This window comes from Ailuropoda melanoleuca, chromosome 18 (assembly GCF_002007445.2).
Source record: "Ailuropoda melanoleuca isolate Jingjing chromosome 18, ASM200744v2, whole genome shotgun sequence".
Lineage (NCBI taxonomy): Eukaryota > Metazoa > Chordata > Mammalia > Carnivora > Ursidae > Ailuropoda > Ailuropoda melanoleuca.
This window is the reverse complement of record NC_048235.1, coordinates 4,430,118-4,572,601: the sequence shown is the minus strand read 5'-3', so window position 1 is coordinate 4,572,601 and position 142,484 is coordinate 4,430,118. Positions and strand designations below refer to the sequence as shown.

Here is a 142,484-nt window from a genome sequence, read left to right as displayed (position 1 = left end):
AGCATGACATCTTCCATTCACTTCATCCGTATGCAACAGAAGCTCCTTCCAGGGCATACCCCTCGCATGCGAACCAGACAGTTTCTCTTCCTCCGCAGGCACACGCTTGTACGTGAGTCACAGAAATGGTACACTTCACCGTGCCTATAACCTGGAGAAAGGACAAAAACTATTTATTTTTGGAAGAAAGCCTCAAGCTCCCCATACAGGGGAAGAAACAATTCAGTCTAACCAGGAACCCCCAGCTGTCATCACTCGAGAATGTACACTGTCCCGTGCTCCTCCACCCAGCCTTGTCTCTCCGGCTTGCTTGTTAAACAGGAACACAATGCCGGTCTTTGAGAGCTTGTCAAGAACAGAGATTTATGGTGTTATGTGGAGGCTGAAATCAAAGACTTCAAATACCCTTGGGTTGATAGACCTCAGAGTGGCTACTGTGCCCCTGGAGACCGATGATTGTCAACGTCCTTTGGTTTTTATCTTCCTGGGACAGGATTCCGCTGAGAATAGATGATACTACAGCCCCCGTCTGGGGAAGGGACATCTACATACATATTGAGTCAAATATAAAAGTGTGCACAGTGCGCCCCAAAGCATTTAAGGAGTCTCGCCAGCTCTCTGAAGTTCACCCCTAATGCCCAGGCTTAGAATCCCCGTCTTCAGGGTTGTCAGCTATGTCTTAAAAATAAGATTAAAGGTAGAAAATTCAAGTCCCTAAAAGAAAAGACCCAGAATAATCAGGGGCACTGGCTGAGGTAAGAGAGGTTTCCAAAAGAGGGGAAAAATCCTACCTGATTCAAAGCCAGCCCTGAGGAAGGCTTCTTTTCCTGCCTCTTAGAAGCTGGGAGAGAGAAAGCCTACTCTCAGCCTGGAGAAAGAAGGGTCTCCGTGCTCCCTATTGTCCAGCCTGCCCACATTGGATCATTACTAGAAGTCACCAACTTTGGACCTAGGCTCAGACTAGTGATAGGGCCATACACACCCTTTGTGGAATAACTCAAGAGTGGGAGGCAGATTCACTCCCTTACTTCACCCCATTCATGGGTCCCAGCTCTGTTCACACTTTCTTCAACATGCCCCCTTGTACTGGGGCAAGTAGTCGGAACGGGGCTTTTAGCAGAGCGCTTTCATCAACCTGCTTATCGTGGGCTCTTGCACCCTATCTTCACGCCACATGGTCCAGGCTACCGTGAAAGGCCCCCTGCCCATCCTGTCGTCATCATAGCAGCTGTGACCATAGCAGGCAGCTCTGCCTTCCGGGCTACCCACCCCTGGGAGCGCTGGTATCTCTTTGCCCTAGCTCTGTCACCAAGAGTCACGCTGTGAGCAGCCCTGTAAGTCTCTCCTTATTCTTCCCCAAACACATTCCCTCACAGCCCTATATAATCTACTCTTCTCTGCTCTTGGATGAAAAATCAGCCCAGTGAGGAAACTGAGGTTGGGCCATTATTCTGAGTGATGCAACAAAACCAGGCATCACGCCCACTGGGTCCACAGGGAACGAACTCTTGAGGACCGAAAGCAGAAAGGAGGAGGACGGTGGCTTGGGGGCAGACTGCCCTACCCAGCTCCTGTCCCCTGGGCTTCTCATGGGTCAGTTCTGTGAAGTGGTGCTGCAGAAGACACAGGAGCCCCAAGCAGTGAGACCCAAGAAGGGACTATTTGATTGGGTGGATTTACGTATATAAAGATGGAATATTAAAGGAGGAGAGAAGTGGGGGTGGAGGATTCAGTGGGTGAGAGCCACGCCCAACATGGCCGTGGAAAAGAACGGCTGGCTTTCTGGAGCAAGCAAGGTTCAGACTCTCGGTGACCTGCCAGACCCTCATGGCGCTCACCCAAGCAAGCCAATTGTCTCCCCCCAAATGCAAGTAACTGTAGTTCTCTGTAAAGCCTCCGAGCTCTTCCATGACACTCAGCGCTTCTGTGATGTCAGGAATGAACACCAGGCAGGCGGTGGGGCCCCTGTCTCCCTCTCTCCCTTTCTTCTTGCCACCCCTTGCTCAAGACATGGAGCATAATATACCTTCAAGTTTCTTCCAAAATGCCATGGCTCTAAATACATGAATTGCCTCCTTCTGGAACACCTCTAAGGTTCCTCCTTTCCTGCTCTTACAGCCAGTCACTACACACGGTCTCTGGAGAAGGAGGTTGGCAAACTGTAGTTCAAACACATCTCAGCAGGGGGAAGCTTCAGGAAAGGAGAGCAAACCTGTAGGAATGTCATCAGATCGGACAAGAAAGCAGGTCACGGCTTAAGGGGACGCCAAAGAGGGTTTACCTGGCATTGTGTGAGAGATGAAGAGGACGACGAAGATGAGGAGGAGAAATACTTTCATAGCGCCGAGTCCGTGGAGACCGCTCCGAAGTTCCTTGAAAAGAGAAGACCAAGGCTGTAACGGGGCTGGATAAAAAGTCGTTTAGAGCGTCGTCTTTTATAAGTTTGAATGAGGTGACTAAACACGGAAGAGAATGTCCATTGTGATCAGAGCACTAACTGAAATATAGAGTGGACAATGGATGCCCGTAAAATAAACAAGGACAGCAATTAGACACGTCTGGTCCAGGGCTGGGGTCATTTCTCTCATTAGCATTTAACAAATCAAGGCCCAAGGAAGAACAGGAATGGTAGTAAAATGAAAATGCCTAGGGTTCATGGAGGATTTACTCTATGAAAAACCTGGGATGGTTTGTATGACCTTCTTCCTGGTTATTCTCAGGGAACGGTATAATCTGCCACCACAACTCCGAGGACAAATACAGTCACAACAGGACCTTGTATTTTTCCAATCATCTCTCTAGTGCTTTGTAGAAATCACCTCCCTCCGCTTATGACTCACCTCCCAAGGCCCTATTCCCCCTGAAGAGGTGGTCCTTCTGGTCTCCAGAGATCTGAAATCTTTTCTGTGCTCAGCCATGTCATGTGTTCTTAATAAAGACGGGTCCTGCCTCATCTGACCAGGGAAATTCTCCTGTTCCAGCTATGACCCCGCTGATTCAGGTCCCGTTCAGGCCACGGTGATGTCTCATGACTGAGACAACCTCGTGCTCTTGGCTCTTGTCCTGCCAAGCAAACAGAGTTTCCAGCGTAGGTGAAAGTGGAGGGACTTTCCTTCTTACCCAAAGCCTGAAGAAGAGCAAGTTCTCTTCCCAAATTAGGCCCTTGTCTCGAGGCAGGGGATTTAGTGCAGCCCACCCCCCACATTTTACTTCACCAGCTGCTTCTCTTCTCTGTTACTGGGGTCTGGTGAGCTGACCTGACCCAGAATCTCATGGAGCTCAAGAGATCCTCACCCAGGAAATCTTGGGTTCCTCAAAAAACAATGATCCCCCTGATTCTGAAGGAATCTATTAGTGGCTATAAGTGGCCTCAGGAGTGGCTGACTCAAGGATTTTCATACCTTTCCCTCTTCTCCCTAGATATGGTTGATAACTTGCCTTACATTTACATACGTAAGCAGAACCAGTCAAGAAGAGCATACTGAAAAGGATTATTATCACCTTCCTGAAGCCAGAAGCAAAGCAGCCTTCCTTTATGCACGTCCTTAAAGGACCCCTAAATGTACACGCCAGGCAAATTAGACCAGAGATATTTAGTACAGTGATAAAGCTTGATTTGGTAAAATCAAAATCAGAGTCAGAAGTCTGGGTCCAGATCTGAATTCTTTCCTGCTGCAAGATATTCCACTAGTCTCTTTACGTAAGGATTGGCTCTTAGAATCAAGTAAAAATTATAAATTTTAAAAGAATAATAAGTTGACTAATAATCACTTCCCATAGACTGGTGATAATTTAGGCATCAGGGCTTAAAAATAAAGGTGTAAGAATAAACAAGAATATTTTTATAAAGAGTGACAATGACATCTTCCACTACCAGTTATTATTGTTTATAATGACAGTGAGGCTTGAAATATGTGGCAGAGCCCCCCACAACAGAAAAAAGCACCCAAACAGAGAAGCCACGAACAGACCAAGCAGACACAGACAAGCAGTTTATGATAAAGGTGGCCTTTATGTGAGTGGGGAGGGAGGGCAGTGGACTATTTCTCTGATCAGTCGTGTAGAGTTGATTGACTGTTCACTTGGAGAAAAACTATTTGATAATCAAAGTGGAGGCATGAAAATAGATTATAACTTTTTTCTCTATAATTTTTAGATTTTTGAGTGTTTTATACAGAACAAATATGCATTCCTTACATAACTGACAAAAATAAAAAAGTAATACTTATTATCGAAATTCCTAAAATGTCAGAACGATTAAATATGTTAGGATTTTTGGAGTCATACTGAATGTGTCCCCTTAAAACGCATACGGACTAATTCCCAGAATCATGAAGCCTAATCCTCAGCACGATGGTGTTTGGGTGGCCTTTGGGGGGTGATCGGGTCCTTGTAGAAGAGACCCCAGAGAGCTCCTCGTTCCTACCATCAAACAGTCAACCATCCATGAACCAGGAAATGGTCTCTCGCCCATCAAATCTGCCAGCCCCTTGGTCTTGGGCTTCCAGCCTCCAGAGCAGTGAGAAATAAATACATAGGCTGTTGTTCATAGGCCACTGGTCTATGCTATTCTGTTACAGCAGCCCAAGCAAACTGAGACACGTACCACATGCAAAAAATGGGATCTCTATGTGATTGATGGTACTGTTTAAAATGTTACCTGCAATGGTGAATCTGTAACACTTGTCCTCTGGCTGGATTAGTTTTTGCTGACATATTTTGAAAGAACTTTTAAGTGCTTACAATTTAAAAAAAAAAAAATTTTTTTTTTTTTTTTGAGAGAGAGCACAAGCAGGGGGAGCAGCAGGCAGAGGCAGAGGGGAAGCAGATTTTCCGCTGAGCAGGGAGTCCTACGTTGGGTCTCGATCCCAGGACCCAGGATCATGACCTGAGCCCAAGGCAGACGCTCAACTGACTGAGCCAACCAGGCGCCCAAGTGCTTATAAATTTAAAATGATTACATCTTCCTGGTTAATTGAAATATTATGCAGTAAACCTCTCTTTACCCAGCAGGGTTTTTCTGGTGTGGTGTCTATTTTCCTGGATTATGCTACCTTTTCATTACGATGCCCCTAGTTCTCTCCCTTTTTTCTTAGCATTTCCAAGTCCTTCAACTTTGTGTCTCTTGTAAATGGCATGCAGCTGGCATGAGTTCTTTTACCCAGTCCAATCATTTCCATCTTTCCATTGCTTACATTTATTGTAATTACTAATACATAAAGATTATTTCTAACATTCTTACTACTTGTTTTCTTTTTCTATGCTGTTTTGTGCCTTCGTTAATTGATTTCTTGCTTCTTTGTTTTCTTTTCCCGTTTTCCCCTCTGCTGGCTCGGAAGTTACATACTGGGTTTCTTTTGTGTAAGAGGTTATGCTTGGAATTCTACCATGCACACGTGGAAAAGTCTAAATTTCACATATTATCCTGTCTCCTGATCCATAGAAGAACCTTAAGATATCATTTGTGATCACCTCCTTGTAACTCATAGAAACACAGGAAAGAATGGTGGTCACCAGGTGTTGGGGGTTGGAGGACACAGGGAGATGTCGGTCAATGGTCACAAAGTCTCAGTTATGCAAGATGGGTAAGTCCTGTGGAGTTGGTGCAGGGCATTACGACTATTAATTATTAATATTAACAATATTGTACTGTTTATTGTAAATTTCCTGAGACGGGCGCCTGGGTGGCTCAGTGGGTTGGGTGTCTACCTTCAGCTCAGGTCATGATCCCAGGGTCCTGGGCTCGAGTCTGGTATCGGGCTCCCTGCTCAGTGGGGAGCTTGCTTCTCCCTCTCCTTCTACTAGTCCCCCTCCCTGTGCTCTCTCTCTCTTTCTCTGTCAAATAAATACATAAATAAATTTCAAAACTAACGTCACAGACACCAGGAATAGTCAAGTCCTGTAACCTCTGAAGGCAGACTGCATGGGAAATCAGTGCCCTGAAGAACGGCAGAGAAACTAACACGTGTATCTGTATCTGGATATCTTTACAAACACTGGTTTGCAGCTGGTGAGAGTCTGCTGTTCATGTACGCACATGCACTGAATTTTCTTTAGCTGTTCATTGATGGGGGACCAGGTTGTACAGATGGCCCTCCTTATTACTCATCACAATTCCTGTCACACTCCTTTCTTTTTCCTGTGACTGTGTAGGTTTTGGAATGATGTTAGTCAAACTTATCTGTCCAGTCCTCTAGCTTCCCGGTCACCCTGCGCGACCTCCGGCCTCCCCTCCCCACCACATCCAAGTTTGCTTTGTGAATTGCAGAAAGCCACAGCCGTATCTCGGTTGGCTCCCTCTGCAGAGGCAGGACGGGGACCTTTGTAGTAGAGCAGTGGCTTGCCCTTGGGGTTCCTCTCCGGATGGTCTCTCGGTACACCTGCGTGTGGCCAGCACCACACCCCTAGCGCTGGGCCCCCTCGATAGCACCTTCCCACGGAGCACCTTACCTGCTGCACCAGGGTCCCAGGACCAAGCTGTGTCCTCACATCCCCTCACCCCACTCTAAGGGATCCTTTCCTACCAGCCTCCCTGCGATTCTTGCAGAAAACCATAACTCTTCCACGTGGATAGAATATTACAGACCAGCCAGAAGAAAAGTCTTTGATTATGCTCCTTTAACTGATGGTGTCATCTTGTTATTTAACTAAACCGAGTCTGAGTTCTACATAAATCGTATGCGAATGGAAATGCTTTGCAAAGTTGAAAGCATGATATAAATTGTATTCGTACATTGCGTCCCTCTCGCTGACCACCCTTCATGGAAGATCGTAATGATACAGTAATTGCTAGTGAGACTTGCACGTTGTTTGCTTTTATTTCGACGAGGGAGCCATGCTTTGGGTCGCAGGGTCAGGGCTCCTTGGCTGCCCTACTCCCATCAGCTCCTCTTGACTTTGCAGCAAACAGTGAACGCCCGGCAGGGGCCTCGGAAGGGCTCACAGTTTGGTGTCCCTTGCTTCAGGCAGATCCCACCACGAAGGTAGCAGGGTCTTTCAAAATTGAATGCCCTGGTGCCGTCTGCAAAATGCAAAGGTGTTAGTATGAAGCTCAAGGCGTGGGGAGGATCGCCATGGGGAGGACCGCTGGAGAGCTCACAGACGGAAGCCCTGCCTCCCAGCCCAACACCGACCGCCAGCATCTTGGCCCCAAGACCGTCCCCTCTCATTCTGCCACAAGACATCACCGTCGGTGACAAATTGCCCTTCCTGAGGTGGGAACAACTGGGCATTAACTGGAGGGAGACCTGTGCCACCCGGTGCCCCTCGCTAGTCCTCCTAGCCCCCCCCGCCCCGACATCCACCCCTGCTCTCACAGAACCGTCTGAAGGAAGCCTTTTCCCCGCAAGAGTCAAGGTCACCGCTGGGAACTGAGCGGCAAGCAGTCCCCAGGCAGGCGTGTCAAGGATCTTTGTCTCCCACAGGAGATCCAACGGGTTGTCTGTGAACATCCAGTTCAGCTGCAGGGGAGGGGAGGGAGCAGGAGAAAAGGGCCCAGCAAGCCCTTTGCACAGGACTTGTTAAAGTCCCTTCTAGGGATTCTTAACCTTGTCAGGAAGTTATTTTTGGGTGTAGAGACGGCCTCTGTGCAAACCCCGGCTGCTTTGCTCTTGGACTGTGGTGGATTGGGGAAAGGACAAAAGAAAGCAACAAGGACGGGCGTCGGGGCTCGTATTTACCGGGCAGTACCTGCAGGACCATGAAGGCCGCGGTGAGGGCCACGTGGAGGAGTCTCATGGCTGCAGAGCTGAGCTTCCCCAGGCCTGAGGGAGAAGGGAGAGCACAGAGTCAGAAGCCCAAGGTCCGGTGGCAGACGGGGTGGCAGACGGAGCCATAGCGGCCCAGGGCCTGGCGTAGAGATGGACTCGCACTGCCTCGGGCCCCGCTCCTCATCAGTGGGAGCGGCCACAACAGCTCCCCAAGCCCCAGGCGCTCGCTTTGGTTTTCTCTCAGCCTGTGGGGAGAGGCACTGCTATAGGTTTTTTTTTTTTTAATCAAGTTTTTATTGTAATTCCAGCACAGTTAACATACAATGTGCTGTTAGTGTCCGTGCACAATATAGTGATTCCGCACTTCCTTACATCAGCCCGTGCGACAGGTGCACTCCTCAATCCCCATCACCTGTTTGCCCACCCCTCACCCACCTCCCCTCTGGTACCAGCAGTGTGTTTCTTGGTTCGTCTCTCTTTTTTCCCTTGCTTGCTTGTTTTGTAAAATCCATTCAGTGGGCACTTGGGCTCCTTCCATATCTTGGCTATTGTAAATAATGTTGCTGTAAACATAGGGGTGCGTGTATGCCTTTGAATTAGTACTTGGCATTTTTGGGTAAATACCCAGCAGTGCGATGATGGGATGGTAGGGTGGTTCTATTGTTAGAGGCACTGCTATCTGACCACCTCAGGCGAGGCTGGCATCCATCCAGGCAAAGCTGCAGCCCAGGGAGGTGAGTGGGGGGGCCGACAGCCAAGCTGCTACAAAAGGAGAATCACGAGAGTTCCTCACAGGTAAGGACGTTCACTAGAAAAGAGTTTGAAGCAAGCTGACTCGATGGTCCAGGGCTCCTTACAGATCTAGAATGGGAGTGGCTTGGCTATAACCCTCCCAGAGAATCCGTGTCGAAGGAAGACAGAGTTCATGCTGGTTAAAAATTTGGGGGAAAATAAGCCCAATTATTTCTAGGATTAGAATTTTATCATTTACTTTCACTTTAATCAATTACTTTTCTGATTATAAAAAATAACACTTAGGGGAAAACTGTAAATAATAGAGAAATGTAAAAACTGAAAGGTAAAAACAACCCATAGCCCTACCTTTTAATTTTAACCACCATTTACAACTCAGAGTACTTCTGTTCTTTTCCCTTGTGAATTAAATCATGAAAATATTTTTTAACTTTAAAATATATAATTATACTTCATAACCAGATCCATTGCAGTTTTTTTTTTCCCCACTACAAAATTATCTTGGACATTCTTTAATGTCTATTCAAATACATTCGCTTCACATATTTGTGTGACTATACACATATCTTTAGAAATTCATAGGACTCTTAACTTTCGTATAAATCCCTAGACATGGAATATCAACCTACCCCCCCGTATTTCAAGTTTTATGGGTATTGCCTTTCTGCCCACTCGAGAAACCACTGTACTATTTTATCTACTTACTGACAATGTGTAAAAATACCTTTTAACTGTTGATATCCTTATCAGTACTGGTTATTATCAATTGCTTCAATCTTTGCAAATCACATTAGTGAATAATAGTATTTCCTGTTTGCTTTATTTAATATATCTTTTTAACATTATTTCTGAGGTTGAGCATTTTTTATTTGGTTATTTTTTCTCTTGGTACCTGTTCATTCAGTTCACTTGTTTCTCTATTTTCCTATTCATCTGTTCTTTCTGATTTCTGAGAACTCTATGTTTATTTAAGTTCATTAATCCTTTAACACATGTCTTGCAAAAACTGGTCCTGGCTTCCTGTTTGCTTTTCTCCCACTCATATAGCAGCCAGAATTCGTGGCTACTTTCAATGATTACTTTTTACTTTGCTCATGTTTGTTTTTTTCTCAAAGGTATTTGTTTTGTCTGTCATTTTACCTAATTATGTCTGTATTCCCGGTCAGTTTCATCCTCAGTTCTTTGGCATAGAGATGGAAATTGTTCTGACAAGCTGTGACAGATGTGGGTTCCCAGCAGTGACATGAAGACGGGTTCATGCCCCACCCAGAAATACAAATTTCCAGAGCGCACTGCGATGCCCCCATGATCTAATCCTGTGCTACCCCGGAGGAAAGGCACGTGTCTGAGTTCATGTGTCTGTTCTCTTAAAACACCGAGTCTTGCACAGAAGAGAAAATCACACATGATGGGAAGGGATGGGACCAGGGATGGACAACGACCAGGCCTACCCTGACGTGACAATACCGACAATACGGGGTGGGGGGGGCACCCTGGAGAAAGCAGATGGGCCATTTGCATACTTCACCAGGTGTCAAATGCCCAGAAAGGCTCAGGTTGTGGGGTGCATTCTATTCTTGTCCACTCTTCCAGGTGTCTCTTCTTGTGCCCTGCTTGCACGATGTTAACTGGCATGAATACCATGGAATAATACTCAGACATAAAAAGAATGAAATCTTGCCATTTGCAATGACGTGCATGGAGCTAGAGAGTATAATACTAAGCGAAATAAGTCACTCAGAGGAAGAGAAATACTATACGATTTCACTCCTATGTGGAATTTAAGAACCAAAACAAATGAGCAAAGGGAAAAAGTAGAGAGAAGCAAGCCAAGAAATAGACTCTTAAGTCTAGAGAACACACTGATGGTTCCCAGAGGAGAGGTTGGTGGGGAGATGGGGGAAACAGCTGATGGGGATGAAGGAGCGCACCTGTTGTGATGAGCGCCAGGTGATGGACGGAGGTTTTGAATCTCTATATCGTACGCCCGAAACGAATATAATACCGTATGTTAAATAACTGAAATTTAAATAAAAACTTAAAAAAAAGAAAAAGAAAACAAGTTCTATGCTGATTTTTAGCTGTGCAGAGATCAAGGGTCAACTGTATAATCTTCCTAACAAAATGTCTTAATGTGACATTAAAAAAAAAAAGTCAGACCTCCCCTCTAGTCCTTGTTGGGATTCACGGCCACTCCTCAGTGCGTCAGTCTTACAAACCGACTTTTTAGCTACTTCATCAAGTTAAAAACAAGTTCATTGCTTTGTAAACTGACACTGCATGGAAATGACAGGTTTTATTTAAGAAAAACTGGTGGTGAATGATTGAAGTCTTTCCAAGAACAAGGTTTCAGCTCCAAGTTTTTGCCTTTTTTGAACATGTCCTTTTTGTGTCCTTCAAAACATTTCTTCGTCTAGATCCAGAAAACTTCCTGTGACTTCATTTCTAGAGATCTTACCGCTTTCTCTGTGTCTGAGTCACATTCTTCTCGCTTGGCATCTTATAACTGGCCCCTGTTTGCCCAGAAAATGCTATTGGTGACACACAATGATTTTGTCACTTGCCCCCCTGGCTGGACTTTGATGACTTCTCAATGGTTTTTCAGGCATAAAATCATAAATCTGCAATAATTATGATTTAACCCCCTTGATTCTGAGGTACAGACTTGCTATTTTTCTCCTCTCGTTTAATTGCATAGACTCACAAACGTTGGAGCCTTCAGAGAACACCTCGCCCAACCCGCTTGCTGAACAGAGGGACTAAATATGCTCCCTCATTGCTTAACTAGGGTCAAGATAATGTCACAGCCAAGCCTGCAGGAGACGCCCCTCATCATGCAGGACTCCTTCCCAGTCACCACAGTGCAAATTTTGCCTTATTTCCCCCATTTTCTTCTTTCTTGCTCTCTGATTCCTCTCTCTCTGTGTCAAAGAGCAACTTCCTTAATCCCAAAAACCAAACAAGATTGTTCAAAAATAGATTTTAAAAGAAGGTGTTTTTTTGTTTGTTTTTTTAAGATTTTATTTATTTATTTGACAGAGATAGAGACAGCCAGCGAGAGAGGGAACACAAGCAGGGGGAGTGGGAGAGGAAGAAGCAGGCTCATAGCAGAGGAGCCTGATGTGGGGTTTGATCCCAGGACCCCGGAATCATGCCCTGAGCCAAAGGCAGACGCTTAACCGCTGTGCCACCCAGGTGCCCCTAAAAGAAGGTTTTTAAAAAAATAGACGCCTCGGTAGTTTTTTGTTACACGTGATTTCTTCCATGAAAACCTTTGATTTTTCTTCCAGGACTTGATTATGAATTTCAACTCATGCATTCAGCACAGGCCGTGGTTTCTGGCCAGATACCTCTGGGGGTCAGAACCCAGGCTGTGTCCAGTGAAGGGGGGGAGAGGGTTTTAAGGACAACACTATCACTCAGTGCTCCTGTGACCTCTGGACTGAGTCCCCCACTCTCTCAGGGCCCAGAGTTGACATGAGTTAGTTTATGTCAAGATTTCCATTTGACAGTGAGATCCAGAGAAAGCCCACTTTGGGTCTAGGAATTCGGACTATTACTGTTTATAATCTTTGAGAGAAATCTCTGGAGGATGTAGGGAAGGGGAGAAAAAATTGTCAAAAAGAAGGGGGATTGCTATTTTTAAGGAAAGAAAGTAGAAATGAAGGGAGGGAAGAGGACAGGAAGAGAGAAGGAGAGAAAGAGATCATGGGAATCTCATAAAACGCTTCCTGGCCCCGAGTCTGCTGCCCTGGCAAGGTGCCTTCCAGAAGGGCAGGCCACAGAGCAGATGGCCCAGGTAAGCACTACTGTTCTCTTCTCCACAAAGAGAAAACAAAATCCTGGCGGCTCTGTTCCCAGCCCAGTCGCTGGCCTGCGGAGGTCCGAGCTGACTAGCACCGTCCTGAGCAGACAGGTCTCACTGAATGACCCTTCTCTGGCTCTCACTAGAAGACTAGAACCGTCTCCTTGATCGTGAACCAGCTGGATGTCCTATGAGCTGTTGACCCATATGTCACCTAGGAGCCCACGAGGTCTTGAAAATTCAAGACTGGGTCTGTTTACCCTTCGTCTCCTCAGTGTTGAGCTCCTCAGTATGAATCAGACAATAACTTTAGCTTCAATAGGAATAGGGAACACTTTCCACAAAGCCACAGAAACCTGGAATTCACCACAGGTTCCTGGGCTAACGCGCCACCTGTCTGCAGACGCTCGCCAGGCCCTTCTCTTCTCTGCTCTGAAGGGCCTCTGACCCTCCCTCTTCAGATCGGGGAGTCACTGCCCCCCTTGGAGCACACCCCACTTGGCAATGTTCTGCTTCCAGTGAGAATCCAGGCAGGTGGCCTTTCACGCTCCCGATATTTTATCTTAGTTCTGTTTAAATGAACTAAACTACATCGTCTCACACCTGCAGATAGGTGGCTTTTGGTCTTCGGCCTCAGAGCTGAAAGTCTGAAAATGAGCACCCGTGTGTCCAGCGACGGTAACAGGCATCGCGCCCTCCCTGCGAGCAGAGCACGATGCTAGATGCCCTCCATGCCCCTTGCGTCTCATCCTTGAGACAATGCTTAGAGATAGGTGCTCACAAGGACTGTGGAGAGATGAGGCAACAGGGCCACACAGTGGCCAAGCAGGAACGGAACTCCACTTTGAGTCAAACCTGTGCTCCCAGCCATTGTGCGAATTCACTTCATGCAGCCTAGACTCTCCCACAGAAATAACTCAGGGGTCTTGAGACTATTATGCAGAAACTAGGCAGATGTTCAGATTTGGGGTGGTAGTGTCTGGTTCCAGCCCCGCCTCTGACTTCCGAGTCATGTCCCCTCGATACCTCACCTAGGAAATCACAAGACTGGGGTAGGTGGTGACATCCCAAAGTGCCCTCCTCACTTCTAAGAGGCCTGCGTGGACCCACGGAAGACAGTGAAGGGTGAGAAGGTGCTTGCTGGGCAGATGGGACCCTCTGTCTGAGAACTTGGCCTTGAACACAGAGCCCTGTCCCAGATCGTCCCGAGTCTGCTCCCTGCCGAGCACTCACTCACCTCCTCTCCCTCCTGTGGGCAGTGGGGCGGCTTCCTCAAGCTCTTCTTCGTTCTCCAGAGCCTGTTCCTGGAGGTGCCCCTAATGGCCTGACCTTGTTCTGATCACACAGCGCTAGTGAACCAGAGAAACCACTGAGTGGGTCATTTCCAGAGGAACGGCACGCTCCTGGCCGACAGCCAAGGGCCAGAGACAGGTATCCCTATCAGCATCGCTAAGTGTGGCTTTCCCCGTGGAGGCCTGGGCCAATCAGCAAAAGCTCTAGGGGACGGGATCCCACGAAGCTGCCAGAGGACTCAGCGTGTCCCTGCTTCTCAGGGAGGTCCTGGGGGAGCAACTTGGCCACACCAAGAGCTGAGCGGGCACCCCGGTGTAGGAGGCCGGAAGGGCTCAGGGGCCAGAGTGCTGCCGCAGAGAGCACGTTGCAAGAAGGGGAAGTAAGACCGTGAGAACTAGAAGACATGGAACAGATGAGAAGAGGGGGGAAATCAACTTCTATGACGTCGTGGGACTTCATTAGGGCTAAGATTGTAAACTGATCTCTGCAGAAGGGAGTAAATTGAAAGGAAATAGTGAAACATAGCAGAAGCCAATAGACTTAAAATATGTCTAGCAGACAGATACTGAAAGAAAGCATTATACTATGACCAGACCAATGCTATAGCCACAGAGCTGAAGTCAGAGGGCCGCGGGGAGGGTGGTAAAGTCATCAGCCTGAGAGATGTGAAGAGTGTTGCTATCTTCAGCGGCTTGGTCAGTGTGTAGACTCTGGAGGAGTGCATTTGAAATAAGTGGACAAAAAACAGTTTGGGTCAAAAACCACAGAAAAATCATTTGGGAATATTATTAAAAAGTGCTCATAAGGGGACGCCTGGGTTGCTCAGTGGGTGAAGTGTCTGCCTTCGGCTCAGGTCATGATCTCAGGGTCCTGGGATCCAGCCCCACGTAGGGCTTCCTGCTCAGTGGGGAGTCAGCTTCTCCCTCTCCCTCTGCCCCTCCCTGTGCTCGTGTTCTTGCTCACTCTCCTCTCTCTCTCTCTCTCAAATAAATAAAATAAAATCTTTTTGAAAAGAGTGCTCATAAAAGAAAATATATCATTACTGAGTCCAGTTTGGACTCACCAAGGGAAACACCGGAGTCAGAATACCTAGGTTGTGGCTGCAGAGACACCACCTGGGCAAGTAGTTCTCAGCTGTGGGCCTAGTGTCTCACCTGAAAAATGAGAAGACTAAATTGGAATTTCTGGACATATTCACAGGAGTGGCCCAGCAGTCAAGTGAGAGGAATTACAGAGACAGTAGTCAGGTGTGCGCTACCAGCCCTCCCCTGATTCTCCATTTCTACCTCTCTTCTTGCCCCATTTCTAAGGACACAGTATGCTCGGCTCAGCTCCATTCATCAGGAAAACCAGTCGCTCTGCTCCTGCAATTTGCCAGTTACTTATCCAGAACCGGGGCACAAAATGAACAAAATATGATCTCAGAACGTGAGGGGCCTTGGGCTTGCTTAAATAAATTAACTCTGTAACAGTTCATGGCTGTGAAGTGTAGTAAGCCCAAGGGGTCTTACAGGAAGGAACACTTGTTGCCCTTTCTGTGTCATGGGAGTGGGGGCAGTGGGGTGAGAAACTGAGACATTTTTGCTAGGGGGTTAACACTTGATCTCTGTCCTAAGAGATGAGTTGACATTTATGAGGTGGACACAGTGTGAAGCTAGTCCAGACAGAGGAAGACCACGGGTAAAGATCTAAAGGGACAGATGTCGATGTGAACGTGGGAAATCACAAGTATGCCCTCCGGCTAAGGTACAGGAGAAAGGAAATATTATGGGATATATAGAACCAGATCTTGGATGGTTGCATTTGTCCCGTAAGCAAAGAGAAGATGTTGAAGGATTTTAAAGAAGAAGATGACATTGTCAAAAGTGCAATTTAGAAATAACTTGGTGGTGGTATATAAGACGGATTCAGGAAGCCAGCAAAGGACTATTACCAACCAGAAATTTCTTTTTAAAGTGGGAAAATAAAGATGCAGAAATTCTCTCAGGAAATCCCCGAAAGCAGAAGAAGAAGAAGGAGAAGAAATAAAAATATAAGCTTCATTATCTGCAAAACTAGTAGATATCTATTCCTCCAAAATAGGAGAGATAATAACGAAGTGTTATCACATTCATGATGTGGCTGGATGGGAGGGAGACAAGAAAGGCTACCTGCATGTGGGGGTCCCAGACAATGCTATCAGAGCACAGCTGTACAAAATCATGCCTTCACCCCAAAAGACAAACCAACAATCCCTTATCCAAAAGGGTGGGATCAGGTGAATGAGTGGGTAGTGGGAGAGTCTCTGAACCCGGACTGCACCACAGTTCAAGGAGCTGGAAGGACGTACTGAACAAAGAGTCACACGAGAGTCCGTAGTTGGAGCAAGCAGTCTGGTTATAAGGCAGCAGGATTGAGTCTGGTTATGAGAAGGAAGATGGCACACGGTATACCAACCACCCTGATTGATTAGCCATTAAAAGAACGTATTCATATCTAGAATCCTGTGTTGTGGGGACCACTCCTAGGAGCCTGAAACCCACTTCTGTCTACTCCCTATAAATACCTCTTAAAAATAGATAGATGGTCTGGGACTATTTCACCTGGACAAAGATGAGTCATCATCAAACCAAACAAAAGCTCTCCAAAGACGTTATCCAAAATGTCTTAAAAACGTTACGTTTTTAAGTGATGAAGGAACAGGAGAAACAATTGGTAGAATAGAAATGCCCAGCTGAAAATATTGCAGTGAAATGGACAAAAATTCTGACCTAACAGAGTGCCCAAAGTTGATGAAGATGATGAAGCAAGTACTTGATTTGGAACAGAGCTAACACACCAGTCAGAGCACCTTAACTCCAAAAAGATGAGCTTATGTAGACCCGGGGGAGGCCGTGGAAGACGGAAATAAAATGGCGACAGATTGGAGGCTCACAGGAGACACCGCTCGGTTTGGAGACGGAGCAGAGGACGAGGGCAGGATGGAGCAGAGGGGGTAAAATGGGAATACATCAGAGTTCACGTGGGTGAGCAGAAGGAACGACAGACACGGCAGATAGGGGAGGGTCGCCATTCACAGAATCAGTGTCTCTAAGAAGTTATTGGGAAAACTTTAAAGAAAAAAAAATTTTTTTTTAAAGATTTTATTTATTTGACAGAGAGAGAGAGACAGCCAGTGAGAGAGGGAACACAAGCAGGGGGGAGGGGGAGAGGAAGAAGCAGGCTTCCAGCGGAACATGGAGCCCGATGCGGGGCTCGATCCCAGGGACCTGGGATCACACCCTGGCTTAACGACTGAGCCACGCAGGCACCCCTAAAGAAAATTTTGAAAAGGATTTTCAGGTGATTAGAAGACTCCAGTCTACAAAATTAAAGTGGTATCTCAAGAAAATTTGGCACAGAGGAATGAAGAACAAGTTCTATCTTAATATCTCCATAAACCTTTTGGATTTTTAATATAAAGCATCTTCAGAATAGCAAGGCAAGACAAGTTGCCGATATTATCAGGAAGGTCCAGACTTGTGGGAAGTAGCCTTTCACGCCAGAAGACAACGAGCGATGCCGGCAAAGCCCTCCAGAACAGCAATGTGAGCCCGTAAGTCTTTGACCCCAACAGCTGTCTTCCGTTATAAAGGCAAGGGCATTGTTAGCACAAGGACTCCAGGGGTACCGCTCCAGTGCGGGGCTCCACGTGGGGAGGCATGCGGGGGGCCTGACGGCCGAGAAGGAGGCACCGTGGGATACAGGCGATGGGAGTGAAGGCTGAGCTGGTGGAGGCTGGGGCTGCAGACCAGATGGTGTGATGAGGGTGCAGGACCCAAGGCAAGTGTCACAGAGCTGAAATGTGGGATTCCACTCGCCAGGGATGTGAAGGAGGGGGAGACAATGCCCCTGCTGCTCTCCCCCTGCTTCTATAGCTGGAAATCAGAAGTCATCCTGTAAACGTGAGAAATCAATGAACACATACTGAAATAAAAGAAAAGTGATATTCTCAAGTAAAATTGGGTAGTAAAGTGGGGTGGGGAGGAAGCAAACATTGCTCATTAGGTCACTGTGCACTACAGGGAACCCACAGAGAAAAAGGTCGATTGATTCCTTTAAAATTATAGTGGAAAAAGATACCATTTACGATATCAACACAGAAAATATTTAGAAACTTAATAATGGATGTGTAAGAAATAGATGAATAAAACTTTTAAAATTTAGTGAGGACACAAGATAAGATGTTAACAAATACAGAGGGGTACCACATTCAGAGACTGAGAGCTTCAAAATCATTTTAAGTCAAATTTTCTTAAACCTATCATCTGTCATCTATCTAGCTATCTTCCTATCTCACAAACACAACAAAGAAAACCGAAAGGATTTTTATTCATTGGGAAAACGGACTCACTCAGAGTAAATCCACAGTCTTCACACACCCGGCTCTGCTGTGGCTATGCTCCCCCAGATCCTCCCTTTCTGGATTTGCTGCCTCCGGGCTTTCCGGGGTGCTCCAAGGCTGTGTGGAGCTGGGAAGACCCCCTCCCTGGGCAAACCTCGAAGTCTAGCTTTTGCTAGGCCTGCTCCTGTCTGTGCTTGCCAGACCCCAAATTCAGATTCCAGAGACGCTCTTCAGCCACACCCCGGCTGCAGGATCCAGCACACGTCTCAGAACAAACCGAAGCCCTCGGATGCAGTGTAGACGCAGGATACTTCTTCCGACGTTCCAACTCTAGTGCCCTACGGGACCGTCGTCAGCTTCTTTCTGCACCGCTGGGAAGCTAGGAGTCAGGCCCCGGGAGAAAGCGACGCAGACGTGTCAGAAACGGTTCTGTAAGCACAATCGTATCCCGACCAGAGCACTCGATACTTCCCAGCACACCTCGGGGCTTGTGATGAATCGTCTCCCCCTTCAGGGTGCCACGGATCTTCACTCTGTAACGTGTGGACATGCCCACGTTCGCATTCCCGTGCCGCCAACGGCCTCCGGGCTTCCTGGCCGCCTGCTCCAGCCTCCGCCCGTGGGGAGCCTCGGCCTCGCACCTTGAAAGTTTGGGCAAGAGCCTTTTACTTCTCTTCTCTGTCCTTCCTCTGATGCAGGCTCGCATGGGGAGAGGGGAGGGTCTCCTTCCTTTCAGGACACTCCAGAGGGCATGGCTGGCTCCCTCCAGAGCCCCCAAACTAGACTGAGCTCGGTCATACTGCCTGGAGAAGGCCACACTTCCCCAGAACGTAGAATTACACTGAACACAAAACCAAAGAAAACAAGGTTGGCTGTTACACTTGATGAAGGGACAGAAGGCAAGCTGAGGACAAAGCAGAAGCTGACACCCTGCAACCCCCCCCCCCACCGATGTATGCAACATTCCTTGGCACTCCTGGCTGGGGGAGGGAGCAAGGAATGGGAGAAAGGAGACTCTGGTGGTCTCATCTGTTACAGACAGGGAGCTTCGACTCCTGAAGCTGGGGAGCCCCTCCTGGAAAACAAGTCTTCTCACCAGATAGACTCTGCACTTTCCGGAGCCAGATAATGCCCTTAAATATATATTGTATATATTCATGTGTGTATTTACGTATATTATATATAGTACATGATGAGGGAACAGAAGGCTGACTGAGGACAAAGCATAAACTGACACCCGCAGCCCCCTCCCCCCACTCCACTCCTGGGTGGGACGTGTGTGACATTCTTCCAGGAAGGCCCCAAACATCTTCCTGTGAATGCCTTGCTACAGGGGTAAACAATCTTAACTTGACAATGGCCAGGCCTCCTGTACCCTCTGAGTCTTCCTGAACATATGAAAGGACTTTCTCAACCTCCCTGTTTCCTTACCTCCCCCAACCCCATAGTATATATAACCAGCCACCCCTCACAACCGGGGCAGCAGCTCTCTCTGACCACGGGTCCTGTCCCCGTGCTTTAATAAACCACCATTTTGCACCAAAGACGCCTCAAGAATTCTTTCTTGGTCGTTGGCTCCAGACTCCACCCCACTGAACCTCACAGATATTCCTAAACCACAGCAGTGAGACTGAATGAGATCAGTCATCTGAGGTCATCCACGGGGGCACGTGATCTGATGAGCGCTGGGTGTTACACTCAACTAATGAATCGGTCAACACTACATCAAAAACTAGTGATGTAGTCTATGTTGGCTAATTGAACTTGATAAAAAATAAATACATAAAAAAGAAGAGATAAATAAATAAAGTCGTCAGCACATTGCCTAGAACCCAGTGTTAAACAATAGCTATTGTGAGTTAAGGCAAAAACTGCCCTCTAGGACTTTTTATTTTGACCCAAGTGTTATTTCCACTCACGCTTTCTTTCCAGCACTTTGCTTTAGGACACGTTAGCATCTCTTTCATTTTTTATTGTTTTTTACAATGATTCAGCTTAATTCTGGGGGTGGTGGGGAGGGAGTTCAAAATGATTCGTGCTTTTTTAAAAAATAAAAAAGTTCAGAGAGTAAGAAAAAAGCGTAAGTGAAATCCCAGAGAGTAAGAAAAAAGCGTAAGTGAAATCCCAGTTGAATGTTTAACATCTTTTCAGACACTGAATGTACTTACACATTTCCTCAGTGGTACCACAGAATGTATGCTGATTAATACCTGCTTTATTCATTTAATAACCAGGCAAGGACAATTCTCTATGACAACAGGTCATATTGTCATACGCATTTGGATACATTACCATGTCTGTGGCTGCAAGAAATTGCATCTTCAGAATATATCATGATTTATTTAGTAAATCTCCTATAACACACATTTAATTGATTCCAACTTTCAAGTGTTATGAGCAGTAACATGATGAATATTTTTTGTAAACTGTCCAGTTAATTCCTTTGGACGAATTTCTAGAATTGGTATTGCTAAGTCAAACGGTATATATATTTTAAATATGTGTATAGTCAAATGCCCCATAGGAAAATTTGCACGAACTCACAGTCCCAACAGGAGACCATCAGCATTTCTCTTTCTCCGGGTTCTCCCCCAAAGCTAGGTCATAACAACCTTTTCAAACTTAGCCTGAACCTAGAGGTTGAAAACCTTTTATAAAAATCAAATATTTAAATTCCTGTGTGGGTGTGTAACGTCTTCCCACACACAGCAGAAGATCACAGTCCAGCAGCAATCAAAACCTCAAAGCGAACTATGCCCCCGCATCCAACCACAACAACGAAGCCCAAAAAATACCTAGAAAAACCATAAAATATATTTGCATGACTTAGATGGAGAAAAGGATACAACTATCCCCTGGATAACAGAGAACACGTCCATGTCAGGAGCACAATTTCATCAATGGTAAAGAGACATTATTATAAGCCACCTATTCTCTATATGAATATATGAATTTAATTCAATTCAATCAAAACCCAAATGAAGTTTCTAGAAACTGATCAAGTATCATTTCTTTTAGTTCGCTGGGGACGATGTAAACATCTGACCCTAGCTGGGAGCGCAACTAAGAAGGAGAGTGAAGACATTTGTCCCCATTTATTTTATAAGAATAGCCACAATACAGAAGTTCAACCATGAGGAACAGTGCGGAAAGGGGCACATTAGCTCAACTAAAAGGAATATAAAGAGAACCATGTAAGTGAGAATTTAGGATTTTAAAGGAAGAGGGGAATTTCGGACATGTTAATCACTAGTTTAAGGAAACAGAGTAAACATTTGACCGGGAGAAACAAAACGTGATCTCCAATGCATTCCTTGTATCAAAATACACTCTATCACAGAGGTTCACATGGAAAGACGAAATCAATTAAAACACATTTGTGATTTTGATATAAGGTAGAACTTTTTTTAAAAAGATTTTATTTATTTATTTGACAGAGAGAGACAGTCAGCCAGAGAGAGAACACAAGCAGGGGGAGTGGGAGAGGAAGAAGCAGGATCCCAGCGGAGGAGCCCGATGCAGGGCTGGATCCCAGGACTCCAGGATCACGCCCTGAGCTGAAGGCAGAAGCTTAATGACTGAGCCCCCAGGCGCCCCTAAGGTAGAGTGTTTTAAGAACGTCACAAGTATCAGGAACCACAGAAACAAAGAAGTTGGACAATGTAAAATTTCAAAAACTCCTTATTTATAGCACATTTAAGCAGATTTTAAGCTGCTCTATGTAAAGCAAGCAATGTCTATAAACATGGTCATGAAGAAGGAAATAGAAAAATATGCAGAACAGGTGTAAGAACTCAGAAAAGTGAGTATCTGGGCGCCTGGGTGGCTCAGTCCTTAAGCTTCTGCCTTATGCTCAGGTCGTGATCCCAGGGTTCTGGGATCGAGCCCCGCCTCTGGCTCCCTGCTCGCAGGAAGCCTGCTTCTCCCTCTCCCACTCCCCTTTCTTGTGTTCCCTCTCTCGCTGGCTGTCTCTCTCTCTGTCAAATAAATAAATAAAATCTTAAAAAAAAAAAAAAGAAAAGTGAGTATCGTGAGACTATTTTTATAGGGACACAGAGCCCTATGGATCAATAGAACAAGAATGTATAATCATAATGAATTATTTAATTGTGCAAGAAAAAGTTGAATTAGCAAACACGGGTATCTATTTAAGAAGAGATTGAAATCATCTGTAACCCACCCAGGAGTTTTCTGTTTTAAACGTTTCCAATAATTCTTTGAAACTTAGTTCTTAGGGATAGGCTTTCATCTATGCAAAAATCTTTGACATCCTGGAATGATTTTGTTTCCTAAGGTTTTTGCAAAGTCAAAACGAACACAAACAGTGAGTCAACCAAGAGCAGAGACAATTGCTCTTTTTTCTGTTGTCTGGTATTTCAGAAGTCTGGTATTTCAGTAAAGATGTGTCACTGGAGTTATGTGAATTGTGTTGAACTTCCTAAGCCCCAAGTCAATACCTAGAGCCCACGCTAGACTTCCCTTAGCAAGTGTTGCTTATGGTCCTGTCATACGGTAAAGTGACAAGTGTCATTTCCACAGTGTAGGACATCTGCACCAGCCGTGCCAACTGCATGGCCAATGGCCAGCACACACCGTAATACATCTCTAGTGAGCCCTGCCTTTACCTATGAGACTGAAATTAGACCCACAGCAGCTGGCTCCGTCCTTCTGCCAGGTGACCGTGAGCAGGGTGATGTGCAAGAGCGTCAGAGCCGGAGTCAGAAGAACTCAAGAGTCACTCAAAAACGATGCCTCATGCTCCATGGCTGCCATCTGGAAGCCCACACTGTGCTAGGAACCTCACCACCATTATTGCTTTAATCCTCAAATGATCCTATGAAGGAGCCTCTGTCATATAAGAACTAGTATCTATCCCTCTTTTGAGCATTAGGAAAGGGAGACAGGGGGCGCCTGGGTGGCACAGTCGTTAAGCGTCTGCCTTTGGCTCAGGGCATGATTCCGGCGTTATGGGATCGAGCCCCACATCAGGCTCCTCCGCTGGGAGCCTGCTTCTTCCTCTCCCACTCCCCCTGCTTGTGTTCCCTCTCTCTCTCTCTCTGTCAAATAAATAAATAAAATCTTAAAAAAAAAAAAAAAAGGAAAGGGAGACAGGTTACGTGGCTTGTCCAGGGTCTCAAAGTCAGGACATGCAGAGCCAGACTCTACGCACACAGCACTGATTCTGACCCTGTCACTCACCTGCCCGCTCCCCATAGTGGGACCCGGCAGCTCGGCCCCCCTCTCTGAGCCTCAGTGGGGTTACGGGATAGCCCCAGGGGTCTTCTCAACCCCCACAAGTATGTTCATGCTCTGCTCCGGCGACTTCTCACAGAGGTCTGGGGATGGGACACAGCTCCGGCGTGGAGCCTGGGCTGTCAGGAAACCGGGGAGGGTCAGGGAGCAGGTCCCCCCACCGCCCACCTATACCCAGTTTAGATGCAAACAAGACTGTTCCGATCCACCCAGGGACAAGGCCTCTGCTCGCTGTTGCATCTTTGCTTGGAGACAGACAGAGGCTATGACAAAAAGATGCAGACTGGAAAAAATGGAAAAATTGCCTGTCTTTCACCTTGCAGTCGGTCTGCAGGCTGTCCGGGCTCCGACTCAGTCTCACCCGGAAGGGCTAATTCGCAGAGGATTCTGGGAATTAGAGTGCTGCCCTCGGTTTACCTAGATGAGACTTGGTTAGGGTAGGAAGAGTGCAGAAAGAGAGTTCTGGCAAGATGTTAATATACAGTTTCCCCCGGGCAGGAGCAGGGAACCAGGTGGCAGATGTCAACCCTCGAGGACTTCTAACCACCTGCCAAAGCTTCCCAGGCACCACAGTGCCTTTGAATATGAAATTCTTAACTGCAAAGTCCACACAAGGCATTCAGGCCCTGATCAAATATCATTCAAATGTCCATCTTTTGTAACAAGTCTCATTCCCTGGGTAATATTTTTAAATGTAGGGTGCTAAGGACTGTCCATTTTGGAATGACCTCCACATTTATATCTTGAGCTCAGGCCACCCCAGACCCAAGCACATCTTTTCTGGATACAGTCCCGAGAATCTCATTCCTTGTGTCCAGAACTAAAGTCGTGACCCTGCATCCCCCACCCCTGCCCCTCCCCTGGCTGCTGCGTCTCAGAACATGAAGCTGGGCACGACCAAAAACATTTTCCTAATACCTCTCATCCCATGTTCTCCATCGGCAAATGCCATTGTCTATCCCTTCAAAATACACTCTGAACTGGACCTCCTGCCACCACCATCACTTGCCACCCGGGCTGTCCTAATTAGCGTAACTGCTCTCTCATCTGATACTTGGGGCCACTGCTGTCCTGTTTCCCGCTCGGTGGACACAGGGAGGTGTGTCACATTCCTCCTCAAAACTTGGACATGGTTTCCCATCCCACTTAAAATCTCGAGTACTTACCATGATCCGCAGGGACTGTGAGACTGGCTCGTAATTACCTCTGTCCTCCCCTCCCACCTCTCTGCCTCAGTGCTCCGCTCCAGCCACACCCGGCCACCCGGCTTTCCCGGAGGAGACTGTTAGGGGCTACACTGAGCTCCCCCCAAATTCCTGTGTTGAAGTCCTAGCCCCCACTATTTCATCACGTGGCTACTTAGAGTCCTTGAAGAGGGAATGAGGCCATCGGGATGGGCGCTAATCCAATATGCCTAGGGTCCTTCCAGGAGGACATCAAGACATCAAGACACTGACCCACTCCGAAGGACGAGCATCTGAAGATTCAGGGGGAAAACGGCCGTCTACAAGCCAAGGAGAAGGGCCGCAAACAGGTCCTTCCCTCAATGGCCTCAGAAGGAAACAACCCTGCCAATACCATGATCCCAGACTTCCAGCAGAACTGCGAGAAAATAAATGTCTGTTTTTTAGGGCCCCTCAGTCTCTGGGTTTGTTACCCAGCTCTGCTAGCTAATACAGATGCCATCACTCAGGGGCCCTGCACTCAGGTCAGAGCACTGGCCCTGGCTTTGGACAAGAGCAAATTCTTCAGCAACAGTCTGTAGTCCAACAGTATGTGTGATGTGAAGGGGCGGTGCTGTTTAAAGGTGCCTTCTTGCCAGGGGTCGTGAAACATGCCAACAACACTACCATAGCCTCTCCCAAAAATCCTTGTGGGGAATGCTGCCTTGCCTCCATCCCCCCAACCCCCCAAATGCTTTTCACAAGTTCTATAGTGAGGCACAAACATTATTTAAGTCTGTGATCCAGAAACACCCCTGAGCTGGTCCACAGAACACCACGGTTCTCACAAGACAAATCTCTGAACTATGTAGTGGAGACAGCCCCTTACAGATGCGGAGGCTGGGACAGATCCCAGAACTATCGGGAGAGACAATGAACAGGAAGCAGTCATGGCTTGAATGTGGAGGTCAGAGAGAGGAGGGCATTGACGGTGACCCATGTCCAGGTGGTGGTCACGTCCTGCATCAGCCTGGGGCTTCAGGGAAGCAGGACGTTTTGGAGGTAAGAGGCTGGCTCAGGTTTGGGCATGCTGAGACAGCAGCCTGTGGACAAGGTCTATATAGATCACTAATCATGTTGGAAAGAAGGGCCCGGGACGCTGCAGACGGTACAGGGCTCGCTGGAGTTCCTGGACCACACTGGGTGCCGAAATTTATGCACCTCGGGCTGCAGGATGAGGGACTCCTGTCCTTAGCCACCTATGGGCAGTGGCTTCCCCCCGAGACTCCTCTCCCGACCTGCCAGCCAGCTATTCATCGAGCAAGGAGTTCTCTGTGTGCTGACTGAAATTCATGGGACCCTAAGTGCCACATGTATGCACACCCAACATTCGGTACCCTACTGCTCTGTTTCTTTCCTTCAGGACCCTCGGCAAGCATCTGACATGGTCCCGTTTTTGCAGCTCCTTGGTTAGAGCCTTTCTTCCACAGGCTCCAAGTTCCCTGAGGGCAGGGGCTGGGGGTTCCAGCTGTGCCGGTCTACCCTGTGTCCCTGCTGAAATTCCACGTTCATATTACATAGCTATCCCCTGATGTTCGGGTAAAACGCGTCCCAGTCATTCTGGGCCCACCCACAATGGGAGCTGAAAAGCTGCATCTTGCTTTTCAAAATAAAATCAAGTCTAAAAAATTGAGGATTAAAGCCATTCGGCAATTTTCCATTCCTTCCATTGCAGTTTGGATTCAAATGTTTAAAATTCCGAGTACAAGGGCATCTGCAGGGCTCAGTCAGTTACATGTCTGCTCAGGTCACGATCCCGGGGTGCTGGGATCTGAGTCCCACTGTGTCTGTCTCCCTGATCGGACGGGGAGCCTGCTTCTCCCTCTCCCTCTGTCCCTACCCCAACTCGTCGTTTGTCTCTCTCCCTCTCAAATAAATCAATGAAACTAAAAATAAATAAATAAAATAAGATAAAATAAAACTGAGAGCACAGACTGGGCATTCAGTGTGGGGAGCCCCGATCTGACAGTGCAGAGTGGAGAGCGCCATTCTGGGCTCGTAGCCCAGCTCTTAGCACGTCCTTTCCTGTGTGAGCTTGAACAGATCACTTCCTCCCTGTGCCTCTGTTGCCCTCCTTGTAACAGGCATAAAAATAGTACCTCATTACTGAACAATGGTAACAAACTAACACCCCACCTGCCAGGTGCTGGGATGGGCAGAGTGGCCTGAGCGTTTGCCACTGTCGTCACCATGATACCACCATTGCTACTACCACCAGCTGTGCGGGTCCTACCCTGAGCTCCTTCTAGAATGTGTAAATCCCACAAAATCCCACTGCCATTTCACCAGAACTTGACTACTGACTTCTGTGGTTTTCTCTGCTCCCCCTGCCCTTAGGAGCTGAATGGGACCAGCCTGTTTCTGTTTCTCCTTCTGGAGAAGTCTCTCAGACAATCTCAGCCCCTGGAGGAGAGCCCCAGGAACACTTGGTCTCCTACTTGTTCTGCAGAGGGCTTTGCTCTGCCGTGATCTCGGCCACAAACCTTACCTGCTGTTCCCTGGAGCAGAATGTCCACGAGCCACAGCCTCCCCCACAGCCCCAACCCTTCCAAAGCCACAGAATCCTCGGCAAATGAACAGTCATTTATATTGTGTTTTAAAATGTAGGTTTTATTATTATTTAGACGTGGTAAGGCCGACAGGTCAGGAGATGACTGCCATTGTAAACACAGTTTGTTACTCACAGCTCTCAAAGGGAGGGGGCCACGCTGGGCCGTGAGGCGCCTCGTGGGTCAGTCAGGAGGCAGAGGCCCAAGGGGAGAGCATGACAAAAGCCTTTACGTGCCTTCGACAGGAAGGAACAGGGGAAGCCAGGGAAGCGGGCTTCAGATTGGGAAGTCTGAATAACCAGTGGGCTCTGGAGCCTGGGGGCTGCCCCTTGTTGCCTGGCACCTGCCTTGGGGTGACGAGGGCAGGTGGAGGGGGCCCGGAGCCTGAGAGTCGATAGAGGAGGGGTTCGGGGTGGGCTGGCATCAGCTGGTCCGCACACGAAAGCAGTCAGAGTAGTTAACGATCTCCAGGAACCAGCTCACCGGAGTGGGGGGGTGGTGGGCAGGGCAGGTCCTCCAGGGTCAGCCAGGCCCCAGGCACCAAAGCACCAGAACGCAGACACTAGAGAGCATGGCTTTTCCTGCCCCAAGTATGATGTGGAAAGCACGGCTCTTCCTCTATGTAAGAAAGGGGACCACCTGCTTTCTTCAGCGGCCCGCCTGCCTCGTGGGCAGCACAGCCTCCCCTTCTTCCCAGACCCTGGGTTTCAGGTGCACAACCCCTGAACTTCTGTGTGCCATCCAGGCCATGCTCGGACTCCCGGCTCACCTCCAGAGATGACATGCAGGATCTGAGCCCTTCTTTGTTCTCCGTGTTGACAATAAGTCAGTTTCAAGGAAATGTGTCCAGTCCCTGCATTGGCAGAGCACAAGTGGGGTCACCGGCTTGTGAGTGGCCAGGACACAGGGCTCGATCCTCCCAGAGGCCTGATGCCCACTGTGACACCGAAGGTCGTGGGGAAGTAGTATTTAAAAATGAACCACGATGGAAAGCTATGTGAGTTGCTAGTTCAAATACAGGAACACACCCATTGGGATAACAAACCTGGGGTCTTTGCCCTGCTAGGAGCTTGTGTTGACCTCACGGCAGATCACGAGCAGAGTTCTTCCAGGTGGGGAATGAGCAGGGGGGTCGGAGAGGAAGCAAGGCAACTTTGGGGCTCGACAGAGATGTGCTGATTCTTGACGGCGACCTGGGTAACACTGGTGAACACATTCGTCCACGGAACATTCAGGATCTGTGTTTTTCGTGTTACGCAAATTCTGCTTCAATTGAAAGCTGTCAAATAGAAAGTATAAGCCTTGTAAAAATGTCCGTTATGTCTAGAAATTAAAAGTGAATAATCGAATAGGCCGGGGGAGGAGGCGGGTCAAGTATCATGTCTATTTGAGTTCTCACCGAATTCTCTGGAGAATTAAATGACTTTCTCAAGTGCACTGCAGAGGCCAGGTTTCTCGCTGCTTCAGTTTTGCCCATACAGCAGAACTCTTCAAGACCCTTGGCACCTTTGCTTGTCTGCCCTGGCGGGTCCTGGCCTGGGACATGGACGGGATCAGCGGTGGAGCCCTGCATCTGCAGAGGCCCCAGTGCAGCTCTGAGAACACAGGCTAAGAACAGAAGAAAGGGGCAGCTTGTCTACACCAGCCAGCCCAGGACACAGCTAGCTGCAGGTGGGGACCTGGAATCTGCCCCCAGGACAGCCCAACGGAGTGAGGGGGCAGAAGCCATGTTGAAGACACAGGCTGCGAGAGCCCCAGCAGGGAGGCCGTCGTAGGACACCCACCTCTCTCCTCAGCCAGACACAGCTAACGGAGCCCAGGTGCATCCTCTCCATCCCGCTCCCACCTGCTCCTCACACACCCCGAGCCTCCTCTCTGCCCGGATCGTTTTGCACCTGCAACCCCGGCAGTAAGCATGTGGAGAAGGCCCTCTGCAAACAGCATGGGGTCACGGTAATCTGTAATAGTGACACAGCGCTTCACAGTTTCACACACCCTCTGCTGCGGGTCCCGTCGCTCCCTTCTCTGGACTCACCTGGGAGGCAAATACAGCCTGGGTACCGCTTCCTAGGAGACCACACATAGGCTCATGTCAGGTCTCCCCTCAGCCCGGCTGCCAGCAGCTGTGGGGTTTCTCCTGCTTCCTGCACACCCCCCTTCTCTGAGCACTTACCCCAAGGCGCCGGGAGGAACGCACGGAGGGACACGGGCAGTGCGCTAACTTGCCTGGAACTGGGGTCTCCAGGTGCTCGGTGCCCCGTGACCACTATGCACACCATTCTCCCTCCCCAGGACAAGACGGGCCAAGGGGAGGCTACAGGAAGGGGGGGGAGGGGGTAAGGGAGAGAAGCCATGAGCAATGGAAACCTGTTTCCCAGCACCGACATCACTGTGCGTGGTACCACACAACTTAAAATCGTAAGAGGGCTGGCTGGGGGGCTCAGTCCCTTGACCATCCAACTCTTCACCTCGGCTCAAGTCTTGATCTCAGGGTCGTGAGTTCAAGCCCCACACTGGGCTCTGTGCTGGGTGTGGAGTCTACTTAAAAACAATAAATAGGGGCACCTGGGTGGCTCAGTCAGTGGAGTGTCTGCCTTCAGCTCGGGTCATGATCCCGGAGTCCAGGGATCAAGTTCTGCATCGGGCTCCCTGCTCAGTGGGGAGTCTGCTTCTCCCTCTGCCTCTGCCCCCACCCCTGCTCCTGTGCTCTCTCTCTCTGTCTCTCAAATAAATAATTAAATCTTAAAAAAAAATGAGATGAAATAAAATAATAAGAAAACCTCAAGGGTTCTTCAAGGGATCTTCATCATAGACTAAAACAGTGACAAGGCAACTGGGACGGCGTGTATGAGAATGAGGGGAATTGCTTATATCAGCATACTCAAGGTTATAGTATTATCTATATTTGACAAATGGAAAAAAATGTTTTTGTATTACAACCTTCAAGGAAGTTTGGACCAAATCTTAGCTGATGAAAATGTGCAGCAAATTCAGTGATTCCCAGAATCATTGCGTGGAAGACGGGAGGATCTAAGTGTGGGGTTTTCATATTTATCAAAAGGGACGTGAGCTTTTATGGCTGCAGGAGAGAGAGAGGAAGGCCATCCGTGGTGGAGTGTCCGCGAGTCTCCTACCACCAGGGGGCGACAGCATGCCCCACAGGCCCAGACTCCCCTGGCCCCTTCCTGCACCACGCCAAGGATGTTGGATCGTTTACCACTGTGCCCACTCAAATGAAGGCAATTTGGGAAAAAACAAAAGAATCTAAAACCCGAAGGGAACTTCGGTTGGAGAAAAGACTACCACAAATCCTGGCAACACTGCCCCTCCCCCCACACTGGCCCCGGAACCTGGTTCTGCCCACTGCCTCCTCTTGGCAATCACATCCTCAGAGCAATGCTTCCTAGACATTCCCTGGTGACAAAATGTTCTTTTGAGTGTTTGTGCCAATGCATCAATTAAGAAAAAGTAGTAATACAAATTAGTCCTATTTTTGTTATTAGATTCAACAAACATAACATTTCAATAAATGCATCTTTACATGTATTGTAATACATGTAACAAATTATTACATGTATTACTATTATTATTATTATTACAATAAATATAATTTCAATAGCCAGAACGAACATAACAGGAAAAAAAAAAAAGGAAAAGAATCTCTACACACACACGCTGTTCGTTGGAAGTGTGTTACAGGCGTTGAACAGAGGCGATCATTGTTCTGCCGTAACATTCTGTACTTCCTCAGCGGGGAGCAAACAGAAGGTATGAGTGACACAGTGATTACCCAGAGTACAGGCCCATAAACACAGGCTCCCTCTGGACCTGAAGTCTGCTTTTTGCTTGTTAATGTTTACCTGAATGTGACAATAGTCCTCCTGGCAGGGAGTACTTGGATCTAAACTGTTCCTATGCTTTGTTTCAATATGCTGATGAAAAACAAAGTCTCGTGGGGGTATCTACAGGAGTGGAAGCAGAAGTGTCAAAAACGAGCAAACCCGTCAACAAACAGAATGTTCTTTTTTAATGTTTGTGCAAAATGCAGACAGTTACTCTGTATTTTTAGATGCCTTCAACCCTTCCTCAGTTCTTAGTGGTTTAATCTGAATTATCTTTCCAAGAAAGAAACAGATTCTGGACCTGTATTTCCTATGCACTGATTTTAGTTAAAGGAATTTAAAATTGGAACGCTCGACCTACACCAAACATGGTGGTAACTTTTTGCTGCTGTGAACTTAGAAAAACATCATAAGCACCTGTGGAGGCCTGTTTTTCCAGATGTTTAACTTTTTAAAAAAAATATTTTATTTATTTATTCGACAGGGATAGAGACAGCCAGTGAGAGAGGGAACACAAGCAGGGGGAGTGGGAGAGGAAGAAGCAGGCTCACAGCAGAGGAGCCTGATGTGGGGCTCGATCCCGCAACGCCGGGATCACACCCCGAGCCAAAGGCAGGCGCCCAACCGCTGTGCCACCCAGGCGCCCCTCCAGGTGTTTAACTTTAATTTTTGCCCTTTATTCTCATTACCCGAAAATAATTTTTAATATTTTATTTATTTATTTATTTATTTGAGAGAGAGAGCATGAGCAGGGGGAGGGACACAGGGAGAGGCAGACTCCCCGCTGAGCAGGGGATCCCAGGACCCCAGGATCATGCCCTGAGCTAAAGGCAGACACATAACCAACTGAGCCACCCAGGCGCCCCATTGCCTGAAAGTATAAAGATCATTAAAGCCATGGCCTCTACTGTGCAGAAGCTTGCTGTTTTGGTGTAGGCCCAGTAGTTTATTTTTGCTTTTGTTTCCCTTGCTTCAGGGGACAGATCCATTAAAACGTTGCCACAGCTGCTATCAGAGAGCCCACTGCCTGTGCTCTCTTCTAGGACGTTTATGGTTTCTGGTCTCACATTCAGGTCTTCGATTCATTTTGAGTTTATTTTTCTGTATGGTGTGAGAAAGTGGTCCAGTTTCAATTTTTTGCATGTAGGTGCCCTGTTTTTCCAACACCATTTGTTGAAGAGACAAATGGGAGGGGCGCCTGGGTGGCACAGCGGTTAAGCGTCTGCCTTCGGCTCAGGGCGTGATCGGCGTTATGGGATCGAGCCCCACGTCAGGCTCCTCCGCTATGAGCCTGCTTCTTCCTCTCCCACTCCCCCCTGCTTGTGTTCCCTCTCTCACTGGCTGTCTCTATCTCTGTCAAATAAATAAATAAAATCTTTAAAAAAAAAAATGGGAAAAAGACATCAACAGACATTTCTTCAAAGAAGACATCCAGATGGCCAACTGACACATTAAAAGACATTCAACATCACTCATCATCAGGGAAATGTAATCAAAACCACAGTGTGCTATCAGCTCACACCGGTCAGGATCAGAATGACTAAAACCAAAACACAAGAAACAACAGGTGTCGGTGGGAATGCAAACTGGTGCAGCCACTGTGGAAAACAGTATGGATGGTCTTCAAAAAGTTAGAAATAGAATTACCCTGTGATCCAGCAATTGCACTACTGGGTATTTGGCCAACAAATACAAAACACTAATTCAAAGGGATACATGCACTCCTATATTTACAGCAGCATTATTTACAATAGCCACACCATGGAAGCAGCCCCGGTGTCCATCGATAGATGAACAGATAAAGAAGATGTGGCATATATACAGCAGAACATCGCTCAGCCATACAAAGAATGAAATCTTGCCATTTGCAACAACATGGATGGAGCTAGTGAGTATCATGCCGAGAGAAATAAGTCAGAGAAAGACAAGTACCTTGTGATCTCACTCATATGTGGGATTTAAGAAACGAGCAAACGAGAGAGAGAGAGAGAGAGAGAGAAACCAAGAAACAGACTCTTGCCTACACTACAGAGAACACACTGATGGTTACCAGGGGGGAGAGGGCTGGGGACAGGGAGTGAGGAGTGCACCTGTCGTGACGAGCACTGCCATGTACGGAAGTGCCGAGGCACTGTATTGTACACCTGAAGCTAACATAACGCTGTAAGTTAACCACACGGGGATTAAAATTAAAAAAACACAAACCAGTGTGTATATCAGGCAAATAAGCAATTCTGGCTGATCAGTCACAACATAAAGTGACTAAATCTGTTTTTTTGTTTGTTTGTTTTTTAAAGATTTTATTTATTTATTTGACAGAGATAGAGACAGCCAGCGAGAGAGGGAACACAAGCAGGGGGAGTGGGAGAGGAAGAAGCAGGCTCATAGCGGAGGAGCCTGATGTGGGGCTCGATCCCATAACGCCGGGATCACGCCCTGAGCCGATGGCAGACGCTTAACTGCCGTGCCACCCAGGCGCCCCCTAAATCTGTTTTTTAACTTACAGAAAATTTAAGTGTTCCATTGGTTCAATGTTTTTGACAGAACTTTTCCTCTTGAAAACTGTAATTTGCATGCCATTGTTTATGAACACCTTTGAGATTCTTAAATGCTGAAGACAATAATCTCAGATTCACCACACGGGCCTTTACACGACTACATCGCCAGTGAAGAGTGTCAATTGTCCTGAAGACGGTGGGGAATCATGTCCCCTTTCAGCTACGAGGAGCTAGAGATTTCTGCTACTTCAGAGAGGACATGTTACATCTCAGAAATCTGGAAGGGAGACTATGGCACTCTACCAATAAGAGGAAAATGGTAGTTTAATAGAATTCAAGAAAAATGACATTACTAACTCTGGAAAGTGATGTCAAGTTGACCTTCTTCTCTGATTGGTCTGCTATGAGGCCCATATACATAAAAATGATTTCACTCATCTGTGGACGATTTCTTCATTAAATAACACTTCCTAGAAGCTTCCAGGCCCTCTGTTTTGTTTTGCTTTGTTTTTCCCTTCTAACAAGAAAATTTTGAACCATAATTATTATTTTGCTTTTCCATCACCCTCTTTGAAATCTGTCACACACAGTTTAGTTTGTTTTCATTTTGTTATGTCTTTGTTTTTGTTTGGGGGGTGCTAAGCAAGGAGATTAATTTTTTTGAGGATTCAGAAGAGAGTCAGAACAAGGTCTGTGTTCTGACAATGTACCTGGGATTTGTTTTAATCAGGTGTGATGAGACACGCGGACAGGATACGATTGTCATGAAGGAGTAAGCTCCTTCTCACGGCTCCCAAGAGACAGGAGGCACAGGGGGCCATGCGGGGCCCTCTGGGGAAGCACCAGGGTTGGTAAGGATGGGGAGAGAGCAGAGCATGGCCCGGAACCTTTATTGGGGTTCTCATGGGAAGAAAGAAGGGATTCAGGACGGGTAAGCTGAGTGAGCCTAAGGTTGAATGGTTGTACGATTTGGGTGGGTTCTGGGCATTGGAGCTGATCCCTGGCTGCCTGGTACCTGACCTCCACTGACTGAGAACAGAGGGAGTACTTGATAAAGAGAAGACTAGTATGTGGGCTCTGCATGGGTTGGTTTGTACGTGAACAGTATACTCGTGGGACCCCGTTTGCACACTCTAGGACTTAGCTAGCCCTGGGAGGGCAGTCTCTCCAGGATCAAGGCCTCACATACCAGATCATCAAGAATACAGACAGTAAGAAAGTGTAGTCAATAGATTCTCAGTAGTAACACTTCCTCAGCTCAAATGCTTCCAGTGGGGGCCACTGAGGAAACTTTATTCCCTTTCCATCTTGTGTCATTCTGTTAAGTCTGGGGGCACTAAAAAGGTGACACCAGGCTTCACTGACAGAGTCATGTGTCTTCTCCGTCATTCCGCCAGTGTTTGCTGAGGCCCTGTGATGGGCAAGGCCAACGGGGGCTCCTGAGCTAACCCCTGCCTCCCAAGAGCTTTCCCGAGCTTTCTCGGGGTGACCAACAGGAGCGTCTGCAGTTCCCACATGGCCTGGTGAGGGCTTACAAGGAGTATGGGCAAGTTGAACCGAGAGGCCCCTACAAGGGACACTGAGCTGAATTCTGAAGGATGTGCAGTTAGGTTGGGGGTGCGCTTTGCACGCAGAGTGAGGGACTACGGGCGGGGATGGGCGGCAGGGTGTGTGAGATCAGTTGTCGTGGCTCCCAAAGTCAGGAATACTCTCCCTGCCGGGACGGAATGAACAAGGATGTCTCATCAGGGAGTGGGGTGCTGACCTGAAACCCTGACCTCCCTGTTTTCCCTACTGCCATCGAAAACACTTTTATTCGCACTGACAGAAAAAAAAAAAACAAAAAACAAAAACGTATCAGGGCCTGTTGTGTACCAGGGACTCCCTTAGCCGCTGATATACGCTGATGAGCAAGAAGGCCAAGCCCCCTGCCTCTGGGAGCTTACGTATTTCGTATTTCGGAAGCAAGAAGCGTCTGCCCGGTGGGACACACATTCGGGGGAGAAATGAATAGTTAGCAGTTCAACAAGGAAAGGTCTAATAGAAACAAACATAAAATTGAATGTGAGGTACAGACGCAAGCTGCCAAGAACAACAAGCAGGTCCAGGGAACACAGAGTGAGGAGGGTGAGTAATCCCTGGCGTTCAAGGTGTGCTGCACGGAGACAGGCAGGGCTGTGAGCCCTGGGGCCATGTACCAGTTCCGCAGTCAGGACAGCTGCGCCCTGGTCGGAGGGCTGAGGGACCGGGCCAGGGAGAGCTGCAGACAGACCAGCACACGGCCGTCAGGTGCGTGCGGAGGGGCACAGCCTTGGTGTACCCCAGGAAGAAAGGGCGGGCAGGGACAGAGGGCAGGGCCTGAGCATGCACCATCTTGAAGGCCATAAATAGGCATCAGGAAAAGTCATAGGTGAGTCATCAACAGGGAAACTGCATGATCTGATTGACATCCTGGAAATATCACTTTGGTTGCTGGCTGGAAAGGGGTTGAAGGGAGAAAGGATGGAAGTAGGGGACCAGTTAGGAGGCTGCTGCGGACCAGGGGGATGACGACACCTGCACTCAGACCCTTCCCCAGAGACAGGAAGACAGAGTCTGCTGCGCAGGGGAGTCACAGCCATGAAGCCACACACCAGTAAGCAGCAGGCCCAGTTCAGAGACCCCATTCTAGAATGCTCTGTTTACATCATCCCTCCCAAAACTTCCTCTCTTTGGCCTTTACCTTAGGGTCAGTAAATCAGTCAGTGGTCCATACCTGGTGGCTCATGTTCAGTGGCCTGCATTGGGTGGCCCATGTTTGTGGCACATGTCCAGTGGTCCATATTTGGTGGCCCATGTTCACCAGGCTATGTGTGATGGTCCATATTCAGTGTCCCATGTTCAGGGCCCCACGTTTGATGGTCTGTGTTCAGCAGCCTATGTTTGGCAGTCCACATTTGGTGGTCCACACTCAGTAGCCCGTGTTCACTGGTCTGCTTCAGTGGTCCATGTTCAGTGGCTCACGTGTCACCCTTAGAAGTGAGCTGAGAGTCAGAGGCATTGCCAGGATGTATTCTGATAGAAGGACAGATGCAAGGATAGAGCTGGACAGGGCTAACTAGAGCTCGTCTTCTCAAAAATTTTGAGGTCATTCCAAAGTCAGAGTGTGTAGAGCTCTGGTCAAGTGGTATGATAAGCAAGAACAAAAACTCAAGTTCACGTATTCTGTTTTTAACCAATTAGTTTCATTCAGGGGGTTGGTTAAGAAACCAGTTTTTAAAACTATGTTCCCAGAAGTCTTTCTGGTGGAGCGAGATAAAGTTGAAGTTTTGTTTTTTTGGTTTTTTTTTAAAATCTTATTTATTTGAGAAAGAGAGAGAAAAAGTACACAAGCAAGGGCAGGGGAAGAGGGAGAAGGAGAAGCAGGCTCCCCACTGAGCAGGGAGCCCTTTGTGAGGCTTGTTCCTAAGACCCTGAGATCATGACCTGAGCTGAAGGCAGATGCTTCACGAACTGAGCCACCCAGGCACCCCTGAAATTGAAGTTTTTAACAGAGGTTATGTTTAAACACGAGTTTCTACACAACTCTTCCTCTGTTTTAAAAGTTAACCCACTGTTCAGAAATAATAGTAAAATGTGTACATATCACAGGATTGTAATACTGCCAATAGATTATGGGCATCATAACGATATTTTCCTTTAAGTTGGTTGCTCCTCAGATTCCCATTAATTTTTTAGTAAAATATTTTTTGGCCGTTCAGCTGCCAAAGTTTGTAAGCACCTTAGAAATCATCTTGACCATTTGCAAAGATGTGGATGGAGCTAGAAGGTATTATGTTAAGTGAAATAAGTCAGTCAGAAAAAGACGAATGCCATATAATTTCCCTCATATGTGGAATTTAAGAAAAAAACAGATGAACATGGAGAAGGGAAGGAAAGATGAAATGAGATGAAAATTGAGAGGGATACAAACCATAAAGTGACACTGAACTCTAGGAAAAAAACTGAGGGTTGCTGGAAGGGAGGTGGGTAGGGGGATGGGGTAACTGGGGGATGGACATTAAGGAGGGCACGTGATGTGATGGGCACTGGGTGTTATATGCAACTGATGAATCACTAAACTCTATCCCTGAAAATATAAATGAATGAATGAAATTGTCTTGACCTAACCAGATATTCTTCCAGAGGCAGAAGCAGGAATTCAACAGCATAGCTTGTTTTACCATTAGCTGTATGTATCTCCATCCCCCTGACCATTTTACTCATCTATGAATCCATTGACTTGACCCAAGTGATAGGGTGTGTTTACAGCAGGATTGCCGCACCAAGACTGGAGACTCCCAGCTCCACACCTCGCGACCTTGCCATAGCCTTTCAGGCATTGAGCAAGTGCGAAGCCAGCTGGCAAGCCCTTTCTGTGCTGAAGGTGGAAGAGGCAAGAGAGCTGCTTCTGAAACGATATTCGTACCTCCTGGATCACTGGTGCCCTGCAGGTAACTCTCAGGTGTGCCTGGGGAATTTAGAAAACGTTATTTCAAATCCTACCAGAATTATTTAAATGATAGCAGTCTTGACAATTTTATTTCTACTTCTCATGAAATGATATGGTTTGAATTGGTTTTTACTTGGTGCTGTTTGGACCATGTGTTCTGAAATGAAATGCGAAAATATATTCACAGCATCCAGAACTCAAGTGGCCCCTGATACCCCTCTTTTCTTCCTCGTGGCTCTCCCTTCACAGTAGCATCTGGTGGGGCCTTCACCCTCTCCACCACACCCTTAGGAGAGCCTGTCACAGATCCCAGCACCTTTGGCATTTGGCCATTTGCAGATTCTGGGAGGATGTGCAGGGTGTATGCTGGGTGTGGGTAACGGAGGTCTGCAACGAAGGGGGTGTTTCGAGGCCCCCGTGCCCACAGGAGGGGGGCTGACTGGGATGAGCATGGGCCACGGAGTGAGTGGGGTCCAGCTACACAGATGTCTCAATCCAGCTGTGACTCAGGAACCCTGTTTGTTTGACGGTGAAGCCACAGACCTACCTTCAGACGGGAACATTCGGTCCTTCTTTACCGGGCACCGATCATGTAAAAAACACCCAAAGGGTACAAACTCTCAGTGACAAGGTGAGTAAGTTCTGGAGAGCTAATGCACGCGTGGTGTCTGAGCTGAAATTAGCTAAGAGGGTAGGTCTTCAATGTTCTTGCCACACACACACAAAGTAACTATGTGAGCAGAAGGAGAAGTGTTAATGAACTTGATGTGGTGATCACGTCATAATGTATATTAAATCACCACCTTGTATGCCTTAAAGATAAAAAAGACGAAAGGAAATAGGGTGTGGTCCCTGCCTTCCAGGCGTTCCCACGTGCATCCCCCAGCATCTGTCTGGAAAGCCTTCTATCAAGACGGGGGTCTCACCTGTTTCTTCCACCAGAAGAGAGGCTCCCTGGCTGAGTTCACTCTCCCTGCAAGAGGGAGACGAGGAATGCACACACCCTGTTACAGCTGCCCTGGGCCCGGGCCGTGGAGTGGATTGCCCCAATTTGCATTTAGTAAAGCACTTTCCCATCTCTTTTGCCATCTGCTCTCAGGCAGAGCAGGCACTGTTTTACAGTAAAGAAAAATAAGAGCGGGGCAGGTAAGTCTCATGCACTCCTGTCACCACCTAGCAATCAGTGACTCAGGCTCTGGCTCTCATTGTCCCAAACACCGAAGCCCGGGGTTCTTTCTGGATGGCCCCTTGAGTCTGGCCAAAGGGACAGAGATGGCCAACGAGGCCACAACCCACAGCCCGCCAGGCCACTCACTGTCACTCACACGGGGAAAGCGGAAGCCTCGGGGGACAAGCTCCCAGACGGCACCTGTTCCAGCCCCCCCCAAGCCCTCCATGCACCCCCGAGAGCTCTGCCCTCCTGTCAACATTGGAAACACAGGCTGGAGGCGGCAGGAGATGAAGTGAGCGGGGTCCTGGGTCAGATGAAAGTGAGGCTTTATCCAGTCATCCTTCGTCTCCCCCACGGCCTTCACTTCCCCAAGCCTGAGTCTCATCTCAGGATGGCTCCCCCCAGCCAGCCTATAGTAACAGCCCCAGGCCCCGTCCCCTCTGCCTTCTAGCTACGAAGCCAGGCTCTGCACTCGGCACCCGTGGGTGGAGGACTGGGGCCTGGGGCCTGGGGTGCGGTGAGCGGAGGGCAGTGCAAAGCTGAGGGAGAGAGGGAATGCCAGCCGGCCGAGCTGTGTGCACGCACATGTGCATGTGTGTGTGCATGTGTGTTCACCGAGTGCATGTGTGCAAACCCTTCTGCCGAGCCCTCACAGAGCTCTCTCCACGTTCTGTCCAGGTTTCAGCTAAAACGCTTCCTCCTTCAAACTAACTCCTCTTTCATCTCCTCATGCTGCTTAATTTTTATCACATGCTGATCCTTGCCTGCATATCACACACACACATGCACACACATGCACACACATGCACACGCGTGCACACGCACTCATACACACATCCACACACACGCGTGCACATGCACGCTCACACACCTGTGTGTTTGTGTTTGTTGTCCGAGGTTAATCTCATCCACTAAAATAAAACTTCGAAGAATCAAGGTATCTGGCTGTCCTTGAATCCACCTGAGTTGACTCAGAAAGACAGGGGAATTGGCTCGAGCTCACACACACACAGGGAGGAGCGGGCAGACTGTCCTCCACCAGGCTGCAGCCCAGGGTCCCAGAAACGTCCCTCACTGCTGCAGCCCGAGCTGTAGACAGTGAGAAGGCCACGCTCATGCTCACGTGGAGCCTGAGAAATCTCCGGGCTCCTTCCGTGTCACTAACACCTCCCGAAGCTCACAGGAACTCCCCACGGTGGCAAAGCCAGACTCAGGCCACCCCCGAAGGGGCCGCAGAACGTCCAGCCCCTGCAGCTCACCGCCGATGCCCCAGCCAAAGAGGGTCTGAGACACACACAGGGTGATCCGTGGATGCCTTTGAATGAACAGGAGAACTAACGAGGAACCAGTGATATTTATACTGATTAAAATGCAGCGGAGTGGGGGGGCATTGGGGGGCTCAGTCGTTAAGTGTCTGCTTTCAGCTCAGGTCATGATCCCAGGGTCCTGAGATCGAGTCCCACATCAGGCTCCTTGCTCAGTGGGAAGCCTGCTTCTCTCTCTGCTGCTTCCCCTGCTTGTGTTCTTTCTCTGTCAAATAAATAAATAAAATCTTTAAAAAATAATAATAAAATAAAATGCACTGGAAAATTAGAAGAATACGATATCCAACACCTAAAAATTGTGTTTGGCTGCTGAAGAGTAACGTCTGGCGTGTTTGTCTAAGAGGAAAAGCTCTCTGTTAACAGTCTGCACTATTTTCTAGCAGCGCAGCACATTTCAGGGTTGTAACCCATCATCAGGTGTATTTGTGAAGCTGATTGTTGCTCATGACTTGGGAACGAGAGCAAGAATATACCCTTCACTTCCCATAGCCCTTGCCTCACTGCGTGGTGGGCAGACCTTGTTTCCTGGCCACCTGCAGGCGGGGCTGCTCAGGGACAGGGGCTGACGGGCACGTCTAGGACACCGTCCGGCACAGTGAGTAAGAAGAAAGAAATCTGTGTGTGGTCCGCTCCTTTGCTAGTCACCCTTGATAAGATCAAGCCCACAACATGCCCAGCTGTTTCCACTGATGGTGCAATGCCTACACTCCTGGAACCAGGGCAGCCACGGCTCCGACGGCGGGTGCAGTGGTCAAACCACGCAGCTGGGACAGGATGGTAACTGTACTCCTCAGAGCAGAGGTCCTCAGCCAGAGGGATCTGCCTGCTGGAAGACATCTGACAGTTCTGGGGACATTTTTGACTGTCACAGTGGAGGGGGCCCCCAGCATCTAGCAGGGGATGTTGCCCGATGTCCTATAACACACAGGACAGCCCCCCACAACAGAGGATTATCTAGTTAAAAATGTCTATTATGCTGAGGGGACGAGATGCTGCCTTAAAGCAAAGGGTTCAAGCCCGAGACCTGAGACCACGACCCCTTTGGACATGTTCCTCTCCGTGGCTCCCCTCAGGTGGTGGCACCCACGCCAGCATGGTCTGGCTGCAGAGCACGAGCCCGGCCCTGTTGGAGGCGAAGAGGTCCAGGGTAGGAGGGCGGCGTGGGAAGTGGGGATCAGCCAGTCTGTCCAGCTTTTTCTGGAACCACAGACTCTGAGGGCGACAAGGAAACTTGTCACCCTCAGACTGGAGAAAAGTCCCAGCAGACTCTGTCTGCCTTCATCTGGAAGACAGAAGGCTACACTTCTCCCAGGTGGGGCTGCCACTGGGCTCCTCACAAAGCTGGCCATCCCTCCAGACCCACCCATGGCCTTTCGGCAGCACGGGCACAAAAACAGATTTGAAAGCCCTCTGAACGTGGCTGTGGGCTGTACAAGGCATGGCGACCTGCCCGAGTTTCTGGGTGCTCGCAAAACCCTCCCAGAGCCAGCCTCCCTCCAGGGACCCCAGCTCCTGCTGTGCCCGCCTTGGCTTGTTGCAGGGGCTGAGGTTGTGGCAGGGACTGGGCAAGCTCACAACGATCCTTCCTCGGGGGTCAGAAGGGGAACTTGAGGGGTCACAAGAAAGGCTGTGCAAAATGTAGATCTGAGTTACTCAATGAGGACAGCCACGCCACAGTGCACCGACCAGAAACTCTCCGTGATCCGGTTCCAGCAACAACCCCAACTCACTGCGTAAGGAGTAGCGTGAGCACCTCTGCATGAGGAAAAAGAAAATCCACGTGTGTCTGCACAGATGGCTCTGCAGAGAAAAGCAGCACAGAACCTAAAAAGAAAATCACCAAATGAGAACAGTATTTACTCCAGGAAAGAGAAGGGGGTAGGTCGTGAACAAATCTTACCTGTATGCATTCTGTACACTTCCATTCTGTCTGATTATTTCATAAGCAGGGCATCATGTATTGTTCTAAAATTTTTAAGGTTTAAAAAAATAACTTTTTATAGGTGGGGCTCAGCTCTGTTTACCCACATATTCCCATTAGCAAATGCCACAGTCACACACAAATGAAAACAGTCCACACATGGTATTTGCATTTGATATATAAACATATTTGTTGTGTACTGAGAATAAATGACCATTATCCTGAGCCAAGAATGGGGTCAGACAACTTCCTAAAAGCCACTCCAGCTCCAGTGCTCCGAACCTCTGAGCCCCCAGTGCCTTTAACCCCAAAATGGGGGCTCTCGATGGTCTGGAAGAGAAAGAATTCAACCAACCCCAACTCAGGAGAGCCCAGGGGGGGCCACACTCTGGACAGGTAACAGGAGTCCAAACTCCGTTCAGGTGAGGTCCGCACCTTCAGAGAAGGGGAGGAGGCCAAATACCCACACAAAGAATAAAACCAGTAAGACCCACCCGCACTGAGTGCCAGGCCGGGTTCTAATTCTGTCATGACAATTATTTCTTTACAACAATCTGAGGCAGTAGGTACTGTTATTGCCACCATTTTACAGATGGGCAAACTGAGGCACAGAACATAACTTGCCCAACCAAGGCCACCCAGTTCCTTTGGAAGGGTAGCACGCTGTGCTGTGCTGACCGGTCCGGGAAGCGAGCAGGAGGAGCGAAGGTTACTGTGAGGCATGGTCTCCGGGAAGGAGGCGATCCCTTCCAGAGCTCGGACTCCAAACGCAGAGGAGGTAAAGGACCTTAGAGATCAAACGGCCCTCAATTTGTTCCCCGGGGTTTTAGAAGGGAGGGGGATGGGCTAGCCTGGTGATGGGCATTAAGGAGGACACATACTACATGGAGTCCTGGGTGTTATACGCAAACAATGAATCATGGAACACGACATCAGAAACTAATGAAAAACTATGTATGGTGACTCACATAATAAAATAAATAAAATAAAGACAATAAAACAAAAATTAAAAAAATTAAAAAAAAATCAAACGGCCCAAACTCACCTCTCTATAAGCAAGACACCAAGGTCCAGGAAGGGACCAGTATGATTCTACTGGGGCCCTGCTTGGCGACTCTAGCTTGGTTTTCCGGAAACTGGCAGTAAGCGCCCAGCAGCACCTGCTGATTTGCTGTGATTGGACGGCCAGGCTCGGAGCCAGGGAGCTCATTGCAAGGTGGCAACGGTTTCCTGAGCCGCTGGAGACCCGGCATTCAGCATTCAGCACTCAGCACGAGCCTGGCCTTTTGCAGCTTAACAAACAGGGAGCAGCTTCGCGGGGGTGGGGCTGGGGTCCTGGGGGAGGTAGGGCACCCTTTCTCCTGCTGAGACGGCAGCTGCTCCGTCGCCACTCTGAAACACTTTCCTCTCAACGCAGTTACAACATACAACTCGCCTTGGTTCTGAACACTTGGTAAGGAGGGCGGACTTTGTTTTTTTTTTTTGTTTTTTAAAGATTTTATTTATTTATTTGACAGAGATAAAGACAGCCAGTGAGAGAGGGAACACAAGCAGGGGGAGTGGGAGAGGAAGAAGCAGGCTCATAGTGGAGGAGCCTGATGTGGGGCTCGATCCCATAACGCCAGGATCACGCCCTGAGCCGAAGGCAGACGCTTAACCGCTGTGCCACCCAGGTGCCCCAAGGAGGGCGGACTTTGAAGTCCACCGAGGGAGGTGGAGAGGGTGTGCAGAGACAGAGTGAGGGACAAGCTCCCTCCCATGGGTCCGGGTGCCCAGCTCGGGGTGGGGGTGGGGCGGCTCGGCCGCAAGCCAGCCTCCAGCAGGGTGAGCTCCTTGAGCGGAGACCAAACTCTGCCTCCACGTTGTGCACCTGGTGGGGACTCCAGAAGCCAGGTGTCCCGCACAAAGATCATTCCTTCTCATCCTTGGATTCTTCCTTCTCGCCCCACTGTTCCCAGGCACCTCTTCCCCACTTGCCATGTCCTGATGTGCATATGTCTTGACCATTTCTTCCTATCCTTAGGAATCATCGGACCAGAAACCAGAAGGCTCAGCAGAGACTATGAAGTCTCTGAAACTATGAAGTCCCGGGTAAGTCAGCTTCATGTGGTTGAACCTGTTTCCTCATCTAGGAAATGGGAACCTGGGGACAAAGGATCTAGTGTTCTCACCTCATGGCGCTGGGATGATGACTGAACAGTGTGGGTCGGGGCCGCGAATTAGCAGCTTTCTGAACCATGCAGACGGACAAGGCCAGGACGACCGGTGGCTGGTAGGGGGCCTCCAGAAGAAACAGGTGGCTGCTTAACGGGATGTTTTTCCCAAACTAAAGTCACCGAAACACCTTATTCTCTTTGGTAACACTACACCTAACATGAGAGCTCACCCAGACTCTAAGGATCAGTGACACTGTAGACGTGTGCGGGACCAAACCCAAAACCAGTTAAGGATGGAGGCGTTTCCAACCAACAAGCCCCCCGAGCTTTTATCATGGGCCAAATATTGTCATGGCTTAGTTTGCATAAAACTCAAAGGCTAACTGATCTAATACAAAGGGAATAAACAGACAAACAACTTTAACTCAAGGCAGAGAAATAGTACCACGAGAGATGTATGAAGCTCAACAAAGATCCACAAGGGGGAAGATGTTACAGCTGTTGGTAGGTCAAGAAAGGCTCAGGAGCCTTGAAGGGTGCACAGAATTTCAGCCTGTGTCTCTAGGGAAGGGTCTCCCTGGCCCAGGAAGTAATGCCAATGTATGACGGGCAGGAGAAGCCGGCTGTGGAGGGGAGTAGCAATGTTAGAGCGCAGGCGAGAAATGAAAGATCAGGGGCCCCTGGGTGGGTCAGTCGGTGAAGCATCTGCCTTTGGCTCAGGTCATGATCCCAGGGTCCTGGGATGGAGCCCCGCATCGGGCTCCCTGCTCAGCAGGAAGCCTGCTTCTCTCTCTCACACTCCCCTTGCTTGTGTTCCCTCTCTCCCTCTCTCCCTCTCTCTCTCTCTCTCTCGCTGTCTCTCTCTCTGCCAAATAAATAAATAAAATCTTAAAAAAAAAAAGGAAAGATAATCCAGGGAAAGTTGCCTAGATCCAAAGAATGGATGTCTCCGATATCCGCTAAAGATTTCAGATTTTCTCTTAGGATAAGAAAGAGTATTTGGGGTTCTTTCAGGCACTGGCCTGCTCAACGGACTCCTTTTGCAGTGGGAGCAGGCAGTCAATTATGATTTAAATTCATGTTTCCTTGCCCAAACCTAACTCACTGCTGTCTGGTACAAAAGCGCTCTCTCCCACTCAAGTAGGTCATTAGCCTCTGAAACCTACATATCAGTGTCTACTCCGTGGGATTAATAGTACCCGCACCATCTCGTTGTTTGGGGGATTAATGTGACAATAGCTATGTGAGTCCTAGGCTTGGAGACACACCTTTTTGTCCAAGGCATCACCACAACCTTATCTGGTAGGGACTTCTTTGCAAAACAAACACACCTGCAATGAGGAAATGCATTCCCGAATTATCTCGCTGAAGAAGACTCCATCTGACAGATGAGGAACTCCAGAGGTGGGAAGCAGTGGCTTGCCAAGGTTGCATGGCCAGTCTCCCACAGACCTGAGACCAGAGCCTGGTCTCCTCCCTCCTGCCACTAGCTCCCAGAAACCGAACACCAACTCTAGCCCTAGCTCTAGCCCTTCAACCTACTGTGCCTGAACACACAGCTACTGATCGAGGACTCGGAGCTGGTAACCACCCATTATCTCCTTTTCCCCATCAACCCTTACCTGGTGTGCGTCCCACACTCCATATCCGTTGCCTTCACGAAACTAGTTACTCCCAGGTTGCTGAAATCAATGGACACTCTTTCAGTCTTCGCCTTACTAAACACCTTCTTCCCGGAAGCCCTTCTTCCCGTGGCTTTCATGACACCACACTCTTCTGGGTTTGTCGCCTCTGAATATTCTCCCATTATTTTGGGTCGGCTGATCCTAGTCTACTAGACCATAAACCTGAAGTCGCTCAGGGACCTTCCCTTGGACCTCCCTGCTTTCTCTCTGCGCCCTCACTCTGGGGCATTACATGCACCCCTTTGGCCTCAATGATCACTTCAGGGCTGATGGCTGTCCCATCTGAGCCTCCAGCTTACACCTGAGCTCCAGGCTGAGAAATCCCTGCTTGGACGGCCCCACATTTCTCAAACTCCACAGATCCAAGGCTCAACTCTTCATCTGCACCTTGTCCTTGCAAATGGCAGCCCATCCACCTGGGATAATGTTTGCCTGACTCTCTCTCCCCACACCAGACAAACGTTCCAATTCCTCCTCAAAAGTAGCTCTTAAATCTTCCATTTCGTACCATCCTCACCACCACCTAATCCTCTTAGGCTGGATTCATGCAACCTTCTTCTAACTTCCCAACTGCTTCCAAATCAGGCTCCACAGAGCAACCAGGTAGATCTTTGCAAAACATATATGGAACCATGTTATTTTCCATCTGAAAACCTTTCAATGGGTGTCCATCCACAGATGAATAGATAAATAAAATGTGGTATATACCTAAAATGGAATATTATTTGGCCTTAAAAAGGAAGGACTTTCTGACACATGCTACAGCACGTGTGAACCTTGACAACCTTATACGAAGTGAAGTAAGCCGGTCACATCAGGACAGACACTGCATGATTCCTTCTCCGTGAGGCTCCTGCAGTAGTCAGACTTGTAGAAACGGGAGGTAGAACGGAGCTTGCCACGAGCTGGGGGGAGGAGGATGGGGTGTTATTGTTTCATTTCATTTTGGGTAGATGAAATATTCTGGAAATGGATAGTGGTGATGGTTGTACAACAATGTGGATGCATTTAATGTCACACTGCACAATTAAAAATGGTTAAAAGGGTGAATTCTATGTTGTGTATATTTTACCACAATATGTATTTATAAAAAATTTGGGGGGGGCACCTGGGTGGCTCAGTGGGTTAAGCGTCTGCCTTTGGCTCAGGGCGTGATCCCAGGGTCCTGGGATGGAGCCCCACATCGGGCTCCCTGCTCAGCAGGGAGTCTGCTTCTCCCTCTCCCTCTGTCCCTCCCCCTGCTTGGGCTCTCTCTCATGAATAAATAAAATCTTTTTAAAAAACTGAAAAAAATTTTTTTCAACAGTTTCCTCTCGTCCCCAGAGGAAGATCCCCAATTCCTAACGGTGCTCTGAGGCACGGAGACAGGCTCTCCGTCCTGCCTGCTGTCCCCGTCCCCCACCGCCCCTCGGTCTTCTGCTCCAGCTGTGCGGCCTTCTGCGGCTCCTTCTATGCAAAGCCTGTAAGGGCTCCGTTTCCTCTGCCTCGAACGCCCTTGACCCATCTCTCCCTGCACCACTCCTTGTGCCTGGACTTCTGTTCACCCTTTAGGTCTTGGCCTCAGGTCCCAGGCTCTGGAGGGACTAACCTCATGCCCAGACGAGGTCAGGGACCCTTGTCTTCAGAGCTGCTGCCCATGGTCCTCTTCCAGGGGATTTAACACCGCAGAATCATTTCCTGTTTGTACGCCACGCTCCGATCGAGAACCGTCTTGTCCGTCCTCGTGTGTGCCCAGCACAGCGTAATGAAAATGCTTCCCATGTGCATTTGTGGGATAAACAGTGCCATGCAGATGGTACCCCAGAGTCCAGCCCTTCCCTCTGTATGGCCTTGCTTCTGGTAAATTCCTCAGACGGTGAGGGGTTGGCATAGAGAGCAACAGGGGGAAGGAGGGGAGGGTCCACTCCCAACCCCCAGTCGGAGCTAAGCCGTCTGCCCCTGCGGCCTCAGGAGGGCTTCTAGGACTATGATTCAATCCAGCCACAGCCATAACCATTGTCCCCAGGAGCCTGGGAGCTCCCTGACCACAGGAACCCAGGCCTTATTCACCTTTGCCTCCCTCAGACTTAGCCCCGCTCCTCTCCTAGGGAAGACGCTTATTAATATTGGTTGAATAAATAAATAAATGAGAAAATAACCTGTCTAACTTACTTGAGCCTGCTTTTTCTGTGAAAAGGGAATTACTCACTCCCCAAGGCCTACTTCATAAGATTGCCATAAAAATAAAAATGGCATTAGGTGTTTAATTTTAAAATACCATCAAATGTAATATTCATATTTCTTTTTTTTAAAGATTTTATTTCTTTATTTGAGAGAGAGAGATCATGTACAAGCAAGGGGAGGTGCAGAAAGAGAGGGAGAAGCAGGCTTCCTGCCAAGTAGGGAGCCCAATGTGGGACTCGATCCCAGGACCCTGAGATCATGACCTGAGCCAAAGGCAGACGCTTAACTGACTGAGCCTCCCAGGAGCCCCAGATTCACATTTCTTTACCTACTTTTCAGTGGAGGGGAGAGACCACATTAATTATTATCATTATTATTTAGTATACTTCATTATTTTATAGAATTTTTTATATTAAAATTATTGATTATAAGATTCACGCCAACTTCGAAATGCTAAAATGTAAAAGTGTGCATTGACAAATCGAAGAAATGCATTAAGATGCGTGAGAACATAGAGCAAATGGCATTGCGTGGTTTGTGTTTATTGGGGGAGCATATTAAAAAGACAGATTCTAGACTATTACTGTTGGCAATTCTAGTTCAGGGGCTGTTTTGTAAAGACGCTCCAGGTGATTCCAATGGGCTGTCCAGTTGGGAGACTGGTCTCTAAAAAAATCCATAAAATATTCACCCTGTTCTTTTCTAGGGCAGAAACTAAGAACAGTAGAGAGCCTGTCATCTGCCCAAGATCACACACAGCCCGCTGTACCTAAGCTCTGACTCAGGACTGACCTCCCAGCCCTGTCCCCCCGCGGCTTCCCACCTGACCATCCTGCCTCCTTCTGACTCCAGCTCAGGCTTTCCCAGGTCCTGAGGACCCCGACAGTTCCCGACTCCTGACATCGTTATCTATTTTCGAGAAGGAAAGTCAGTGTACAAATTACCCGTGGGAAGAGCTGGTTACAGCAAGAAGTGGTCTAGGGGATTTCCGCTGGGCAATGATAGTTCCACACACAAAACTGGTTTTACTTCCCTTAGGGTCTAACAATCCTTTTGCTCCACATACCAAAATACACTCCTTGGGTTTCTGGTATGCTTTCAGTGGCCTCTGTTTTCAACCATGTTAACACGGAAAATCAACCCAGCAGGTAGGTGTGGTTGGCCTTAGTGGGAAACAAAACGGAAGTCCCCCTAAATTCAGGATCTCAGAGAGGCCCGTGTATGCTTGGATTCAGAGCTTCTGGAAAAGAAGGCCATGCACAAGAGTGAACAGAGTGACTGGACCTTCTGGGGAGCACTGCCCTTCTAGCCAGGCCAGAGGGGCCAGAACGTGGGCTCAGGACAGACACAGACACACCAGAGACACCTCCAGTGGTCCCCATTTCACCGAAGCGTTAGGGCTTGGAAGACATGCCCTCACTCTGCATCTAGTCTCTGTATGTGCGAAACATCTGCTTGTGTTGAGCTGGATTCCTTGGGCCCTTCTTTTCTAACTCCCAGAAACCCTTTGTCATGCAAAACCTCATTCGGCAGGCCTGACACAGACAGCGGATGTATCTGTGCTGTTCTGGCTGAAGCAGGGCAAGGTCCAGAGTGCAGGTCTCGCTGGGACTCAGTAGAACCCCCAGTCTCCATGGAACACGGGAACTCCACGGAGAAAATGCTCAAGTGCCTTCCTGCTCGGGCATCGTGAGGCTACGATTCTAACCGGCAGCACGTGGCAACTCTGGGCATCACTTTGGAAAGTTGGCATCCACACTGGGCTCTGCCCTCAGTCCATGCTTGAGCCGGGATGGGCAGGCTTGCGGCTGCCTGCAGGGAATACACTGGTCATGAGCATAAATGTTACCTTCATTAAGTGTGTTTACATTCTAGGGAAGGATCCTGCCCAACCTTCAGTTCTGGTGCAGAAATCAGAGGTATCAGCCCCTCTTGGGAGGACTCCTGGCAGCTGGGGTACAGGCTGAGCCGTCCTTCGGAGGCCTGCCCTCCTAAGTACAGGGACACAGAGTGGAGAGGAGAGGAGAGGAGAGAGGAAGGTCCTGAATTAGAGACTTTCCTAAACTCTAGAGTTTCTACTGATCTTGCATTTCTTCAAAGTGCACTGAGATTTTACTCAGCCTTAAAAAGAAGGGAAATCGGACACCGGCTGGAGCATGGATGAAATGCAGAGACTTATACACACTGTGTGAAGTTACAGGCGCTTCTGTGAAGTTCAGAGCAGTCCAAGTCACAGAGACGGAGAGCAGAGGGGCGGCTTCCAGGGGCCGGGGCAGGGAGAGGGGCAATTAGTGTCTAACGGGCACAGAGCTCCACTTTGGAGAAATGGCTGGTTCTGGGCATGGATGGTGGTGATGGTTGCACGACAGCGTAGATATACTTAAAACCCTGCACTGTGCATTCAAAAATGATTCACTTGGGGGCGCCTGGGTGGCACAGCGGTTAAGCGTCTGCCTTCAGCTCAGGGCGTGATCCCGGAGTTATGGGATCGAGCCCCACATCAGGCTCCTCCGCTATGGGCCTGCTTCTTCCTCTCCCACTCCCCCTGCTTGTGTTCCCTCTCTCGCTGACTGTCTCTATCTCTGTTAAATAAATAAAAAAAAAAAATGATTCACTTGGTTCATGTTATATTTTGTGTGTCTTACCACAATTTTCAAAAATAAATATTTTATCAAAAGTATTCTGCCATAGGGGAAGCTGGGTGGCTCAGTCGGTTAAGCGTCCAACTCTTGATTTGGGCTCAGGTCATGGTCTCAAGGTTGTGAGATCGAGCCCCGAGTTGGGCTTTGGCTGAGCCGGAAATCTGCTCCAGGTTCTCTCTTCCTCTCTTTCATCCCCTCACCCCCTCAAATAAGTAAATAAACAAATCTTTTTAAAGAAAGTATTCTACCATATATAGAACACAGATAAGCTGTAAATGATAATAAAATAATGATCCAATGATACTGAATAAAAATGATCCAATGATACTGAAAATGTCCACACGAAAACTGGAAATAAAGCCAGCCTCACGGCAGTGTATGACTCCTGCCTTTAGAAACACACGCAGGTATAAGCCCACCCCACCGTGCAGAGGCAAACGTCCCAGACTGAGAGGGAGCACGCGGCTAGCGATCCCTTCCTGTGGAGGTCGGGATCGCTAGCCATGGGACGTAGAATTCAGGCAACTTCATGATCTCGTTGATACGCATCTTATCGTTTTAACTTTTTACAGAATGTGTGTTGTTTGTGTAAAGCACCCGACGGCAGGGAAGACGCCTGCGCCCGGCACCATCCTCACAGCCCGCTCCCCCTCGTTCAATTCTGGGTCCATCCCGCGCCAACCACTATTCTCTGTCGGTCTGGGTGTATCATGTAGGGAAACCGGGATGGCAATGCGCTCATAACGTGCAGAAGAGGAGAAGCGAGAGCTGATTCAACACCCCCCACCTGTCAACCACTGTCTCATCTTCAGCCCGGGAAATCCACACGAGCCTCTGGTGGCGTCACGGCTCATTCTTCCCAGCTCACAGAGGAGCAGCTGAGTGCCACGTTCCAGGGACCCTGCCTTTGGGTGGAGGCTCCGAACTGCCCTCCAGTATGTCTGACTCAGGGGCCGATTCAACCCCCTCTGTGGCCTCGTGTGGCCCTGCAGACCAGATGCACATGCAGGTATGGACGTCTCCACCTGGAGGTGGCTGGGGAGGGGCTCGGGCAGGCTCTACCCTTCATTTCCTCCATCCCCGTATCGAGGGGCAGCTCCCACAAAACCAGGGGAGATCAGGCCCCAGAGCAGCTCCCCGTTGGCCCGAATCCGTTCCACCCCACCGTGAAAGGCAGCATCGCATCTGATCCTGGCAGGCTGGGGTCCCAAGGCAGGTGCTGCTACCCAGCGCCGCCCCCCCTCCCTCCACCTGCCCTCCCTCACCTCTGCACACAGGTCTCATGCTCCCAGAGTGTGACCAGGACACAAACAGCTCCTGCCTTGGGGCAGAGGCAAGCAACGTGGCCTCTGAGACGTGTCCTAGAGACCTGCTGGCCAAGGACGTGAGCCCAGCAGACCACGGTCAAGGTCTGGTGCACGTGAGAACGCAAGGGAAAGGGCTGGAAACTGTGCCCGCTGCTTCTAGGACAAGCACAGCCGCAGAACAGAATTCAGCAACTGTTAACTGAATAATCGCACAGAATAAAAATGTGCAGAGTGAATACAGGTAGGATGGACTCACGGCCTGCCCCTCCCCGCCCCCCCCAGCCCTTCCGCTTCCCAGTCGTAAAGGCTGTTAACACTGGGTGCTTCTCATTTTTAGGCTGGGGGCTTTTTTCTTTGCACTTGCATATGTGAGTGCCCTTGCGCCCTCGCACGTGCCCGTGCACACAGATTTTCTTTTTCTTTCTCCCCCCACCCCCCTGCATGAAGGTCCTTAAATCTTGGGTTCCTCCTTGAGGAGACCCTGACTCATGCTTCTCTATCGTAAAATGTGTAACGATTGTCATTTTCCAGAAAGCAGTAAGGATGTATAAGGACTGTGAACCCGAGGTGGTAAGGATGTGGCCGGGACTGTGAACCCGAGGCCTTCAGACTGTTTTGGCGGGGACACAATTCGGTCACTCGTCTGCTCGTGCATCTTTCCAAACAGTGCCTGGTTATCTATGCTGGACACCAAACCCTCCTGGTAGGAAAGAGCGTGGGGCTCCCACATGGCGCCTCCCTCAGCCCTCACTGACTTGGTGGGGGGTAGTGACGAGCATGGAGGGCACGGGACAGTTGCTCTGATGGGCAAGGAGAGTGTGATGGGGCCACTCAGAGGTGAGGAGTGGAAGTCAGGGAGGGCTTCTTAGAGGAGGTGGCAGGGGGACCTGAACACAGCTCACCGACAGGAGCTTCGAGCCCCCTGAGAGCAGGGCATGTCCTTCACCCCTATGGGGCTCAGCACACCGTTGTTACGTCATAAAGATGGAAGTGCAAACAAGTGTGTGTTTAATGAGGAATGATCCAAGAAATACCCACATGAAGTGCGTGGATCAGCCCACTGCCCGGGAGCAGTCAGTAACTGTGGCTGCTTGTTTTCCACCTGCACCTGAATGGGGGCAACCCGTTTGCCAGCCTGTGTAAACACCACAAACACCAGCACCGGTGGCCCCTGGGAACACTGTCTCCATCTCCCTCTTTCACAAATGGGGCAGCTGAAGCCAAGACCGCCCCGGCCAGCAGGGGCCAGATCCAATGGTCTCTGAACGGAGAGAACAGGTGGGAGAGATACGAGAAGGGCTGGGCCTCCCCAGGAGACTTAGCTTCGAACCTGGCCTGGAGCTTCCAGACGGCTCTGAGGAAGGGAAGCAGGAAGCCAGAGGCTCGCCACAAACACAGACATGTGTTCTGTGCATCCCTCGCCTCCCCCGGCCCAGCCCGCAGCACAGCCTCATGTAACCTGCATGCACTCCAGCATACCACCAGCACAACAGTCAGGGAGCCAGGGTCTCTGCTCATTTTTTTTTTTTTAAAGATTTTTTATTTGTTTATTTGACAGAGAGAGAGACAGCCAGGGAGAGAGGGAACACAAGCAGGGGGAGTGGGAGAGGAAGAAGCAGGCTCACAGCAGAGGATCCTGATGTGGGGCTCGATCCCATGACGCCGGGATCACGCCCTGAGCCGAAGGCAGACGCTTAACCGCTGTGCCACCCAGGCGCCCCTCTGCTCATTTTGCCATCTGTGACCTCCCAGCCCTTCAAATAGATGGACAGCTTGATTTCCGTGACGCTTCTTACCAGCGCGAGCCGGCGGCTGCGGGCAGTGCGGCCGCTCTCCTGTTTCCAAAGCCATCTCCCTGACCTGAGGCTCTCCGGTGCGGGTGCCTTCTCATTGTGGCTACTGGGACCCCGCCCCTGGGGGTCCCGGCCACACAGCAAGGCAGCCTGCACCCTAACACTACCATAAATACATAGGAGGACTGGAAACATCGACAGCCAGTGTTAACACAGGGCCAAGGATGAAAGCATGGAGCTCGAACCCTCAGGTGCCAGAAATAAAGGAGAAACTCCGCCAGAGGTGAAGGAAAAGCCATTCAGCAGGAGGTGGACAGAAACCGGGGGCAGACGGGACCCCAGGGGCGGGAGGTTAGAATGTCAGTGCCCACTCAGGTGGGGCCAATGTCCCAAATATCTGGCTACAGCCGCCTAGAACCAAGTGCACCCAGGAGGAGTCTGGGGCTTCTCGCACACCCTCACTGGATGTCAAACCCAGCGGACACTCTGCAATGTTTTGTTGTCATACAGTTTTCTGCATTTGGTCGCCTCTCCCTCCCATGAAAATGCTCCCTCCCCTGACTTCCACCCCCATTCTCCTGGTTTTCTTTCATGCTCCCTGAAATGTCCGTCTTCTCTGGGATTTGTTAAAAACCTCCTTTCCTTACAGATTTCATTCATTACCACAGCCTCCTTTACCATTTCTGTGCAAATCGCTTGCCTTCCAAGAGCCGACACCTGTCTCTCTGCCACCAGGCAGCACAGCCCACCAACCTTCACGCCCAGGAATCAGCCTCGTGCTAGGAGCAGCTTTAACCAGTGATGAGGCTGTGGGGCATGAATACCCCAGCTTTCAAATTCCCTAGCCTGGGGAGATCGGGGGCTTGGCTTCCCGAGGTTCCCACACAATTCAGCTCGGCGCGTCCCCTGTGGCCTTAATATCACACATTTTATCGGCCGTCCTGCCTCCCCCCATTAATTATTTCTCCCCTCACTTACTAATAATCTTTACACCTCCCCATCGCTGGATTCACTCATGCCTCCAGGGAAACCCAAAGCGAGACGCTCCTTACGCGCAAACATTGATGCAAGCACCATCTCCCCAGTCAGATGCCCCTCCTCTTTATCCCAGCTCCTTATATGACGTCACCTTTATCTAGTCCGAGCCAGAAATCTCGCCCCTTCCGTCTACGACACTGATGCCTTGGCTTCAGCATCTTAATACCCCTTGACTCCAAGCTTCCTTCCATCCCTCTTCACTACCTTAGTTAAGACCCCAGTTCCTCCACCAGCCTCACCTTGTCTTCCTACATCCAGTCTTGCTCTTCCCATCCACCTTCCACTTATTTCCTCCGATTCAGATATTCCAAAGCCTCCCTATCGCTAAGGAGAAACCCCACACTGTCCAATGTGGCATTTAAAAGCCTAAATACATGTACGTGTGCCTCGGGCACTGGCCTGGCCCACCCCCTGCCTGAACCACGTCCCCATCAAGCACCTGCCAAGTGCCGCAGTAACGCCCTGTCTGCTCATCTGTCTCCCCAGCTAGACCTGTGAGGGACACCTCCTGAGAGCTGACTCCTCACTGCACTCCAAGCCAGCAGAAGATCACCCGGCACATCACGGGAATTGAACAAATGCACTCGAACCAGCCAATGGAAGGATCAACGAATTCGAATGCAATAAAGCCTTGTGTATGTTTTTATTCACTCAACATCTTAACCCTTCTCAGTGTCTGGGGGTCCCCTAACTTCAGACTCAATGGGAGGCAAAAACCCCCTCGACACATGCTGAATATGTGAGGGTCTTGCTTTCCCAGACTCCCTCGCAGCTGGCCCTGTGACTGAGCCTCTGCCACCCGGACCCAGGGCTGGTGGGACAATGGGACCAATGGTGGGGCTCAGTGTGAGAAGGGCAGGGAAGGGGGCTCCTCATGTCAAACCCGTCTGCCCACGTCTCTGTCTCTGTGTGCCTCGCTCTGTTTCTCTGTTCTTCTCTGTCTCTCACAGTCTGTGTGTGCATGTGTCTCTCTGTCCTCTCTCTGGCAGGGCTGCTGTGGAAGTATCCAGAAGGTGCTGCTTTGGTGGTGAAGGCCAGCTCCTGGTGTCTCACGCATAGCGGCCACAGCACACGGGTCTGTGTCAGTTGAGATCTGTGGCCTAGTTCGGACACTGTTGCTGGAAGCTGAGCTCCAAGCAGGTTCTGCAGGCCCCCCAACGACCCTTTTGGGAAACTCCTCTCTGTTTAATCAGCCAGAGCTGCTTCTCTTGCTCACACATAGGAACACTGACCAAGACAGTAGGAAAGCCACGCATAGAATTATGAAAATAATAATAAACAAAACCTTTAAAATACCGTTAGAATTGATGAGAACTGGAGAGATTCTAGACAGTAGCTAACACAACACCCCAGTCTGGCAGCTGAAGGACCGGACTCCAATCCTTGAGCTCAGGAAGACTCAGCCCCGCTGGAAACCAGGACTTGGGACTCCCCGAGGCCACACCAGGGCTTGCTCTCTGGGAAGCCGTAGGTGACAACTTCCTAGGAACAGACGTCTAGCTGGAGAAAAGGAAGGCTGGACAAGAAGAGATGCGCCACATCATACGTCACCAGGGAAATGCACATTGAGACAAGGAAAGAGTGCTCCCCACCGTGAGAATGGCCCGAATCTGGGAGCACTGACAACACCCAATGCTGGCCAGGACCTGGAGCAGCGGGAACTCTCACCGCCAGGGGGTGCAAAACGGCGCCAATTTTTAATAAAATGGAACCTCTTACCATACGATCCGGCAATCACGCACCTCGACATTCACACAGAGGAGTTGAAAACATCTGGCCACACAAGAACCTGACACAGGCTTATTGCAGCTTCAGTCATCATCGCCGAAGCTTGGAAGCAACGGGGACGTCCTTCAGTAAACGAATGGAGAAGTAAACCGAGGTTCATTCCAACGACAGAGTACTATTCAGCACTAAAAAGAGAGGAGCTATCAGGGCTTGAGAAGACACAGAGGAACCGTCACACCCCCAAGTGAAAGAAGCCCATCTGAAAGGCTGTGTACTGTCTGGTTCCACCCACATGACATTCCGGAAGACTCAACGCCATGGGGACAGGAAAGAGATCAGTGGTCGTGAGGGGTGGCGGGGAGGGAGCGATGATGACGTGGAGCCCTGAGGAATTTTAGGGCACAGAGACTACTCTGCATGACACTGTCATGGGGAATGCGTGTCATCATACATTTGTCCATGCCCCTAGAACTCACAACACCCAAGTGTGAACCTTAATGAAAACTACGGACTCAGGGTGATAATGATGTGTCAGTGTAAGTTCATCAGTGGTAACAAATGTACCCTCTGTGGGGGGGGGTGCTGATAGTAGGGGAGGCTGGGGGGCAGGGAGTAGATGGGAAATCTCTGTACCTTCTCCTAAATATTGCTGTGTACCGACAACTCCTCTAAAAAATTAAAGTCTTAATGAAAAATAATTGTTTATGTGACAGAAGAGGCTGGTAGATTAAAAAAGATTTGAGAGACACACACAGTAGAAAGAAAAAGGAAGGGAGGAAGGAAGGAAGGGAGGAGGGGAGGAGGGAAGGAAGGAAAAAGGTAGGAAAGAAGGAAGGAAGGAGGGAAGGGGGAAGGGAGGGAGGAGGGGAGGAAGGCAGGAAGGCAGGAAGGAAGGAGGGATGGGGGAAGTGAGGAGGGGAGGAAGGAAAGAAGGGCTGGCATTGGTTAGTCAAGGAGAACAAGCGCGGTAGAAGCAGAGAATTTTGAGAAAGATCCTTGGCCTGTGGGAAAGTCCACCATTGCAGGTTAAGTGAAAGCAAGCGGCTGGGCTTTTGTCTGGGAAGATGGTGCCGTCCGGGGCCATAGCACCAGGAACCTAGCTCTGCGACAGAGCCTGCACGGGCTGGGGGCTGGGCAGCCACCTGTCTCGGTGCTCCCCCGAAGCCAGGTCCTCGGGCTCTCTAAGCCGCTCCACACGGGCCAGCTTGCCTGGGCTGCCTTCTTCAGGAAGCCCACCAGCACGGCCCAGCCTCAGAAACCAAACAGAACTGGCTGGAGGAGCCAACTCCAGTTTCCAGGCTGACGGCTGAATCCAGTCGCAGCTAGACAGAGAAAAGTGTGTGCACGTGACTCGCAGACTGCTCAGGGCAAACGGCGCAAGGGGTTATTTATCAGAATTTCACTCCGGATTGCGACACCACCCTTCAGATCACCTCTGCGATTGTGCAAGCTCTGCCCTATAAATGCAGAGACACTCCCGCCTCGGGAAGCCTCTGTCAGCTCGGCCTCCCGAGGAGCCTCTCTGCCTACACCGGGCATCCCGGGCCCAGCCTGCCAGCCGCCATGAGGATTCTCTCCTTCCTGCTGATTCTGGGCGTGCTCTTCTCCCACCTGGCCCCAGGTGAGCTTTGAGACCCTGCTCTGGCACCCTTGCCCCGGGCCAGGAACTCGGGCTGAGTTTGAGGACAGCTGTGTCCTGGGGGATGGCAGGAAAGCATCCCTGAGGTTGAGTGGCTGGCTTGGGCAGACTGCTAGGGGCACGCCTGCTGAGCCTGGGGCCTGGCTGGGGCTATCCCCGGACCCCCCCCCCCCCGGGACAAGCCTGCTGGGAACACCCCATGCGGACTCTCCAGGCCCGCAGGGCAGCCCAGCCGCAGGAGAGAAAGACTCAGGTCTCCCTCTGGGACCGTGCTGGGGCTCCATGCCCTCAGGGCTTGGCAGGGACTCAGGGCCAGTCTCAGGAACCTCCAACATCCCCTGTCTCTTTGTCTCAGACATCTAGAAATCGTCCCGTGTGGAAGGGGACCACCCACTCCACCTGCAACATGGCCCCGGCACTGAGAGGCCAGCTTCCCATCCATGGCGAGAGGTGTAGGCTGCCGGCCCCGGCTCACCCCGGTCACTGGGTGCGGCCTCCCAGGTGGCCTGCTGTAAGCAGGTGGCACCTGCCCCTCCCACAAAGCCAACTCCCCCTGCACCTTTGACTCACTTCACGCGCAGGCGGTCAGGGGTGCTCAGGTGGTCTTCGGTCTTCCTTGGGAAATGCTCACGTGTTCTGCGGAGTGGGCAATCTCCCCAGGGCGCAGGGGGGAGCGCTCTGTCAGGCCGCAAGGTGCCAGCCCCCTGGGTCAGAACAGCAGTGTAAGAAGAGATGGGATGCTGCAGGTGCAACCAACTGGGGGACAGGTTCTGTCGTGGCCTTGAGCAAACCCTGCATCCTGGGCCTCAGCTGTCTCGTCTGCAGAACAAGGGGGCTGGGGCGGGGGGCACGTAGCACACGAAGCTCCATGCTTTTCTCCGGAAAGACCCGACCATGCTTTCCCGCATCATACAGATCTGCTGCATCCCCCCACTGGAAACTGGCTAGGACAGTATTCTGACGCAGAGTTTGAGGTTTCCAGCTGGGGCCCATTCGAGGGCTGGAGCAATCAGCCTAGTGAGTCCTCACCGTGTTTTTTTCAAAAGAACCGAAAATACGAGTGCTTGCCACACCGCGCTCGCACCGCCGTTTTGTCACGCTCTGACCTCAGCTGCGTGCGTGGACGTGTGCATTTGTCCCGAGGGGCCCGGCAACCTGTCTGACTGACTGCAGTTCGGTTCAAGCTCAGAAAAGCTGAGAGCCACAGTATTAACATGAATTGCAGTCTGTCACCTCGACATGGGACTAGAAGCATCTCATTCGAAGCAGGGAACACAAACGTGTTCCTGGAACAGCCCAACTTACATCCCGCATAGAAATATCAGCTAACCTGGTAGAACACCGAGTGTATGCAGGACTCGCTCGGATGCTGCCGGGAAAAGCTGCTCTGCGCCGACCTCTGACAACACACGGCCTGTCTGCACAGCACCGATCCTCAGTCTGCAGATGGGACGGGACGAAGTTCCTGTAAGAAGGGAGCAGAGCGCTGCTTCTAGAAGGTGCTGCTTGGGTCCCAGCCTCACACTGTGACTCACTCTGAGCCCTCACATAGGATCAGTTCACTCCCTTTTCTGGGAAAGCCATTAGGGCTCGTCTACTCACCCATGGGGAAACAGAGGCCCACATGCCCTGAGGTGAATGCCGGTTGTGTGGTCACTGCAGGAAGCCATGACTGGACGTTCTCTTTTAGCAGTTTTCATCTCTATCAAAAAAAAGGGGGGTTGCCCCCGCTTTTATCTTATACAAATCTTATTTCTGTGAACACAGAATGATGTCCAAATGACGAGGCAGCTCGGGTCCCCTGCATCAGCGGGATGAGAAGCCAGCTGAGGGGTCTGGAAATCAGGATCGTTTGGGCTGTTAAATCACTGATTCCACAAATATTTAGGTAACAGCTGCTGCGTGCAGGCATTGCCCTGGGGAAGGGGAAGAGCCGGGAAAACACAGCCCTGGAGAGCATGACCCGACGTTCTAGAACCAGAGCATGACAAGAAACCCAATTTTGTAATTAATTATCTAATTACCACTGTGTTGTGAAATGCCATTCAGTACAGGGTGCTAAGGGAACACGTGACAAGGGGACCCACCTGGTCTCGAGGGGCCAGGGAGGTTTCTTAAGGAAGCGGAGAAGTGAAGGAAAGATGGAAGTCATTTTGGTGTTCATGATATTTAAAAAAAAAAAAAAAATTTTTTTTTACTTCCTTCTTGACATCAAAGACTCAGGATGTGTCACATAAAATTCCTATTTTTATCTTCTCTTAACACAAAAGATGATGACACACTCTGGGCACAGCAGCAGTGAGCTGTAGCAGCTGCCCCCTCCCCCAGACAGTCACCACAGACCCCACCGCTCCCTATCGCTCTGCCACTTCGCCGACTTTCCCCATCTGCCTGGCTGCTGTGGGCCTGCGGATTTGCGGCCCTGCGTTAAATAAACCAGTGAGAGGAGAAAGGGCAGGTGGGGGCGAAGACAAACCAGACAGAAAGGATATCAGGTGTGAAAGCCCAGAGAGGAAGGGAAATAAAACCCCAAAGCTCTCACTTTTACCTTAGCTCCCCCTCCCCAGGCCCATATGGGGAAGGAAGAACCATTATCCTCGTTTTGTGGATGAATAACTTGGCCGAACTCACAGGACAGCTAACACGCAGAGTGGGGACTCAAACCCAGGCCATCCTCAGATGCCGGTGCTGCCCGCCCTCCGGGACCAAGTGTGCGGACAGAGGGGTCATGGGGGCAGGAGGCTCGGGCCTCGCTGAGAGGGGTCTTCTGCGGCAGGAAGCCATCCGGGTGTGCGTGGGCCCCAAGGGTTTTTAAACTGGGAGAGGGACAGAATCAGGAATGGCTTTTTTATAGACTGTATTTGCAGCGTGGAGGCTGATCGGGGAGAGCAGGGACGCAGGGACACGGGGAGGATGCTCTATTTCAGCTACGCCTTTTCCCAGGGAGTTGGCGCTTCCCTATAGCCAAACTACCCAAACCCGCGGAGAGAGGCATGGGCCAGTCCTCAGTATCCTTCCCTCCCTTCCTTCCGGGACATCATGGGCACTCCTGGGCGTCTGGGCCTCAGTTTCCCCACCTTTAAAATGAAGGTTTGGGCAAAAGGACTCCCCGCTCGCACATTCTGTGACCCTCAGAGTCTGCCCTGCCTTGTCCACACCTAATTGTCTCACTCTGTGGTCCCCACCCCAACCTGCTTGCCCGAATTCCTTCCACCTGTCTGACCTCTGGCAACCGCCAGCAGGAATGTGTCTGCTGTGGCCTCTGGGTCCCATCGAGAAAAACATGCTCCCTCTTGCCTCAGACACAAGGGCCCTGCAGCCACCAAACCAGGACTCTCAGAGGCACCTGGTCGGCGTCACACGGGAAACTGAGCTGTGCTCACAGAATACCACACGTGGCACTTGACAGCCGAACAACGCAGGTCTACGAGAATCATCTCACTGAATGTCCCAGCATCTCTGTCATGCACGGGCAACTATCATCCGCACTTTACAGACTTTTTCTGGCAGTGAATCTTAGAAAAGTTGACTTTCAAATACCCAGCCTGCAAATAACAAGAATTTGATTCCAGCTCTGTTTCCAAATCCCGTATTCTTCCCACATGCTTCCCCAGACCTCTGGGTGTATCACCAGGCACACACCAGGCACACCAGATCTTAGGAGCAATCTAGACAGGAGCTGAATTAAAACTCTCAGAAGCTTTGAAGAGGCGTTGCTGATTTTCACAGCGGGAGTTGGCGAGCAGGGACCCCATGGGCTCCGTGCCTGCAGAAGAGGGCCTCGGGCTTCAGCTTTACTCCAGTTCAGTTTGGAATTTCGTTACTTGTTTTGCAGGAGTGGCCTGTGTATTTGATTTTGTCCCCAGATAGTTTAGAAGATTCATTGAGGGGAGCCTGGGTGGCTGGGTCGGTTAAGTGCCCGACTCTTGATTTCAGCTCAGGTCATGATCTCAGGGTTGTGAGATCGAGCCCCGTGTCAGGCTCGCACTTAGTGGGGAGTCTGCTTTTCTCTCTCCCTCTCCCTGTGCTCCCCCTCCCTCTAAAATAAATAAATAAAATCTTTAAAAAAGGAAAGAGAAAGAAGATTCATAGAGAGGAAGTCAGATCCTCCCTGGCCGGCAGGGATGGCTTGAACAGCAGCAGCTCTCCGAAGTGGACAGGCAACCTCTGTTTCGATGCCCCAGCAGCAGGGAACCCCCTTGCTCGCGGGGAGCCCTTCCCCTGGCATGACTGCTAACCACCACCTTGTGCTGAGCAGGGACAGAGCCTCTGCTAACTCGCTGAGGCCCAGAGGGCTCCGATCTCCCGATTCTGCACCTACGACCAGGCTTCTGCGGCTTCCCGGCACCGCGTCCCTGCCCTCACCGCAGGAGGGGCTCTGTGGCCAGTGGGGCGACAATCGGGACCACGTTCTTAGGCTCCGTGTATCGGTGCATTTGCTCCTCACACCCCTCGGACTGACTGGTCCCGCAGGTGGTGTTCTGCCTCCTGACCCTTCTGCGTCAGGTTCTTGGGCAGGAAAGGGGGCGTGGGTCCTGGCTGGGGGCGAGTCTGGGCCTCCTATCTCTTCCAAAAACCCTTATCATTTTGGCAATTCACTCTCGCCTCAGCCTGGTGGTTTTTTAGCCCAAGAAATTTATAATTTTCGTCAACAGCTCTCCAGTTTTATCTTCCAACGTTGTTCCAAAACCTCACCTGTAGCTCTGATTGGATGACACAAAGAGACCCTTGGCGCCCCCACTGCTGAGCAGAATGACAGAGAACCAGCTCCCTTAGCAACCTGATACCACACTGCATTCCCGGCTTCTGTCCCCCCTCCCTGTCTCCCGTTCTCTGAAAGGCTAAGACATTTTCTCTCCGTGGCCCCTCTATGCAAAGTCTAAAGATCTCCCTCGGTGCTGGTCTTCCTTATGCCACTTCAGCCCCTCTTCCCCAAGCCACCAGCACCGGCCGGTGCAGGTCACAGGCCCTGTCGGTAGCAGGGAAAGCTGTGGTCCCTGCTTTATGCCAATTTATTTTCTGATGACCCTAAAAGTTCAGCCTCTCCTATTGCTCTCTGCCCAGAACCATTTCTTCCCCGCTCCTGTTTGCTTCTGTGCAGACCCCCGGCACCCATTTCTTACTGAGTTTCCTGCCACTGAACCCAACCGTCCTTCATTCAACCAACACCTGTTACTGCCCTCCCCCCAAAATGACATTTGGCTTGCAGCTGCATTGAGGTGGGATTAGGGCAATCCAGCTGTAACTGGCTCAAGAAATGTACATTTGGAAGAGTCCCTATTTTCTCCGCAAGCATAGAAACTGGCACAAACCTGCTTTCCCAGCAGGCCCGCCTCTGCTCCTTCTCACCCCTCATTATTACCTCTTTTCCACATTCCTCTGGTTTGTGGCAGCCATGGAATGTGTTGGATCGCATATCTCAGGCCAGCTTCCTGAGCACCCAGACAGGAATAAGCACCAAGTACAGGGAAGTGTTGTTGCCCTTGGGAAAGGGGAGGAGGAGAGCAGGTGCGAGTTACCCAAGGAGCACATGCGCAGGGAGGGCACACATGGGGGCAGAAGCGGGATGGGGACAGCCGCTGATGGCAGCACACGGTGCAGGACGTGCACAGCTCTGGGAATATGCAGATGACCTTTTCAGAAGCAACTCTTACTTTTCCCCTTCTTGAACTGCAAAATATAACATGCACCCAGAAAAGTGCATAAACGGGAATGTACAACTTAATGAATTATAAAACAAGTAGCCTGTGACCAGGCTTTAGGTCAAGAAGTAGGACTTGGGGGATGCCTGGGGGCTCAGTCAGTGAACCCTATTATTGGGCTCATTGCTCAGCGGGGAGCCTGCTTCTCCCTCCGCCTGCCACTCCTCTTATTTGTGCTATCTCTGTCAAATAAATCCATAGAATCTTAAAAAAAAAAAAGAAGTAGGACTTGGCCAGCACCTAGGAAATATCCCTCCAGGCTACTTGGTCACCCACCCCTCACTCCTTCCCCGAGGGGTAATCACCGCTTGACTTCTATGGTAATGACTTCCTGTATTTCTTAGACTTCCACCAGGTTAACACTCATGCTGAATAATAGAAAGCTTTCTTTACCCCCAAAACATGAAGAAAGTCTACAACATTGTCTTCTGATGACTCATTATTTTTCCTTTTTCATTTAGACTTAATCCATCTGGCAATGGTTTTTAATGTGTGAGTTAAGGGTAAAGTCTGTTTGTTTGTTTCCAACATGACTATCCAATGGTCCCAGAACCAGCTCTAGGGAGAGCGTTTCCCTGCCCGCCCCCCACTCTTCTCCTGAGCAGCTCGCTGGTCTGCATCGATTTCTCCACGCGTGTCGGGGTCCCTTTCTGCACTCTTTACTTCGTTCTGTTTGTAGGTCTGTCCTTGCCTCTTTACCGAACAGTCTAATTACAGTGATCTATAATTAGTCTCGAAATCCAGTAAAGCAAGTCCTCCTACCTTCTTCTCCAAGAGTGTCTTAGCTATTCTTGGTCCTTTGAATTCCCACATAAATTTTAGAATAAGCTTGTCAAGTTTTACTGCAAGAATCTCCTGATATTTTCATGGTATAGAGTTAAATCTGCAGATTAATTTGGGGGGAAGTTAACATTTGAAAAATAATTAATCTTCCAGGGCTTAAACATAGCATTTCCACTTATTTTGTTCTTCTTTGGCTTATCAAAGAATATTGTATTCCTTATATACAGGAGTACTACATTTTCTTAGATTTATAACTAGGCATTTGATATTTCGATAGGTGACTTATTTTGGTTTTATTTTATCTGTTGGTTGCTAATACACAGAAGTAAAATTGATTTTTTGTATTGATCTAATGTACAGCAAAATAGTTAAATTTTTTTTTATTAATTCCTTTGGACTGTCTACATATAATGCCTGCAAATAGTGACAATTTTATTTCTTCCTTTTCAAACTTATACTATTTTTCTACCTTCTGTTACTCCCCTGGCTGCTACCTCTAGCAAAACGTTCAATGAAATTCCTGATAGCCGTTATGCTGGTCCGGTTGGCGATCTCAAACGAAAAGTTTTCAATGTTTGAGCATTAAGGGTACTACTGGTTATGGGTTCTGTAGATTTCCTTTATAGGGTCAAGGAAGTTCTCTCCAGTTTCTTATTGGTTAAAAATTGATCATTAATCAGTGTTGAATTTTTCCAACGTTTTTCTGCACCTGTTGGGATGATCATATGATTTTTTTTCTCCTTTAACTGTTAATAGGCATTGACTGATCTTCAAATGTTAAATGAAAGCTTGAATTTGTGAAATAAACAGACCCTGCTTTTATTCTGTTTGCTGACATTTCATATGGGATCTTTGCCTCTCTGTTGATCAGGGGGTTGGGCTGTAGTTTTCCTTTACTTCCCTGGCATTGTGGATCTTTTTAGATGGTGGTATTAAGGCCACGTTGGCATCCCCACCACAAACTGGTGAGTGTTCTCTCTCTTGTTATTCTGAGTAGACTCTAGTGAATTATATTTTTCTAAGAATTTTTTATCTCAACTGAATTTTTAAGTTTAAGTGACTGTTCCATTTTTTCTATATGAATATACAAATAGAAAAATATTTCTAATTTTTCTATTTCCATGAACTATTCAAGTTTTTAAATGCTGAATAATTTTAATTTTTTATATTAATAGAAGGTAATGTCCTTGCTTTCCTTCCTGTCTGCTCTCAGTCTTGACAAGGGAATTCTTTACTGTTAGTTCTGACTAAAATTTGAAAACCAGTGGTCCAGCAATTCTCGATTCTTTATTGAACATTAGATGCATCTAAGGAGGGTTTTTTTGTTTTTATGCCAGTACCTAAACTCCACCGTAGAACAATTCAATCTATATTTTTAAGAGTATCCCAGCTGACTGACTGTGTATGCAGCATGGAGAACCACTGGTCTACACCACGATTTCTCAACCTTGTGCTGCTGACATTTGGGGCCAGGTAATTCTCTGTTACGAGGGCTGCTCTGTATATCGCTGGTCTCTGGCAGCACCTCTGGCCTCCACCCACTGGACACCTATAAGATCCGCCCCACATACTTCAGAGTTGTGACAACCCCCAATGTCCCCAAACATTGCCAAATATCCAGTCACCAGACACCCACAGTTCTAGGTCAGATGAGGCAGCTGTAACCGGGTTGCAGATTAAATAAGAGGACAATTTCAATCGGTATGAGAACCATCTTTCCAATATGCAGAGACACGTGACATTAGAGTGGACTGTTGGCGGTCATGGCCTGCCGTGTTGGTCAGCTGGACGCCCCAGGACAAAAGAGCACCAGGTGGTCTCCTTCGACAACAGAAATTAATCCTCTCCCAGTTCTGGAGGATAGAAGTTCAAGGTCAATGTGTCAGCGGGTTAGGTTTCTCCTGAGGCCTCTCTCTTCAGCTCGCAGAGAGCCGCCTACTCTCCTGTCCTCATATGGCCTTTCCTCTGTGCTTAGACTTTGCTCTACATGTCCAAATGTCCTCTTCATATAAGGATCACAATCCTATTGGATTAAAGACCACTTTTATGACCTCATCTAACCCTAAGGCCCTACCTCCAAATATGGTCACATTGTGAGGCACTGGCTAGTGAGGACATCAACACACACAGTCTGGTGGAGGGGACACCATTCAGGCCATAAGACCTATCAGTGGAGGCAAGCAAAACAGTGGCTTGGTAGTCACTTACCGGGGATATAGTAGGGCGGCTATTGGATAGAGGAGAAGACCAGTCTGGAAATCTTCTGATTGTGAGATTCTGGGATACTGGGAAGAAGGCAGAATAAAGTCCAAGTGGACAAAACAGTGGAAGCATTATAGCGTAGCCATACTTTCTACCTGCCCTGAAAGGATTTCAGGGAAGATGGTGGTATGAGGGACAGGGGAGCAGGGATTCCGGGCGGAGGGGATGGTGCAACCAGGCAGCACGGGAGTGGGGGGAGCTTAGAACGTTCAGGGAGTCAGGAATGCACTTCAGTGTCACTAAGGCACAGGGGTTGTGTTTGGGCAGCAGTGCGATGGGATAGAAGACTCATTTGGGGACTAACGTGAACTCACCGTGTACCTTAAAGCTCTCTGGGCAGAAGGAAACCGCGCTCAGAAGCCTGTTGCTCATCGTTGTCTCCCATTTGGCCACGGCTGTCACAGACCTCGGACTGTGCAAAGTCTGAGCAAGAAAACTCCTTGCAGTGCTTTGCAAAGAGTCACCTTATCAAATGTTCTAACGTCACCGTGGCCGCAAGCATGAGTCTGAAGTGTTTTCTTTCCCTTCTTACAGGTGCTGGCTACCTTACAGGTTTCGGCCAGAGGTCAGACCACTACGTCTGTGCCAGGAGAGGAGGCACCTGTAACTTTTCCCCGTGCCCGCTCTTCACCAGGGTGGACGGCACCTGTTACGGCGGGAAGGCCAAGTGCTGCATGCGTTGACTCTGAGCCCGGTGCGATGGAGAAAGGATGGGGAAGTCCAATGAAGTATTTGTAACCACTGTTTTAATAAAAGAAGATCTTTTTTTAAGCATACCTCTTTCAGACCAAAGTCAATCTTGTTTCCTTTTGGAAGAGGTCGAGAGCGTATGGGGGTTAGGAGCAAAGACGGGCCGGGCCGCAGGGGTGGGGGATGCTGACCAGGCTTCTGCCATGTCACCTTCCCTGCATGTCATTACCAAACCAAGGTGTGGGCGATGCGGAGGGTCCCTGGGGGACCAAGGACACATGAGGCGGGGACCAGGCAGATGAAGCCTCCCCCAGCCTGTTCCGTGAAACAGCCCAGCTGCAGAGCTCAGAGGAGCTGCCTTTTCTTCTTCCGGGGCCTGGGGCCGTGGGTTGGTTCACCTTAGCGTTGGAGCACCTCCCTTATGGCCATAGAACTCCTCCCGTAACTTCGTTCTCCAGGCCTGGTGTCTGGGTTTCTGCCCCCCAGTCACACAACCTCGCCACGGGTCCGTGACGGAAGCCTCTCGCCTTCTCATGTCACTTCTCGGCCGTAGACCCCTGTTGGTGAGGCACAATGGGTCCCTTGGCCTTTTCTCTGATAAAATTTTTACAACTCCCGATGATACACGTGGTTCTGTCGTCTCCTCAGTCTGGCAACGACGATTTCATACTCCATGTCGATACAGCACAAGCACAAATGAAAATCAAACACTGTGAAAACTTTTGCTCCCTTCCCCCAGTGGCAGGTTCTGTCATTAACAGCTCTGTTTTGTTGGGGGGGGGACATGGAGGGAGGGGAGGCTGATTTGTGTCATGGATGTTAACCACCAGGATACCACAGATGGTTAATTCCAGGGCATCCAGGCCTCTCCCTTCCCCAGAAAAAGCAATAATCCAGGAGCATTCTATTTGAAAAGAAATCTCAGGCCTGCGGTCAGCTTCCCTCCTCAGGATACGGAAGTCCTCCCCGGGAGCATTCCTTTGGATGTTAATCAAAGACAGATTCCCAGATAAACCAAGGTTTGGGTTTCCCAAGACCCAGTTCCTCCGGCAGGAAAAAAACCCCAAAAATACCACCCCCATTCTGTGTTTATCTCACGTTCTTCGGTTTACAAGGTTGTGGTGATTTTCCCTGCCCAGCCAGGAGCTCTTCAAGCAACCGCAAGCCAATGCTCACAGATCCCCGGCCACAAAGAGGCAAGAGGGTGCTATGCCATCACAGCACCATCATGGGAAACAGCAGGCACCGAACCAGAAAGACGAGCACGATTCTTGCAGCCCCTTCCCCTCTAGGACATTTGGTCCCAGGGCTTCCATTATTAGGGGGATGGCGCTTAACTGACCATTTTAAGGGTCTGCCCCTGATCACATTCTCATCCGCTCTTGCCACGCCCTCCCAATGTCATGTCCTGCCCCCTCCATCCAAACTCCTCTGAGCCTTTGCATTCCCCTGCCCCCACTGCCCAGGGCATCTGCAGGCTGGCAGCTTACGGACCAACTGGTACCACCCAAAGCCCATCCTCCTGCGATAAGGCCCTTGCTGCCACTCGCTCCTGCACCTGAGCGGGCCCAGTCCAGCTAGCCCCCTTCTCCACTCCCCCCATGATGCATATTCATCTCCCTTCTCCCCACTACTCCCCCCTTTTCAGCGCCCACTTTGCTCACACGGAAATGCGGACGAGGTTGCCCGAACCACCGAGGAGGGAAGATGGTCCGGGGTTGGGGCCGTGCTTGCTGTGGTCTACAATCCACTTCACTTCGTAACAGTTGCAAGGGCCGATTTCTGGCTCCTCTGATGGCCTCTGCATAGATGAAAAGCAAGCACTGATTTGAGTAAGCTCCACACACAGTCTGGGTCCAGCTTTACTGCTGTGGCTGTCCCTAAGGAATGAGAGAGTCACGTCCTTTAGAGCTGGTCAACATGCTGACTGCCCCGAGTGAGGCGGCCACTGAAGCAGACTGCTTTTGCACGGTTACCTTTCTGAGGAGCGTCTCCCACCTCCTGACTACTGGTGCCCGTTAGGGTGGCTGATGGAAGGCCGGCCTGCCCTCGGTGCATCTGCCCACGAGCCTGTCGTGACAACGCAGTGGGCACTGTGCTCAGACAGGACTTGTCCATCAGCACGAAATAACTGGCGAGCACCTTTACCATCTCTGCAGCGTGTCAGCCACGCCGGACACTGCCATCCAAATCCCCGGGAAAGGGCACCACGTGTGGCCGCTCGGGCTTGCTGTCAGCCGGCACGGCCACAGGAGCTCCATCATCTACCTGCCAGCGCCTACCCCAGCCGCAGAGGTATCTCGGAGGAAGGCGGGATGTCATACACCACACGCTAGGGGCGCCTGGGAGCTCCGTCAGTTAAACCTCCGACTCTGATTTCAGCTCAGGTCGTGATCTCAGGGTTCTGGGATCAAGTCGCATGCCAGGTTCTGCGCTCAGCATGGAGTCTGCTTGTCCTTCTTCCTCTGCTCCTCTCCTGCTCTTTGTCTGTCTATCTCTCTCTCAAATACATAAATAAATAAATGAAATCTTTAAAAAAAAATACACCCTCGCATTGCTTCAGTTTTTGATAGTAAAATCACATGGCCTCATACGGAGACAGCACACCATCCCGACGTCCGTAGCTCGGGGGCCCCCAGAGCCCGACACCCAACCCAGCAGAGAGCTCTGTGATGCAGCCGCAGGGAGCCAAAGCATTCTTGTTCTGATGGGCACTCCTACATGCTAGCTATTCATGATTTTGTCGGGTTTCCCTGACAGGGTTCTCCCCCAAGAGTCTCCAAGCTTCCCTCCAAAAAAGATGAACGAACAGGAGGGAACAGAAGCTCCTCGCGCACAGTGGTGGTCTTCAGAGTTAAGGCATCTGTGTCCGTCAGCGGTCTTCAGAGAAACAGAACCAACAGGATGCGTGTGCATTCATATATCGAGCAGGATTTATTTTGAGGAATTGGCTCACACAATTATGGAGACTTGGTGAGTCCACAAGCTAATGGAGGTGAGCCAACAGGCTGGCGATATAGCAAAGAGTAGCAGTTCACGTCCAGAGGCCATTTGCTGGGAGAGTTCCCTCTTTCTTGGGAGAGGTCAGTGTGCTAGGAAGGCCTTCAACTGATTGGATGAGGCCCACCCACATTATGTAAGGCAGTCTGCTACACTCAAAGTCCACTGATTTAAAAGTTGTGTTGTACATATGTTATTGTCTGATTATGTTTTGATATCTAAAAAAAAGAAAAACAAAACCAACAAGCAAGCAAACAAACAGAAACCCTTCCTGGCTGGGGAGAGACTGCCCCTCCAAGGGCTAGCTGATTCTTAGAGCAAAGCTCCAGCCAGGAGCTTGCCTTCCATGTGTAAACTAACCCAGCCAGAGCCACACTCCTCCGTCTGGCCCGTGCACCCCAGGAAGGTGCAACTTAGTCATCCCAGGGCGAGGTACCAGCCTGCTAGAGGCTACCCCTCTAGCCTCAAGCCTTCTTAAAACGATTCAAACAAGCCGGTCCCAAACTGTGAATCCTGCCCTGCTTTGCCTCCCCTCAGAGACTCCAGTGAGAGCAGTGGCCTCAGTCCTCCCTCCCTCCCTCCCATACTCTGCATCTCCCTGTGCCCCTGCATGGTGTGCTGGGCCTCCCGTCTTGAGGACTATGAGTGTTATATATTCTATTTCCTTGAGCCTCTCCCCAGTGTCCATGTGGCTACACCTGACTGACTCAAAGGGAAGAAGAGAGAACACCTGGCATCAAGAACGGCACGTCTAGTCACAGCCCAGAGGGGACTCAGGAGATGTCCCCTACTGGCCTGGCTGGCTGGCTGTCCCATTGGGCTCTACCTTCTGGGAAGATTCGGTGGCTGTTGGCATTCTAAGCGTTGCTCTGCTTCGCGTTGCCAAGGCTTCTGACCAGAAATCAGGGATGTCCTCCTCCTAGCGCTCAGATCCCACTTGCAGCCAGCCCGGGCTCAGCGAGAGGAGAAGAGGTCCGGCAGCCCTCCCCAGGGAGCTGGCATCACAGGCTACAGTGATCATGGAGTCCCCCACGGAGGGAGGGTAGAAACGTGTTCTCCCCCCCGGCCAGCTCCCTGATGAGGGCTGGGTGACCGCGAAAATGCTGATGGCGATGAGCAGCACGGGGCTACGGGGGGCATCCTCATCCATGTTCACCTTCCCCGGGTTCTCCCTAACCAACGAGGGGTGCTCCTTCGAGGGAAGCCCACCACGGAGCCCCAGGAGGGTCGATGCTGCGGGCAAGCCCTTCTCTTCTGTGTGTCTTGTTGCTGTTGCTCTTGGTCCCCCAACCCCATGCTGTGTCCTGGGTCCCTGGAGACGGTGGCTCAGCATATAACAAAAAAGGGACGGGAGAAGGGATAATTCATCCCGTGCCCCCTAAAGTACCTGAGGGGTTTTCCTAGCTGAATAAACGCACCCCCCGGGTTGACAGGCGCGTTCAAGGAGGTGACTTATGTATAGTGCCCTGACACACGGCAACGACAGGAAGGGCGACTCCCTTTTCTCTTCTCTGCCTTGCTCCTGGCGGTGTAGCCATGAGGAGGGGGACCTGTCGTCTTGTCCAGCGGTCGGTGGTCAGGAGCCTGACCGGCTGACTGCACATGGCCCTCCACCACTCATCTGCCTGGGTCACTAGCAAGCTGGTTTTTCTGCCTCTGTGGGTTGGAGAGCCTCCATCCGTGACGGGCAGGGTCTGACTCAGCGCTGAATCAGAACACATACGCGAGAAGAGAAAAGTTACCTGTCGTCGGAGACTCAGAAAATCACAGAGTTGGAACTAGCACAGCCCGGTGTGAACAAGACCTTGCAAGCCACTCATGGTGGGGAATGGAAGGAGACCCCGGTCTCAGCCCCGCTCCACCGCCTCCTGGACCCTGACTTCTCCTCCCTTAAAATCATGCCAACATTTTTATTAAGCCATGGCATGTTGATGAGAATTCACTCAGTAAACTATCACTGCTTTGAATCAACTCATCAGGTCACAAACCAATGGTATCTCAGTCCAACTGCATAACTTTTTGGAAACTTTGAGTTATAAAGAATCTCCTTTGGTTATGAAAATGTAGGCTTGCCTATTTTTAAACTTCAGTCTCACATCCTATGGGATGTTCCTGCCCCCGTGCATGGGCTGCCCCTGAGGTGGGGCATGTGAGGGCCGGGAAGGGTGTCCGACCTCAGCCTCTTTCTTCCTCTTAATTAGTCCTTTGGATGGGAGGGGGGTGCATAACATTGGCTCTTCCAGAAGAACACATTTTACTAGATTAGCAAGATTTCTGCTCCATTGGGCTGCTGATCGACGCTTCCCTAATTGTCTTGTGGGCTGCACTGGCCGGTTCTCCAGAGGGCCCCACGGAGCTTCCCCTCTCCACCCCTGGCCTGGGACACCGGTTCAGGCTCGGACTCACTCCCAACAGCTCCCATATGAGGCAACAGCCCTGGGTCCTTGTCTTTTGGTATCTTATCACCCAGGAGGTGGCCCAATATCGACAAGCAATGAGGTGACCTAAGTCCAGCCATTCCCAGCGTCTCTGCCAGAAACATCGAGACCCTTGAATGCAAACAGGCAGTATCTGGAGTGCTCAGCCAGCACAGCACCAAGCCGTCTCGTCTTTCCATCCTTCCCATGTGCCTGCTCTGTAACCCAGTGGAATGTGTGCCCTCTCCAGTCTTAACTCACTGACGTCACCCGTCACTCGCCCCACACTTGCAGAAGCGGGTAGGAGGACACACTGGACGTGTGTGCTCCCCACCAGGGGAGGACAAGATGCAATAGCGCAGCTCTGCAGAAGGCTGACCCTGGGCACGTCACGAAGATAGCAAGATGCCGAATTTTCTAAAAACACAGCAGTCAGTGGCAACACAGGAAAAGGAGAATCTGACGGGAAAGACTGATTGTGTATGAAGCAATTTGGACTGACGTGATATTAAAAACCAGATGTGCTTCATTAAGATATTGTAACACGTGGGCTGTGTCCATAGTTTGGCTGTTGTAGACAACGCTGCTGTGATCGTGTTTTTGAATTCGTGTTTTTTTATCTTTGGGTGAATACTTACTAGTGCAATTGCTAGATCGTGGAGTAGCTCTGTTTTTAGTCTTTTACTGTTTTCCAGAGTGGCTGCACCAGCCTGCATTCTCACCGACAGTGCAAGAGGGTTCCCCTTTCTCTTCATCCTCGCCAACCCCTGTTGTTTCTTATGTTGACTTTAGCCATTCTGACAGGTGTGAGGTGGTATCTCATTATGGTTTTGGTTTGCGTTTCCCTGATGCTGAGTGCTGTTGAGCCTCCTTTCATGTGTCTGTTGGCCATCTGTAGGTCTGCTTTGGAGCAATGTCTGTTCATGTCTTCTGTCCATTTTTTAACTGGATTATTTGGTTTTTTGACAGATGAATGGATAAAGATGATGTGGTATATATACACAATGGAATATTATTCAGACATAAAACAAACGAAATCTTGCCATTTGCAACAACATGGATGGAGCTAGCAAGTAAAATACTAAGCAAAATAAGTCAGAGAAAGACAAATACCATATGATTTCACTCATATGTGGAATTTAGGAAACAAAACAAATGAGCACAGAGGAAAAAAGAGAGAGAGAGAGGCAAACCAAGAAATAGACTCTTAAGAGAACAAACCGATGGTGACCAGAGGGGAGGGGATGGGGGGATGGGGGAATAGGTGATGGGGATTGAGGAGTGCACCTGTCCGTGATGGGCAGGGGGTGATGTAAGAAAGTGCAGAATCACTATACTGTACGCCCGAAATTAATATAATACTGTATGTTAACTAACTGGAATTTAAATAAAAACTCTTAAAAAGAAGAAAAAATGTTGTAACACATGGGGAAGAAACAAGCAAGTCATTTTGAGGGAAAAAGAAAAAAGAAAGGGACAGAGGAAGGAAGAGAGAACAGGCATGGATTTGAGACCAAAGTCCTATCATTTCCACAATGATTATTCTTTACTTTTTTTTAATAAACAACAACATGACTGGGCATTTGCCACAACAACGAAAACTGAGAGGACCTTAGAAGTCCCTTAATCTACAGGGTCATAAACATCCTTGAAATCCTGCCACAGTTCTGAGCCCTGAATCCTTCCAGAGTGCTGGGGCTCTACCCCCAGGTCTGGGAGGGTTCACACTGCAGGTGAGCAGGAATGCATGTCCACATGCAGCAGCAATAACTTTGTCTGCTTTCGTTCCACAGGACAACTTACCAAGAGAGGCTCTTAAAATATCTGAATTCAAACCTGCTGCACAAAGGTAAATCCTTCCTCTGCTGTTGAGATGTGAATCCTTTCTCTCTACTTGCCAACGAATAGCCCTCCTACCAGTTGACCAAGATAGGCAGCAGAAGTGAACACCCAGCGAGGCTGGACAACACGGCCGCTTCTGACCCGCCGGCTGCGGGGTATCTGCAGCGGCTCCCCCAACACCCCCATCAGAATCTTCCCCTGTGACTACCCTTAGTAAACCGCATTTGCAATTCGTTTTTACATCACATTTTGGAAGGAGAAAGCCCTAGGCCTTAAGTTCTGCCTATTAACTCATTGCGCAACTCTGAGCCAGCCCCCGCATCTCCGAGTCAACACCTGAAACCTCCTGCAAAGGAGCCAGGAGCCCGGATGAGAACCTTTCCCTCTCGGGCACCATCTAGTGGCAAACAAGGGTAACACGGGCTCCACTGGCCAACAGCACAGTCCTGGCTAGGTTTTCTCACCGCCTCACAGCCAAAGCTCTGAATAACCACTTCTCCATTATCTGATTTTCCAAAACCAATTCGCTGAATAGACTTTTCCTAATTATGTGCTGTTGCACAACTTTAAATTGTCTCAAACAATCAACAGAGCCCTTTCACCACAAGATGTGAAGGAGAACAAGAGTGCGACTAGGGGGTTAGGGGTCACAGGTCAGCCCCAGGATGGGGGTGGGGTGACAGGTCAGGCACTAGCATGGGGGTGGGGTGGCAGGTCAGCCCTAGGATGGGGGTGGGGTGGCAGGTCAGACACCGGGACTGGGGGGACAGGGTGTTAGGACAGACACTAGCGCAAGGACAGCAGTGGGAGCCCGTGCAGAGCAGACGCAGGCCTGACCTGTGAAACGGAGGGCAGGAACTTCATCAAGGGCAGCCTCACGTGCCGACATCGAGTGCGGGGCCCTGAAGGAGAGGTGACGCAGAGACTGGGGGAAACTGGTAGCGGAACTGATACGGTGAAGACAAAGCACAACTAAAAGTTTCACAGTGAAACTAAGCAACTGGGAAGAAGACAGAGATAATCCAGGTAGGGTGTCTCCAAAACAGATCCAAAAACGTCCTCGGGGATGGGGACCAGTCCGCTCTCGGAGATTCCTGTCCGTCAACAATTTCAAGTCTCTGCGCTGATCACCTTTTTCTGCAACAACAGCCCCAAATCTCAGTGTCTTGAGGTTTCTCACCCAGAGGTGTGTCTGCTCCGGCTGTGGGCTGGTTCCACGTTATCACTCATCTGGGATGCACGCGCCACGTGCCGTGGCCGCCTCTGGAAGCTGAGCACTGAGGGGCTGAGCTGGGCATCCTGTGGACCGGTCGGGCCCTGAGTCGGCAGGCGGGGGTGTAAGCGTCAGCTACTGAGAGGCATGGCGAAGCATGGCAAGGAGACGGCATGTTAGAGCAGCGTATTAGCCATGATTGTCACCTTCCATATTCAGAGGCCCTGACGCTGGGGCCTCGATCACCCTGGAGAGACTCCCCTCCAACAGCTGGTCAGTTCCTAGAGACAGCAAACAACTGCCCAGGGGCTTTTCCAGTGCAAAGCAACCAGTCCAGAGTGCACACACTGACCGCCTCCTCCATCGGGCTCTCGAGCTCGGGCCCCTCTGCACCCGCCCTAGTCACCCCGGGGCAGGAAGTGGGCAACCGCTGAGGGTACTCTGACGAGCCAGTCCTAAACCCACTTCCCCTGCCTCGCCATGGAAACCACAGTTAAGGCCCTTGCCCACAGTCTCCTGCTCCCTCTGCCTCGGGACTGGCCCCCGCTACCTCCCCGGACGCCCCCTGCCTGGGGCGCCCCTCCTCTTGGAACCAGTGAGAACAAACTGTCCTTTCAATGGTGACTGGCTGCTGATCTGGCTTTAGTGCATCTCAAATGTTCTATCAGTTTCACCGTATTTTGGAGCAAGCAGTAACCCTTATGACCACTGTGCCCTTCGAGTCAGGGTGGCGTCCGGGCCCACGCTGTGGGTGCAGACAGCGTTCGATTCCCCTTGGTGATGCAAGGTGAAGCATGTGCCTCCAAAAGGGACTCTTGGCAAACACAAGGCCTGAAGAAGCCAAGCAAAACTCTGGCTTTTTTCCCCCATTGTTAATTCATGTGAGTTTGTTCCTAACACGTTCAATAGAAACTGTACCAGCGAATTCCACCACCTTCTTTATAAGCTCTTACAAAGAAGCAGACCGTAGAGATGTGCTCAGGCCGCTGAAGCAGAAACCAGTGAGGGAATCGCCCATTTACAGACTCCTCAGGGGCAGTAAGCGAGCCCAGCACGCATCTCTCACTCCTCCTAAGGTCTTGTGAACCTTGCTGCATCAGAGAATACACCTGCTTCCCCCTTGGGGCCATGGCCTGGTCCGTGAAGGAGGGGGAGTGGGGGCATGGCCGTGGCCCCCAATGCACCCCTGGCCCTGCAGCTCCACAAGGGGGATGTTTCCAAATTCATCTGCAGCAAGGCACGCCTGTGAGTTTGGGCCTGGCCTCCCTGACCTCTCGCTCCTCTGTGGCAGTGAATACGCCCCTCGGCAACACACGCCCCTCGTGTTGGCAGCAGCCCCCCCCCCTCCGGCTCCTGATCTCCCGCTCCAGCCAACTTCCAGATGAGGGCCAGGTAGACAAAGGAGGGGGAGTCTGAGCAAGTCTTTAAAAGGGAGACACACAGCTGGAGAGGACTGAGGTCTGAGATTGGTGGACACCGCAGAGTCCCCCTTCCTTTTGTTTGAATTGATGGCAATTCTGTGCCAACCAGGACGACAGGTGCACCAGGATCGGTCTGGGTCATTTTTCTCTGCTCCTAGTGGCATCTGAGGTCACGAATTGCCACCAATACCAGAGGAAGATAGAATCACAGAAGAGAAAGCCCATCACCACCCTTTCCTCCTTCCTTTAGGACAAAGGTGGCTTTTCTCCAGGCTCACCTCGGTTCCACCCATCATGCCTGCCTATTATGGGACGTGGGTTGCTCCAGGCACAGGAGGAAAGACTGTAAGCAAAACTGTGTGATGTGGAGAAAGATGGAAACTATGCAAAGTTCTCAGGATTTACTTCCTCCTCTTAGGTTTGAGGGGTTTCATGGTCTCCCCCACTATGATCATACAATCAGATTTTCTAAGAATCTGCAATCCAGACTCTCCTGTCCATGGATCCTAGGAAGAGGTCCCTTAGGAGCAAGGGCGATGGGGTTACTTTCCTATGAATATTTATAAAGTTCAATGCAACGTCCAGCCTAGGAGCGGTCCTGGTGCCCCTAGAGTTATACCATGGGGTCTACAGAATCCACGCTAGGTATTTCGACAAAGAGAACTTAACGTGGGGAACTGGTTAAATGAGGCGGGAGAAATGTCAAAGCGAGAAAGGAACATCAACTCTCACCCAAAAGCCTGGGGGAGCAGAGAGAGGACTCTGGGCTTAACCTATGAGGAGCCCCACGCAGCTAGCCTGGGCCTGCTCTGGGGGCCCCTGCAGCCCCTGTGCTGCTTCTGGGTGCTCGGGAAGCCGCGGGCGGGGAGGACACGGCTCCTGGGGCACAGCAGGAGTGGGAAGCAGGCAGGGCGGCGGCTCTTTCCTCCTTGCCCACGGCTCCTGGCAGCAGAACCGAGGGAGGTGGCCGGTAAAGGAGAAGCATGCCTTGCTGCATCACAACCCGGGCCTCTCACCATCGGGGCTTGAAGAATCTGGAGCTCAGAGATAACAGCTCCTTTTCCCGGCTGTCTGGCCCACGGAGCCAAGGCAAGCCCCCATCCAGGCACCCCAATCATGGCCCAGAGTGTGTCTGTACCCACCGCTGCATCACCAGCCACACCGATGTGGCTCACAGCAGCGATCTTACTTGTTCCTCATTCTGGGGGCCAGAGGTTTGGGTGAAGCTCTGCAAGCACAGGTCGTATGCATCAGACGGCACTGGGCCTGCACGGGGCAGTCTCAGCTGGCCTTGCTCACGTCTGGATGGGGAGCTCTGTCTCCCAGAGATCTCCAAAGTCAGGCTCCTACCCTCCCACAGACACAGGGACACAGGGGTGATATCTCCCTCAATGGTTATCCTTGGGAAAGTCTTGGATTATAAAACTGGCAAAGGCTTTTTTTTTTTTAGATTTTATTTATTAATTTATTTGACAGACAGACAGAGAGAGCACAAGCAGGGGGAGCAGCAGGCAGAGGGAGAGGGAGAAGCAGACCCCCGCTGAGCAGGGAGCCTGATGCAGGACTCGATCCCAGGACCCTGAGGTCATGACCTAAGCCAAAGGCAGATACTTAACCAACTGAGCCACCCAAGTGCCTCAAAACGAGCAAAGGCTTTTAAAGAAAGATTTACATACATCTGGAGCACCTAGGTTAAGAGCTGGACTCTTGGTTTCAGCTCAGGTCACGATCTCAGAGTCCTGGGATGGAGCCCTGCGTGGGGCTCCCCGCTCAGCAGGGAGTCTACTGGTCTCCCCCGCTCTCTGCCCCTCCCCCTGCTCATGCTCTCTTTCCCTCTAAAATCAATAAATAAATCTTTAAAAAAAGATTTATATACATCTCAAAGGGACAGAGAAAAAATTTACAGTGACAAATGTTCTCAAGTAATAGATGTCAAGTCTGTCTTGGTCAGAGCCCGGCCCAAGCTTCCTCACAGGATGGGCTCAGGGTGCACAGAGAGAGATCAAGACAGAGACAGAGAGATGCACGGACAGACAGAAAGAGAAAGAGAGAAGGAGGTGCAGGACCTCTCGGAAATCCTACAACCTAACTTCTTGCACATTCTTTTGGTCAAAACAAATCACAGATCAGCCAAATTCAAGGTTCAAGGGAGTGAAGACAACGTTTGACTTCTTCCTAGGAGCAAAGTCATATGGCAGAGCTGTGGGCGGGGGGGTTTGTCCAGTTTAACACAAAAGGGTTGGATGAGNGGGGGGGGGGCGGGGGAAGAGGTAGAGAATCTGTGATTCTTTTGTCCAGTTTAACACAAAAGGGTTGGATGAGGTCGGGTGTTTATACATTAGCAATACACAAGTCTCTAGCTTCTGAGATTTCTGCACAACTCACTCACCATCTGACATCCTATGGCTGTGATTTGTGATGAGAACCACTATTTTCTGACTTAAAGTTAGTTTCCAGGGACAATAAGCTCCTTTTTCCATGATGTTTTCTACTTTTCCTTTCAATACCCTCCCAAAGCTTCAAGGCAGCCAACATTAATGGTAGCTCTTATTCAAACTGCTACGGTCCCAAGAGAAATGCCCTCTTTCAAACTTCTAAATCATTGAATTCTTTTGTAACATACAAAATATGGGATCCATGTATATGCTTCAGATAATATCTGGGAATTAGGGGAAACATTTTTTCCCTAAAACTTGAAATGTTGAGCAAAGTATGAAATACCATAATGATCACTCCCCCACCATAAACATCCTCTATCCCAATCCTAATTTCTATACCCGATTTCAACTTTATATTCCTTTTCTAGGGGATGACAGCCCTGCTTCCAATGTGTACAAATTGGGACACACTCCCTTTGCAAGAAAACTAGAGAAAGGAGCATACGGGGACCGAAAGTTAATAAAAAGAAAGGCTGTAGTAGAGAAAAGGGAACAGGACTTTGGTCAATGAGGTTTTGGGAAAAATGAAACTGAAGGAATGAAAACCCAGACTTTACAAGTGCACCCTCGAATCAGCACAGAGGGCAGAGAGTTGAGAGGTGTTCAGGAGGCTTTGATCCCCAGCAGTGCAGCTGATCTCTGAAGGGGGGAGAGACTGAGAAGAGCAGAATTTGTAGTTCTGATGAGAAAACTGAAACGCACTGAAAAGTGAATGGAAATATGGGCATGGTAGGGTGGGGAGCCTCTTAGGTCAGGCAAGCATTATCTTCAACGAAACAAAGCATTTTACAAACATCACAGGGGAAGAACTGAAGATGTCTGAATTTGTGGCTGTATTTTGGTAAAAGGAAAATAATCACAAGAGTTTTGCAGGTTTGCTTGCTTTATAGGTTCACTGGGTGGTCCAACTATTTTTCCCCTTCAAGATGGTAAGTTCTTCAACTATGGCTTTTTCTGCTACAGGGCTTTTGTAGGGAAGGGGGCAGTAGTCTATCTAATTAAACCCGCATGAGCCCTACAGCAAGATCCTACAGGAAGTGGCAAATGCCCTTGACTCAAGGATGGTGGCTGGAAACTCCCCTCAAATAAAAAGAAGGAATGGTGTGGCTAATCACTTGAGGAGTTACAGACCCCGAATTCATCACCATCACCATGACTGAAAGCCACTTCTTGCTGAAGTTACACTGTATACGGTCTATAGACAGAGGTAGACAGATGTATCTTGGAAGTTTTCCAGTGTGCAGTTTTACTTCCCGCACACTGCAATCTCAGTTAATCCTCAAACCCTTTCGGAAAAAGCTTCTGTGAGGACAGAGATCCGGATGGGTTTGAGGGTGAGATGCAGAGGCCAGCTAACATCCCTTGTGAAATTTCGAAAAGACCAATTAGCGCTTCCAATCCAGGTCCTTCCATCCCAGCGCACTGACTAGTGGTTCACTGGGCTGTCTTTCAGCGGCTCCAGAGGCGGTGGCAAGTTTAACCTCCTGGTGACCCGCCCACCTGCAGTCACAACCATCAGGCAGTACTTCTCCAGGGCCCCTTATAAGGTTGGGGAACGGCAGAGAAACTTCTGGCCACGTCAAGGGGCCTGATCTGATTTGTACTTACCCACCGAGGGACCAGAAGACTCAGGGCTGCCCTGCTCTGTCCCCAACTGGGACTCCGCGCCCCCACGGCTCCCGAAGTGGGTTCTGGGGCCGGAAGCCTTCCCGACACCGGGCGGCAGGCAGGGGAAGGGGCGGGGGCGAGGAGGCGGGCCCGGCGGGCGGCTGCGCGGAGGGTGCACGCGGGGGCCCTGGGGCTGTCCGCCTTGCTGCTGGCGGCCGAGCAGAGCGCGCGTGAGTGCCCAGCAGCCCCATCTGGGCGCCTGCCCCGCTCACCCCTCCAGCCCCCCGACCCCTCCGGACGCCCGGGGAAGCACGGGCCACCCCTGCCTCAGCAGGCAGCCTGCCCGGGCCCGCGCTCAGCTCTGTGCGCACGTGCGCGCACGGTGGCACCCCGCTCGCCCTCCCAGTCCCCGGTGGGTCCCCACGGGTTCACGGCCCTCTCGTGGAGCCTGGGCACGTGTATTCCCCCCCCTCCCTCCGGAAAGGCCTCCTGGACGCAGCCGAGGGGCCGCGGGCCTGAGTGCGCCGTGCGCTCCCCGCCTCCTCCCCTGGCCGGCCGGCCAGGGGGTCTCGGCGGCGGGGGAGGCGGCCGCGTGGCCCAGGAGGACTGTTATCCGTGGCGGGCTTCAGGACGCGGCCAGACCGCTTGCTGGGGGAGCGCGTCCCGGCCCAGCAAGATGGGAACACTGTTTAGCGCCTTTCTTCTTTGAACCTGTAACTCCTGTGCCAGGAGGAGGCCTGCCCCTTCTTCCCGGCGTCCTGCTGAGGGGTCCCCTGGTAGGAGTGGGAGTTTAATGAGCGCCCAGCCTCGAGACCTCCAGGGCCCCGCGCCCCTCCCAGCACGCACGTACTTGGGGACCCCGGCAGGCGCCCTCTCTCAACTTGACCCATGGTGGCAACTTGTTGCCTCAGGGTTGGCGGGGTCTCCAGTTTGTAACGCTGCCCTGTGGGTCCCCCTGGGGCGTCCCCACAGCGCGATTTCAAGGGCTCCCTGGGCCGGACCTTCACCCAGGAGGAGCCCGAGTGAGGTCAGCTCCAAATCTCCCAGGTCCAGTGCCCAGACAAGCAGGCCTNCCCCCCCCCCCCCCCGCCCCCGTGTTAGTATCCACCCCAGGTGCTCCCGCAGACGTTTTCACCACTTTCCCTCTCACCGGGGAACCAACGAGGGCCTTGGCATTGCTTGGCCTAGGCAGGGCCTTGACTCCTCCAAAGACTTCTTGTGCTGGAGACGCTGGTTTGCCTTGGCGGGTTGAGAGGGTGGGGAGCAGGAACCCCAGGGGGCTAAGAGCTCCCAACAGATCCTGGCTGTTCCTCCTGGCCATTCCTCCCTTGGTCCAGACCTGCAGGCTTCCTACCTGGACCCAGGGCAATGCTGTGTTTCCACTATAATTCGCAGCTTTATGTGCCCATAAATCCATTTTAAACTTTAACACTGGAAAATCCAAGCTACAATCCTCTGAAACGATTACGGTGAATTTTTGCACCTGCCAGTGTTGGAAAGACACAAGCACCCCTCCCCTATTGCTGCTGATTGAGAGTACAGATCCTCCCTAGATTTGTCTCTTCCCGAGCATCCTCAAAAATTAAAAAACCAATCCCCAGAGAGGAGGATTAGCATTTTTTCAACGCTCATACCAGGTGCCAGGTATTTTCTGTGGGTGCTATCCTGTGCGATCCAACAGCCCTCTGTGACCATGCTGTCTGATGTTTTGGGTCCCCCAGAAAGCCCTGGCACCTTCATCCCCCTGCACACCTGTCTAGAATGCCGCAGGCCGCGGCTGCGCCTGGGCCAGGTCTAGCAGAGAGCCCCGCCGGTGCTGGGGACACAGTGCTGGAGGGCCACTCACTCTCCCCTCTGGCCTCCCGCTTACCCTCTCGTCTTCCCTCTTCTGTGCTGCAGGCCTCTGCTCCGTGGTCTACTACTCAGCTCAGGACAGCTGCTCTGGGGGTGGCTGGCCCTTTCTGTGCTGCTGCCTGGCTTCCTGGTCCAGGGCGTGAGCTATGTGTGGTTCCGGGCGGATGGACAGCAAGGTCAGTGCTTGTCGGTCGTGCTGCACCTCCTTCAGCTTGGCGTGTGGAAGCAGTAAGAACAAGCAGCCTCCTTTCACCTCTGGGGCGGGATTTCATAAGTGCAGTAGGAGCCTATGCATTCCATCCTTAGGGTCATGAAATTCGGGGTTGGAAGAATGCTCCAAGCCACCACTTTGAACCCTGCTCTGATAGGCATCCCCTCTTTCAGCCTGCACGTCCTTGAGAATCTCTGTCATCAGGAAGCTCCTTCCAGAGGCAGCTGTGACCCTTCAAAAGCTTTTTTGTTTCTTGGGTTTTTTGGTCTTTGGCCGAATTCTGTCTTGCTCTTGTTTCAATTTGTAGGTCAAGGCTTTGGAGCCGCAGAAAGTGCCTCACTTAGGGCAATTGCATTTAAACCCCTAGTACCTTAGTTGAAGACGGTGACATGGATTTAGCCACAGACTAGGCCGTGCAGCTGGCCTGGTGAGATTTGCATCAAGGCTTTATTTCAGGACGAAGCCATTTGAGAGCCAGGCCCAGTTTTTTTCCATAAACAAAGCAGCCTTGATGGGCCCGGTGCCCAGGAGCCTGACCTGTGGCTCACCTCCGCAGGTCAGATACCGTTTTCCCTGGGAGTACCTGGATACCTGGAGTGTCGGGAGACATCTGTCAGTGAGCTTATGTAAATGGAAAATTTCAGCTCTTAGCCACCTCATAACCCCATAGCTGCCAGGAATAAAAAAAGAAAAAGGGAGACAAGTTTGAGGATCATATCAGTGAAGCCGTGCAGCTCAGGTGTTTAAGTTCTAGATGCCGAGGATTGGAAGGGTGTTCGGGAAGTCAGCGCAAGTTTGAGATCTCAGACTGTGCTGCCGGTTGTTCTGGGAGGTTTCTGCCTTCAGTCCAACCCTAGGGCTTTCTCTGGAGGAGCTAAGTTTTCGGGTTTCTTAGCTGACTTTGAAGAAGGAATGATTCCTCATTCTGAATCAGTTTCAGAAAGGAATGATTCCTCTCCACCCAATGTGGAGGCTGCTTCTAATGAAGACATCAGGCAACCACCCCAGAGGTCACTGGGCCCCTCAGAGCTGGAGCCCTCCCCCTCTGAAGGCACCCAGAGCACATTTGCAACCACAACAATTCTACCCAAAGCCTGGCCTTTGTGTTCAGGCAGGGTGGTTCCTCTTACTCGTGGGAGGAGAGCAAAGATGGTTTTTTCCTCAGACTCACCAAGGATTCGAGGCCCTCCTGGGCACCATCTACCATAGTAGAGATGTCAGCCCCTTCCCTCAGCCCAGCTGAGTAGGAAACCCACGAAGGGCTGGGGTGCCCTGTATATGACCTTGAGGACAGATAACTAAACATTTGATGACTCAGAAGGAGAGTTCAGTGAATGCCAGTTACTTGAGAGAAGCTTCCAGAACAACCGCCCAATAAGATTGCCTTCTGGGGCTGTGTGAAGACCCTCAGGCCCATCCAGTCCAGTGCCTTCTGCAGGGATGGGGCCGTGTCAGGCCCACAATGGTCTGTGGTCATGCTGTGGTGTCCACCCGGGACCCCACATTCTTTGCTTCTCCATGCTCCCTCAAAGTTTTGTAAGCAGTGCTGTGAGTTTCTGGTAAGTATTAACACTAAGATGGATAAAGGAGGGGAGTCAGGAAAATTAGACCTCGGGAAGAACAACCAGTCGGCTGTATCTCTTTCTCTTTTAAAAAATAAGGGGAATTAAAAAAAAAACCCATAATTTAAAAGGAAAAAAAAAAGATATGAGAAAAGTCAGGAAGAGGAACAATAGGTCAAAAACAGGATAAAGTGAAAACGTGGTTGTTCATGGAGAGCCATGAATTTGGCTTTAAGTTTTTTTTTAATTCCATTAATTAATATATAGAGTGTTATTAGCATCAGAGGTAGAGTTTAGTGTTTCACCAGTTGCACAACACCCAGTGCTCACCATGTCACGTGCCCTCCTTAATACCCATCACCCAGTTACCCCAGCCCCAAAACACAGCAAAGGAAACAGTCTACAAAACCAAAAGGCAACCTATAGAACAGGAGAAGATATTTGCAAATGTCTTATCAGATAAAGGGCTAGTATCCAAGATCTATAAAGAACTTATCAAACTCAACACCCAAAAACAAATTATCCAGTCAAGAAATGGGCTGGAGACACAAACAGACATTTCTCCAAAGAAGACATCCGAGTGTCCAACAGTCACATGAAAAAATGCTCCACATCAGTGATCATCAGGGAAATGCAAATCAAAACCACCATGAGATATCACCTCACACCTGTCAGAATGGCTAAAATAAAAAACACAAGACACAACAGGTGTTGGAGAGGTTGTGGAGAAAGGGGAACCCTCTTACACTGCTGGTGGGAATGCAAGCTGGTACAGCCACTCTGGAAAACAGCATGGAGGTTCCTCAAAAAGTTAAAAATAGAGCTACCCTATGACCCAGCAATTGCTCTACTGGGTATTTACCACAAAGATACAGACGTAGCAATCCGAAGGGGCACCTGCACCCCAATGTTCATAGCAGTAATGTCCACAATAGCCAAACTGTGGAGGGAGCCCAGCTGTCCATCGACAGATAAATGGATAAAGATGTGGTGTGTGTATATATATATATATATATATATATATATATATACACACACACAGTGGAATACTGCTCAGCCATCAAAAAAATGAAATCTTGCCATTTGCAATGATGTAGATGGAACTAGAGGGTATTATGCTGAATGAAATAAGTCAGAGAAAGTTAATTATCATATGATCTCACTGATCATATGGAATTTAAGAAACAAAACAGAGGATCATAGGGGAGGAGAGGGAAAAATAAAATATAGCTCTAAGTTTTATAAACAGCCCAGCAGGCGTAAGAAGCTACGTGGTTTGCAGTGTTTCTGAAATTTTTAAAGTAAACCAAACACACAAACAGAAATCCAATTCCTTAGAAGAAAGCTTTGAAAGTTGAAATAGAAAGCAGCCGATCTGCTCCTCATCCCGGAACTGGCTGGTTGGGTTCCCATAAAGAGAACTGGGTGATGAGCAGCCCTTAAACAGCTGAATTTTGCGAGACTTTGGCCTGTGAGGAAGTTTCAGAAAGTGCAGTTTTGTGAAAGTACCTGTAGGAGGAGCCAAACAATCGTATTTTGCGGAATCCTGACTGACACTGAAGACTGATCACTTTAGGTGACTTTATAAGCTAATGCGGAAACATCTACTGATGACAGAAAAACTGACAAAACACGAACCTCTTGAGGCAAAGTAGCTTATGAAAAGTGTAAACACATAGAACATATATGTATTTTTTATTCCAAATGCCTCTCGTTGTTAATGTTAAGTCTGACTCTATTCAGGTGACCCTGGCATTAGTGATCACTTGTTTAAACGAAGTCAGTTACTTTTCTCCATTTAATTTTTATATTTCCAGTATAATGCTACAGGTTGCCAAAATCTTTTAAAAAAAAGTGTTTAAGCCTATAAATTCATTGGAACGTCAGCATGAAGTGATCAAGGAATGCCTGACTTGTCCCAAACTTAGGGCCTGTCTTGGTTTAGACATTTTTTCTTTAGTGGAAGCTGTAAGTTCTTAAAAAGAAAGTTGAGGGGCGCCTGGGTGGCACAGCGGTTAAGCGTCTGCCTTCGGCTCAGGGCGTGATCCCGGCGTTATGGGATCGAGCCCCACATAAGACTCCTCTGCTATGAGCCTGCTTCTCCCTCTCCCACTCCCCCTGCTTGTGTTCCCTTCTCTCGCTGGCTGTCTCTGTCTCTGTCAAATAAATAAATAAAATCTTTAAAAAAAAAAAAAAAAGAAAGTTGAGGTGAACTTTAAGGATATGTAAGGAAGGCAAGCTCAACATAGATAGGTAAAAATTTAATATTTAAAAGTATGTAAAATACTTTCACCAGGCCTCACATCACTGATCGTCAGGGAAGTACAAAGCAAAACCACCATGAGCTATCCCCGCACACCTGTCAGAATGGCTAAAATCAAAACACGAGAAACAACATGTGTTGGCAGGATGCAGAGAAAGGGGAGCCCTCTCACACCATTGGTGGGAATGCAAGCTGGTGCAGCCACTCCGGAAAACAGTATGGAGGTTCCTCAAAAAATTAAACAGGACTACCCTGTGATCCTGCAGTCCCGCTCCTGGGTAGGCACCTAAGGCATCGGAAGCACGGTCTGGACAAGAGAGTTGTACACCCATGTCCATGGCAGCATGGTTCACAATAGCTGAAATGGAGCAAAGCCAATCAGCAGATGACAGGACGAGCAGAATGGGGTCTGTGCACACAACGGAGTATGATTGAGTCTTTAAGAGGAAGGGAATTCTACAACACGGGTGAGGCTTGAGGACTTTATGCTAGGTAAAATGAGCCGGTCCCAAAAGGGCAAATACCATATAATGCACTTACACGAGGTACTTCTGGTCAACCTCACCGAGACAGAAAGCACAGCAGTGGGACTCAATGTTTACTGGTGGCAGAGTGTCAGTTTTACGAGGTAAGAAGAGTTCTGAGATGGGTGCTGGGGATAGTTGCACACCATTATAAATTACTACAAATTATTAATAGTCTACTAAATTGTAGCATTAGTTCAAATTATGTTAATTTAATAAATTATCAATACCACTGAACTGTACATTTAAAATGTTTAAGATGGCAAATTTTAGGTTATCTGTATTTTACCACGATAAAAAAGAAAGAAATTAACAAAAGGAACAGCCGTAGCCAAAACCTCAAGCTGTTCACTATCTCAGGTTCAACTTCAGCAAAAGGCGTGAAGATGGAGGACTGCACGCATCCTCTTTGAGCTGCGGGCCTGTGATAGACGGTTCTAGATTTCTAGATGAGTTGGGTACGTATGGCTTCTTCCTTAAGCTGCTAGTGAGGACAGATCAGAGCTTGCTGGGAAATTTCATTCTGAAGTTGGGTTAACTACTGTGTTTCCAAAGTCCGCTTGGAGCTTTTGTTCCTAATGCATCTGGAAATCTTACACCCGCATCCACACTGCGCGATATGCTCGGTGCGCATTTGTTCGCACTTGGAGACGTGTGTGGACGCGCGTGGTGATGTGGGCGCTGAAGCCTGATGGGGGATGCAGCTGTAGGCAGGGAACTCAGAGAACAGAAAGAAGGTATTTGCTGTGCTGGGGGACAGGCTAGGGGGCTCAGAGACCAGCCATGGATCATCACCACCGGGAACTCCTCAAAAATGCAAGACCGGGGGCACCTGGGTGGCACAGCGGTTAAGCGTCTGCCTTCGGCTCAGGGCGTGATCCCGGCGTTATGGGATCGAGCCCCACATCAGGCTCCTCCGCTATGAGCCTGCTTCTTCCTCTCCCACTCCCCCTGCTTGTGTTCCCTCTCTCGCTGGCTGTCTCTATCTCTATCAAATAAATAAATAAAATCTTAAAAAAAAAAATGCAAGACCGCAAGGTGCACCCAGACCCACATCACATCACAGCCGACTTCCCGTGATTCTCCAAATGCATCTACTTGACCAGAAATTCTGGGCCTGGGGCCCAGCAACTGGACTTAAATAGGCCTCCGGGACGTGAGTTCCAAAGCTCACGTCTGGGAACCTAGGCGCTAGCACGGGAGCCCTAGGGTCAGGGCTGAGGAGGCGGGGGACCCAACATGCCTGGGCATGGGAGGCATGGCCCACCCAGCAAACAGCCTCCCACTGCAGAGGCAGAAAGGCTCATGGACATGGTGTACTTGGTGAGCAGAGTGAGAATCTTCTAGATGGGAGGAGTGTGGCCAGAGACAGATTAGGCCGGGACTTGCCACCAGGGGAGCAATTTGGCTTTTACCCTCCAGGCATTGGAGACCCAGTGGAAAGGTTTTGATGATGATGATGGTAATGATATTCAGTTAGCCACTGTACAGTACGTCATTAGTTTTTGATACAGTGTTCCATGGTTCATTGTTTGTGTGTAACACCCAGTGCTCCATGCAGTACGTGCCCTCCTTAATACCCATCACCAGGCTAGCCCATCCCCCACCCCCCTCCCCTCTAAAACCCCCAGTTTGTTTCCCGGAGTCCAGAGTCTCTCGTGGTTCATCTCCCCCTCTGATTCCCCCCCTCCAGTTTTCCCTCTCTGACCCCATATTCGTCCGTGTTATTCCTTATGAGGTTTAAGCAAAGGAATAACACAGTCAAATGAGGCCCTTAGGGAGATGGCGGTGGAGACAGTAGAGGCGATGGGGCACAGTGGGGAGAGACCAGGGCCAGGCAGGCAGTCAGAAATCTGGGCAGGAGTCGATGGGGACCCAGAATGAAGCATCCACCCCAGGGACGGAATTTGACAGGAGCTAGTGGCCAGTCCTCTCGCTTCCCACGGCCGCCCCCCTGCCCTTGCCTCAGCTGTGATCTGGGCGCCCCCAGCAGTTTCCAGTGATGTCAGCCTGAGTTCCTCCCTCTGCCACGGGATCCAGACGTCCTGTTCACAAAACCAGGTGGATTGCATTCCCCCTGGCTATATTTCTTAAAAACGAGCCCCAAACCCTCAGCTAGACCGGAAGAGGCTCCTGCTGTCCGTCCCCTACGTCACTGTCCCCAGCACAGACCCACCATTTCAGCGGCCTCTTCCTGCCCCGCCGGCCCCACACGTGCTCCCTTAGGCCTTGCTCCCATCTGTCTGTCCCAGGTGCGTGCGCCCCTTCATTGCTGGGAGCCCTCCTGACCACGCTGTTGTCAGGCCCCAGACTCATTCCATCACGATCCACAGCTCAATTTGACACAATTTCTTCCTGCTTAGACTTTTCATGGACATTTCTGTCCCCAGCTGAACCCTGGGCTTGTGGAGAACATCGTTTCTGGAGCCTTCTGTCTCCAGCAGGTGGCAAAAACCCATGAAAATGCACCTTGAACTAGTGAAGGCTTCAGGGAGGGTACGAAGAGGGAGCCTCCCGTCAGGAGAACAGATGATTCGGGACTGAAAGCAAAGCGACACCCCCTAGTGTTTACAGTCCTGACCTTCTCTGTTGTTGTTGTTGGGTTTTCTCCTTAACGTTATGTTTGTGTCAGAGATCACAGCTTCAAAGACTCAGTAAGAAATCAGTTCACTCCAGGATCCCAGATCATGAAAAAGGCACTTTTCCTTAAGCTCCTTTCCTGGGCCCTCCGAACCATGAATAAACCCGTTTCAAAGAGGACCCCCGCCTGCCCTGTCCACAGACGTGCTGGCCAGAGATCAGAGCGAGGCCTGTCCTCTGCGCAGTCAGAGCCCTAGCGAGGTCCTTATGGAGGGACTCGAAAGGTGCAGCTTGCTTTCTGATTCAGGAGCAGAATTAAGATGACCTCCCTCCTATTTTTCTTAACTTGGACAAGAAGGAGTTCACCGTGCCAGATGGCCTTGGTGGGCACGGTGGTCCCTGCCGCGAGCAGGTGTAGTAATCACCCTTGTTCCTGCTAGTGAGGCCGCCGAGGGGGGATCTGGGTGCATGAGGAAGAACTGTGAGAAAAGGCGAGGTCCGCGGTGCCCAAGTGTGTGTGCCTGGGGAGTGCTTTCATTTTCCTGATCGCTGCACGACTCTTCAGGGGTAAAGGACAGGCCCTGCAGGGCAGGCTCACCCACCGTTGCATCTGACGATTGCAGCGTGGGGCCCGAGCTCAGGGCTCTGGCGTGTGGATAGGGCAGGCTGTTCTCTAGAATGCTGGATGTCTGTCACCAATCGGCCAGGAAAAGGGGTGTGGGGCATCCCGTTGAAGCTGTCGCAGTCTGGCTCTGCCCCCCGGGCCCTTGCTCTTCTTCAGGCATTGGGACGCCATGTCCACTGCTCTGTCGAAGGAGCGAGAAGCCTCCCGCTGAGACCAACTGCTGCTGCAGGAGGCCGACCTGTCTGCCCTCCGCCTCCTGGAAGCCCTCGTGCAGATGGGGCCCCACCTGCTGCTCCAGACGCATGTTTTCCTCGCCTCGGACTTCACAGATATCGTGCCAGGTGAGAAAAGCCAACCGCCGAGCACGGACCGTCTGACTTCACAAGGGGAATAGAAATGAACGCCTGATATTGTAAAGCCAGGTGTGCCATGATTTCCCCGGGGCAGCCTGTGCTCACCAGCAGGAGATGATGGTTCGAATTGGCTTTTCTTTGGGACTGGCTTCTTTGGTGGGGGTCAGGCCTCACAGTAGAAATTGTAGATGGGTCACATTACCCTGAGAACACCTTGGGAAGATACCCCACGCTGTTCCTTCATAGGATCCGTGCACCCATTTCTCCTGCATCCTCAGTCGCTGGTCTAACTGGACGCAGCCCCGAGAGCCTCGTGCAGACTGAGAGCAGCTCGGACCCTGTGAACGTGTGTCAGGCCTGCATTTGCTACGGCAAAGGCTCACTCTCTGTCTTGTTTTCTCTCGGTCACTACTTGATTCTCTCCCAGCATCCTCCTCCTCCTCTCTCTTCCCGAGCGTCCATGTGTCTGTGTGCTCACATGAGATACGTGAAAGTCACAACTGCACTGTCCTTCTGTCCGTCCTTATGGTGGGACCTGGCACAATTTATGTTCTTGTTTTATTTCTGTACCTAAGCCTCCTTCCTAGGGTCTGAATAGCAAAGTACATTTGGGAGGGAATCTCACGTCCAGGGCCATCTAATGGCTTTGTCGCTGACAGAGCTTCAACAGGAGGGCTTAGAGGAGCTGTGCCTTGGCCACTTTTCCTAAAGGGCACACGAAGGAAGAGCCCCGCTCACTTGCTGGGAGGAGCGCCCACTGCCCTACGCAGAGGAAGCAGCTCCCACATGTCCGTGCTGCGTCCTGGGCATAGGCATGCGTGTCTGTACGTGGAGCTGTGTTATCCACCCATTAGGGCGCTTGGGGAGGGAGGCCCTTGGGGAAGCCAGGTTGAATGAAGAGGTTAGACGCCCCACCAACACTGCTGTTGTCTGCTTCCCTTGCAGGCGTGAGCGCCCTGTGCTCCTGGTGCGCGCTGGCCTGGGCCCTGGTGTGCTATGCTTGCTGCATGGGCTCCATAAAGCCAGGTCACCCGTCCACACCGTGGGCCGCCCTCTTCTGCCAGCAGCTCTGGAGGATGGGCATGTTGGGGGCCCGTGTCCTGAGTCTGGTCCTCTTCTTCAGAGCTTACCACATCTGGGTTTTGGCTTTTGGAGGTAAGCAGAGCTTACAGTCTGGCTGTCAGTGGCCGTGTAACAAACCACCCCAGCCCTTAAGGCCTTAAATCACCATTTACAACCATCAGCCTCGGTTCTGGGGGGCTCTCTGGGCACCTGGGGCATTCTCGCCAGGGTGGGGATCTCAGGTGGGTGCAGTAGGATGGCAGGTGTCTGGACTCATAAGGAGGCTGCGCTGGGCTGGCCGTGTAGACGGCGTCTCTGTTCACATGCCTGCACCCCAGCGCATGTCCTGGGTCCTTTATCCTCAGCAGAGTAGCCGGGGCTGCGGACACGGCAGCTGGGAATTCTGGGAGTAAGCGAGTGGAAGCTGTCAGTCCTCTTAAAACTGGCCTGGCCTTGGGTCAGTGTGACTTCTGCTGTATTCTGCAGACTGGGTCTGCCAGGAGATCAGACTGGGTGTCACTGCCTAGGAGAGGTGTCTCTTCTGGCCATCAGCGAATACACTCGGCAAGAAGGAGCATGTACTCATGTTCTAAGAGAACAGGAGGCATCGAGAAATATTTAGGCTTGAGCCTGGAACCAGCATTAATACACTTGTTGGGAGAGAGGAGAAATTCTTTTTTATTATGCTATGTTACTGACCATACATTACATCCTTAGTTTTTGATGTAATGTTCCATGTTTCATTGTTTGTGTATAACACCCAGGGCTCCATGCAATACGTGCCCTCCTTAGTACCCATCACCGCCTATCCCAATCCCCCACCCCCCTCCCCTCTGAAGCCCTCAGTTTGTTTCCCAGAGTCCAGTGTCTCTCATGGCTCATTCCCCCTTCTGTTAACCCCCCCTTCCTTCTTCCCTTCCTTCTCCTACCGATCTTCCTACTTCTTATGTTCCATAAACAAGTGAAACCATATGATAATTGTCTTTCTCTGCTTGACTTATTTCACTTAGCATAGTCTCCTCCAGTCCCGTCCATTTTGCTGCAAATGTTGGGTAATCGTTCTTTCTGATGGCTGAGTAATATTCCATTGTATGTATGGACCACATCTTTATCCATTCATCTGTTGAAGGGCATCTCGGCTCCTTCCACAGTTTGGCTATTGTGGACAATGCTGCTATGAACATTGGGGTGCATATGGCCCTTCTCTTCACTCCATCTGTATCTTTGGGGTAAATACCCAGCAGTGCAATTGCTGGGTCATAGGGTAGCTTTATTTTTAACTAGGAAGGAGAAATTTTTGAAAGAAATTGTGCTCCTAAAGAAAGATTAGCTGTTTTATTCATTAAAAACAAAAATCAGCTCCAACTTCAGGAAGATGTTATTCATCTTCAAATATAGGAATAGAAATCACAGCTGGACCACCTACAGATAGATCTTCCCTTTGGATGCGGGGCCTTGCAGCCCTTGAAGCAGTGACTAAAAACATAGGGAGCCTGGGGTTCATAACTGCCCCCTTAAACACCTCCTGAACTCACAGGGCATTGGGAAGCAATGTTTGGGAGGTGTTACTGAAGCTAGCCTTTGTTTTCTCGTCCCCAAATTGGTTCACCACCTTTTATGAGGATCCAGTGAGACAATACGAGCAAAGATAAAAGGGGTGGGTTTTCTGTGCCCCTCGAATCTCCTCTGGGTTTCGATCGCTCTCCCTAGATGCCAAGTCAGGTGTGGTCAGCGCAGAGAGGACGGCTCCGAAGCCCCGGTTTCCGTGTCCATGCCCCCCACCCCGGACGCTGACGTCCTGGGCCTGCCTCCCTCCAGGTGCCCACTGGCTGGCGATGACCTTCTGGCTCGTGGCACAGCAGAGTGACATCATCGACAGCACCTGCCCCTGGAGGCTGTTCAACCTGCTCGTGGGGCTGTGTACATCCTCTGCCACCTCAGCTTCTGGGACAGCCCTTCCAGACATCGGATGGCCGTGTTCTATGTGGCAAGTGGGGTCATGGCTTCTTTAATCCTAAGTTTACTAACTTCTATGTGCATGTGCGTGGGTGTGTGTGTGTGTGTGTGTGTACTTGTGCACACATGTCTGTATAAGAAGGAACAGCTTAGGCCTAGGAAAACTTCTAAAAGGGGTTACTGTCCTGAACAGAGATGACAAGCTTGGAAAATAGTACTGGGACGTCCAGTTGTTCCCCCGTGGTCACTGTAGCAAGAACTGTGTTTTGCAGACACTTCTCCGTCTGAGAGCTAGATCACAGCTCAGCTATGTGATGTCACCTACACACTGTCTTTGTTAATCAGCTCGGTCGTTACTGGGTTCCAGGCATGGCCCTAGACCATGCAAAAGCCACGAAGGTGGCAGAAGGCCTGTCTTCAGGCTGCTTCTGGCCCAGTAGGGGGGATAAGCTCCACACCCAGCTAACCAAACAATGAGGCAGAATGTGGATAATACGAGGAGACAAGAACGGCCTGAACTCACGAGACGGTGAGGATCACTTCCTGTTGGGGTGACCAGAGATGCTGTGGACCGGAAGGTGGAAGCCACGCTGCATTGCAAAGAGCGAAGGAGAGGAAAGGCAGGCAGCACTTCGGAGCACGGGGTCTGGGATCCGGCAGCTTGCTTTGGGACTGTGCTCACCCTTCCCTGTTACCAGCCCACTGGGCCGAGGACTGAAACGCTCCACACCCGTTTTTCATCGCACATTAAGCACAAAGCCTCTCAGCGTGGTTGTGACGATTGTATAAGATCCACCTACTTCTCAGGGCCCCCTGTGAAGATTAAATAAATAACTTGGCTCACAAGAACCAACAGCTCATGGCCATTATTGATGATGAAAGGGGGAGGACGCTTCCAGGGGAGCAGACCCTGCAGGACGGAGCCATGAGCAAACGGAAGGGGCAGGAGGGGCAGCTCCTGTCCAGGAGATGGCAGGTGGCGTGATTGCCTCCTGTTTTTAGGAGAGCCCTGAATGGCTGATCAACCTTGCGGGCTATGGGGCCCACAGACCGTGAGGATGCGTGGTGTTGGGCCCATTATGGAGCCTCTCCAAGCGTCGATTTCCATTCCTGAGAACCAGGAGTAAGAGTGCCTGTGCGGGAGGATGGAGGATGGACGGCCCTCCCCGTGTGACTTACAGACTCTTTCAGGCTCGGCACAGCCTGCTTATCGGAGCCGGGGACTCCACTCACGGAGGTGACCTGCCACGTCCAGGGTCACCTGCCAGCCGGTGATCTGGTCCCTGTGTGTCTGGTCCAAGCCTCCTGCAAACACCCCGTAAACATCAGGCCTGCCACGCTGTCCTTACATGGAGCCCTCTGTCCCCAGCGGGGACCTTCCCTGGAAGACACATGAGTCCTGACCCCAACAAAGTGACTCCTTTGGGGTAAATCCTGTTGTATTGTCAAAGAGAATGGTGTTGTTGTGGTAGACTTGTTCCTACGCTCCTACAAGCTCTTGTCTCATCCTCAGGTCCTGGGAGTGACAATAGAATCGTTAGTAACAGCTACCATTTTGGATCATCGTGCACCAGACACTGTTCTAAGCTCATTAACTGCCTTATTTCTCACAGCACTCGATGAGACGAAACCCATTTTACAGATGCAGAAACTGAGACATAAAAAGTCAGGCATCTAGTCAGAGGCAGTATTCGGATCCAGCTGGTCTGATGCTGCAAGGCCACCAACAAGCCACACGGCCTGGGCGGTTTGAGCTGAAAGGGCCTCGGGGCCTCTGTGCCCCCACTTCCCAGCCTGGCTGGCTGTCTAAGGCGCTCAGGGGGCTTTTCAAAGTCGATTCCCAGGTGCCTTGCCAGGTTTTCTGGCCCAACGGGTCTGACGGGGGTCCTGGAATCGGTGGTTTGGAGGCAGGGTCAGGTGGTGCTGGCCAGCCTAACGGAGAACGCCTCGCCTCGCCTTCCCTTCCCGAGGGGGCAGGCGGCCTCTGGCTGATCTGTGAATGCCCCGGAAAGCCCGCTTTGCCATCTTGCACTTGTTGCAAACTCACTCAGCTAAGTGTGCACACACAGCTTCCTCCGTGTGCTGGAAGTAGACTCAGAGGCCAAGTGTGCACGGGGCGAGCCTCAGTGGCCCCAAAGACACAGACCCATGAACGCAAGCTCGGTGACGGAGAAAACCCCGCAGGAATACAGGAGGCTGAGCGAGGCGCGTCAGAGAAGGCCTTACAGGAGCTGACAGCTGGTCTGGGGGATGAGCCCGGCCGGCCAGAAGAAAAGGGGGTGAGGGGGGCGGGGGCATTTCGGGCAAAGCTGCCGAAGCAACACGGAGTGCCGGGGACCCGCGGGAAAGTAGAGTGGGGGCGTCATAGACGAGCAGAGCCCGACCACTCGTTAGGGGTGATGAAACGAAGCTTGTTAAGTCCCTCGCCACAGCGAAGAACTGACCTTGATCTAGTTTGTGGGGCGGTGGACTGGGGGGGGACGTCGGACGTCGGAGCCGGGTCAGGGGGATGGAATTTTATCAGAAGTGGGAAAGGGGGTGGTTAAGGTGACTCTGCCATCTGGTTCCTGGGTTAGCGTTGATGGGGACGAGGAGCTCACTTCTCACATCTTGATGACAGGGGGCAGTGTTCCTGCAAGTTAGAGCAGGCTGCCGACTGCCCGCCCTCCCCCCTCCGCCCCCCCGGCCGCGAGGGTTATCTGGAACATTTGTGCCGCAGAGACACAGCTTGCAGGTCCTGGAGGAGGCAGTGCCGGGTGGCAGAGGGTTTACACCTCAGAGATGCAGAGGCAGACGGGATTTGGACGTGCAGGTTTGCAAAGTAACTAGTCTAAGGGGGTTCACAGCCTCTCTGCCTTTCACTAGATCTCAGCTGAAACGGAGAGTAAATCTGCTGACAGTGTTAGCTTTCAAAGGCAGAAACTTCACTGGGGCCAGCTCGTCACCCTAGGGATGCAGCCCTGAGTTGTTAGGAGCTGTGCGAGTGTTTGTTCAAGTCTCTTAGTGTGTGCGGGTGGGCTGGTAGACAAAGGCATTTGTGCTACGTGTCTACAGTTTTTACAGGCCAGGGTTGAGGCTAGGGCAAGAGGGCTTAGAGACACCTATCATGTCAGCTTTGGTCAAGGAGACCATCTTTGTCGGTGGAATGTCCTTGTGTCGGTCAAGGTTCTCAGGGAAACAGAACCAATAGGAATATATAGAGATACACAAGAGGAGATTAATTATGGGAATGGGCTCACACAGTTTGGAGGCTGATGTAGGCCACAATAGGCCTTCTGCAAGCCAGAGAACCAGAAAAATGTGTAATTCAGTCTGAGTCCAAAAGACTGAGGACTAGGAGCTCGGATGTCCAAAGACAGGAGGAGATGGGTGTCTCAGCTCAAGAAGAGAGAGAATTTGCCCTTTCTCCACTTTTTTGCTCTATTCAGACCCTCAGTAGATTGGATGAGGCCCACCTGCCCTGGTGAGGGGATAAGGGTCATGTTCTTTCCTTAGTCTGCTGATTCAAATGCTAACCTTCTGGAAACCACAGACACACCCCAAAATAATGTTTTACCAGCACCCAGGCATCCCTTAGCCAGGCAGGTTGGCCCATCCCAGTAGCCAGCACACTCACTGTGGGAGCGGCGGGTTGGAAGATGACTCTGGAAAGGAAGACTGGGGACGTATTGTAAACAGGACTGCCCGCGTTGTCAAGGAGTGGGGTTGTGACAACCCTCAGGTGAGAGGGGGTTAGTTCCAGGTGTGTTAGGGAGGGATGACAAAGTCTGATCTGCCCATGAAACAGATCACCGGGCAGTGGTGTGGAGGAGAGACCATGGACAAGGAATGAAGACAGAGGAAACCAAAGCACCCAGACAGGAAGCAGTGGGATCAGAACCATGAAAATGGCAGTAAGAACAGAAAGAAGCAATGGATCTGAGACAGACTTAAGAATTTGACTCAGCAGGACGAGATGGTTGATGAGATGCAGTTAATTTGAGGAGCGAGAGAAACTCCAAGTTTTGTGGACTGGGCCGATGGGCAGTGGCACTCAGTCCTGAAATAATGCCTGCTGGACATTTGAAACAGGGCCACCCAGAGCCCGAAGGCCTGGGGAGCGTGGGCATTCTCAGGATGGCTAAGTAGCTCTTCATAACGCTGTCAGTTCTCTCTTTCTTTGACTTTCCTGGAGTCAAAATCACGCCTGTGAATGACCACAGCAGAGCTTTCTAAGACTTTTGGCCCAACAGTATTACAATTTAGTTTTTCTTCATGCCTTATCACAGTATTTAAATATACCATCTTCTAATTATTCCAGTTTGTTTACTTAGCCTAAGAAATACATTTTTATACATAAAAATGGGAAACCAGGGGCACCTGGGTGGCTCGTGGGTTAAGTGTCCAACTCTTGGGTTTCATGATCTTGCGGTCGTGGGATTGAGCCCTGCGTTGGGCTCTGCCCTCAGCATGGAGTCTGCTTCAGATTCTCTCTCCCTCTCCCTCCTGCTCTCTCTTTCTCAAATAAATAAATAATTAAATCCTAAAAAAAAAAAAAAACCACCAAAAAATGAAACGAAAGTTAAGAAGCCCACCTGGGTGAGGAGTACAGCCTTCTGTAGAAGCTGCCGCCATCTTGGACCACAGAGGAAGGCCCCATGCTCAGCCAGTAGGAGCGCTATGACCTCAGGCAAAGGGCCAAATTTACCTTTAAAGAGGTAAATAATCGAAACAATCATACTAAAGTTGTTATAAAAGTTTGTGACGCTAGTTGTGACACTGGAATTCAGTGGCGCTCTGAGCCCTGAAGATACTTTGAATTATTGCATCATGAAAGTAACACACACGGGCAGTTAACGTGAAGACATGAAGTACAAAAAGTTGGAAATAAAAGTCTCCTCCCCCAGCCCTGCCTGACTCAGCAAAGGGAGCCACCATGGCCATGTGGGCTGTGCCCTTCCATTCCCTGTGCGTTTATGGTGCTGCAGGTATTTTAATGAACTGCACTGAGAATGGGGAGAATCCCCTTTGCCAGAGAAGCTCTTTCAGACCTTGACCCTGCCCCTAGGGGGCCCAGTCAGCCGTGGGCACCCCAGTGGGCGTTGAAGACAGAGCCTCCAACACTGAAGGACGCTGCTGCAGAATTTAGGATGGGAGTGTCCCTGAGGCCATGTGCACCTGACCAGGGGTGGTGACTCTCCTTTTGGTCCCATAGATTATGCTGTTGGAGAACATCATCCTTTTGCTGTTAGCCACTGACTTTCTCCAGGGGGCCTCCCAGACCAGCCTGTGGACCGTAGCTGGAGTCTTGTTCGGATTTCTGATTGGTAAGGCCCAATGTCGCCTTCTTGTTCCTCCCTCGCCACCCCAACTTGTCTCTTTACATTGCCCTAACTCTAAGAGCAGGAATCTTCTCAGGAGCGGTTAGGCAGAGAGCAAGGAATGGAGCTCACTGGACTGCCGGAGCAGAGCAGGGACCCCCAGACTTGACACCAGGTACTATATACCAACAAGAACCCTGGGACGTGGGTGCTGAATTACCCCCAGTTCAGAGCTGAGGAAGGTGGCACAGAGGAAGTCAGGTAATATCCCATAGGACCAGACATTCTGTAGGTGGCAGAGCTGGGATTTGCGCCCTGCTCCACTCTGGCATCTAGGACAGTGCCTGGCAGTTTTCCTTAATTAGCTTGGTTTTATGGTGTTAACCTGGCTCAACAGATGGTTGTCAGCTTGAAAGGGAGTTCCTCTCTACACTCGGGAAATAAAAATGAAAGCAGGGGAGGAGAGATGTTTTCATTCTCAGTGACCCAGGGCACGGTGAGCAGGGAGCCAGGGACAAGGGTCAGCTCTGGGGCTCAGACAGCCTGAGGGGCTCAGACAGAGCCACCTGCCGATCCTTCTCCCCCTCTTTCTGGAGCTGCCCAAACTCCTGATTCCCAAGTGGCCCTGGAGGGAGTCCTTGGCACGAAGATGGTGGGTGAGCTATCGTCAAAGGCGCACAAGCTTTAGAGCAGACCGCTCTGGCTGACATCTTGAGCTCCCTTGACCAACATTTATTGAGTACCTATTGCATGCCAGCTTGGGTTTGCAACCCAGAACCTTATGAATGATGTGGCCCCATGGAAGTGTTACTCATTTAATGCATGTACTTTGGACTTGCCTGAGGAGGGGGGGTTAGGTCCCCTTTTAGACCTTGGGGGGTTCATTATCAAAGACAGGTGACATCACGGTGAGAATTCAGAATAATGTGTAGGAGGGGCTTGAGGGGTGCCCACCGCAGAGCCACCACTCATCCCACAGGAATGCTGTCTCCACTCCCCCGCGGGAGGCCCACTTTGGGACCTCCCACGCCTCATCCCCCAAGAGTAGTCGGGGAGGATCCCAGGGATCATTTGTCCAGCTCCCGCCCCCAGCTCCGCCACAATGCAGTCTGCCGCCCCTCGGTGCTTCTCCCCACGTCTACGTCAGCTTTCTTGCTGTTTATGACGGGCGCCTTGAAACCAGGCACTTGATCTAGTGCAACAGGAAGCTGGAAATACCGTGGGAGGCTACTGGAATGCTCTGTTAAAGAAATTATTGCCGTGGTCAACACTTCTGATCAAAATAAATTAAACTGACAACAATGTGATTAAGATGTTTATGCACAAAGGAAGTGTTGTTGCTGCTCATGGAAATTCCTTGATATGGGGTTTTTGATGGATATGTTTAACCTTTACTTGGGTCTGGTTTTTGAGGTTTTTCCTTGCCTCCCCTCCCCTAGGTTTGGAGTCTGTCAGCTGGCGTGGGGACGGCTGCATTCTGAGCATTCGATCCAGTTATTTGAAAGCAAAATTAGCATTTCTACCAGACCTCACACACACGCACGTGCACACACGCAAACACATGCATATTCACACGTGTGCATATGCACACACGTGTAAACACAAGCATGTGCACACACGCAAACACATGCATACACACACACACACACACCCAGAGCGCTCAGTGAGAGCTGCCCTCGTGAAAGAAGTCGTAGTATCAGTAGGATGAAACATTGTCGTGACATTTTTCAGTTTGGAAACATTTGCAGCCTGTGGAAGCTGGAGCCCCCTTAACTTCCCGCGAGTACCCAGCTCTGATACTCCGACAACAGTCCTGTCTGGATCCCAACTACGTGCCCCTGTGCAGAATTCCAGACTCTGGGGTTCTCAGGCCCAGGGAGGATGCAGGACTTCAGAGAACATAACCGCGTGCTCTTGTGTTTCCTCTTTTCCAGGCAGTGCGTCGCTGGTAACCTATTACAGCCTGCTGCACCCGAGGTCCCCCAACATCTGGCGCAGCTGCGGCTGGCAGTCCTGCGCCATCGCAGCGGGTCCCGCGGCGGAGAGGCCGGGCAGCCCGGGCACACGCCAGGAAGAAAGTCACGAGTTCTCCGGTCTGGAGAAGGCCCCCAGCCCACTGTGGGGACCGGCAGAGGCCAGGCTGGAAAGCCAGACTGCTCAGGAGGATTCTTTCCTCAGTCATCATCACTGGCTGTTGGTGAAACTTGCCCTAAAAACAGGAAATGTATCTAAGATCAATGCAGCCTTTGGAGAAGACAGTCCTGGTGGCTTCCACCCCCCTGCATGGGGCTGGAACCAGCACTACACCAAGCAGAGGACGCCCCTGTTTTCCCAGCAAGAGCTCCCACTGTCCCCCCAGGGCCCCCTGTCCTCAGAGAAAGGCTCTGAGTTTCAGGGTGTCCCGAACTCAGAAGTGGACCTATTGGAAACCTCCAGTTTCGTCTCTTTTGCCAGCGACAGTCACGACCCAGCTCCTGCCCAGAGGCAGTCAGCCGCACCGAGGGAGCACAGCCCGAGGGAAGGAGCCGGAGCTATCTCTCCACTGCAGAGCAGGGGTGCGGGTGGGCGGAGAGGAGGTGAAGGGCAGGAGAGCTCCACGCTGTACTTCAGTGCCATGGCCGAGGGGGCCCCATCCTCACCCCAGGAAGGCAGGCAGGCAACTCTGCAGACACCCCACTCTGAGACGAGGGCAGAGTCCTCACCCTGGCTGGCCACACAGCCCTTCCCTGCCACTATGGCCGACATCAGCCCCATCCTGGGCCCGGGCCCTGCCGGAAGCTTCTGCCACCCGCAGGCCTCGTGGGCAGGGCCTGGGGCAGCTCAGAGCAGGGGGAGCAGCAGGAGCCCACGAGGGACCGGAACCTTCCTGCCACTGCTGGGACGCGGACATCATTGCCAAAGGCGAGCCTGCGGCCCGCAGACCAGCCTTACCTCACGTCCACTCCCAAGTGTGAGGCTGCCCGTGGGGACTGCAGCTGGACGGCCCGGCTGAGGACCAAGCTGACCGTCTTCATCTGACCGCAGGCTGGCAACACAAGCTGATCCCTGGGCTCCAGGACACCTGCACCCCCAGTCACCCCTGTCTGGACCTCGGTTTGCACACCCAAAGCCTGAGGGAACTGCAGCGGATTATTTCTGAGCTCCCCTGCGAACAGCACATGCACACGTATGTGGGACACGCTTTCCCATCACGGTGTGGGGGAGGGCGCAGGGCTTCCAGTCAAAAGTGCCGGCTTCCTTTTATGAACGGTAGGATCCCTATTTTATTTTATTTTACTTTATTTTTGTTGCTATGGCTTCTAGGAAACTCAGCAGTAAAGGCCAGAGTTCTGTTTGATTCTGGGCTCCTGTGACAGTTGGCACCTGCCGACACTGAGGAGTTATTAATCTTTGGAAAATGTATTCTTCCTGCATAATTTATGAAACCTCGTGGGAAGGTGAAGCATTCCGTTTCTGGAAGCCGATGAGAAAGCTGTGCTTCCAATCGTCGACATAACTGAAAATGCAAATGTCATCCTGAGAATCTTCTGGCAGAAAAAAAAAATTTTTTTTTTTTGCTAGATACTCAGTCCTCCTCCCAGGCCAGCAGCTCTGAGTCAGGTGGTCCCTCTCCACCCCTGACCTCACACTTCATTACTGTGCTCCCTCCTCCGTTCCGTGTGAGCCGCTACCTGTGATCTAAGCTTTCCCCAAAATGGGCTCTTTGTGGACAGGGATTTCCATCATCTCTGGAAGCCTTCCTTCAGAGCTGGTTAAAAAGTGTGGTCAGAAAGCACAGAGGCAGAAGGCGGAGCCCACATGGAGAGCTGGGCGCTGTTTGCGGGCAGTCCTTTCTACCTTTACCAGACACCTCTGGGTTCAGGGACAATAGGACCCAGAGAGGAAGTGTGTGTGACCACATAGTGAGCTTTCAGGCTCTCATTGTCCCTGTTGCTGGCCACAGACGCCAATGGCAGATAGCAGGCAGAGGCTCCGAACTCTGGTACAACAGGGACCTATAAGAGCCCCCAGGCCGCTGCCTGGAGGAAGGAGCGTCAGAGACAAACCAGAGCTGGAGAGCAGCGGAAGCAGTAAAAACATGGTATCAAAGACCACTGCAATAGCGGTTAAGAGAAAAGTCTACACCCACACTCCATTGTGGATACAGCATGGACACGTGGGAACTGATGGGCAAGGAGCAGAGTGGGGGTCAGTGGATGGAAATGGACGGAGAGGAGGCCTGAGGGGTAAAGGGAAGACTCCAGCTGACCCAACCTAACAGGACTCCTGCTGAAGGCAGGCCAGATGGTCCGACCTCTCCTGGGGCCGGTGGGGTCTGGAGAATTTGACCAGATACAGGTGATGAGACCTTGAGCATGGAGGATTCTGCTGATATTAACTCAGCAGGATTCTTGCTTAAACTGGACAAAGCAGGGAGGAACGTGAAAAGAGACCTCGTTGAAAAGTTCAGGGGAGCCCGAGTGGGGTTTGGTCAAGGGGAGGCTCTTTGTAGGGAGGTGTGGGTGTGGCACTGGTGGTCTGCCCAGGGCAGCAGAAGGCGCTTCTCTGAGCCACGATGTCTGGCCTTCCCCCTCCCACGCCAAAGGCTCACCAGGGACCAAATGCCCTCACGCCCTTGAAGAAAGACTTACTGGACAGCGGGGTCCACTTCCCTACACCGCTTGTCTTCACCTCTGTGGTCAGGATGTGCGGGGCACAAGTATGACATTTTTAGAAGGAAAGGCCAAAGCCCTTCAGGTCGAGAGCCCCAGGGGCCACCTGGACTTGAGCCAGCTGGGTTCGTGACCCCTCGCAGCCAGAGGGAGTGCGGCCCATGGGGGCGGCTCAGTGAGAGGTGGGAGAAAGGGCTCAGAGGAGCGTGGGCGGCAGACCGGCTCCCGGACGTCAGAGGCCACTGCTTCTCTCCCTGATTCCAGAGGAGCGGCTTAACAGCTGCTTGCAAAGCTCAGCACGCCATACCGGGTCCGCTCGATGGCCGTGACTGCCTCCGCAAGCGACCGTCACCCACAGCCTCAAAGCAGGGGTGTCGCTCCCAACGCCTCGGCTCCGAGGTACTTATCTTACGTCTGCTGCCGCCCCTGCCCACACGGCTTTCTGGATTCCTTGACGGCTACTTCACTCCCGTCTTACCCACGAAGCCACGCAGGATGCGAGGAGGGACTACCAGTGCCCTTAAGCGCTACAGACCAGACAGGTACCGCCTGCACTGCCATTTCTCAAAAGCAGGGAACCCCGGGCTCTCCAGAACCTCCGGGAAATCAGGGTCCATTCCCGTGTTTCTACAGCGGTTGAATGCTGCTTGCGGGCGGCCGATTCTCCAGCTGTTTGCCCTGGGGAGCAAGAAAGCCGATGGCGGCTCGTGGCAAGCGCTCCGTCAACAGCCGGTAAGTGGAATTGAATTTCTAGGTTTTTCCAGATGTCCAAGGATTGTACTTCCATAAGCCACGCTTCTGAAGAGCCATTTTTTTTTATTTTACTTTTTAAAGTAATCGCTACACCCAATGTGGGGCTCAAACTCAGGACCCCGAGATCAAGAGAGGCACGCTTCACCAGCCGGGCACCCACCGAGCAAGCCTTTTTGGAAGTGGGTGTTTATAAAACTGTTACAGACCCCCTGCCTTTGTGACAGAAGACTCCGATCTTGTAAGAACAAGACAGCCGCTCTTCTGCTCCCGTGGGGTAATCAGAAGTTTGATAAAGGGACTGCTTGCAGGGTTGGGCGACTGAGTTCCAGAAACCGGGGAGGGATGGCAGAGCGCCCCGGCTGGCTGCTTCTGCCCTTGGGGGCAGGGGGAGGAGGCTGTCAGACCCCAGAGAGCACTCTGGCTGCAGCAGACGGACCGACCTGCTCCGTGCTGCCAGTAAGGATGCAGCCAGCCCGTGGGGACCCGCTGTCCTTCCACTCCCGCCTTGGCCAGACCAGTGCCTGAGGACGGGGACTGAACACAGTCTCCAGAAGTGGGCTCCCACAGCCCTGTCTGGGGGAGCAGAACACCACCACCATCCCCTCTTACACTTGCCTCCTGCAGACCGGCCCCCAGGCTGTGGCCGTTGTAAAGATACGTCTGCTTTTCCTTGTCTTCTGCGCCCCTCCCTCATGCAAGAGGAGAATACAACAGCTTGTTTCTCTCCACTGAGTTACTAGATTCTGGACTGATGGTGAGTCACTTTCTGTGAGCTTTGCTGGCCCAAGGACATAATTCACTGCAGGTACTTCTATGAAGAGGCAGAAAAACAAGTGGTGACAGATGCGATCGTTCTGTAATCCATACAAACATCACGTCTTCAGGTTGTACACCTGCAACTAACATCATGTGTGTCAGTCATACCTCGAGTTTGAGAAAGTGGAAAAACGAGAAGGGAGGTTTTAGGTCTTCTGCGCTCCCACGAAGTCAGCAGGGATCCCAGAAAGAAGAGCACTCTTGCACGCCGTGTCACAGCGGCTTAAGGACAGGCAAGGCACAGCACAGCTGAAACAGAATCAGATCTGACGAGACGAGTTACGTTCCCCATTAAAGGCAGGGGGCCCGTGTGAGTTTGGATGCGACACAAACATGACAGTGGCATATAGCAACGAGCACTTCTATTTCCCTCTTGGGTCTGCGGGCCCTCCGCAGGGCTCTGGCTCACGCTGCCAGTCAAAGTGACCTGGGCTCCCCATCCCGGGGGAGCAGCAGTGGACACACGGGCCAGGAATTCCCCCAGGACCGGGGGGCAACAGGCCACGGTGCCCGTCCTGCCCACACTCTGTGGCCTCAACGAGTCACGTGGCTGAGCCCAACTTCCGTGGAGAGAGGGGTAGAGTCCAGCACCGCGGGCCACTGCCCGCACTTCCCTCGCGCCCCGTTTCTCTAGCCCAGCGCGTCCTGGACTTTGTGGCCGAGTTCATGTACATCTAACAAGGCTCTGAACTTACAAATCCAAAGACAGATTCCAGACATATCGGCGTTGATGACTCCAGAGACAGGTTCAATATTCATGTCCTGATGTATCTTTTTAGACGTCAAAAGGAGGTCTGATATACATTTCTTCTCAACACTCCACAGCCTTGTCGGGGGCTCCTAGACCAATGATTTTGGCTCTGGCGTTGGCCATGTTTGCCTTAGTTTTGATTCTGTATTCCTTCCTTTTTCTTGACCCCAGACAGCATACCAGTTCTTCAAGGCAGCTTTCCCAGCCCTCGAAAAGCAACCAGAGCAAACCTGAGAGAAGATCTGGAAAGGGAGACCCTTGTAGGGCATTATGCGGGGGCTCAGGTAGGGAACCCCGGCTCCCCAGATGGGCCTCTGACTTCCTTTTCTCCTGCATCCTTTTCTTGTTCCAGCAGAGAGAAGGGGTGTTTGCCGAGCAGCCAAGATACCGTGGAAAGGATTGAGGTGCTGGGACCCTTGGCAGCAGCCTCCTGGGGGGGACCGAAACCCCCGTGCAATGCCTTGTTCTGCTTACGCCTCCAAAAGACCAGAGGAGAGGTTAACCTCTGAAATTGTTAGCCAGAATCGTGGTTTGTTTGGTTTTTCACGTTACATTCTGCTGCGCCAACCATGAGTTTTGTACATTCTTTTTGTGCTGTTTCCTGAATACGTTCTAAATGCTGATTATACTTAGGTATTTTAAGCATTAAGAAAGAATTTTACTGTAAACCTCAGTCTGGTTGCTCGCTTTAAAATAAGGCTATTACTTTTCTGTCCTCCTGAATTTAATTCAATTTTCCATACTATTTAGGATGACCAACTATCCTGGTTTCCTTAGGGCCGGAGGGTTTTCTGGCTTGCAAGATTTTAGGGCTAACACCAAATAGTCCCAGGCCAATTGGGATGGCTGGTCACCCTGATACCTGTTAGCCCTATTCGATTTTTGCCCTTTAATGTAGCCACCAGCCCAGAAGAGGAGAGAATGTACTCCCTGGTTAAAAGTCTTTGAGATTGTACACCTTTCCTGACATAAATTTCTACACCACCAGATCCCTATCCCCTACCCTCGTCAATCTTGCAAAAAATCAATTTGACTAATCTCCCCCTTAGCAATCAGTCCTACCAAAGTCAATATAATCACTAACTTCAGGCTATCCTGCTCTAAAGTCAAAGCTATAATCCAGATTTTAAGTTAACATCTCTCAGGGAGGAAATCTCCCATGGAAAAATACCATGGAAAAATCCATGACTTTGACCACACAGATACATTCATTATGGCAAGACTATAATCACAACACTGCCCGTCAGGGTTTCCATTATAAACGGGGTCTGAATCTTGGTGGAGCGCAATTCTTTCCAGCTGGAGTAAACCACGGACAGGTTTTCAGCCCATTGGGGATTTTTCTGATTTGTTTACAAATTGGCAAGGCTGGGGGTGGGGGAGGAGGGAAAGAGGGGGAAGCTGAGGCTGGGAAAGGAATAAACAATATGGACTTTTGTTCTGTGTTCTTTCAACTGAAGCTAAGAAAACACAAACAGCAACCAACCAAGGTCAGTTAAGGATGTCATTTAGACCTGATAATTCTGGATTTAAAGGCAACACTTTGTCTTTAACTTACTTTAAAAGACTGAATCGTTGATAAAAGTACAGAGATTTGCTTTTTTTTTTCTCCTTATACCTGAAGTTTAGTCACCCACGGATGTGAGCTTTGGGCTGTCTGTGCCTTGAGGGAAGCATTGTGATGGGGAGACCGTGTGGAAGATTCGACCTGGGCTCTCTCTGGACTCTTCCCTAGCTAATTCCCTGACTGTCCGTAAACCTGTCCATCTTCCGGAGCCTGCGGTTCCTCTCCTGTAAGGAAGGGGTACTCTACGTCGGCCTGGCTGGGTTATAGGATTCTTACCCAGGCCCACCACGGCACTGGGTGAACTGACTTGCTCTTCTCTTCCTGTCCATCCCTCATGCTGACAGCCTCTAGAGAGCTGCGGTCTGATAGGCATCCTGTGTGGCTAGGGGTCCACTGTTTCCTGAGGCCGCGGTACCTGGGGGGCCTCCACTACCTGTCACGGAGATTGACTTCTGCCAAAGCAAATGCATGCTGGGTCCTGTTGGAGCGTTAAGCTTGTTTTCACGAAAACGTTTCACAGTTACTGCTCCAAAGCCGTGCAATTGTTTGGGGGCATCTTGCTTTGGTCTCAGGACCTTGTTTGGCATGAGAGCCAAAAACCTCTTCCATGGTTAAAGGGTGGGGCAGAGACCCTTCTCGGGCCTCGTGGGCTCACAGGGCGACCAGCACACACCTTGGGAATCCCAGAAGTGTCCGATCCCTGTGTTCCCTCTCGTCTCCAGAAGTTCGGGGACTCGTGAAGGGAATCGAGTGTATCTGTCGGTCGTGTATCTGTTTGCTTTAAATGACAGCCACCGTAAAATGAACGATGTTTTCCTCACGTACTCGGATCCCACTTCCCACTCTCTAATGTCTGAAGAATTTGGAGGCCAGTATACATTCTACCAGCAGTCAGGAAATAACATCATTAATCTGGGTAATGGAGTTGGGTGGACAAGGGTCCAAGTCGAAATTTGTAGGGTTATAGAATCGTTCAGGATTTTGAATCCTTTGTTTTAAATACCTGTTAGCCAAAAGGTCAGTCGGGTTTAGTTTCGACTTGGGTTTGGAATAAATGGCCAAGTGCCCTCCTCTCTCCCCAAACTCATGATCATGTTCCCCCGTAAGCATGAGTTCTGTGTAGAAACCAGCAGCGCGGGGAGAGGGGAACGTGCCGTGTGGCCGTGGCCCGGGCTGACCCTGCTGATGGACACACTCCATGGGGCGATTGGAGGGGCGGATATGGCGAGTTAAGCACACTTCACACTCCTGTTTTACTTTAAGACGGAATGCCGGGGAAAGCTGGCCTCGCTGCGCCTGGAGCTGGCCCCGGGACCCCCTGCGCTCACAGGACCGCGCGGGCTCAGCAGGTGGCGCTGTTGCCTCTGCAGCGGCGGCGGAGCCCGGTCTCCTGCCTGCTCCTCCGTCCAGCATCCTTCCCCGTGCAAGCTTGTCACCTTCAGCCACACACCCAAACACCCCGCGGGGACTGCACCACGGGCTTGTGAGGCCTCGGCACACACGGTGCCTCTGTCTTTTCTCAGCAAGCCGATGACCTATCCTGGTTGAAATCATGTGCTGAAGGGCTGGTTGAGATCATTAGGCGTTCAAATGCGGTCATTCATTTCTCATTACAGGAATATGACGAATTTCCAATTTCAGCAGCAGCTGCCCTTAAATTGGAAGTCAGCGTTTGTGAAATATCCAGCGTCTTATCCACAAAGCTCATTCTTGAGGCTGGACATACATAATACCTAGCCTGCTTTTCAAATGACAGGGCCCACCTGGCTGATTTTTATCACGGGGACCATTACGATTGCCATTACGGAAGAAAAAAGTCCTTTTCTGTGTCTCTTTAGGGACAGTGAATTCCGGAATGTGCCAGGAATCCTATGGTGTTTCCAGCTCCCAGTTTCCGTCTAAATTCCATGGATCGAGAGAGTGCTTTTCATTTCTACAAGATGAGAATTATGCTCTTCTGAGACAAAGGAATATTAGTACTAAAGAGAAATGACCTATGAAGCCATGAGTAGACATGGAGGAAACTTAAGAGCATATCAGTAAGTGTAAGAAGCTGGTCTGAAAAGCCTACACACTGTATGATTCCAACTACATGACGTTCTAGAAAAGGCGAAAGTATGGAGACAGATCAGTGGTTGCCAGACACTGGGTAGGGAGGGAGTAATGGGCCTAGCAGAGAGGAGTTTTTAGGGCGGTGAAACTGTTCTGTGTGATACCGTATGGTGGATAGACGTCATTATACGCTTGTCTAAACCCGTAGAATGCACAACACCAAGAGGGACCCTAATGTCAACTGTGGACGCTGGCCGATAATGATGGCCGGCTGTATGTTCATCACCGTAACCCTGCACCAGCTGGTGGGGGTGTGGACAGTGAGGGAGGCAGTGCTCGTGTCAGGGTGCGGGACATGGGGAATCTCTGTACTGTCCCTTCAGTTTTGCTTTGAATCTAAAACTGCTCTAAAAAATAGTCTATTTTTTTTTTAAACCTTCTTGATTATGCTCTCTTCTCAGCGATGGACCAAAACTTAATTCTTATCAAACATTTACTCAAGCACCTGTCAGTGTCCAGTGCTGGAAACAGAGGTCCAGCTCTTGGGACCGGAGCCCAGCAGAAGACAGTCACAGGGGAGGCAGGATAGGTTCCGTTCAATCATTACAGGTGCTTTGCTGATGTTAGCCTGGAACCTCTGGATTGTAGAAGAGAATCCTGGGTGAGTAGGATACAATCTTGAAAGGCCCTCAGGATTCACACCACCATCCTTGGAGGTCAGGGAGACATCTCCATGGAAGTCTGGTCAGGTGGTTAGTGCCTCCACATTCAGTCAGCCTCCCTGGCTGTGAATCCCTGCTCCCTTCCTTGTGAGGTCAGTGACTTCACCTCTCTGCATAAAGTGTCCCTCTCTCTAAGGCAAGGGTGACAGTAACAGCCTGCATATTAGGACTGTGTGTCGAATCAAGTAGGGTAAGACCGAAAATGCTTTTAGCCAAGGGTTTGGCATGGATTAAAAACACAGCATTTAGTGAAGATTATTTTCCCAGGTGGCAGCCCTGTGAAGAGAGGTGGGCAAGCCACAAAGTCATTATCTTTGTGACTACATGTAATTACATAACTTTTCTCTGAGATGTTTGCAAGACCCAGGTGGCAGCTTTTGTCTGCCCTGGCCTCACCGGGAGGGCATGCCCCACGGTAGGGACAGAGATGATGTCAGGCTGGGTCTTGCGGGGTTCATTGTCAACCATCTGGCAGGCGTGTTCAGGCTTTCCTAAGGCCAATGTGAAAATCCTATGGGGTCTTTTTGGGCCCAAGGTAAAGTCAAGGATCAGCTCTCATAGAACTTTCTCCTGGAAAGAAAGAAAGGTTACCAATTTTTTGGTTTTTGTTTTTGTTTTTGTTTTTTTTCCTGTTTAGAGAGTTCCTGACATGCTTCTTCCTGTTTTCCTTCATACTTGGGGACAGCAGAAATGATACACAGCCCCCCCCACAATCTCGGGGCGCTATGCGCTGGACTGTGATATATTTACTGAGAAATTTTTAATAAATAAACCACAGCCATGAACCCATGTGCCCTTATAAACCAGCCGTTTCTCATGGGGAGAGTTCAGGAGTTTTTATGGAGCAATACTATGTTCTCATGAGAATTTTATTAGAAATCAGAGACTTGAAATCCATCAAGCAGGAAATTTATGAGGTTACATGGGAACTATCCTTTCATTGTGTCATTCTGGGTTAATTTACTTCTTCATATTATGTTGATTTACTTTGTAAATTTCAGCCATGAACGTTGTTCTGAATTTCTCAGCAGATTCAAGCCAGCTAATTGATTTCTTGAACTTTTCACTTTCCATTTTTATCCTTAAAAGAAGATAGATAATTATTGATGGTCTGTATAAGCAAGCCCCCACATCTGTGGGAAATGCATATTGCTGGTCAGAAATGTGTCCAAGCAGGTCTTTTCAAATGCCAAGGAAGAAACAGTTTAGTGGAAAACATTTTTATAACCACTTGCAATTCTTTACGTCTCTAACTTTTCCGCTCAATAGTTTCTTTAAATAACTTTTTTTTAATTGTGTTTTGCGAAGTACCCAGTTAAAATTTCACTTACCAAAAAAACAAAACAAAAAACAACTTGTTTATCATCATGTAACCCAACTTGGAAGATAGCCCAAACCCAGAATAGATGTTTGTGCCGGTGAAGTGGAGAGGAAGTGTTCTAAGCAAGTGTTTCGTCTGGGCCTGTTCCAGCTCTCCATTAATTGTGGCGTTAATGGTGTGAGGAAGGAGGCCAGGCGGGGACTGGCCTTGAGCAGAGTCAAGAAAGTGAGTGAGTGGCACAGGAGCTGGGCTTCCTTTAACCAGCTGACCCCTTTGCCGACATTTGAGCCCGACTCCTGGGGTGAAGTCCCCAAATTAGCTAATTTCTCTTAATCTCTAAATTTAATTCTTTTTTTTTTTTTGAAAAAGATTTTATTTACTTATTTGTCAGAGAGAGAGATTGAGCAGGAGCAGTGGGAGAGGAAGAAGCAGACTCACCAAGCAGGGAGCCCGATGCGGGACTCGATCCCAGGACCCTGGGATCATGACCTGAGCTGAAGGCAGATGCCTCACTGACTGAGCCACCCAGGCGCCTCTCTGAATTTGATTCTTAAGTCAGAACTGCGTGTTTCCCGCAGACACTTGCTTTGGGAGTTAGAATTTATTGCGCTGTCACGGTGACGTGGTTACTTTGTTTTAACCTTTTCTACGCACCCATGACCCCAAAGCTCCTAGGCACCTAGTTTAGAAAAAAAAATTGGTAAGGAAACAATGCAAGAAGTCACCTGCTTACTGGCTTCACGTTTCTTGGTATCAGAGAATGATATCAACCGCCCTGCCCGGCTCAGCTCTTCTTTGAACCAATGGACTGTAGTTGTCCTTCCAAAAAGCAAATAATCCTGGTTGCCATTAGCTCATCTTTTCTGAGTGTTGCCCGATGCCAGGCTCTGAGCTACATTGTATCTCTTAGCACATTTACCTCTGGAAGCTCTCTGAAGGAGGTCCTATTATTCTCCCATTTCCCAGATGAAGAGTTTGAGGCTCAGGTTGGTGAAGCAGTCTCTCTGTGATCCCACAAGCAGACATGGTTCTTACCCTGCAGGACCCAGAATATTCAGGCCCACGCTGCTACCTAGGCATTGGGGGGAGCAGACCAGAGATACAATCTCTGCCTTCAGGAAGCTCTTGTTCTAATTTCAGGAATAGAGAACTTGAAAACATAGCCAACACTCAGATCCCAGTGATGGCCCAAGGTGACTCTGTCATGGCGTCTGCCTCCATGTGGGGGGAAAGGATGCCCGGATGGCAAATGAGCACAAGAAAAGACGCTCCACATTGTATGTCATCGGGGAAATGCCGAGTAAAACGATGCGATACCTCTGCGCACCTGTGAGAATGGCCCAAATCTGGAAGCACTGACAACATGAAATCCTGGAGAGGGTGGGGAGCAATGGGTACGCGCATCCGTTGCTGGGGGAAGGCAGAAGGTGCAGCCTCTTTGGAGACAGTTTGGCAGTGTCTTACAAAGTCAACATCGTCTCACCATACGATCCCGCAATTGCGCTCCTTGGAATTTACCCAAAGGAGTTGGAAATTTATGTCCACGCAATAATCTGCACGTGGATATTTGTAAGGGCTTCATTCATAATTGCCCAGACTTGGATGCAACAAGATGTTCTTCCGGAGGTGATGGACACATACATGGTCCACCCAGACAGGGGAAGAGTATTAGTGCTGCAAGGAGATGAGCATCGGGCCAGGAGAAGACAGGGAGGAACCTTAAATGTGTGCCACTAAGTGAAGGAAGCCAGTGTGATTCCAACTCTGTGACATTCCAGAAACGCCAAACTATGGAGACAGTGAAGAGATCAGAGGTTGCCCGGGGTTGGGGGCAGGGAGGAATGAATAGAGCACAGAGGGGTTTTAGGGCCATGAATATGCTCTGGATGATATCATCGTGGTAGAAACGTGTCATTGCACATTTGCGCAAACCCATAGAACATGCAACAGCAAGAGTGACTCCTCGTGTAAACCACGGACTCTGGGTGATGATGACATGTCCACAGAAGTTCATTGATTATAACAAATGCACCGAGTGGTTCAGGGTGTGGGTAGTGGGGGAGGCTGTGGAAGGGGGTGGGGATATGTGGGAAATCTCTGCATCTTCCATTCAATTTTGCTATGAACCTCTAATTGCTCTTAAAAATTAACTCTCTTAAAAAAACAAAACAAGGAAACAAGAATGTCCTTGACTTTAGGAAACGTTCACTCCCGTGGCTTGGAAGCAAGGCACTTTGAAACAAGGTTGTACCATATCAAGAAACATAAAAACGTATCAAAATAACAAACCTGGCTCATTGATATGGAGGACATATCAGTGAGTGCTGGTAATAAGGCAGAGAACAACAGGAGGACTGCCTGGTGGAGGAGGTCTGGAAGGGCCAGAGGGTCTGTTTGACTCACGGCCAGACAAGGAGACAAAGGCAGGGCCTGGACCAGAGCCTTGACCAGAGCCTCTCACTAAGACTGTGGTTTTTGGGATTTTGCCTCTAGATTCTTACCCCTCCCCTCCCCTGGCCTCTAGTTAGGAGAATTGTTAACCAGTTGGTTTGCTCGAACTCCAGGCAAGCTGTGTTTGGTGATGCGCCAAGGAAAATCCCCACGGAATACAAACCAGTCTCCCGGAACACTCCCAGGAAAGTCCTGCAGGCAACAATCTGTCTTTAGCAAGCAGCCACAGAATCAGGGTCTCCTGGTCCTTCCGCAGAGGTCTGAGGGCCCAGAGTGACAGACGTCGGCCTCTGCAGGACTGTCAGGAAGGGTGACCAGGTGCAGGAAGGGCCTTCTCCCCCCTCTTCTGGGACATGGGACGTTTCCAGCGCCACACATTGAGGGAAGTCCTCCAGCCCCAGCAGAAACTTCAGCCCCCAGGAAGAGCTCCAGAGAGTGCACCCCCCAGATCAGAGGCAGTCCAAGGACAGGGCACTACAGTGGGGTCAGAGGACAATGTGGTAAGCCACGTGGCTCTGACTCTGCCCCAGCCTCCTCACACCCAGCCGGGGGAGGAACAAAGGACACAGGCATCACATTTGAGATCCAACCAGGCTCCCCATGGGGATCCTCACTGCAGAGGGTCCCCAAGTTCCCTGTTGCAACCTGGGCCAGGAAGGTGACCCACTTTCCACTGTCTCCTGCTTTCAACCAATTGTCCTGCTGGGGGCTGGCATGGCGAGGGCTGCAGGGGCATTCTTCCTGCCTTGAGAAAGTTCTGGAACATTTGAAAAGGCTCTGACTCAGCAAGAGGCCAAAGGATTTAGGGGTTGAGCAATGGTCAAGTGTTGTCTTTTACAAAAGGTGCTGACTCACGCTTGGATGGCCGGTTTCTCCCAGACAACGATGACCCCACCCATCTCTGCCCTTTTCATCCAGAAGGCTGAGCTGAAAGCAAGACAGGGGTCAAAGCCATTGCACCTGACTGATTCCCATCAAACAGAAATCAGCTTCCTCACTGAGTTGGAGCAGAAACACTGGCCAGAGCCCAGCTGGGGATGAAGCGCTCCCGCTGGAAATCAAGCTAACTCCTTCCATCTGTTCCTGCCCCACAAGGAGCCAGGGGTGGGCACTTAGAGCAGCAAGTTTAAGAGGCATTCACAAAGCCTCTGCCTCCCATGAGCTGTTTCCCTCCACAGGTGACCGTCATGGGATGCCCTCTCCCCAGAAGCTTCTGGCAGCCAGGGACCTCGTCGGCCCAGCTCTCCTGTGTCCCCAGGGCTTACAACCATGCCTGGAATACCCTGGACACTCCATACAAGTTTACTGAAGAAAGTGATTGTTTTTAAAATATTTTATTTATTTGAGAGAGAGAGAGAGAGAGAGAGAGAGAGGGAGGGAGCAGGAGGAGGGAGAGGAGAAGCAGATCCCCACTGAGCAGGGAGCCTGACATGGGGCACAACCCTGGGACCCCAGGATCCTGACCTGAGCTGAAGGAAGATTCTTTTTTTTTTTTTTTTATTCGACAGAGATAGAGACAGCCAGAGAGAGGGAACACAAGCAGGGGGAGTGGGAGAGGAAGAAGCAGGCTCATAGCAGAAGAGCCTGATGTGGGGCTCGATCCCATAACGCTGGGATCACGGCCTGAGCTGAAGGCAGACGCTTAACCGCTGTGCCACCCAGGCGCCCCTGAAGGAAGATTCTTAACCAACTGAGCCACCCAGGCGTCCCTTAGGTGGTTTTTTGTAATGCCTTTGACTCTGCAATGAAATCACAAAGAGACCTAAGCTAGTCCGCTCTTTGATGATGAGCGTGCGTGAGGAACGCCTCCAGAGCCAGAGGAGAAAGGCCTGTCCCTGTCACTGACTGAAGGGCCCCGTATGCTGGCAGCCCAGCCCGGGGCTCAAGGCTCGGGGGTGCAGCACGTGCTGGCCAGCACCCCCGCCCCCCCATCCAGGCCACCGCGGGCCAGCCTGAGTCACACACGCAATATCTGAAGCGACCCAATCCAACACTCTCCCTTCTAAGCTGAAAAATGAACGGAGGTGACACCCCAGCCCAAAGGAGTTAAGGTGGGCTTGGGATCAGAGCCCTGACCCCCTTTCCCATTCTGTGCTCCCCACTTCCACATGGCTTCCCCATCCCAGGACCCCCAAAGGCAACATGCTCACTCCCTCGCCCACAACTCAGTCCTCTTTCTGCCACTCGGACTGCTCCCACTCGGGCTGGGTTTGCCCACCAGCCTGAGACGCTGTCCTCTGCACACAGACAATCTTTCACTCCCCCGAAGCTGCCCTTGGTCGGTGCTTCCGACCCCGAAGCTTTGTGCATGGGACGTGATGCTGTTACCCCTTGTATCCCACAACGCGATGCACAGTGCGGGCTCTCTGCTTTCACTCCTGTAGGCTTTGCTCTTGAAAGGGGAGTCCTTCCCATCTTGTCCCACTTCTGTAGGAATTAGGAAAGTGGTATAAACATATGGCCCTGGTGTTACTCGAACCATGGGGAAAAGGGGTGAGGCAAAATATGTTTTACAATAATTTCCTATCCAGTTATGGGTTTGTTGCATGTGAATATTTTCATAATTTCCTTTAAACCCCATGCAGTTCTCCTTGCGGAGGGCAGGTTCAGGAATCCTCATCAAATTCTTCTAACACCTTCCGAGTCTCGAGTTGAAGGCGTCCTCTAGGTTTGTCCCGTGGAAAACTTTAACAGATGCGATAGCGTCTGACAATGGGCGTCAAGATTCTTACAGAAACAATGACTCTGGTCAGCTGCACCTTTTCAGTAATTCATTTCTCATTGATTTGTTTAGCAAGTTCTATTCCAGTTCGGTTGACTTCTGTCTGGATGGAGGGCAGGCGCCTGCTGCATACACCTTGGATAGCCTCCGTCTGGACCACCGGTCAGAGAAAGCCTTTCTTCCTCTCCTTTCTGTCCTATCCCAAGTCAGTCCTTATGCAGAAAAAGAAGGAAAACACCAGCTCTAGGACTTGTTTACTGCGTCCTAATCACAGAAACCATCAGCCTTGTGACAATGTGTAATGATGCCATTGGCCATGCCGTCTTCTAACACTTCAAAGTTTACCCAACTTTCTTCTACTCTAGCCATCTCACAGAAAGATCCATTTGTATTTGAAACTCTGCATGATATCTATAAATGCAGGGCAGAAAATAAAATACATCAATGAGCAGCAGAGACCTCCACGGAGGGGGAGGGGGCGGCAGGAAGCAGACAAATGCATAGGAAAGTTCCCAGCTCTGGGGTCAAGCAGGGCTGCTGATGGCCGTGGCCCGCGCACCTGCCTTGGGCCTCCGTCTCCCCACCCACAAAGTGGGCCCCCTCTAACACCTGCTCTGCGGTGAGGGTGTCAGCAATGCTGAGATCACGTAAGCAAAGCTCCTACCATGGTGTTTGGCGCATTAGAATCACGATAAATATTCACGAAAACAACGCGATTGAAATATGTTAGTGATAAACCTCATGTCGGACATTGGTTTCTTCCCTTCTGTGGGTTATCTGTGCTTTACTCATCGGCATGGCCCCTCCGGTTCCCCCCACCACCGTCTCTCACACCCCCCAGACAGGTCAAGAAAAGGCTTTGCCATCGGGGTTGGCTTAGGTCCCCCTGTCCCCTCGGCTGGCCTGCCTCCTGCAAAACACTCCTCCCACGGCTGTGCCCGGCACCCGCCTTGTTGCAAACAAGAAGGTTCGAGTGTGTGCTGATTTGTACACTCAGTCCTCCAATCGGCTGGTCTCACTCTGTGCACGGAGGGCTTCATTTCCCTCGGGCCCCCAATTTCAAAGCCTCCATGGGGCTTGGGCCCTTTGCCAGATACCCACACGAATGGAGCTTGGAATTCTCACAAAGTCTAACCAAAACGTCCCCCTGGCCGAGGTCCGGGTGTCCACTGGAACACAAGAGCTGGCACGAGGGCCGATCTTGGGAAGGGCGGCATCAGCTGGGAGACCTGGATGGGGCTGTCACGGGGCCTGCCCGAAACAGTCGGCAAGAGCGGCCAGGAAACACTTCCTCTGACCCTGCGGACACAGGAGGCATCTCAAGCTGGTGTTAGTGTGGGGGCAGAGACCCCCCCGGCCCTTCTCAGCCCCTCCACGGCCGTCCTGTCCTCTGCCCACCAGAGCTTTCGGGTGCAGCACTGCGCGGCTGCCCCTTTTGCGAAGTGTCTCGGGAGTTCTGGCAAATCAGCTTGGCCTGGAAAGTGGAGCACCGGAGGAGTGAAACCCCACCACGTGGCCCCCGTTCACGCATGGGACTGGTGTGCAAGGAGAAACCACACGAGGTCAGGCTGGGGGCGGCTCTTGGCTTGAATTCAAGGGGAGCGTCCATGAAGCTCCTGGGGGAGGAGAGGAGGAGATTGGAACAATCAAAACTTCTCTCTCAGTTATGGGGTTTTTGGCGGCGGTGGGAGGGTGGGGGCTCTGCTAACGTCCACAGGCGACTATACGCACCTAGAATCAGGTCATGTCTATCACATTCAGTCATAATCGTGGCTGTAGCTTAGTGACCTGGGCACCATGCTCATGACACACGCGCATCATCCCAACTTAATCCTCAAATGGGCCCTACTACCCTCATTTTACAGATAATGAAATTGCTGTTTAGGGAAACCAAGGGATTCACCCAATGTCCGAGCTGGCAGTTGGCAGAATCAGGACCAGAGCCCGGCTCTGTCTGACCACTTGCCTCTTTCCTCACCAACCCCCAGCATCTCCTCACGGCCCCCGACTGTCACCCACTTTCCTGGACCCACTCACTGTCCACAACCCTGAGGGTGTGCACATTCATGTCTTCTGCCCGAGGTCACCTGCACCTCCCCTCGGCTTTACGTACCCTGCTGTACGGATTCTTGAAAACCCTCTGAGGGATCCCCCCAGCCCGGGCTGGAGCCACCGGGCCACCTCAAATCACCAGCTCACCTGCGAGCCTTGGCTGGAGACGTGGCCCCTCCATGCCCAGAAAGAGTGTACATAGACCCAGCATGTTGCCAGGCCATGTTTCAGACAAAGGCTGGGTTAGATGGTTAAATATTTGGGAAATCAGAGAACTGAGATTTTAGACAAAGATTTGATTATCTGCATCCAAAAAAAAGGTCTATACGCGAAGTGGATTCAATGGAATCCGTTCTCATTGTGGTCGTCATCAGGGTTTGCACAGCTGTTCCAATTCTCCTCTCCTTCCGGTCACTTGGAGTGACGCCCCTTCCGAGGTAAAGTGTGGCCAAGTATGGGCTTTGGCTGGCGAAACTGAGAGCAGAGGGTGTGTGTCACTTCTGGACGAGAGTTTTAGGTTACCGGGTCTGTGGCTGCATCCCCTTTCCTGCCACAGCGATCAAGGGAGCATGTGTTCTGGTGGGGCTCCCATAAGCCCGGACCCCTGTGGGATTCCCAAAAGCAGGGACACCTGCCAACTCTGCCAGACAGGCAGCCTGAGCAAGAAAAACACTTTGTGTCATAAGTCCTCATACTTTCACGTTTGTTGTCGTTACCATAATGTACGTCTCAATGCAGCCCCGGCCAGCAAGACTTTCAGGGGCGAATTCTTGATCAGAGTTATGTCAACTGAGATATACAAGCCTTACAGATTTTCAATTTCAGATGGTGGAAAGCTTCTGGAGAGGGTTTTCAAGGTACCCTAAATGCATATCACCAAGTGAAAGAAGCCAGTCTGAAAGGCTGCGTACTGACTGATCCCAACTGTTGGGCTTTCTGGAAAAAGCAGAACCATGGAGACAGTAGAAAGATCAGAAGTTGTCCGGGTATGAGGAGGGATGCGCTGGTGGGGAGTTTTCGTCCACGGAGAGCCCTCCGTATGATGCCGTAGTGATGGATCCCTGTCGTCAGGCACTCGTTCAAACCCACGGAGTCTGCAACAGCGCGAGGGAACCCCGGTGTAACCCGGGGACTCCGGGGCTGACGGTGTGTCCCTGTAGGCTCATCAGTCCTCACAAAGGTCCCACCCTGTGGGGCTGCTGATAACGAGGGAGGCCGTGCGTGTGGGAAGGCAGGGGTTCCTGGGAATCTTAGTACCCTCTGCTCAATGTTGCTGGGAACCTAACACTGTCTTAAAGGGGGAAAACGTTCTGGAAATGGATAGTGATGTCGATGCAGAACGATGTGAATGTACTTGGTGCCACTGAACTCTACGCTGAAACACGGCTCAAAGGGAGCTCCTACAACTCCACACAAGGAAAAACCTGATTTATAAATGGGCAGAAGATCTGAATGGACAGTTTTCCGAAGAAGACCGATAGCTGAGCAAGAGGTAGAGGGAAAGATGCTCCACACCCCTTGTCATCAGGGACACGCCCATCAAACCACAGGAGCTGTCACCTCCCACCTGTCAGAACGGCTGGGATCAAAAACACGGGAGACAGCAGGTGTTGGAGAGGCTGCGGAGAAAGGGGAACTCGTGCGCCGCGGTGGGCATGCCGGCTGGTGCAGCCACCGTGGAGAGCAGTGCACCTGTAGGTGGACGTGCTCTGTGTGCCAGCAACTCCACCTCTGCACATTTGTCCAAATACTATTCAGCCATTGAAAAGAAACGAAGAAATTCTGCCCATTGAAACAACAAGGATAGGATGCTAAATAAATAAATAAATAAAAATGAAGACTTGGTCAAGGCACCGGTGGAGCTTTCACACCAGTCCACATAAATCAGGTAAGAACCATATGTGATTCAATCATAAAGAAAGTCCAGCCCCTACGTATCCATTGACATCACCTGTCTCTGCGTCCAGTCTCCTGGCTGGTCTCGCGGTCCCGTGGTTAGCGCACCTCTGAGCGGGGGCGGAGGGCAGCCACTGGGACGTCCTGACAGCCGCTTTGCAGGACACCATAGAACACAGCGCTGGGCAGACTCCGGGCGTCTGAGGAGCGTGACCATAACCCCGAGGAGGACGGTCGCAAGCAAGGCGGTTTCCTGGAGCCAAGGCCAAGCTGCATGGACACGGGGCGGGGACTCTGCCGGGAGGGACAAAGCCGAGAGTGGCCGGGGAGCTGGAGGTGCCTCCCAGGCCGCCACCGCGGTGACCAGCAGAGCATCTGCACTGGGTGGTGGGGGGAAGTCAAGGGGCCGAGGGTCAGGGGGAAGGCCCTGCAGTGCCGTATCGGGGGGTGGGGATGGCTGGAGGGGGCCTGAGAGGGAGCAAGCCGGAGGGAAATGTGCGGTGCTGGACGCTGGTGTTCTGGACGGGTGGCGCCTGTTGGAGTAACGAGGCCACAGGTGTGACAGGCACGAATGGCCAAGTAGGAAGGCGGGCACCACCCAGAAGAAAGAAGTGAGGGGCCGGCCGGAGCCGCTCTCCCAGGAGCCCTCCCTGCGGTGGCCCACAGTGCAGGCTTCACGCACACACTCCTTTAACTGGTTTCAAGGAGACTGAGCTCCCCGAGGACAGGGAACCAGCTGTCTGATGTGCAGTAAACGAGCAGGGCTTCTGGGACACATAAGTGGTCATTGACTGAGTGAATGAAGTTGGGTTAAACCAGTCAGGTGGGGTGGAGGCAGTGGCTTCCCCAGCGATCCCAGGGTCCCCGTGGTTAGCTTTCCTCCCATACACCCGTGGGAAGAGCAGTTATTCGATCCTGGTGACAACGGCCTCTGTTAGCATTCAGGAGTGAAAACGTAGGGAGGAAGCTGTTTTAACCACCTCTCTGTCTGGCTGATGAGACGAGCTCCAGCTGGGGGGTCACCGCACCGACTCCCTGGCCTGTGGGGTCTGCGTGGAGTCAGGCACAGGCGAACAGACAGAAACACAGACGGAAGTGTGTGTGATGGAGGGAGAGAGAAGGGACCGGCAGGCCCCTGTCGGTGTTGAGTGTGAGAGGGAGCTCACGTGCGTGTGTGCATGTGTTCAGTTGTGAGGGGTGTGTTTGAGTGTGTGTTCGCTGTGCACCTGTGAGTGTGACCATGGGGACAGGTCAGAAGACAGCCAGTGGTGAGGGAGCGGGAGAGACTGACTGGTGAAGAAAGGTAGGGCCAGCTAACTGAGTAGAATTTCCCTAAATTGGGACCAAGAGGGAAGGGAATGTGATCACAGCCCGCAAACATCCGAGAGGTCTAAACAGCAGGAAAGGGAGTTATTTTGCCTGGCACGCAGAGATGCAAGTGGGAGTAAGGGATGTAATTAAGGAAGGGGAAATGCGGCCTCGCCGTCCGGAAAACTTCCCCATCGCATCCCACCACAGACTTGGGGCGCTGTCTCTGGTCTCCAGAGCTGCCCTCCTTGGGCTGCACCAGGAGGGAAGGGCTGGCCAACGTGGCCCAGGAGCCTGGAGGGGGCACTTCTTCCCGGGAGGCCTAGAACGCCCGAGGGAGGGCTGGGACCGAGGGGGCTCCCGGGCCCGGCAGGTGCTCAAGGCAGTGGCCACTCAAGAGCCCCAGGGCCACCTTGCCAGCACTGGTGGACTAGACAATGACCCTGGGGTCCCCACCTGTGGACCGCACCCTGAGCCCGGATCACAGAGGCCTGCAAGGGGAGTCCCCATGGTCTGCCCGGCTCAACTCCCGCCTGCCAGTGGGCATGGGGTAGGTGGCTGTTTGCCTCTTGAAAAAAAAACAGGGTCATTTCCTGAAACAAAACGAGGCGAACCTCAGCCAAGTCAGTCAGTAATTCCTACCACTTGCCTTTCGCCTCAATGCCAACGTGGAAAACTACTAGGGCTGGAGGAAACTTTCCCATATCTAAGCTCTTGTATTTGATATATAAAAAGGACACAGGGATTCCAGGGAGACCGTGCTTCCCCGAGAGCTGGTCCTCACCTCCCACCTGTACCCATCCTTCCGCCCCCACCACATACCTCTGCTCCGAATGGCATGCGTATCCTTCCTCTGTTTTTTGGTCTTTTTCCAGTCCCGTGAGCTGAAGTAATTTTAGGGAAAAACACTGATTACAAAGGACAACTCTAGTGACGAGACATGAAGATTAATGCGGAGGAAATGCCCGACGGCACGCGGGCCTGGGGGTCAGTGAGGTCTTGAAAAGGTAACAACAGCCAAGAGGTAGAAACACCCCAAGTGTGCGTCCAGGATGGAGGGATAAACAGGATGTGGGGTCACCATACAACGGAATAGGAATGAGCCTTGGAAAGGAAAGCGATCCCGACACCTGCCACATGGATGGGCCTCGAGGACATGACACTTGCTGAAAGAAGCCAGTCGTGTCAGGATATGTGCTGTGTGATGACACTTACACAAGGTCCCTGGAGTAGCCAAGTTTTAGGGACGGAAAACCGAGCGGAGCTTTCCAGGGGCTGGCGGAGGGGGAACGCAGCGCTAGTGGTTAATGGGGACAGAATTTCCGTTTGGGAAAATGAGAAAGTTCTGGCGGTGGACGGTGGTGATGGCTGACCAACAATGAGAATGCACTTAATGCCATTGAACGGTACGCTTAAAAATAGTGAAAATGGGAAATTTATGATATGTATTTTTTTACTATAATTTATAAAAGTAAATAAGAAAGAGAGGTGCACTGTTCTAAGTGGTCTTTGGGGAGGCCAACATCCCGGGAGCATTTATCAAGGGCAGCAGCCCGTGCCAGGCTCAACACGGTGCCCACTGCTTGGGTTCCAGACGCACCACACCCTGGATGGCCTGGGGGCCGGGCCTCCTCCGGGGCGGGCAGACCCTCTGATGTTCCGTGCCCACCCTCCCACCGGGGCAAGACCAGGGCACAGGGAGCTTTAGGAACAGTACCCGCTGGACATCGATGGGCAGTTACCATCATAAAAGCCAGTGCCACTGAGGGCCTACTGCGTGTCAGGTGCTCTCGGTGCATGTTTCATATTCAAAACAAGCCTGGAGGTAGGTATGCTTAGTCCCCATATTAGGTTACAGGCTGAACTGTTTCCCCAAAAATTCATATGTGGAAGTCCCGACCTCCAGGCCCTCAGAATGTGACCTGATTTGGAGAAAGAGTCTTTGCAGAGGTGCTCAAGTTAAAACAAGGTCATTGGAGTCCACCCGAATCCAGTGTGACCTGTCCTATTGTTTCCCAGGACCTGCTGTAACAAGATACCAGGCCTGAGGCTCGGGCTTAAACCACAGCAGTGTGTTTCTCAGTTTCAGGAGCTGTAGAGTTTGATAAAGGTTCTGGCCGATGTGGTTTCTCGTCATGCTGTCTTCCCGGCTTGCAGACAGCTGCCTCCTTGCTGTGTGCTCACATGGCCTTTCCTCTGTGTGCGTGCACGCGTGTGCATGCGAGAGACACAGAGAGGAAGTGCGCTCTCTGGTGCCCCTTCTCATCCGGACACTAATCCTATTGGATCAGGACCCAGCCCTCTGGCCCCATTGAACTTTAATTGCTTTCTTAGAGGACCCATCTCCACATACAGTCACACTGGGGTTTGGGGCTTCAACATGTGAACTTTGTAGGGACGCAGACCTTTAGTCTCTAACACCGCTATCCTGATGAAAAGGGGGACGTGGAGCACGGAGACCGACACACAGACAGGGAAGGCTGTGAAGAGCTATGGAGAGATGGCCCTCTACGAGCCAGCGAGAGGGGCCTGCGACAGAGCCTTCCTCCCAGCCCTCAGAAGGAACCAACCACGCTGACACCTCGCTTTCACACGTCCAGCCTCCAGAACCGTGATGCAAACCCCAGTCTGTTATAACAGCCCCAGCAAATGAATACAGCAGAGAATGGCGAGGCTGGGCATGGTCAATGATTAAGAGTCACGTAGCCAGCAGGTGGCAGGGCGATGATCCAAATCTGGTCCAGTGGAGTGCTCGTGGCTCTCAGGCACAGGTGTGGGGAGCCCTGACTTGCAGCCTCTGCCAGTTAGCGTGGTGTTCACACCCGCCCCAGCTTCCACCACGGCGTCACCAACCAAGGCATTGGGAAGAAACGTGCACAGGCAGCTTTCGGCTCTCCACAGCGGATGCCAGCTCCAGTCCAACCCTGCCTGGCATCTGTGTGGTCTTTCCTAGCCCGTCCTACTAACACATACTTTTTTTACATGCAAATTTGCACACAAATGCTTTTACATGCATGGCTGGGTAGGATGGAAGCTGGGATACAAACTGGGGGATTATTTTCCTATTCCCTCCCCTTACACTGTGTTAAAAGACGAAGGACTTCAGCAGCTCCGGCTTTGCAACCCTGTGACTGTGCCAGGTCTTGGACACCTCGCAGCTTCTCTGACATCATTTATTTGAAATGGGGTGGGGGGGATGGGGAGATGTTGGTCAAAGGGCACAAAGTTTCAGTAATGCAAGAGGAAAGACGTCTGGAGTCCTAGAGCATGCTGGTGATGGCTAGCAATACTGGACCGTGTGCCTGAACTTCGCTAAGGGGAGAGATCTTAAATTAAATCCTCTCAACACACATGCCCCGTGCTAAGTGGGCAGAGGTGATGCATAAGTTACTTAGTGCGACTGTGGTGGTCATTGCATGATGCAAACGCATGTCGGAACATCACACGGTACATCTTAAATACATATAGTTTTTATATGTCAAAGGTACTGTAATAAAGTGATTAAAATAAAATAAAAAAATAACACAATGGGGGAAAAGCAGTAACAGTTATGAAGGTCATTGAGCCAGATAAGCTCTACCTCTTGTTTCGGAAGCACTAAATCAATCAGCCATTTAAGCTGTTGTCTCTGTGGAATGAAATCTAGTGTGTCCTGTGCACATCGGGTTACATCATCGTAAAATACTTTCTCCATTGTGTCAAACAGCTGCACCAACAGGCGTGTCAAATGCTCACGGCAGCAGGAGACCCCAGCTTCCAGGAGAGTGTCCCCCTGCCTTGTAAGCCTGCAGGCAGCAAGCTCTTTGGAGGCTGCCAAGGGTCTGGACTTGTACATCTTTCTCCTTCCTTTAGCTTCTCTCAGCTTCCCTCAGCGTCTCTCTGGGAAGTCCCTGGCCCTGGAGCAGCGCTCCCGTTGCCCACTCGGGCACAACCACGTCTCTGATGCGTGTCTAGGCCGTCTTTTCCGTAGCAGCTATGCCTCCTGCTCGACTGCTTTAGAGCAAAGTCACGGTCTTTGTTGTGCTCACCGGGAGACAAATAATCTGGAAGCAGCATGACAAATCCCATCCAATACTCAGATTAGAGGACCTTGTCAGGCACCTTTGGGGGACCCAGGAAGGGTCCCATTTCTCCCTGTCCAGACAGGATTCTTCGAGGTGGCGAGCAGAGAAGCTGAGGAAAAGCCATGTTTGCTGCAGCTGGCTGGCCCAGCGCAGGCCCCTGAATGGCCAAAGCACAGCCTACTCTCGCCTGCAGGTGCCCGGCAAGGATCTCCTCAGGCTTGGCGTGTGCTGAGGAAGAGCAAGGAATGAGCTGATGGTAGCATAGTATCAGGCACAACAGAGAAGTTGCTTCGGAAATGCCAGCGGAACGAATGAAAGGGTGAGTGGATGAGCGGAGGGATGTCAGGTGCACAGATCAGCAGAGTCATATCCTCATCAGCTTCCCAAAGCAGAGGGAGTTTGCATGTCCACGCAGTAACACCTTCGAGCCATCGCTGTTGCCAGCACACGACAGGGATGAAAGAACAGAGGACTGGCTGCACGATCTCCTGTCTCGCGTTTGCCTCGGTGCAGACACAGGAAAAGAACAGACAAGGCTGAACGTCCCCAGTTGCTGTGGAGGGTGACGTGGAAGTCGGTGCAGCTGACTACTTTGGTTCCCAGCGTGGGGCTATTTCAGAGCCGTGCACAGCCTACTTAAGACCCCTGGTGGAGCATCTCGGATGCATGGTGGTAAATTCCGATCTAGGGCAAGGACTTTATTTTCACATAACCGAGCGATACAGCGTTCCACTTTATAGGAAAGGACTCAACGTGCAGGCTGGAGGTTTACGGAGTTCTAGTGCCTGTCCTCACGTAACTTCTTCTCGGTCTGTATCAAACACTCTTAAAAATGAAGTTTTATGATTGTCGTTACCATAATAACTGGAACCAGAGCACTTAAATTTTTCCTGAGATTAACACTTAGGGAGATGATCCTAATGGATGCAGGAAAATTTAGATGGACGTGTTGAAGGAACTGTTTTTTTCTATGAGGGCAGACAACACACTCACCAGATACAGTTGACATCGGTGACAAGTGCATGCTAACTGAACCACTGATACTCGTGTAATTCATATAGTATAGTTCATGTAACTCATACATCTTTATATAATAGATGTGCAACTAGAATATTTATATAGTCAATAGTATACATACAAAATACTACTTGTAACAAAGGAATCTTGAAATCTTTAGTAAACTTACTATTCAAAGGCATTCCACACATTTTTAAAGTGAACGACTGGTATTTTGAAAGGAGATGATGATTTTCTAATTTTTTTTTAAAGATTTTATTTATTTATTTGACAGAGAGAGACAGCCAGCGAGAGAGGGAACACAAGCAGGGAGTGGGAGAGGAAGAAGCAGGCTCCCAGCGGAGGAGCCTGATGTGGGGCTCGATCCCAGAACGCCGGGATCACGCCCTGAGCCGAAGGCAGACGCTTAATGACCGCGCCACCCAGGCACCCCGAAGATTTTCTAATTTATCGGCTTTCGTTCACTCAGGAAACGATGTATGTGTGAATCCTATTACTTTATAGGTTTTGGTCTGCATGGCTGCCTTGCATGTGTTTATCTATTTTTAGAAACTTCGCCTGAAAATGGGGTTGCTGCATTTGGCAGTAGGTTTTTCTTTGGTCCAACAATTTTGCTACCCATAAGAATTGTTCATTGGACCGAAGAGAACCTCAACTTCTTCACTTACTTTTATTCTCTAAGGAGTTAGAATCCCTGATTAAATCAGTTTAAAGCTCCTTACTGAGCCTGCCTGGGTTTCCTAGGACAGCCATACCAAAGTACCATGGCCTGTGTGGCCAGAACATCATCTCCCAGGTCTGGAGGTCCTGGGAGCTGGAAATCCAAGCTCAAGGTGCCAGCAGGGCTGTGCTCCTCTGAAGCCCCTCGGGCAGCTCCTGGTGGTTGGCAGGAGAGCTCCGGCGGTCTTGGGCTTGTGGCTGTAATGTCCAGTCCTCCCTGTTCACATGCGCCCTCCTCCCTCCCTCGCTGCATGTGTATGAATTCTTCGGTGCAATTAGAAACCCTTCTTAACAATCTCCAGTTACTATCTCCTATCAGCCACTGCTGACATTCAACTGGTTTCCACCTCCAGCCTCGACGAGAACGCAGTTCCCAGTTCACTCTCAAACTTGCAAAAGTGAGAATTTTTCTGACTCCTCTACGAGTTTTTCACCAAAAGTCTTTATAAGCGGTTGCCCTATGGCTTTTGATGCTCACAAAGGTCAGACTTCTCGGAATCCCTCTCTGCTTGGCAACTTCCCCAGCCACGAGGTGGAGCACAAGACAAACGAAGTGGTGGCCCAGGAGTGTCCTGGTGGTAATACCAGCTTCATTCTAATAAGTGAGATGCTGGCTTCCTGCCATCCTGCTCTCTCATTCCTCAAAACCCCACCTCCTTCCTATGTAATATGTTGGATTTCTGTTTTTTAATTGGCATCCCCAATATCTGATTGCATTAAAATAAGCGTTGTGTGGTATTGCCTGGGACTTAGAGTTCTTAGGACAAGAATGTATTGATCTGAGCCTTAAAGTCTGCAAGGAACAGACATGCAGATGTCACCGTCCAGAAAGGGCCCTTGGAAGGTCAGCTGTGGGACACGCAGGGTCTCTTGGTTTCTGAGATGGGGGAACGCAGCCAGATGCAGGTAGAAGGGGTGCAGAGGTTCCCCACAACCCAGAATACAGCCTCACACAAGTGCACCTGCTTCTCAGGGTTCACCCTCATTTCATATGACTCCAGAAAGAGGATTCGATGCGGTTGTTTGCCATCACCCAATATGGTAGACCAGTATCAGGTGGAAACTCACACCAAGTCCAGTGGAACTCAACTGGCCTTCTTCCAGGCCTGTGCTCTAGTATGTGGGAGGTCTTCTATGTTTCCCCCCATGCACACAGTACAACCCATAACAGTGTTGTTGGGGGAACTATGTTGCCATCACCGTTCTTAAAATGCAACAGGCATCTCCAGCTTCTGAGACTTTTCCAGAAGTCTTTAGGAAAGAGAGTAACTCCTCCTGTACCCCACTGACCATGTCGCAGGGTGCTGACCTATCTTATCCGATAAGTGAAGTGTTTGACGTATATTCACAAATGTTCTGCAGGTTTGTTCTCATGGTTTCCATAATCCTTTTGCAAATCAGACCCTCACAGCATGTCGGCCCTTCCTTCCCCTCCCACGTTGTACCACAAAACTTCATACTCCTGGGTTTTATTTTTCGCATGCTAACCCTGTTAGTTTCTATTCCCTCATGCTGCAGATTAATACACAGACACCGGAAAGGAGGAATGCATCAAGATCACGCAGTGTGTGAATAAACACTAGGGCAGCACGTTTTCCGCGCGAAGGCTCATTCCTATTCATCCTTGGAGCAGTGGCCATGGTACGAATGAGGGACATCACACTACCAGTGCTTTCCAACTTGAGTCAAACGCCTGTGGTTGGGGAAACATTCGAGTTAGATCGGATGGACTTTCATGTTTCCAACAGGGTCAAGGCTTCTGTGGTCAGACTCCAGGGAAATGAACTAGGAAATGCTTCTGACATCATGACGGGCAGAGGACCCCAGGGCTGTGATCTCTCCCGTTAGATGCGGTTTTTCCATGTGGAAAGAAAGCAGTCACCCAGATTGGTCGGCAGCCAGTGGGAACCAACCCCACAGCACGGTAGACGTCACACGTGGAAAATCGGCCTGCATCACTCTGTCCAGTCCCAGGAAGGGCATTCTTGAATGAATGGCTCAGCGGGCTGGAACCTTGGAGCAATGGGCTTCCACCCTGTCCCGAGGGAGGCTTGCAATTTAATGACGACCCACAACTGTAAATTTCCTTTGGTTCATTTGCTTGTTTACAATAGGGAAGAGGGTTTTTTTTTTTTAATGGAAAACCAAGCCAAAAGGGAAAATACTTTTTTTTTTTTTTTAGCCTAAAGATGATAGTTTCCCATTCATAGAAAAACATACTAGCTTAACATTTACATTGATGTCCTTGGACTTTCAATGAGTCCTACTGTCTTCAGGCAATAAGAGCAAATATTTATTAATCACTTGTTATGTGTCAGCTGTAATGCAGACCTTCACCTGATCCCCCCAACAATCCAGTGGGGGAAGGAACTGCTACCTTTTCCCCATGCTGCAAATGAGGGGAGCCAAACTCAGAGGAAACAAGTCTCAGCCATTCCCTGTCCAGTCACCCCTGTGTTTTCCCAGAGCAGTGGAGAATCATGTCCCTGAAAGCACATGGCGAGGTCTGAAGAAGGTCTTCGGAAGGAAAACGCTACAGAATGTTATTAAAACAGGGTTGGGGGCCCCTGTATAACCTGCAACAATTCATAATTCTTAGGGTTACTATTAAAACATGCTTGTTTCCAGCTTGAGTGAAGCTGGCACAGGCAGGAGGTCTATGAAGTGTGGACGTTCTCTCCCATGCCCTGTGGTCATACGAGCACGGGCTTCCAGTCACTACTGGTTGGCTCTGGATACGAGTCTCTCTGAGTCTCTGGCCTCTGAAATCCCTGTCCACCCCAGGACTCCAAGGCCAGGCTCTCTGTGATTACCCTCTTTGCAGCTCTTGCAAACTGTCCTTTTGCTTTAGGTTTCCGGCCCATATCTTTCCCCTGGCGTCCAGAAAGAATGCAGAACTCTCTATTTCTAGGTATTTTGCAAAGAATGAAAACCTGCCCATCCCCCACGTGTCCGTGGACCTCAACCAGTTGTCCCCGTGAGGACCAGGCTCCCACTGAGAGATGAAAGCCCTGTGCCACCCAAAAGGCAACCCTTGTAACCCCAGTGGAAGAGCTGGGGCCAGGGAACTGGGGTGCGAGATGGAGGACGTGGGTGGCTGGGGCCAGAAGTGTGGGGTGGGTATACACAAACCAACTGCTGTTACCGCTGCTGTGTACCGTGGGGGCCATTCCCGCCTCCACATCACCTGTGTCAGAATCACCCGGTAGGTGTTTGAGACAGCGAGGTTCTGGGATCCTCTCAGACCCACTGACACAGCCTCTGCAGGATGGACCTGGGAGATTCAGTGACCGGACGGTCAGGGACACTAACCCCATCCTGTCCCCACAATGGGCAGAGAGCAGAGCTGGTGGAAACTCTGCGTCTCTTCTAGCAGCAGCTGGGAGGCAGGAGGGGAATGGGACAGAGGTGGAATAGCACACACCCTGCAGGTCAAGGCAGGGCCTCCCACCCACAGCTTCTCCTTAAAGCAGGGCCCAAGGCAGAACGGCAGCCTGGGGCCCCTGGGGTCTACAGTGCTGCCCCCACCCGAGTGCGGGGCTGACCTGGACCCGGTGGCGTTAGCGCGATGCCAGCAGCCCACATCGGCGTGGGGTTGTAGCTGCTTTTGTTTTGCTTTGTGCATCTTGGGATTGAAACTCGCGGCTGAGGGACAGGGATCAACACCTACTCTCTATTCCCAGCTCTGCCTCGGCCTCAAGCTGCAGAGAGCCCAACGCCAAAGGGGCACCTCTCACGCTCCACCGGGTGGGGGACGCCACCCCCCGAGGTGTGTGACCCCAGCCTGGAGAGAGCTGCGGGAGAGAGCGAGAAGGGACGTCAAATCTAGAAGCGATTTTCAGCAGGAAGAAGGGGAAAAGCGCCAAATACACAGGCACTGAATCTGGAGGCCAGTCTGGGACACAGTCTGGGGCCAAAATAATGGTCACAGAAGCGGGAACGCTCTCCGTGAAGATTAGCACGGGTCTAGCCACCCCCGCCCCACCCTGCAAAATGCAGGAGAGCTGAGAACCGGGCGCCCCCAGCCGGGGCCCTGGGAATCCGCTGCTGTCTGTGCCAGGGCTGCGTAGGCTTCTGTTTTTCTGGGGGCCTGGCCTCTGGGGCGCTGCGTCCCCTGCAGGAAACCCCGGCTGTTTGTGCCTCTGGGGCCACGGGAGGGGCTTTTCCCTGCCAGACGGGGCCCAGCACTGTGTTTCCGAGGCTGGTTGTAAACACTTCAGAGCCGGCAGGCGGGGCCCTGGCCGGGCAGAATCCGGCCACCGATTTCATGCTCCTGGCACACCGCGTCCTACCGGGCACAACGCCGTGACTTTCCACCCGGGGCTGGCACAGCGGCGGCGGCAGAAGCAAGCTGGCCCGGAGGCTGTGAGTCCCACATCCTCCCCGGCCGCGCCTGCAGGAGGCCTGCGGGCCCAGGGAAAGCAGGAAGGTCTGGGGAGCGGTATAAAGAAACAAGGTTCAGCTACCATGAACTTTATTTTGATCCCCTTTGATAATGGTCTTCTTATCTAATAAAGGATGGAGGCTGTTCCTCGTCCCCTAAAGTATCACCAGTTTGTTCTCCGCTGCCTCTGAAGTTGAATGAGCCGACACAGTAGCCCCCAAAGTTTCGAACACGTGCCTCCTGGGTTGCTTCAGGCCGACAGGGTGGCGGATCCGGGCATCCCAGCCGCTCGGTCACTCCCCTCCTGCCAGGTGCTGCCTGCAGAGCCAAAACTCTGTTCCCGTCCACGAGTCCCCCTCACGGGACAGCAAGCAGCCTGTGTTAGAACAAAATGCCACACACCGGAGGCCACAGTGGCATGCATGCGTCTCTCCAGTTCTGGAGCCTGGGGGTCTTGAGGTCAACGTGCCACAGATCCCCTGTCTGGGGAAGGCCTGCGTCCTGGTTCACACACTGTCTTCTTGCTGCGTCCTCACAGCGTGGAGAGAGACAGTTCTGGTCTCCTCCTCTTCCTATCAGGATGCTAATTCCATCGCTTGAGCCCTGTCCTCATGACGTCTTCTAACCACTTAGCTTCCAAGGGCCCCACCTCCAAATACCATCACACTGGGGGCTAGGGCTTTAACAGTAATTTTAGGGGGACACATTCAGTCCATAGCAGCCTGGTCATGAGGTTGTTTAACAAACAGTGATCCCGTTAAGGAGGGGGATCAGCTCAGCCTGGGGAAGACGAACCCCTGAGCTGGGTTTTGAGACATGTGTAGGAGTCTGTGAAGGAGGAAGTACATTACAGACCATGGGAAAGGGGATCCCACCCAAGGGTTTAGTAGTAGCAATTATTCTCAATTGTTCAGAGTAAAACAATGAACAAATCCGTCCCATAAATCACTCCTCTGCAAAGCACTGAACTCACTCAAAAGGGAGTTTCTCAGTGAACAGCGCTGAGAAGTGTGTCCTTATAGACTCTCGAGCCACCATTCTGCTCTAATGGACCTTCAGATATCTCCAGACAGGTGGACAAGTATTGAGTTGTTTCTAGAATGTCAACACTATGAGGTATATAGGACTCAGCTATTTTAGGATGGCAGGGAGATTTAAAAGTCTCAAGTCAGCTCTGTCTGGCACAGGCTCCATGCATACGCAGTCTGCCTGCAGTGGTGTCCTGAACTGGGAGTCAAATACAGGTGTGGAGGGAGCACAGCCGGGGACACGGAGACAGGCAGGCCAGTCCTGCGGGGGCCCCAGCAGTGTTCAGAGATGACGGGGAAGTCACGGGGAAAGACGTCACTTGTCTGACGGAGCACACACATTCAGGCGTGAGTCCTACCACAGACCAGGCAGCTTCAACAGCAGGAATGTGTTTCCTCCCAGTCCTGGAGGTTGGAGGTCCAGGGTCAAGGTGTTGAATCTCAGAGGTCACTCTCCTAGAAGTGTAGATGCCACCTTCTTGCTGTGTCCTTGCTGTGTCCCACCCACCCCCCACAGTGCACACGTGTCCCTGGGCTCTCTTCCAATTCTTAAAAGGACATCCGTCAGACAGGATCAAGGCCGAACCCTGATGACCTCATTTTACTTCCGTCACCTCCTTTAAGACCCTATCTCGAAATACGGTCTCATTCTGAGGTCCTGGGGGTTAAGCCTTCAATACGTGACTTCGGGAGGACACAGTTCCCTAACAATCCCCACGATTCCAGCACCAAGCACAAGCACCCAGCAGGCTGGTGGGGGGAGGGCTGACACGTACTGATTCACTCAACCAAAGCATCTTTTCGCTTCCACGGGACTCCCCTAGGAGCTGGGAAATTGGGCTAACCTGTCAACAGAGGCTTCACAGAGACCCCACACGAACAGACACTCTGAGAGCGGGAGGATCTGTGAATTTGGTGGGCTGGGCTGCGAATTTGGGCGGGTCTGAGTGCCAGGGAAGGAGGCGGTCAGGAGCGCCTCTGCACACAGCTCCTTCCCGGAGAAATGCCTGCCTCGCGTCCCATCGGCTGTTCATCCCCTGGGTTTCACCTTGACCGTGCGCATAGAACGAGACCGCCCAGCGGGCAGACGCCCCAACTGGAGCGGACACCGATGGACTCACTGTGCACCCCGAATCAGTCTTTGCCCCTGGGGTCACCAGTGGCAAATACAGACAGAGCCAGCTGTTCGCTCGTTGTCCACACTTGCTTTCCTCATCATACACACCCCCCCCCCACCGCGGGAGCCTCCCTGAAGAAGCCGAAGCAACGGCAAGCGGAGCAGCCCTGGAGGAGAATGGGAACGGCACGGCCTGTCCTTCCTGGGTTCTGGTTGAGCTGGGACAATGAGGTCATGCTTGTCCCAGTCACAGCTCCCCCGAAGGAAGACACTTGGTAAACAGGAAGAACAAGTGGAAAGCAGGATGAACCGGCACCAGGAAGAATCCGCGCCTCTTTGGGGCCAGTTTCGGTCCTGCCCGGCAGGTCCACTCTGCAGAAAGAAGGCGGCGAGCCTGTGTTTCTCCACCAGTTACGTGTGGGTGCTGCAGCAGACCACCGAGCCACACTTCCTCCGTGGGCAGAGCCCCAGACTACCTGTCCAGACAGCTTCTCCGTTCAGTGCTGGTTGCCTTTACAGCTGTAGGAGAGCTTGTGGGTTAACTGACCTGCGTGTTCAGCATAGATGCAGGAGGTGACCCAGGGCGGGGCTGCCTTACAGCCTGAACCAAGGTGGGTGCAGATCGGCCTCTCCGCACGTCCAGGCGGTGGCACTTCTCCAGGGCCCCTCAGAGGCCCTGGCGAGCGTGGGGAAAACCCTGGTTGTGGGGTCAGGCCAGCAGGTGTGGCCCGGCCCCACAGCGAACTCCTGCAGTGACCTTCCCATGTTACTCCCCTGTGCAGGTCTATTTATCCCAGCGGTGAGGCTAGGATGCCCTTCTGTCTCCTTGGGGTCCCGCGAGGAACGAGCAGGCGAGTTCCCACAAGTGCTAGCCCCGGCCCGGGCACATGCCAGGCACGATCTAACGTCCTTTCCTTCTCTTTTCTCTGCCCCGTTCTCCCTGCGGCCACACACCTGCCGGCTGTCACTGTCACGGGCATGTTCTTTCCACGTGGAGAACCCCAGCCTTTCCTCCCCTGTGCTCCTGGCCCGAAACGGCCCTCCCGCTCTGCTCTCCGCCTCCTGAGACTCTGCAGGACAGCACACGCGCAGTCACCGGGCGGCCGCTCCTCCAGCGGCTGCTTCACAGCGTCGGGGGCGTCCTCGGCCGTCTCTGGGCGAGTGGTCTCCGCCGCACGGCGGGAACCACCGCGCCTGCTTCGTAAGGCCGCGCGGATGAAGCAAACACGCGCACCGCCGGCCGCACGGTGGGCACTCGGGGGACGTGACCGTCGCTGGTGGCGGGACTCCTCAGCTTCAGCTCACGCTCCACGTGCTGTGCGAGGCCAGCTTCTTCCCTGGAAACGACGGGCCGTTACATGCAGCTGGACACTCCCCAGGTCTGGGGTGCACGCTTGGCGGGTCGCGCGTCCCCCGCTGAGCGGTGAGCAGAGATGGTGTCTGTGCTTTGGAAATGGGAGGACGTTGCTAGTCTGGCTCAGGACACGCAAGGTCAACGGTAGCCCTGAGCGCCTGGGCTGTCCCGCCAGCCCCATGGGACCATGCAGATGGCGCGTCTTCCAGGAGCAGCACTGGAACCGTCGCCATCCTTTTGATCAGTGAGGGCGCATCAGTGCTGGTCCTCCTACGTTCCAGGAAGATGCCAGACACTGACCTTCAAGCTGACAGGAGTGTGGCCGAGGCTGTCCCTCAGGGAGGACACAGGCAAGGTCCCAAGCTTCAGATGTAAAGGGTGAAGCATGACATGGTGCTGTCCCTGTGCCTTCCCCGCACATGTAATGCGAACACCATGTAAGCCTTGAGGGCCAGCCTGGAGGAGGAGGACAGTCGAGAGGCGGGGAGGGGAGCCGTAGCCGTGGCCTACGAGGCGCCGGGCCTGGACCCACCAGTGCCCTCTGCGGACCGCCTGCCTCTCAGCGGCGCGGAGCCCGGCAGCGAGACTGAGAGTGCGGAGGCGGGCGGCGGAGCTCCTGCGCTGCAGGAAGGGCCCGGGCTCTGCGCTCTCAGAGGCCGCCACTCCTGCGGCCCAGGAGAGGCCGAGCGCGCCCTGAGCGGAGCCGACGGCACTTTGTGTCTCCGGGCCTCTCCTTGTCGCCCTTGAACAGCTGGACATGGCTGACCCAGCCAGGGCTGTGTGCGGGGGGCCTGGAGCAGCTCCTCGGAGGAGCCGGGCGGGAGGTCGGGCCGGGGCTGCACCACGTCCGCGGCCTGGCCCCTGCGTCCGGGAGGCACCGCCCGCCCCGCTCTAGCGGCGCTCGGATTCTCGGGCAGAGTGTCAGGGGCGGCCGGGCGCGGTCACTGGCAATCCCGTGCTCCCACACGGGCGTGAAGGGCCCCCCAGAGCCTGCGGACGGAGGCCATGAGGACCTGTCGGGCCCGGGATGGGGGAGACAGAGCCGTAGGGCAGGGTCGCAGGGGAACGCGCTGGGGCAGCAGCGTGGGGCAGCAGCGCGCCACCGCCGCCGCGACCGGGGACCCTGGTTCCAGTCCCCTCAGAGGCGGGGACCCCAGGCCAGGTTCTTCTCCACTCTGGCCTCAGCCTCCTCGTCTGAAAATCACTGGACAGCTCCGAGACATGGGGCTCCCACCTTCGCAGCAAGGCCAGCTTGTCACAGAGGCGCGGCTGGCCGCGGGGAGGGAAGAACGGCATGCAGGCCCCACAGGCACGTCCAGAACCCTCCTCAGTACGGGGTGTACCTACTGGCCTCGGGAGATGGCGGCCTCAGCTCAGGGGAGGCCTGAAGGCTCATCTGACCGAGCCGCTGATCCAGAGCCCTTCTCTCCAGCTCGCACCCCCATCAGAGCCAATTAGGAGATTAGACATGCCGCTCCCAAGGGCTCCAAGGTGTCTGCCGCTGGGATTGGGTTCCCAGGGCCTCAAGTGACCTAGAAGAGAACGCAGCCCCAAGACAAGGACGCGGACCAGGCAAGGACCCGCACACCCGCGCTGAGCAGTGTGGGTGTGCCGTTTGCCTGCGGGTGTGAGGACAAGTTTATGGCCCCTGTGGCAGTGAAAGAGGCTGAGAGGTACATGTCACTGCAGATGCGGGCCTTCAGGTGAGGAGCAGGGGAGAGAAGATGCCAGCAACATTCCCCGTGGCTCCTGTGATCCTCAGGTGTTGCAGGATCTGTGANGTCCCCCCCCCCCCCCCCCCAGCGTGGTTTCCCCCTAGGGGTCTGTCCCTCTTCTGAAGCACTTTGTGGCCATGAAGTGGCCACCAGGGGGTGGCAGACAACTGTGGCAAAGACTTGCACCCAGAGAGCTGGGTCTCCAGCTAGGTCTCCTGTTCCCACACTTGACTTCAAGCCCAGGGCAATTAACGCAGAGCAACCACAGCCCACACGGCCCATGGAGACAGGCTTCAAGGCTCAGAAACCTAAAGTGTGTTTGATCCCATCTATGAACCAGGACTTTTCAGCTGATGCATGTTGATGGTGTCAAAGGTTTGTGGTTTATGGTTTTGGTGGCGTCTTTTATTCTCCAAAGTCCTAAGCCTCCCAGCAGCAGGGGAGATCCTTCCATCCCTGGCCTCAGCAGACCCGTTTCATCCTCGATGCGTCAGAAGAGCAAACATCAGGCATTTCTTAGGGCTTGGCTCTGCTTTGGGATATTTTTAANGCATTTCTTAGGGCTTGGCTCTGCTTTGAGATATTTTTAAATGAAGCAGATTTTCACTGAAGGACGTTTGGGGATCCCTCTCTCCTTCTCAAGGTTATCAAGAAAAAACAGTATGTGAAGCATNTCCTTCTCAAGGTTATCAAGAAAAAACAGAGTATGTGAAGCACGTTGCACCTTGTCTTAGGTCGTAACACAGGGGGGCTCTTCTGTTACGACGGAGCTTTTATTTGAATATGGATACGGCTGATCCTTCGAGACTTTGTCAACTGTAAAACTTTACATTACTCATCAAACATCACTATATAAAGACCCATGGCTGCCCTAGTCCAGCAGAGACAGGTGAACAGGGCACGGGTATGCATATAAATGTACTATGCTGCAGTAAGTAAAGATTTCTACAGGGTGCTGAGGGAGCTGGTAATGGGGCATGTACGGACATTAAGTCACTTATAGTCACATTAAGTCCGTGGTCTCCAAAGTGACAAGGCTTCAGGGCAGAGATTGGTTAGAGACTTCACTGTGCCCTTGAGTACAGAGTAGTAGGTCACCCACCCACACGGAGGGACTCTCCTCAGAGGTCATCTAGACCCTGGATTCAACATTAGAGATGGGAAGGCAGGTAATTCCGCAGTCTGAAAGTCCTTATCACCAATGGGAACTCTGTTCTACACCTATGTATATGTATGTACATGTGTATATTTCATGTATTTGACAGATTTATATATCATGTGTCTCCTCCTATACATATTATATTCCAGATATTACAGTTACATCGATACTTGGTGATTACAGTTCAAACTGATGAGCACCAGGAAGACCAGGCTCTCCTTCTGTCTCTGCTACTTACTCCCCCGCCTGTGAGATCTTAACTAAGTCGCCGTATTTCCTTCTGTTGTGATGGTCGTTTCTGCATCTGGAAAGTGAGCCATTGGGCTTGACTCCCCTCTACTGTTTACCCCCAACTCTTCAAGGTTCTCAACTGTATCATGGCATTGAGCTGTTATAAATTGACCTTATATGTAACTACCAGTCTTAACCTACAGTGCCGAAATTATTTACTAGATGAAAAGAGCATTCTTTCAGCAATGCAAGGGGAACCATCTGGCTTCCTATGCACTTCTCGGAGTTATTAGCTGCTGCCTTCTTAAAGCTCCCATTCTTTTGCTGTCACCATTTTTTTTTAAAGATTTTATTTATTTATTTGACAGAGAGAGACAGTCAGCGAGAGAGGGAACACAAGCAGGGGGAGTGGGAGAGGAGGAAGCAGGCTCCCAGCAGAGGAGCCCGATGCAGGGCTCGATCCCAGAACGCTGGGATCACGCCCTGAGCCAAAGGCAGACACTTAACGACTGAGCCACCCAGGCGCCCCTGCTGTCACCATTTTTAATGTGTCTTCTGAGGCCACTATGAACACTGCTTTTCAACACAATTCATCCCAAGTAATTTCCTTCCGGAAGAATAAAAGGAGACAGAAGTAACAAATTTCAGCTCTTTATTATAAGTAGATGCAACACAAACAAATACTTCCATTGTATGCAGTCGGAGTACCAGATAACATTGACTATCACATCCGCTCAGATTCATCACAGGAGTTTTCGACTACCTGCAGATGGCCAGCGTGTACTGATTCCATTCGTTCTTGGACTAGTGATCAAGGAAAAGTGGTGACTTATTTCACTAGCGATCAGGATACAATATGGAATCATCTTCAGGTAACATGGCTTACACAAAATAACCTATGTGCCTAGATTTAACATTTTTTTAATTTGGTAAAATCTAAGGATATAAAAACAACAAAGACCAGTAAGATGTAGTGTCCACTGTAAACTGAATCCAAAATGACATGATCCAGTGTTGTCCTATTTCTTCCGATTTTGTTCCTTGGTTGTGCTTTATTGTCCTGAACACCGATAATTCCTAGATGATCCTTCCAAACGAATCACAACTTCCATATCACTTATTAAATATTTATTGCGTATACCATTTACTTTTAAAAGGAGTTTGTTGGCGTCAGACCATAAAGTTAAAACATAGTTGCTTCAGAGAATCTTCGACTTTTAATCATTGAATCTGATAACACAGTTAATCATAAAATGTCTAGCCTCACATTTCTATCTATTCAATCAACAAACCCTGTGGAGTGCCTGATATGAGCTGGGAATTGTGGTCGACTCTCAGGATAGAAAAGCCCAACAGAAATATAATGCCAAACATCTACGTAATTTTTAATCTTCTAGAAGCCACGTTAAGAGAAAGGTGAAATTTTAATATATTTTATTGAACACAATATATCCAATGTTATTTACAATATGTAATCCATCTTCATACTAATGAACCACATTTTTAAACGAATTAAAAACAATCTGTTATGCACTTTACCCTATAGCACAGCTGCCATGTCGGGGGGCTCTGGGGGACATGGAAATACGGTCACCACATGGGAAAGAGCAGGTGTGGAGGCAGGGCATGGCTCCGACGTTGTGAGACGGGAACTGAGAAGCTGTGCCCTGGCCTGGAAGGTGGTGGTTAAGGGGCCATGGTGGGGGAGGGGGGGAAGAGAGAGGAAGCTGCTGGAGGCAGGAGGGAGAAACCATCAGGTGGACTGGCCGGGGAAGACAGGTGGAAGGTGGCCCATGCATCAAACACAGTGGGCTGGGAGGCCGCCTGGGGATGACGGAAGGACAGATGGGAAGATGGAAAGTCTCTGGCAGCAGGATGCGGGTCATGGGAGTGACCCACCGTCACAGATTTGGGACCCGGCCGCTTCCATCTCCAGATCTCCTGCCTCTCAGACTAACGCTTTGGTGCGCTGCACGGCCGTGAAGCCAAGCCCAGTTTGGGCCTGTTGCCGTGTTACGTTCTACCAGAGCCTGGGTCGCTGACGAACTGGATCAGGACACGGAGTGACATGCTCGGGAGAGTCAGAATGCAGCAGACAAGTGGAGTGGGCGCAGGAGTAAGAGCCTGCTGCGGACGACCGGAGCCGGGACTACGGACACCAGGAGGGACGCTCCGAACTGGATTTACTCTGACCTAAAATCCCTTTCTCATCTCCACTTCCAGAAAGAGAGGGGAGGAGACACAGGACAAAAGCGTCAGGATGTCAGGACGTAAGAACGAGGGGACACGGTGTTTGTGCTTCATGGCTTACATATACTTCATCTCATTTCCCGGTGTCAGGGGTGCGTCACCTGCCAACGTAGACCAACACTTCACAAACCTGCAACAGCGGCAGCCCCGAGAGCTGACAACGTGGCAGGCACGGACCCAGGCAGCATACACGGGGCATTTCAGCTCATCCTCACGTGACCCGCAGGGGCAGGCAAGGTCATCATCGTCTGTATTTTGTAACTAAGGAGTCAGAGACCAAGTCCCCTCAGCCAGCAGGGGGCAGGACAGGGACTCGGACCCCAGTGGGCCGGCTCCGGAATCCACGCTCTCACTCCTCCCCAAACAAGCAACAGTAAGAGAGAAAATGA

At 51.0% G+C, this 142,484-nt stretch overlaps 2 protein-coding genes and 3 long non-coding RNA genes across 6 annotated transcripts; 2 read left to right on the top strand and 3 right to left on the bottom strand.

Moving 5' to 3' along the window:
- Positions 1–2,281: 2,281 nt before the first annotated feature.
- Positions 2,282–6,885, bottom strand: LOC117797119. Its single transcript, XR_004622006.1, has 3 exons — positions 6,734–6,885; positions 2,841–3,063; positions 2,282–2,372 (listed from the first exon to the last, which is right to left on the bottom strand). It is a non-coding gene; the product is annotated as an uncharacterized LOC117797119 (long non-coding RNA).
- A 28-nt stretch (positions 6,886–6,913) lies between these two features.
- Positions 6,914–13,895, bottom strand: LOC117797120. The gene is made up of 3 exons (XR_004622007.1): positions 13,505–13,895; positions 7,690–7,763; positions 6,914–7,021 (listed from the first exon to the last, which is right to left on the bottom strand). It is a non-coding gene; the product is annotated as an uncharacterized LOC117797120 (long non-coding RNA).
- A 39,932-nt stretch (positions 13,896–53,827) lies between these two features.
- LOC117797077 lies at positions 53,828–81,845 on the bottom strand. 2 transcript variants are annotated; one of them, XR_004621927.1, is made up of 5 exons: positions 81,704–81,845; positions 67,021–69,565; positions 58,898–60,029; positions 57,831–58,010; positions 53,828–56,873 (listed from the first exon to the last, which is right to left on the bottom strand). It is a non-coding gene; the product is annotated as an uncharacterized LOC117797077 (long non-coding RNA). The 2 variants fall into 2 exon arrangements; XR_004621928.1 differs by lacking the exon at positions 81,704–81,845 and having other exon boundaries at positions 53,831–56,873; positions 67,021–68,413; positions 69,429–71,341.
- DEFB1 (defensin beta 1) lies at positions 58,185–67,850 on the top strand. The gene is made up of 2 exons (XM_002929946.4): positions 58,185–58,309; positions 67,609–67,850. The coding sequence occupies exons 1-2, from the start codon at positions 58,252–58,254 to the stop codon at positions 67,755–67,757; spliced, it is 207 nt and encodes a 68-aa protein (XP_002929992.2). The 5' UTR covers positions 58,185–58,251; the 3' UTR covers positions 67,758–67,850.
- On the top strand, positions 81,845–108,328 carry XKR5 (XK related 5). Its single transcript, XM_034647593.1, is given in 9 exon segments — positions 81,845–81,933; positions 83,603–83,733; positions 91,479–91,663; positions 92,621–92,830; positions 94,556–94,645; positions 94,648–94,724; positions 99,888–99,999; positions 101,928–102,752; positions 102,755–108,328. Coding segments are annotated over 7 exon segments (1,638 nt in total). The 5' UTR covers positions 81,845–81,933; positions 83,603–83,733; positions 91,479–91,596; the 3' UTR covers positions 103,012–108,328.
- Positions 108,329–142,484: the final 34,156 nt, after the last annotated feature.

Bases quoted from the DNA above. Each gene is read 5' to 3' on its own strand.
- DEFB1 (XM_002929946.4), top strand. From the start codon at position 58,252: ATGAGGATTCTCTCCTTCCTGCTGATTCTGGGCGTGCTCTTCTCCCAC. The intron at 58,310-67,608 runs GTGAGCTTTGAG...CCCTTCTTACAG, and splicing joins CTTCTCCCACCTGGCCCCAG to GTGCTGGCTACCTTACAGGT.